Source organism: Hippocampus bargibanti, linkage group LG03 (genome assembly GCF_051943395.1).
Source record: "Hippocampus bargibanti isolate YZ-2025 linkage group LG03, ASM5194339v1, whole genome shotgun sequence".
Lineage (NCBI taxonomy): Eukaryota > Metazoa > Chordata > Actinopteri > Syngnathiformes > Syngnathidae > Hippocampus > Hippocampus bargibanti.
In genome coordinates, this window is record NC_142736.1 from 533,153 (window position 1) to 655,048 (window position 121,896).

Here is a 121,896-nt window from a genome sequence, read left to right on the forward strand (position 1 = left end):
TCTAATGTTATGATTGATATTTTTTGTAGAATTCTAATCATCAAAAGCACTCCCGTGATATACAGGTGACGTCCGACTTAACACCGACTTCCGTTGCGACCAAACGGTCGTAAGTCGAAATCCATTGAAGAATGGATAGAAGAATAAAGGATACTAGTTGGCCCATGTCAAAAGTATTTTTTGGTGATTAGTAATTTAATTTAATTTTTTTAATAGATGTACTACTAGTTTAAAAGTCAAGTATCAACCATCTCAGTAGGCCCGTTTCAAATGCAATTTTTATTTTTATTTTTTTTATTATTATTATTATTTTTTTTTTGGGAGGGGGGGGGGTCGCAAATGCCCCCCAACGGCAACAAATCAGTCACGTCTGATCGGCTTTATTTTTTTATGGTCTTGCATTTTTTTACTCTTTCATTTGTGACTTAATACTCGTTTTTCTCACAGATGTACTCCGAACTCCTCATCCTAACTGGATCCAGGCCAGATTCACTGGCTGCCTTTCGCACCAAATGAAATTCCAACGTCGGTGACGTTGCGAGAACAGACCTCCTTCGGTGTATTCCGGATGTGCACGGAAGGCATCACCTTTGACCCGAGATGAATCCATTCCCACTGAGCAGACGACAAAAGGCGCTGTTGTCAGGCAAAGAGTTCACAATATTTACAAGCGGCGAGTCAATGATCCACTGGCGCAGTGGACGCTCTAAAGTCTCTCAGAGGAGGACGCGCTGTGAATAATTGCCTTGTTTGTGTCTCGCTGGCGCACACGCAAATCAATCGCCGAGCACCCGATTGACTCTGTGGCTCGCCTCTCGGGAAGCCACGACAAGGTTCGCAGCTTCACCATTAACCGCAGGTACTCCGTCCAGGACTTCTGATTGGAGGACATCATCGGTCGGCGAGGTCATTTCAAGTCAGGGTAGGAAATGGTGCTCATCGTCAACTTGTGAAATCTTAGCTTAGCATATATATATATATATATATATTTTGCTGCATAGGCCGATTGGAATGATTCTTTCCGAAACGTTGCGAGTATGCGTCAAGGCAGCTAAAGTACGTCCATGAGGTTGACGCTGGCCCCGCGTTGGACAAAGGAAGCGGAGTTGCGGTAATTGCTGAGCGATGTCAGCCGTTGCTGTGAAAGGCGGCCATAATGACCAGTAAGGAGAACCTTAAGCGCCTCCAAGCTGGCAGCTTGAAGCTTTGACGCAAAGCAAAAGGTCATTGATTTCCTTCCTTCCTTCCTTCTTTCTTTCCCTTAACGCTCGCACCACTACACGCTACGATTTTGGCATTTTGCGAACAAGCGTTGGACAGCCGCCCGACGAGCCGACCTTGACAAGCAATTGGACAAATAAACCTTCAATTTAGCCGCTCGCCTCGCCGACGGTCCCAGCGGGGAGCCTTCACCTATCGCGCCTCCTCGCCGTGACAAACGCCGCCTTCAAGAGAAGCAAACAGCCCCCAGTCAAAGTCAACAAGCCCCGCCCGCAACTCGCCATCGCACCGGCATATGTAATGTGGGTTCCATCTCTACACCGAGCGCTCGTCGTCTCCTTTCCCGTCTTCCTCGTTTGCGTCTCGTTTCATGGCCGGCCGGCCGTCGTCGCCACGGTTCCTCGTGTCTACCGATCGGCAACGTCAAGCCACGAACCGCCTGGGCGCTTTCTTTGCGTTTCCAGTCAAGACATTCTTTCCCGTCCTGACTCAGTCCGTCCACTTGGGTCCTCCTCCAAGTTTTCCGGGCAACACAACAAAGTTGACACCAATCAGCAAGCAGCTTTGGCAGATCGCAAACAAACCTTCAAAGAGGAGTCAAGCTAGTTATTGACTAGCTTCAAATTCAACATGAAAGTCAACGTACAGCTAAACTAAAGAACTTGTTTATTTTATAAACAACACAAATCTACTAGCTTAATGCTAACACTTAGGATGAAAGAAAAGCTTTCTTCAGCCGTCACCTTTTCATCGATGGACCACTCCTGTACGACTGAGAGCTTACACAGAAATACCATCTACAGAAAGACAGCAAAACAATTTTTGAATCAAAATGAGCACATTGGTTAATTGGTTCCCAGAAAATGTGTGTAAGGTGAAAAATGTGTCTTCCAAACATGTATATCCCATAATAAACCATTAAAATGAGAATAATCCGTTCCCAGGTCACTGGACTTCTACTTTTACCAGAGTATTTTTTTGGAGGGGGCTCTATACATTCAGCAAAGTAAAACACGCGAATGTCTGAGGCACCTCTCTCCATAGCTACGAAATGAGGCGGGGGAAGTGAGCGCGGCGCGGCGTAACAGGTAATGTCATGCTATTTAACGTTGCTGTCCACAATGATCCGGCCCGCCGTCAGATTGGGACAAGGCCGAGTGGTTACGACGCCATTTTCGCAAACGGGCGATACCGTAGCGTTCAACAGGCTGATTGGACGTGACACGCGCCGCATTCGTTTGCTTCCTTTGTCTGCCTTTCTTTTCTGTCTTTTCTATTTTGTATCTTTTCTTTTGGAGACTGAATTCACCACGATCGGAAGATTTTGCACTTTTTTTAATGTCCTGCCAAGAAGCGCACAAGTGATTGGTTCAAAGAAGCTGTATGCACCTCAACACACCCACACACGTATAGCTAGCTAGATAGATAGCAAGATAGCTAGAGAGAGATAGAGAGAGAGCGACAGACAGACAGACCTATCTCTATCAGATAGATAGATAGATAGATAGATAGATAGATAGATAGATAGATAGATAGATAGATAGATAGATAGATAGATAGATAGATAGATAGATAGATAGATAGATAGATAGATAGATAGATAGATGTGTTAAGTACATCCTGTCTACTTGATATCTAATTTACAACCTATTCTTTTCTTAGCGTTTTTAGGTGTTCAATTAGCTGACATGTTTGGGCGTCTACTTCCGCCTTCGTCAGAGTGTCAACAACATCCGTGACACTATGACGAAGGCCCAAACATGTCAGCTAATTGAACACCTAAAAAATACTATCTGTAAAAAAAGAATCTGTAGTAAATGAGATAGCTGGCTAATCGCCAGAAGCCATAAATATGCAGAATGAGTGGACTTTGCATATGTGCATCCATAAGAAGTGAGCGCGCGTGGCCCACTTGACAGGCATAATGACACCTCGGGGCGAGAGATTAAAAGAGGACCTGCAGCGAGAGCGTCAGTCTGGCGGCGATAATGAGCAAGGGGGGGCTTCTCGTTAAGCTCGCTGACACTCCACAACATGAAAAAATAATCACTCATCATCAGAATGATGTGAGGGAGGGAGCCCGGTAATGAGTGTTTAGCTTCAGCTAACAGCTATTCTTCTACGTACTTGGACGCACGTTCGCTCGCTCGCTCGCTCTGGCTGTTACGAATGGCCGACGACTGGAAAGGCATGAACAAGACTCCATCCATCCATTTTCCGTAGCGCTTCATCCTCATTAGGGTCGCGGGGGTTGCTGGAGCCAATCCCAGCTGTCTTCGGGCACGAGGCGGGGGACACCCTGAATTGGTTGCCAGCCAATCGCAGGGCACACAAAGACGTACAACAGTCACTCTCACACCGAGGGACAATTTGGAGTGGTCAATCTGCCTGCCATGGATGTTTTTGAATGTGGGAGGAAACCGGAGGACCCGGAGAGAACCCACGCGGGCCCGGGAAGAACATGCAAACGCCACACAGGGAGGGACGCGAAAGTTTTTCATTCTAAAGGCTTCCAGAGGGTCTGTACATGCATCTGTTAAAGATTCGGAGGTCCTCACAAATTCACCCAAAATGATTTTTTGGTGTGTATTTTCATTTCACTTGGATACACACACTTTTTACTCACGGTGTGTGTTTATGTGTGTGTGTGATCGTGTTTAATGAGAGGAAAAAGTTCATAACACAAAAAGTAAAACGATATTTTAACCAAATTCACCACAGGGGTGAGGACTTTGAATGTACCCATTCAGTATCCTCACTCCTGCTGTTATTCCAGTTTCAAGTACACTTTATATTTCTTTGTTTTTAAAGAAGTTGAAGTGGGAAATAAGGTCACATTTAGTGTTCAAATGTAACACGAGTTCTTCTCGAAACTTATCAGCAACGGTGGTCCTCACTCCTTATCTGGGGTTGAGAGTTTTGAAAGGCGCTTATAAATGAAATTTATTATTATTATTATCCAGACACCTCACAAAAACATTGAAACAGGAATATGTGTGTGTGTGTGGGCACAATAGATAAGCGAGTGTGCGTCAAAGAGCTGCCATAAGTCCACATGACATTGATGAGAAGGTGGCATGTCTAAACAGGCATTAACAAGCGTGGTGAGTGTGCGTTTACTTGTCAGGTACGCGGCCGCGTGATTGCGCGCCGCCCCGAGGGCAGCCCAAGGCTTTCGCCTCCAGCGTGTGTTCTTACACCGACAAGAGCGCGAGGAGGCCCAACTGGCAGCACGCTAACCTTTTCAAAAATCCGCCGTGACGTTCGTCGACACTTACATGGAGATGTGGCGTGGCGCCGAATGTCGAGAGGACGCGCCGCGCAAGGCCGACGTGTGGCGGTAAAGAACGGCTTGGTGATGATGTTCACTGGAGGCGGCGGGGGGGGGGGAGATTTTTTTTTTATGCTCTCAGCACACGGTGGGCTAATTTCACTCAGACTATATGGACCAACTAACACACAAAATGGCGGATTCAAGCATCAACGAGACTTTTGGGGTGAGTCTGTCGAGGAAAAGCGCAACGACAAGCAAAACTAATTGGAATGAGACGTTTGTGTAAGCTCTCAGTGGTACAGGAGTGGTCCATCGATGAAAAGGTTTCTTCAGTCGTCATCTGGACTTCTTTCAAGGTGTCGGACGTTTCGCTTCTTATCCAAGAAACTTTGTCAGCAAACTAAAGTCTTACTGGTAGTTTCGGCCCGATATATATCCCGACTGTCCAGACGTGGCGGTGCCGGACTCTGCTATGATTGGTCCCTGCTCTCAGGTTGGGGCGAGCAGAGGACTACTCCCTGCGGCTCCTATTGTCCTGACTCACGACTGGCCTGATTGCCCTCCTTGCTCTGGTATCACCTCATCAGCATTACTAATCCTATGTTGCCTAAGCAGCAAAAAACTACCAGTAAGACTTGAGTTCGCTGAAGAAACATCTTGGATACGAAGCGAAACGTCCGACACCTTGAAAGAAGTACAGATGACGGCTGAAGAAACCATTTTTGTTAATTTCAAAGAGACTTTTTGGGGGTGGGCGGAGTCTATAAGGAAAAGACAAGCCGGAGAAATTATTTATGTCGGGAAATTTAAACTGGATGCTAGATTTTTGTTCCCAAAATGAGAATGGCACTTTATGTTGCCGCGACAAGACAACGCGCCATTTTGCGTCTGTCAATGTTTATTTGTCCACAAGCTGCCACTTGTTGCAAGTTCAACAGGCGTGACATCAAAAGAAAAAAAACGTTTGTAGCGTACAAATGTCATTCCTCCTGCGCGCGGCATGAAAGTTCAACGCGGCCTGTGAGTGAATTACACTTTGGATTCTTGACTTCTTGTTGTTTTTTTTTTTTTTTTGTTCCTGACGGCCCACTGAACCTTCTCGTCGCCAGACGGCGAGCGTATGCACCAGCAAACATGCTGATTTCAACTTAAAGGTCATGTTCTTTTCACGCTGACGAGCGGCTTCCTTCAAGGAGTTAGGCGACGCTGACGCCGACGCACTCTGGCGGCGGCTATCCCAAAATAAATGATCTTCGCCCCAAAGTCAATCTGCACATTTTTTTTTTGGGGGGGGGGGCAGCGTCATCTTTCTTTCATTCTTGAACTTTAATTTCAAAAACCGAATTCGGGTGACGAAACAGCGATACCTCAGCTCACAAACGCTTTGGCTTACAAACTTGTCGCCTTACGAACATTACATTTGAGAGTATATACACGTAGTCATGGCTGACGAACTAGTTTTCGGCGGACAAAGCAAACCACACAGCGCCACCTTGGCAAACATGGTTTGTTATCGAGTGGAGTAAATTCGCTTTTTTGGGACGGAAAAGACCCCACCACAGGCTAGTGTTAAGCCAAAGAGGACACAAAACAAAATGATGGTCGAGCAGAAGAAGGAGATCGTCGAAAAACACCAACAAAGTGTGCGTTTGTGTGACTCAGCGTCCCAGTACCGGTATGCTAAGTCGACCATTGCTACGTGTGGCTAAGGGTGTTTCCGTGTTGTCTAAGCAACGGTGTCAGACAACAGAAGAGGTTGAAAAACCTCTGTTGATTTGGATGAACGAAAAGCAGCTAGCAGGGGACAGTGTGAATGAGGGTATCATCGCCGAGAAAGCACGGCAATTTCACTCGGATATCATCAAGAGACAACTACATCAAAGGACCACCACAAAGGTCAATACAACGACTTTACTATAGTACAGTTTATTTTTTTCATTACAATCCGATTGCACATTTATTATACATAAAATACGGTATATTTTGTGTAGTTTTAAGACGGATTTTGTCGAAAATGACGTTTTATGGGGATCTGGGAACGGATTATTCTCATTTTTAATGGTTTCTTATGGGACATAAATGTTTGGCAGACTAATTTTTTGCCCTACACACACTTTCTGGGAACCAATTAAGTTTGTAAGCGGAGGTATCACTGAACATTGTCAGAATCATCAAATCTTGCAACACCCGCGTACGCCTAATGACAATGCGGGCGCTTAAAATTTGTCAGCAGGCCAATCAAACTTCATTTAAAGGATCACTCAGTATGAACGCTAAGATTTCCTTCACGTTTTACTTTGTGAGGTGCACATAAATGTCAATTTAAAAACTAATCCAATGAAAAATGGAAGGAGCGGTGAAAAAAGCTAGTTAGGGAGAATCATGCTTGTTTGTTTTGCTGCTGAAAAATTCCTGGTTTGGTGTACCGCGTGTGAGTGTTTGTATTTGCGCCAGTGTGTGTGTGTGTTTGTGTTGCGCAGAATGAATGGTTATGGTGGTGCGGCGCGACAGTAAAATCAATGGTTCATATGAGGCAGCTGGAGGCTCGGGCCCGAGCGTCCGTGTCAAGCGGCTTATTGCTTTTCTTAATAGTCCAAACTTGGCGTTTGGAGACTTTTTTGGGGGGGGACGATCCCGCTTGTGCGGTCGCGCAGCCCGACAGCGCCTTCCCGCCTCCCGCGGCGGGGATTCATTACCAAGCGGAGCGGTTGGATATTTGTTGTTTTTGGTCACGTGGTGCCGGCGGGCGTCCGTCATTGGCCGGAGCGGTGTCCTAATGGCGTTAGATGCGCTAACGAGGTTACGGCGGCGGTCATCGGGCTGCCCTCGGCTTCACGCCGTAATCAATAACAACACCAGCACTTAAGCGGCCGCCTCATCAATCATCCCGCCGAAGGTGCGGCGTGAACGCCTACGCTCAGCGACGAGCATGATTTGACCATCACGCACAATGGTTGGCGCGATCATGCTCGGCTTTGACTGACACGGGTCAAGATGCCTTCATGACGCTGCTTTTGCGGCGGAGTCCGACTGCGTGACTCGCTATCTATTTATCTACATTGCGAGCTACCCACATAGCCGCTAGCTATGTAGAGCCAGGTGCCCGCATGCTGGAGAGCAAGCCACAATATTCCAATCTATCTGTCTGTCTGTCCATCTGTCTCTCTCTCTCTCTCGATACATCTAGCTATCTATGTATCCAGCTAGCTAGTTTTCTAACTCGCTAGTTATCTAGCTATCTAGGTATCTGTAGCTAGGTATCTAGCTATCTAGTTAAGAAAAGGAAAAGGAGTCAAAACATCAGGAGAGCACTCACAAACTGCGGTTACCCTCAGTGGTCATTGAACAAATGTCAAAAGAAAGAATAGGGAATGAAACCAAACATTCTAAAGATACAAAAAGGAGGCGTAGCAGTACCTTACATTGCAGGAGTTTCTGAAAAACTAAAGAGTCCTTTGGCAACACAACATTCCTACTTATTTCAGAGTATGGCACCGCCATATCTGGACAGTAGGGATATATATATATAAGAAGCGAAACGTCCGACAACTTGAAAAACCTCCTGCAGCTAAGACTAGCGATTCTTATGTTGTTGTACGTTTTGATATATCTATTTTTTTGTTGTGCTTTGAAAGAAATGTTGACGGTCCGCCTCGGGCAATATCTGGTGTGACGTGCAGGCTTCATACATATTTTCTCAAATACACTATAAATATTGGTTATAAAATATTTATTTCTGATATTTCACATCTGCAAAGAGGGCAATTGTTTGATATTGAACAAGTTAAATTCCAGAATAGAAAAAGCGACATTTTCATCTCAGACCTTTTAGTTGATTCCTCCAGAACCGCACAAGGTGCAACACAAGCGGACCGAGGGGTCGTTTGCGTCCGGTCGCTAATACAACAAAAGGAGCGGCTAGCTGAGCCATGTGCTCACCCGGCAGAACGGCAGCCCCCCCCCAAAAAAAAAACTGTTGCAGATGTAATTTGTTTTCAATGGCTGTTTCAAAAGAGTAATTGTGGTGACACCGGCCGCTCGATAATATGGATTCTGGTTTTCGAGTCCGCGTGTGTGCGTGTGTTTGCGCGTATGTGTGTATGTGTTTGAGGCCCAAATACAATAAAAATGGATTTTGTGTGCATGTGCGCATGGGTCTGGTAAGCGTCAGCGATGGCAGACATCATTGGAAGGATTACTGAAGGCATCCTGTGGGCCAGCTGTACCTTTCATGTCTCTTTCGGGAACAAGTCACTCAATGGCTCCAATCAAGTCCAGCAAGCCAGCGAAGACTGCAAAAAACGCCAAGCACACAAATGGCACCTCGAGACCACAAAAAAAAAAAAAAAAAAAAAAAAAAAAAAAAAACACAACTCAAGAGTGATGTTTCCCTTTTTCTACAGTGCGGCAACAAGCTGCCAAGTCGGCGCGCCTGGTGACTGCGGAAAACGTTGACAAAAAATAAATAAATAAATAATAATAATCACGGGAGAGCCAAAGTTGTGCGTGACTTGATACAATCAGAATCAGAAAACCTTTATTCGTCCCACAATGCGGAAATTTACAATACAAGACATTGATACCTCGGCTTACGAACGCTTTAGCTCACAAACTTTTCACCTTACGAACATTAAATTTGCAAGAATATAATCTTGGAATACAAACTAGTTTTCAGGAAACAAACCAAACAACACAGCGCGCCACAGTGGCTGGCAAACTGGTTTTCGGCAGATGAACACCAAACCATGCGGTCGAACAGCGCCACAGTGGCTGGCGGACAAGTTTTCCACACCCACTTTCTTTGAGTGTAGACGCGGTTTGTTATCGAGTGGAGTACTTTTCGTCTTATGGGACCAAAAAATACCCCACCACAGGCTAGCGTTAAGCCAAGGAGGACACAAAGGAAAATGACGGCCGAGCAGAAGAAGGAGATCGCCGAAAAGCACCAACGAGGTGTGCATTTGTATGACTTAGCATCCTAGTACTTAGAACAAGTTAAATTCCAGAATAGAAAAATACAGGTACTAAGTACCAGTATGCTAAATCGACCATTGCTACGTGTGGCTGTTTCTGTGTTGTATAAGCAACAGTCTTTGGCAATAGAAGAGGTTGAAAAACCTCTGTTGGTTTGGACAACACAGAAACACCCTTAGCCACATGTAGCAATGGTCAACTTAGCATACAGGTACTGGGACGGTAAATCATGCAAACGCACACCTTGTTCATGTTTTCTGATGATCTCCTTCTTCTTCTCGACTGTCATTTTCTTTTGTGTCCTCTTTGGCTGAACACTAGCCTGTGGTGGGGTCTTTTTTGCTCCTAAAATAAATAGCACCCGTACTCGACTCGACAACAAACCACGTCTGCACTCAAAGGAAGGGGGTAAAGAAAACTAGTCAGCCAGCCACCGTGACGGTGTGGTTTGGTTCGTACGCCAAAAACTAGTTTGTATGTCAAGATTATATTCTCGTGAATTTAACATTTGTGAGGTGAACAGTTGGTGAGTTAAAGCAGTGGTCCCCAACCTTTTTTACGCCACGGACCGGTTTCGTGTCAGACAATATTTTCACAGACCGGCGGACAAAGAAACTTTCCAAAGACGTTTGTTTTTTACTCATTTTGCTATCTTACGGTGGGCTAATTTTAGCGGTATGTATCACGTGACCTAGACAAGTGTTTTGACATGCGTCAAGAGTAAGTCATAGACGGATGTTATCTGGTAATTTTTCATTCTCTGTAAATTATTTAATGTTTCTGCGCGGCCCGGTACCATATGACCCACGGACCGGTACCGGTCCGCGGCCCGGGGGTTGGGTACCACCGAGTTCAAGCATTGGTAAACTGAGGTATCGCTGTATTTCTATGGCAACTACATTTGTGGAATGAGCAGCAGAGGTTGCACCCACTGGACATTTCATTAGGGACACAATCGCATCAGATAAAAAAAATAATAATAATATTTCTGTTTTGTCCGTTATTGATGACGCGTGCAGAGCAAAGCCGATGATTGTTCTTATCACAGAAGCGGCTCTTCCTCGGGGGTCGTGAAATGAAGGAATGCGGGTGTTTGTCCCGCCCCCGCCCTTAACCCGCCCTTGTCGTCCCTCAGCTTCATTGCATGATGACCGCTTTGACCGCAATCTGGTCACCGGCGGGGAAGGGGTGAGGGGGGGGGGGGGGTTGCGCGGCATGAAAGAATAACATGTGCAGGTAGGCAGATCCTCAGCTGATCTGGACGGGTTATTCCCAAGATGCGGGCGAGGGGGCTGATTTATTCTCCCGCTCCGCCTGACCGCCTCAGCAATGGAGAAATTCCCGTCGTTCCCTCTTTCGCCATCCAACGGGAGAACATTAGTGGGCGCAACCGGCGAGTGCAATCGTCGCTATGTCTTGTTGAAAGGAGGCGAGTGGCGGGACATTTGGATCCGACCTGAAACACATGCTTCACCTTCATGTATAGCAGAGGGGGGCGATGGGGGCGATGGGGGCGATGGGGGCGATGGGCCACCACGGAATCCACACGGGGAAGGCCAGAGCTAAGAAACTTTGGACTGTGAGGCAGACTGACTCATTGCAATTTCTTGACTTGAGACTTTTTAGGTAAGTGGACCCCCGATCGACATGCGTCCCAAATGTCAAAACACCATCTGGAGTTTACCAAAGAAAAAGTCAGTCATGTGTTCTGTAAATTCAGGCAAGTCATCAAATTTCAGAATTCTCACAAGTTACATTCTCATTCTCCTGAAGAGGTGGGATGTGATCGGAACAGGACCCAAAATACTCTATGAAGACCCTAACAAATGGTCAACAAACAAACGCGACATGTGATCAAAATGGCGGACACGCTGTCTTTTTGGATGTGACTTCTTGAGACTTTTTGAGCATCTAAATAAATTAAAAAATAACACAGCACATATTTATTTAGAGTGATACCTCAGCTTACAAATTTAATTGGTTCCCAGAAAGTGTGTGTAAGGAGGAGGGTTTGTCTGTCAAACATTTGTTTCCCAGAAGACACAAATTTTCTACTAAATAAGCCTTAAAACGACACAAAATCGACCGTATTTTATGTGTAATAAATGAGCGATTGTCATTAAAGAAATAAACTGTATAATAAAGTCATTTTATTGACCTTTGTGATGGTCATTGCTGTAGTTGCCTCTTGTTGATATCCGAGTAAAGTTGCCGTGCATTCTCAGCGATAATACCCTAACTCACACTGTCCCCTGCTAGCAGCTTTTCGTTCATCCAAATCAACAAAAGTTTTTCAACACAGAAACACCCTTAACCACATGTAGCAACTTAGCATACTGGTACTGGGAGAGCTAAGTCACACAAACGCACACCTCATTGGTGTTTTTCGGTGATCTCCTTCTTCTGCTCGCCCGTAATTTTCCTTTGTGTCCTCTTTGGTTTAACACTAGCCTGTGGTGGGGTCTTTTTCCGTCCCATAATAGCAAATGTATTCCATTCGATAGCAAACCACGTCTGCACTGAAGGGGTGTGTGGAAAACTCGTCCGCCAGCCACCGTGGTGCTGTTTGACCGTGTGGTTTGGTGTTCATCCACCGAAAAGTAGTCTGCCAGCCACCATGGCGCTGTGTGGTTTGGTTGGTCCGCCGAAAAGTAGTTTGGATGCCAAGATTATATTCTCGCAAATGTAATGTTTGTAAGGCAAAAAGTTGGCGAGCTCGAGCGTTCGTAAGCCGAGGTATCACTGTATATGCTTTTAGTCTTCCACTCTCTCCCTTTGATCCTTTTGCTGCTGTAAAATGGGAATGTCTCCATTTTCTTTTCTGTTCTTGTCTTATTTCGAGCTCAAATACCAAAGACAAACATTTTGGGGGTGGGACGGCATTTGAAAACAACATCAAGTGTCAATGTGTTAAATGTCATGAAAATATCCATTTAGTCATTCCAACAAGTTGGATTGACATGGCAGCTCTCAACGGAGACAAGGACGTTTGACATCAGCGCCGTCTCGACCCGACGGGAGCGGCCCGTTGCGGCGGTTGCTGTAGGTTGCCGGAGGGTGGGGATAATTGCCGGCATGATGGGATGATCCGACCAGCGCTGACAAGTGAGGGGCTGCCCGAGCGTAAACCTTGAAAAGATTTCTCCAGTGGCCTCCGAGCTGCGCTGGGATTTGCGTGCATATGATGGGATGCAAATGAGTCGGGATCGTTTTCAGTGTCGGGATGGAAAACGGCATGGCTTCCTTCCGTGGATTGCAACTCCTTCATGAAGGCGGAGGGAAAAAAAGCCTGAGATGATGACGAGAAATACCTTCAAATCATACAAATCCTAACGTGGACATTTTACAACCCTAACGTGATTGTAAAAAGTCCCACAAAAAAAGTTTGAAGCGCATCCACGAATGACATGACGTGATCCTTAGCCTTTGCCATACATGCTTGGCTTTGAATCGGCTTGGAATTGAAGCGGATTCACCAGATAAGATCTGAGTTACGACCACCCGTACTTACGACCGCGGCCACCAGACCCTTTTTTTTAGTTTAATTCTGCGCCTGGTACGGCAACGCACGAGCGGCCGGCAACGTGTATTACAATTTTGGCCAGCCAGCACGTCACACACATGCACAGCAATCTACTGCGTGGCTACACTCAATACAGTAGTTATACAGTGCAGATACCGTCTCATGTAGTACTGTACACTGCGTTTTTTTCCTTCGGTGTCCGCCTAAGTCTGAGCCTGTGTGTCGGGCGACTTCTTCTGGCCGTGAGCAGGGGAGAGCAGGGAAGGTTTAAGATTTATAAATGAACTGTACAGTAAATGGTTTTGCATGCATTACAGGTACAGTTATACAGTCATAAAAATGGATAATATGAAATATAAAATGATAAAAATGGCACTAAACGTTATGAAATGTATAAATAAACTCTGAACAGTTTGGTATATAATAGCATTCTATAGAAAATGTTGCTTAAAAACAACATCTTGACACCGTATACTATCCTGTCGTGTAAACGTCACATCGGCCATTTTGAATGGATTTCAACTTACGACCGTTTGACTTACGACCGTTTTGTCGGAACGGAACCCGGTCGGAACTCGGATGTGACCTGTATATATATCGCGATGAGAAGAAAGGAATGTCAGCACAGAGAGAATTGAAACTTAACTAAATGATGTCCGTTTCATTAGTTTAAAAAATACCCAAAGCACTTCCACGTCAAGGCAGTCGGAAGCATAAAAACAGTCATTTTGAACACCAAGTCTCATCATGAGTCAGAAAACAAAGTATCCAAAAGATTTTGCAAGATGGGCAGCGAGGGGCTTGCCTCGCGTTCAATGTTCAAGATGATTATTATTTGATTTCAATACATTTCCCAATCAGCGACTGGAATGAGTTTGTCCTTCTGTACTAGCTACTGTCCTTGTGCACTGACCCCGCGCACACGCACACACACACACACACACACACACACACACACACACACACACACACACACACACACACACACACACACACACACAGGCAAGCACACGTACGCGGCTATTGATTTTCATTTAGATAACTTAATGTTCACAGACAATCCACAGCGACGTGGCCATTTGAAGATGTACGAGCTCACCTCGGTGTAATCTGCCGCCATCTTTCTGTCTCTCTCTCTCGCTTTTTTTTTTATACCTTCGCATGCTCTCATTTTTTTCCCAAATTTAACCAGCTCCAAATACACAGAGACCTTGGCTTACGAACTTAATTGGTTCTCAGTGTGAGGTGAAAAGTGTGTAGGACAAAAATTAATTTTCCATAGGAAACCATTAAAATGAGAATAATCCGTTCCCAGGTCCCCATAAAACATCATTTTCTAATTTTCTAAGCCTTAAAACTACACAAAATATACCTTATTTTATGTATAATAAATGTGCTATAGTATTATGATTAAAGAAATAAACAGTACAGTACAATAAAGTCATTTTATTTACCTTTGTGATGGTGGTTAATGGCTTGATGGAATGGAGTGTCCCTTTCGTGTGTGTGTTTTCTCACTGTCTCTCTGTCTGCCTGACTCTTTAATGTTTAACACCCCCCCCCCCCCACTGCTGGGTTCTTGACCAAATACGTGGCATTAAGCGAAGACGCCATTTTGTTTTTGGGAGAACAGCCTCACTCTCTCTCTGTCTGTAACCCCATCCCCACTGCTGCGTTCCTGACCAATCACGTGGCTTTAACCGAAGACTGGGGGTGGAGAATAGAGGACAAAAACAGCGGGCACCATTTTCTTGTTAGGAGAACGGGCTCGTTCGCGATAAAAAAAGCAAAAACATCCAACGACCAGCAGGTATGGTGTGAGAGTCCATGAGGAATACGACTTCCAGGGCAAACATGAGACGTACGGTAGCATGAGGACAATTGGCAGACGCGTCCACGAAGCAACGCCGAGGCAGGAAATCAAAAGTCGGGCTTGTTTTCAGGGCGCCAGCTGTGAATACAGGCGGCCACGCATGGAGCCAGCTCCAAAAATGTCTGTTTTACCCACTGCGGGATTGTGTGACATTCGTGTTTGTTGCTACCAAATTAAGAGCATTGAAAACATGACAGTCTGGATTTTATCATGCAAACCAAAACATTGAAAAAAAAAACTCAAGTGAACGGCAAAAGGACAGACATTCAACGTCACGGAGACCCTCTGCCAAGGCCTTCAAAAAAATTACTTGTTTTTCTTTCTAAATGGTGATGTTGTTCCACCCCAGTACTGTGGGTGGCAGTAGGGCACTCAGTAACACGAACATATAAACAGTTTTCTATTTGTTATTTTATTTATTATCCATCTAACCTGGTTTTGAGGATGCACAAAAGCGGGATAGATGGAGGACATTGATTCGCCGTGGCGACCCCTGAAGGGAAAAGCCCAAAGGAAAAGAGGATTTCATTGATTATCTATCTTTTGTTTTTGTAGTTTTGACTTCAAGATGGCACAGAGAGAGGGACTGCCTTTATAATAGCTCCTGTATTTTGTTTTTCTACTTTTTCTTTTCCTTTCCACTTCCTTCCATCACTTTGCTGCTGTAAATGTCAATTTCTCCACCGTGAGACTAAAAAAGGCTAATCTAATCGAATCTAATATAAACCTTGTTACACATTCTGCTGTGTGCTTAAGTAAAAAAACGGCGAATATCCTTTGTGTGACTTACTCAGTGCCGTCGTGCGGTCGACGCGACCTTCCAATGGCGTTCGGCGTCACATCCGGTAGCTGTAGTAAGTCTAGCGCCTCTTGCGGGTGAAACGTCACATTGCAGATTTCGATTAACTTCGCTGCCTTGCCTCCAACGTGATTTTTTTACCATTCCCGAAGTCCCGAACCGACTTGCTCAGTCCGAGTGGACGAGGAGGCACAGTGGACCCAAAAAAATCTCGTGTAGTCAAAATGGATATTCGGAGAGGGGAAAAAACTATCCACGAAGCCTCGTACGTCGCCGCATCGGCGACGAGTCAAGTTGTGCTTCTTCCTGGTTCCTTCGTCTATGACGTCTTTGCGTAGGTGCTGATTGGTTGAAACCAAAAGAACTCCGGAAGTATGTGCGTGTTCAAGCGTTTGGCGCGTTCAGGAGAAAGCAGCCGAATATCGATTGCCTCGATACTCTGACGTGCTTGCCGTCGCCAAAACAACCGTTGACGTCCGTGAGCTGCGATCCCGGAGTGGCAAGTTGCAAAACTTTTTTGCCACCAGTCGGTGTCGGTTCAGTGCCGACGCCCACTCGTGCTGTCGGCTTGGACTTCTTCAAAACCACCTCAGTCACCATCCTGACTTCCATTCGCAATCATCATCTATTTGGATTGTGAAATGCATAAACTAGGAATGTGACAGCATTTGTCAATCATAATTCATCACACATTTTCTAATACAGTATTAAAGTGCATCTAAATACCTTGATGATGTATAGATTGTATAGATCTATGATAAATAATGAGAAAAAAATGGAATTTTTAATTTTGGAAATAAGAGGGCATTTTCTGCCTGTAATGACACCGTTTAAAACAATGAAAATCTGTGAGCCAGTTCTTTCTTACAGTTTAAACGATCATCACTTTCTTAATTTTTGGGCAGATCTTAACGAGCAAAGTACCATTGGATAGCTTTTGAAATCCGAAACAAGAAGAGAAAACATTCAAAATATAAATGAGCGAATATCAACGATCGAATGCAGGCAGATTTGCAGATTTGCAGGCAGAAATCAAAAAAAGCTGTCACTGAATACTAGGAAAGAAAATTGCCAGCTGTAGAAATATATATGCTAATGCTTCTTTTTGCTTGACACTTGGCAGTTATAGAGACAAATATATATTCTACCACTTCTATGAGTTATAAAAATACAACTTAGTCACCTTCATAAACTGTAGTGTTAGCAAAAAGAGGGCTTTTTTTCCCCAGTTTCTCGTGCTCGTATTGGGAAATTTCAAGAAGCAGCATGGAAGCAAACGTGTCATACATCATCATATAGCTTGGAAAGTCCCACCCAAAACCATCACGTACTTCACAAAAATGCAATGAGATACCACTGCGAGTACAGAGTGCGCTCGCTTACCTGGACAGAAACAATGGCGGTGGAATATAGCCAACTGTACGTACGTGCGTACCTACATAAACACTGACAATAAATGATCAATTTTAAAGGTCCAGTAACACACACATTGGCACAAGGCATGCTGTCACCTTACGTCACATCAGCCGCCGTCGCCAGGGGACGCGGAGGGAGCGTCCAAGTGACAAGAGACGGCCCGCCAGACGCCAGACGGCAGATGTCACTTTGACGTGACGGGCGGCGGCGACACGTTGACGCTCTCCTAAAAGCCGCCGAGTGGACTCGTCACAACTGCGAAAAAGCGAGAAGACGACGACGACACGTGACAAGGATGCTCTTGACTCTCCGCCGAGTGCCGATCCCCGATCCCCGACCTGCGATTGGCCGCCAAGTGATTGACATGTCGGTGGACTAAATCGCAGCTACCTTCCGAGACCAAAAGGTCTTCTGAGACCTGTTGGGGCCTTTTCAGTCATGACCTTCCAAACAAGGAACATGACACAAATAAGAAACTGACTTCAACAAGGTTTCCTCTGATCAAACTCGTACGAGATGATAGCAAAATGTTGTGTTTGTGTGTGTGTGTGTGTGTGTGCGTGTGTGTGTGTGTCAAAAAATTCAACTTTAAAATTCTTCTTTCTCCATTTTGCGCTATCCATAACCTCGTTCCCTATATCTGACCATCTTCAAATTTCTATTCCCTCTCGTTCCCTCAGATCCTCTCCCTCCCTCCACCTGTGTTCCCCCCTGCCCGTTTCAGCACGATGGGGGACAGAGCTTTCAGCCGCTCTGCCCCCAAACTCCGGAACTCACTTCCTCCCAACATTGCTAACATGGATTCTCTTCCCGCCGTCTCAAAAGCCGTAGTAGTAGTAGATAGTATCTACATTTGTCTGTGACTGTAAAGTGTCCTTGAGGGCTTTGAAAAGCGCTTAAAATAAAATGTATTATTATTGTATTATTATTAAAAGAAAACGGTGTGTTTGTACTGATCACAATTGTCCATGTTGCAACAGCTCATTAGGTCGTTCAAAGTTTTCACGGCAAAAAAAAAAAAAAAAGCAATTTAAAGAAGCGCTTATTGTTAATAGTGAACAAAAGTTAGTTATTGATGTCTAATGGCCGCGCTCATGCGCTAATTTGGGGGCAAACTGGTGTGAAGCATTCAGGGATGAAGGAAGGTTACACCCCGGGGCGTTAACACTAATTACCTCTGCCGACAAGCTAATGGTCGCGCTTGTGTGTGTATTCGTGTGTGTGTGTGTGTGTGTGTGTGTGTCTTTTGAACAGTGCGTCGTTGCACAAAACTTTATGGCTGTTACATGAATCTATCACAATGACACAACTCCAAAAAATATAGTTTTGTAGTCATTATTCACACGGTTTATTTATGTATTTATTTGTTTATTTATTTATTTTTTGCATTCCCGCCACCAACTGATATAAAATGTGAAATGTGATGTCATCAATTAGTTCAAAGGCGAGAAGCAAATAAAAAAAAAGGTTGAATGGAGTTTATATCAACATATTATTTGTTTTTTAAAGATGACTTACCCATGGATTTCTGATGTATCAGTGACACCTCATCTTACGAACGCATTCGTTTACGAATTTACAAAATTCCGAATTTACAAACATTAAATTTGCGAGAATATAATCTTAGCATACAAAGTAGTTTTTGGCAAACGAACCATCCAAATGGATTGGATTAGCCTTTATTAGTCTCGCAGTGGAGAAATTTACATTTTACAGCAGCAAAGTGATGAAAGGAAGAGGAAAGGGAGTGATGATGTAGAAAAACAAAATACAGGAGCTGTCGTAAAGGCAGCCCCTCTCGCAGCGCCATTTTGAAGTCAAAACAACAACACAATGACAAAATAATATGACGACACAAAGCCACAGTCATTCATTCTGCAGCACTTTCCGCACCCTTTTTGTTGTATGAAGCAGTTTTAGGCGAAAGAGGAGAGGATCAAAGTGTCCTTTTCACCAGTGGATCAGGGACGCCATTCTAAAAAACATGCCCACGTCTGCTATGAGCTAAGTTTGGAAAGCAAACTCTACGAGAAGAGATCGTTTCACATCTCCTATCCCACGTCAATCCGCTTCAATTCCAAGCGGCGGCAGTTCAAAATTCGCATCAGCGTGCGCCGAGAATCCCTTCCTTGATGAATGCGGTGGCCAATAATACTGAAAAACAATCCGTATTTGTTACACATGACGCGCAACAACTCAAAGCGACAAAAGAAAACTCGTAAACAACCAAAAAAAAGCAAGATGGCTGCCTACTCCGGCACCATCTTAGACTTCCTTTCCGCAACAAAGAAATAATCGCCCTCGTTGTCAATGTCCCTACTTTTCGGGCATGGCCTAAACGCAACGCGTGTCCAAACAGGAGGGCCGTGGAATGATTAGCGATCGGCTAGCTTGGCCTGGCATCCATTTGCTGAGTGACTGGCCGCTCTCATTAACGTCGCTAATGCACTTGTAAAGCAGTCGGCGCTGGCTATAGATCACCGCTGGGTGAGTGGAAGTGGGAAGGGGGGTGAGGAAGGGGGAGGATGACGGAGGGGGAGGTGGCGCCGGTCAGTGGAGATGTCGCCGGCCCATTCATCTTGGCCTCTTCCTGCCTAGTTATTGTGTATTTCTTTTGGCCAGAGATTGATTGTAGCAGCACAAGATGAATTTGCCTGCTGGACCTTCTTCGTTCCTCTTCTTCTTTCTTTCTTGTTGTTTTCAGACTCCTCCCGCTCAGCCAAGGTGATAATGCGCCACGCGACCCCCCCCCCCCCACCACCACCACCATCTTCGTTTATTTCAGATTACAATCGCAGTCCGTTGCAGGAAAGACTGTTTTGTACTGAAAAAAAGAAAGGGGGAGAAAAGAAAAGCAAGAGACAAAAGAAAAAGCCTTCGTGGAGGTTGGAGGACATCTGACCCGCCGGACCGCAAGTGAGCCCACTCGCCTTCTTTCTTTCACCATTCGGGATATTTGCCTTCAACTTGGGTCAACACCAATTTCGCTACGCGGGCTTATTCGCACCAGGTAAACAAACAGCTATCTGGCTAGCTATTAGCTATATAGCTATCTAGCTAGCTAGCTGTGTCGATTGCTATCTACTAACTATCTATTAGCTAGCTAGCTTTATATCTATTTGAGTTACTTCCGGGTGGAGTGAACGCTGGCGCGTGTGCCTGCCGCTGCTCACCCGCGGAAAAACTTATCCTGTGACTGTAAAGTGACCTTGAGAGTTTTGAAAGGTGCTTATAAATGAAATTTATTATTATTATTATTATTATTATTATTATTATTATTATTATAAATGGTTGGAGGTGTTGGACAGTCTGCGGCTGAATGGATGCATGGCTTGAGGAGCCCGACATGAGAAGAAAGCCGATGCGGATGTGAAACGGTCTTGGCTTCGAATTGAAGCGGATTGACGAGGGACAGGAGATGTGAGACAATCTCTTTTTGTCAATGGATGCTACAGCGCCGTGTTTGCTTTTTTTTAATTTAGTTCGTAGCAGATGTGTGCACGTTTTTTTTAGCATGACATCCCTGCTCCACTGGTGAAAAGGATGCTTTGATCCTCTCCTCTTTTATCTCGAACTGCTTCGTGTCACAAAGAAAGTGCAGAAAGTGCTGAAGATTGAATGACTGTGGCTTTGTGTCGTCATATTATTTTGTCATTGTGTTGTTTTTTTGACTTCAAGATGGCGCTGCGGGAGGGGCTGCCTTTACAACAGCTCCTGTATTTTGTTTTTCTACATCATCACTCCCTTTCCTCTTCCTTTCATCACTTTGCTGCTGTAAAATGTAAATTTCTCCACTGCGAGACTAATAAAGGCTAATCCAATCCATTTGGATGGTCCGTTTGCCGAAAACTAGTTTGTATGCTAAGATTATATTCTCGCGAATTTAATGTTCGTAAATTCGTAGTTTTGTAAATTCGTGAAATGATGCGTTCATAAGATGAGGTATCACTGATACATCAGAAATCCATGGGTAAGTCATGAGTATGTATTGATGTAACTATCTAACTGGCTAGCTATCTATTAGCTAGCTAGTTCACTTTCTATCTATTTGAGTTACTTCCGGGTAGAGTGAACGTTGCCTGCTCACCTGCACAAACAAATACCATGACTGTAAAGTGTCCTTGAGAGTTTTGAAAAGCTCTAAGAAATTGAATGTATTATGATGATGATGATGATTATTATAATAAATCTCTCCAATTCTGAAGTAGCTCATTTTCTTCAATAAACAGATAGCCGTTAGCCATCGTTTTCCAGGTGCTATCAAAAGTTTCAAAGTCACATAAATGAGGAGACACACATTTCTCACCTCCTTTTTTTGCTCCTTTCTATCCCCCCTGACATTAGTGTGTGTGTGTGTGTGTGTGTGTATGTTGACCTTTCTGCAAGGATGGCCTGTATTCACTGGTTGTCAGCACACTCCCTGTCCTGCACCATCCATCTATGCCAGCGTCAGTCCTCCATGCAATCCTCCACCGACCCATTAACACACAAGCACACGCACACACACACACACACACACACACACACACACACACACACACACACACACACACACACACACGGCGGTCATGGGCAGGCAACACACGTCTCCACATAAAAACCCCTTCTTTCCTTCCTTCCTTCCTTGTTTTCTTGCTTTTTTTTTCCTGGCTCGCATCTATTCACGGAAACCTTGAAATGTGAGTCGAAGAAGCAGGCCCTCTCGCATAAATCCGGAATCCTCCGTTGTGCCATTCGTGATCTGCTTTGAGCTTTAGCTCACTCCGACGAGCCTGAGGGATCATTAGGGCCTCTACACACCCACATGTACACACATACCCGCACACTTAACCACACACAAGTGGTCCAGGTGTCCTGCGGTTATTTATAACAAAGGAAAAAACAGGCACGGCTGAACCGGATGACATCATCAGGCCCGTGTTGATAACCGAAAGTGTGTGTGCCTGCGTATCTCTAACTCATTTGCTGCCATAAATAAAGAAAGAAATAAATAAATAAATAAATACATACAAATAAGTTACATAAATACATCAATAATCATAAGACATTTCATTTGGGAGTGCCTTTCAAAACTCTCAAGGTCACTTTACAGTCACAGGATCAGTTTTTCTGTGGGGGAGCAGCGGTAACCGCATGCGCCAGCGTTCACTCACCCTGGAAGTTACTCAAATAGATAGAAAGCTAGCTAGGTAGTTAGCTAATAGATAGCTAATAGCTAGCTAGAAAGCTAGCTAGCTAACAGATACACAGTTAAGTGTCCTTGAGAGCTTTGAAAGGCGCTTCAAATGTAATGTATTATTATTATTATATTATATAGCCAGCTAGCCTGCTAATAAATAGCAAATAGCTTGCTAGCTTTTAGTACTTTTCACCCGAACGTCAAGTAGACTCAGTGACCTAGCTAGCTAGAAAGCTAGTCAGCTACATACATAGCTACAAAATATACAGATAGATAGCTTGCCAGCCAGCTAGAAAGCTAGCTAGCTAGCTTTTAGTCCTTTTCATCCAAACGTCATTTGGTGAAATACACAAATAAACAAATAAATAAACATGTACACACGAATAACTAACTAAATAAATAGACAAATAAAGAAATAAATACATACATAAATACATACATATAAACAAACAAACACATCAATAAACACAAACACAATAAACAAACACATCAATAAATAACTAAATAAATACATAACTAGATACAAGTAAAAACAAAGAACGAAATAAATAAATCAATGAATGAATAGATAAACGCAAAATACATATAAATAACTAAATAAGTAAATAACTGAATAAAAATAAAAACATAAATACATAAATACATAACTAAATAAATAAATATCTGAATAAATAAATAGGCAAACAATAAATCAACCACTTCAATAAAGAAAAAACATAAAAAATACATAGCTCGATACAAGTAAGAACATAAATACGTATAAATAACTAGATAAATTAATAAATAAACAAATATACAAAATACATATAAATAACTAAATAAGTAAATAACGAAATAAAAATACAAAACAAAATAAATCACTAACTATATAAATACATATATGAATAAATAAATAAATAAATAAATAAATAAATAAATAAATACACAAAATAAATATAAATAAGTAATTAACTAAATAAAAACAACCAACTACCTAAATAAATAGATATATGAATAAATAAACAAATGAAGAAATTAAGAATGAAGACATGAACAAATGAACAAATGAACTAACAAACAAATAAACAAACAAAACAAACAAATAAATAAATGAATACAAAAACAAATGAGCGTGCGGTCATGCAAAAGGTGACCCAAAAAAAGGCCGACGGGAAAATGTCCAGGGGTTTTTCAGTGCAACCTCACTATATATAATAACATGTCACAACGGCAAAAACTTTATTTCAAAAGTTGAGAAGAACATCAAGTGGAATTTCAAAGCTCCTCGTGGATTTAGGAGCTTATAGTGGTGACATGTTGCCGCCACACATGCACGCGCTTCATCCGTGACCTGAAGGAGAACATTGCCATTCTTCAGCCCCTGGTGGATTATTGATCGATTTCAAAAGAGGAATTTGGAAATGACAACATTGGACGGCCTCAAATGATGAATAAAAAGAAAGGTTTATCTGAGGGGGTTGGCGTCGACAGTTCTGAGCTCGCCGACATGCAAACGAGGCGACTGATCGATTGATACATAAATGCATGAATAATGCCAGCCAGGCGGCGGGGGTTCCGCTGCCTCAGGCCAACGAACGGCTGGCAGGAATGAGAGTTTCACGCTGCGTGCGCAGCGGGACACCCAAAAGCACCTTTGCTTGGGGTTGTCGTGGCAACATGAACAAAATAAAGGACTTTGGGGAGAATTTTAGACGGAAACGGCTAAATGAGGCATCCAGAAAATGCAGATGGCTGAAAAGAATTCAGGTTGTCGCTCGCTATCTCCGTGCAAACTTTGGATTTCCATCAGCCAATCAGCGACAAAGTTGCATTCAAAGGTGACATCCCAAAATAATAGGCTGACATTTGTTCAGGCAATCACCCGCAACTCCAGAAACAATAAGCACTATCAAGAAATCATGAAAGAAATAAATCAAGAAATCAATCAATCAAGTACATCAATAGATAAATGAATGAAAAAATAAATAGAAAAAAAAATCAAATGTAAATAATTAAATAAATAAATAGATAAATCAAAATAAGAAAGCAAATAAATGAATAAATACACAAATAAAACATTAATAACCAAATAAATAAAAAAAAAAATAATACACAACAAAAAAATAAACAAACAAACATATATATGATTAACTAAATACAAATAAAAACATAAACATAAATAACAAACCTAATAGATACATTAATAAATACACAAATAAATAACTAAATAGACAAAAATCCATAAATAACATAAACAAATAAATAACTAAATAGATATGTTAAAAAAACAAATAACATGCAAATGGTGCAAAAGCGTGTCGCTTTGCTTTCCACGTGACGTGACGTGACGTGACGTGACGTGATACGATACCTCCCTTTTCTTAATGTTTGTGGATGCAGATGATGATCTCGCGTGCGCCCTGTCGAGGTCAACAGGGGTCACGGCGTACGTCAACGGGGGTCGCCGTCACCAGGCTCGCCGCCCGGGCCTCATCGAGTTTTTGCGCTTTTGGCGGCGAGAAAGCAATATCCCCCCCGGGGCCTTTTCATCACGCCCGGACGGCGTCTGAACCGCGGCGGCCCCCCATTGATCAACGCCACGGCGGCGGGACGGAGGCCGGGCCCGGCCTGCCCCGGCGCCGACCCATTTGTCAAAGTTTTATCTGATTGCGCAGGTATTGGATCTATCAGTCACGGCGCCTGGCCAGGAGATTGACCCCCTCTTTGGGCATTCTTCTAAATTACAGGCGGCTGAGATGGGAGTGACAGCGGCTGCCGTTGGCCGTGATCAAAGCGCGCTCACGCCGGCTTGGTTGATTCGATTGCCCCCCCCCCCCCCTCCCTTCCCGCCGGCGGGAGATTGCCCGGCGCGCTGACAAAGCACCTGCCAGACGCCCATCAGGCATCCCATCCATCTGTCCATCAGCCGAGCGGCCCGCTCGGGCATCAACAGGTAATGTCTGGCGGCCGCCCCCCTCCCCCACACACACAGTCTGATAATGAAAGATAGGAAAACATGACGCGGGCTGTCGGCCGGCGTTAAGGCTAGCATGTATCCCGCTTTGGAGGCGGCGTGCCGCGTTCCTTCCTGCAATCGGCGTCCTGGTTTGACCCTGCGGGACGACCATCCGTCATCCGCTTGACGATCAATGTCCCGCCTCAAAAGAAAGAATACAAATACAAATGCTCGCGTGGCACGTGAGGCGCTGCTAAAAGTCCAAGCACCGACTTGACTTTTCCAAATCAAAGTCAAAAATCGAACTCATTCACTGCTCTTCATCTTTTTTTCAGGAATTGAAAATGTCACGTCCAGCGCCATTCCCGAATTTGTTCGGGTTTTGTTTTTCCATGTTTGGGTGCCGATGAAGTGCTGGCCAGACGTCTGGCAATGTTTTTCCCTTCCCCAAGGGGGCGTCATTTCCTTATAGCCATGTTAGCACTTTATTCCAGCTTCAGCTGTTGTTAAAGCGCGATACATGTTTATTGTATTGTATTGTATTGTATTTTAAACAGCTGCCCCATTTCAAGTTCAGATAACTTCAGACCCATAGAACTTAAGAATGAACTAAGTCTAAGGTAAAGTCTTAGTAAAGACATTTTTGCACAAGTCTGGCAGCGAATGAGTTAAACGTAAAAAAATATGACACGCAACCGACTATAAGCCGCGATTTTAATAACATTCAAGCATGATTGCCATTTTTTTCTCAGTGTTACACAATGAAATAAACAAAACAAAAAAGGCCAACGTGTTTTAGGACAGTCCAATGACTATTGTTGCTATTTTTATTGTTCTAAGCATTCAGGGAGCCAACAACTACGTCATAAAAATAATTACATCGTGATAGACAAGTTTAACCAGTGGCGAATCATGCATTTGACACTTAGGCCTTCAGTAGTGCTATGTCGGAATCAATCCAAGCCTTAATAACTAATTTGCCATGAACCAACCTTGACCACAGCTACAGCTGCGACTGCCACTCATCTAAAAAGGCTGTCTGATTGACTCCACTAGAGGGTAGCGTGAGCCAGAAAATAACTTTTCCGCGCCTGCGAGAAGGCCTTAGTGTCACAAACTCAAAATCAGATTGGTTAAAGAAAGAAACAGTTTGACTGGCACGCCTGCAGAACTGATGGTGAAGGCGTCCAGGTCCATTTCTGTCCCGGTAACAAATCATGGCTGAAATGTGATTGGTTCAATGCTAAAATACAAAAATATAGAAGCAGCACAACAATGAAAAGAAGGAAGCTGAAAGACAATTTAGAGTCATACCAAAGCTCACAATCTTAATTGGTTCCCAAAAGTGTGTGTAAGGCGAAAAGTTCATCTGCCAAACATGTATTTCCCATAAGAAACCATAAAAATGAGAATAATCCCTTCCCAGGTCCGCATAAAACCTCATTTTCTCCGAAATAAGCCTTAAAACTACACAAAATAAACCTGATTTTATGTATAATAAATGTGCTATTGGATTGTAATGAAAGAAATAAACTGTACTGTATAATAAAGTCGTATAATAAAGAGTGCAAACAAACCATGTCTGCACTCAAAGGAAGGAGGCGACGAAAACTAGTCCGCCAGCCACCCTGGCGCTGTTCGACCGTGTGGTTTGGTGTTCATCCGCCGAAAACTAGTTTGTCAGCCAAGAATTTAATGTTCGTGAGGCGAAAAGTTGGTGAGCTAAAGCGTTCGTAAGCTGAGGTACGGCTGTATTTCATTAGAATTCATGGTCAAAATATCATTCACACCAGTCTGCGGTTCAGATCTTTTTAGGCCAGCAGAGAAGGCATTTGCAGGCCCTGACGCTCCACCACTGCGTTGAACGAATGGTCCGATTCATCTTTGTCTTTCCTCGTTCGAGCGTATTTTCCTCAGAAAGATGGTTTTGTTGTTGGAAAGAAATCCCTGGAGTGGTGTCGGTGCGTGCGATTATTGAACGTGTCCGGAGGGCCTCGAGATCCTCGATTCCACCAACAGTAAGCGGCCGCCTCACACCCTCGAGCTACGTCGATACGCCGCGCGGCTCATCCACATTTAACGCTCTCGCGTATGCCGCATTCCTTCCCGCCTTTCTCAATCGCACTACACTTGGACCTGGCGGACTTTGCCGCCATTTTGGGGCATATTGCTGGCAATTCATCACATTGGGGTGAGATGAGGAGTTTCATTTGACCCCCATCCGGTGCTTTTTACCTTCATTAACTCATTGACTGGCAGACAATGTGCAAAAATGTGTCCACTCCAATGCCAGGGTTTTTGTCATTGTCCCTCAAATTGCATGACTCACAGAATATTGACTTTTGCAAATACAGTGACACCTGGGCTTATGAACGCTTTAGCACAACAACTTTTACAACAACAAAATGCTAAGTCGACCATTGCTACGTGTGGCTAAGGGTGTTTCTGTGTTGTCTAAGCAACGATCTCAGGCAATAGAAGAGGTTGAAAAACTTCTGTTGATTAGGATGAACGAAAAGCAGCTAGCAGGGGACAGTGTGAGTGAGGGTATTCTCGGCGAGAAAGCACGGCAACTTCACTCGGATATCATCAAGAGGCAACGACATCAACGACCATCACAAAGGTCAATAAAACGACAGTAGTTTATTTCTTTAATTACAATACAATAGCACATTTATTATACCTAAAATAGGTATGTTTTGTGTAGTTTTAAGGCTTATTTAGGAGAAAATTTTGTTTTATGGGCACCTGAGAATGGATTATTCACATTTTAATGGTTTCTTATGGGAAATAAATGTTTGGCAGACCAACTTTTCGACTTACACACACTTCCTGGGAACCAATTGAGTTTGTAAACTGAGGTACAGTTGAGGTACTGCCCCCTCGTGGAAGGGAAAAAAAACATTGCCAGAGGCCAAGGCCAATGCTTTATCGTCACCCCCTCGCAAGAAAAACCAGAACCCAAACACATTTGGGAATGGCGCTCCACGTCACAAATAGAAAAAAAAATGAGATTTTGTTGTTTGTGTGCGTGTTTTATTTTCCAGGGGGCTAGCGCAACGAGCACCTGGACAAGAAAAGTTTGGGCTAAGCTTTTAATTTTTTTCCTGCTTGGCTGCGCCGCTCACCGCTTGCTGTCGGCCGGCACGTTTTCCCCGGCGCAGATATCGGCAGCGCGTCATGGCGGCCAATGCATGAAGGAAGTGCTTTCCGCGTCTCGCCTGCCAAGCTGTCGGCCGCCAAGCCAGACGCGTGACTGACAGCGCCTGATTGGTGCGTTTCAAAGCCGAGAGCCACGCAAGCGCCGCCGCGGGAGAGCTGTGGAGTCCATTTGTCCAGGACGTGAAGCGCTAACTCTGGGAGTTGTGCGCCTTGTTAGCGAGATGTACTTAGCGTGAGCTTTGTTAGCGGCCCCGACAAATGGACTCGGGCGGCCGTTGGACGCCTTCTGGCCCAGGAGACGTTTCAGGCCCAGTGCGCCGACGGCTTCGCTTCCCAAAATGTCAACGGACGGAAAAAATGTGAAGAGCGACTTTTCAAATCTGAAGTCAAGAATAGTGACTGTCGTTGTGGTTTACATGCGACAATTAGACATTTTGCTTCGGCCTTTAGCAAGCGTCATAGAAATTGATTTGCTTTTGCGGACCGAATAAAATGATGTGATGGGCCGGGTTTGGCCCCCGGGCCTTCACTTTGACACCCATGATATACGCAGCGTGTTTCGTAATAATGGAATCTTTTTTTCGTGCCGCCTTTGCCCTCATAAACGGCTGCCCGTCGACAGGCTGCGGAAGTAACTCAAATAACTAGAAAGTGAGCTAGCTAGCTAATAGAGAGTCAGTTAAATAGCTTGCCAGTTAGATACCTCAATAGCTTATAGATACCCAGCTATATAGCTAGCTATCTAGCTAGCTATATAGCTAATAGATAGCTTGCTAGATAGCTAGCCACTTATATAGCTATATAGCTAATAGATAGCTAATAGAGCCAGCTATATAGCTTGGCAGTTAGATAGCAAAATAGCTCATAGATACCCAGCTAATAGCTCACCAGCTAGCTAGCTATATAGCTAATAGCTAGCTAGCTACTAGCTAGCTAGCTAGCCAGCCAGTTAGGAAGCTGTATAGCTAATACATGCCCAGCTACATAGTTAGCCAGATAGATAGATAGATAGATAGATAGATAGATAGATAGATAGATAGATAGATAGATAGATAGATAGATAGATAGATAGATAGATAGATAGATAGATAGATAGATGGGTAGGTGGGTAGATGGATGGATAGATGGGTAGATGCGACAAGTGCAAAGATGGCCTTCACGCGGAGCAAACGAATCTCCATTGAAAGACAACAACGGGAAGCTATGTAGCCATTTTTTTTTTGTCCCATCCCTTTGGGGCGTTTCCGCCGCCATCCAACTCGCCCGTCGCCTTCCTTTGATGTCTAATTAAGATGAAGACATGAATTTTGAATGAGCCTGGAAGCGTACACACTTGAAGTACACTTGAAGTAGACGTGAAGTACACGTGTCAGTATTTGGCAGGAAGAAAGCCGAGCAGTTGAATAAGCCGTGTACATGATCAGCTATTTACTCGCCTTGGCTGACTTGATTGACACATCAAGACGTCCGGGCTAAAGTGATGATTGCTATTCCCTTTTACTTGGATTCATTTGATTTTTTTTTAGGGGAGATTGAGACGCCGCGTCAAAAGACGAGTTCACATTTCAAACTGTTCAAAGTGAATTTGGGATGAAACGGTAGTTAAAAAAAAAAACAAGACGACACTGCGGCCTCGCTGGCGGAAACTCGTATCAAGCGAAGCCGCCGTTGCTTCTGCCGTTAAGACGCGTTTTCCTTTTGGGAGGCTGAATAGCGCAGTGACCCGCCACATCGCACATTGAAAGGACAACCGACATCACTTTTTTGTTTCCTAACTGATATCAGAAAAACATTTTTTAGCATCGAAAGTAGCCAAAGCACGCAGGCTGATATTTTTAGTCAAATGCAAAACACCAAGAAAAATGACCAAAAGTGTCCAAAATCTGCAAAATCTTCTTCTTCAGAACTATTTGAATCATATTCATAACTGGATGTGTAACAAGAAAGCATCTTCTTCCAATCTGAAGCCATTGTTTTGATTCTCCAGCAATGCAAGACGACTTGGCGTGACGTCACAAACTGGGGGCGGGACTTTCTGAAAATGCCCAATTCGCAGCTCCTTTTTTTTTTTGCAGATTTTGAACACTTGAAGTCATTTTTATTGCTGTTTTACATTTGACTAAAAATATCATACTGCGTGTTTTGGCTACTTTCGATGCTATCAAATGTTTTTCTGACGTCGGTTGTCCTTTAAGTCTGTCGGAATCAGAATGAGAATCAGAAAGCCTTGAATGGTCCCGCAATGAGGAAATTTGCAAAGCAGTTCTGTCCAAATCATTTGCTCGCAGATTGAAGAAGACCAACGGTAGGATGGAGCGTTACTTTTGCGCTTAGCCTCGGGATCAGGATCATAATTTGGATGGACCCCAAAAAGTACACAACACCCCGTGTTCACTGCAATTTCAACTGCAACTTCATGGCTTTCCTGTAATTCGATTTGTGCATTTTGGAGCCATTTCACCATATGTGTGTGTGTGTGTGGTGTAGGGACATTTTACCGCATGTACGCGTGCGTGTTTTGTGCACTTGTATGTGTGTGTGCGCCTGTGAACGAGTGAGCGCGGCGTGGCTGCGAGGTGGCAGCCGGCTAGGCTAATCCCCCGCACGTGAGGGACGCGGCCCAGCCCCCGGTGTCACCGGGACCTGCCAGGTCCTGACGGAGGCGCATTGAGGCGCCCGCTTAGTGTCAGTCGTCGGCTGCCACTCAGCGCCGTAATCGCCGGCGTGAGTGACGCCCCGGCCCTCGCCTTTGATGGCGGCAGCCGTGGGGGGGGTTTAACCGGTGGATCATCGTTCATGAGCCGGCCGAGTGCGACGGCGGTGAAGATGAGGCTTCTGATCCAGCTTAGTGTGAAGATCAGGCTGATGATTACCTTCAAACGTGTCATGTAAATACGTCAGTCAGGCCACGCCTTTAGGGACAGCGACCGGCTTTCAGTCAGGCCACGCCTTTGGGGACAGCGACGGGCTTTCTGTTCAAGGTGCCAAGGGCAACGCTTGAGGACCTTTCAGGATTTCAGGGTGGGCAGCGAGCGAATGGACTCCATCCTCTGCTGCACGGAACAGGATCCCAATCCACACCGGTACCAAAACAAGAACAAACTCTGACGCCACACCAAATGGAAGTACAGACGCTCCCCTACTTACGAACATTCGCGTTACAAACAACAGTACATAGCAAATTTAAAGCAGATTCTTGACTTACAGACAGTGTATTGTAGGTGTTCAAATACCTGACATGTTTCGGCGTATACTTCCGCCATGACAATGTCAGGTATTTGAACACCTATAATACACTAAATAAATTAGATATCAAGTAGACAGGATGAACTTAGTACAACGAACAGTACATACCAATATTTTCATAGGAACATATGTAGTATTCTCTCCAGTTGTATATGTACTTATCTTTATAGAGCGTATATTTGAGGAAATTTTTATTTTCTTCGGTACAAACCAATACAGGTAACTTATACAATTCTTAATCATTTTATATTAACCTTAAACAGACTTATATAACCCTTCAACACACAAAATATAGCACTGAAGCACCTTCCGAACGAATTCACCTGACAAACGACCGTTCGGAATGTATCTCGTTCGTAAATTGGGGAGCATCTCTACAGGTTATTTATACAAGCCTTCAGTGTACTTATATAAAACTTAAACAGCCTTATGCAAGCCTTCAACATACAATTTGTACAAAATATAGCACTGAAACAAATTACGAACAAATTCACCTTACGAACAACCGTTCGCAAGGTATTTGGTTCGTAAGTTGGAGAGCATCTCTACAGTTGATTTATACGAACGAGCCTTAAACATACTTATATAAACCATAAACATACTTACATATCAGCCTTCAACATACATTCCATACGAAATATAGCAACTTACTGAAGCAACTTACGAACAAATTCACCTTACGCACGACCGTTCAAAACGTATGTCGTTTGCAAGTTGAGGAGCGTCTGTACCTTTCTGTGAAACTCGTTCACAGCCCGCTTATATTGTTAGCGGTCAGGTACTCTGTCCGAGTACGCGTGATTGGCCTTCAAGATGCTACGTACTTCCAACTCCCGCCAGGGGCAAATAGAAATGACAAAGCCACTTTGCGCGCGAGTGTGTGCGTGCACTCGACTTACCAAGTGTCACAAGCAGGCGAATGTGAAGAACACATGTAATCGTGCGATTATGATAATTCGCGTCAAGTGTCATCTTAGGTGATCTCCTTTCCGGCGTCGCGTTTGAGTCCGTCAGCCGCGAGGTCGTTGGCGGGAAATCACGACAGTCACGCTCGCATGTAGGAGGAAGTCTTTCCTTTTTTTTCCTCAAAAGCGATTCATGCAATGTTAGCATCAAATGCCTGACGGAATTTCATCGCTCAACCGTCAAAGGTTCAAAGTTCGCAATCACCCAATCGAGCAGTACTTAGTAGTCGTGTCGTTATACGTAAATAGACGAATGAATACCGTCTTGACTTTGTCCACATTTGACGGATAGTTCTCACTTTTCTTTCAAAAGCAGTCATTCGACCATAATCTGTTCCAGAAACCTGTTTGAAAGCCGATTTGGTCGAAAACCGAAACATTTCCCATTATAATCAATGTCATCAATATCTCCTTTTTTAATTGAAATTGAACAATACAAACATGTCGACTCACAATGGAACGTGAGACGAGGATAATTGCGTCGGTCACAATGACAATCAACTGAAATTTTTGTTTGATCGAGAATCCATGTTCAGTTGTAAGCCCAGGCATAAAAAAAATCAGACATTTTTGGTCGATAATCGAATTGATCGATAACTCGTTTTCGCTTGAAAACCATGGGGGGAAAAAAATGACATTTTTGGTCAAAAATCGAATTCACGGAGAGCCCATTTTCAGTTGTAAAACCGAGGCATAAAAAAAAACCGAAATTTTGGGTTGAAAATCAAATGGATCCAGAACCCATTTTCGGTTGTCAAAAATCGAATTGATGAAGAACGTTCGAAACGTTCGAAAAGCAACGTTTGATTATCTTGGAAAAAATCCGTGAAAAAATGTTGCTGTAAAAGCGAACGTTGGAGAATTGAGACGTTGGAAAAGCGCCGTTTGACTGGAACTGTCGGTGAGCGGCAACTGCGTCAAACGGCCATTGCGGCCATTGCGGCCAAGGTGGCTTGCATGTCCTTCTTTTTAATGCTCTTCTTGTAATGAAGCATTAACCGGCGTCACTTTGTCGGCCACGAACGGGCGCGCTCAGTTCTGCTTGTCTGCATGATCGCAGTTTGAAGCAGGAAGTCAATTAGAATGAAGGGCGAGATGGGCCAATTAGCGTTCAAAGCAGCCCGGCGCGCTGCCGGCTAATTAGCTGTCGGCGTCCGACTCCGCCTTTTCCGTCAGCCTGACACGGACCACGGGAATATTAGCCTGCTGATGGCTTCTTCTGGATTTTTTTTTTTTTTTATCCTCCCCCAACCACCTCTTTGTCTGCTTGGCAACCCGATGATCTTCAATCGTTTCGAGACCCCAAACAACACCCGAGTACGCTTTTACCATGTCGTCAGGGGCAGGAAATGGAGAAAAGGGTGTTCATGGGTGGAGCCATGAAAAAGTGGGAGGAATGAATGAAAAAAAAACACCTTACAGCAAGCCTCAACTAGATTATGAAGACACAAGGAGAAAAGCCAATGAAAACAGACACTTTGGTTGGGAGTCAACCACTCCCACAACGGCGCAGCCCGCCCTCTCGCCGACCCGTTGGACGGGAATATTAGCCTGCTGATGGCACTTTCTGGATTGTTTTTTTTTAATTGTCCTCCAACCACGCTTGAACCTCTTTGTCCGCTTCCCCACCTGACGATCCTCAATCGTTTTGAGGCCTCAAGACCAAAAGGTCCCGCCCCCTTGTTCGTGGCGTCACCCCAAGACGTCTTGTCTTGCTGGAGAATCAAAACAATGGCTTCACATTGGGAGAAGATGCTTTCTTGTTACTCATCCAGTTATGAATATGATTCAAGTAGTTCTGAAGAGGAAAGCATAAATGTTTGCAATCAATTAAATAAGTCATTCCGTGTCATTTTGAGGCAACATTGGGGGGAAATGTATCACCCAAAAAGAGGCAGAAAATGGCGTCCAAGCTCCTGTGAGGACTTAATCAGCCCATTTCCACAGGCTGATAAATTCCTTCCATGGAGCTTGGTCGCCCTCTTCTGCCTCTTTTTGGTGCAAGACGAAGTTTTCAGACAAAACAAGTACAGGAAAATGCATTGACGTGATGGAAGGACAGCTACAATGCTGCCCTTCTGCTACCCTTTTTCGGTCAGGGGCGTTCCTTCAGTGACGTAACGTGAGGACTCGTCACCAATTCAAAAACAAGACTTGCGGAATATTCAGCGCGAGTCTTAAAACGTAAAATCTAGCTTTAATATGCGGTGGAATCTTTGTCAAATACGCTCAGTAGAAGTCATTTCAAGTGATTTTACAAATTATGGACACAACTTGTCCGGAGACGGCGGTTGTCCTTTAAGCTTTATATAAATATGTTTAAGTAATCTGTATAGATTTGTACTGAAAAATAAACCTTGAATAAAATATATAAAGACACGACCACGGCAACCACCGTCTCACCTTGCATGCAGACTCATTCCCGAAGTTTGACGAACCTCTTTGGTGCCCCCCCCCACCCCACCCCACCTCCAATCAAGTCCCCCCACCCCAATCTTTCTTTCCGTCTGATCTTGGTCCTCTCCTCACAATTCTTCCCATTTGCAAGCCTTCCTTCTCAATTCCGTCGTGCCGTTTTCCTCCCACAAGACATCAGACTTGGGAAAGTGGACAATTAAACGAAGCAATGAGGAGAAACCGATAAAAAAAGTTAAATGTAAAAAAAAAAAGCTTGAAGGGTTTTTGATGGCGGCTTTAATTTAAAAGAGTGGACATGAAGCTTCTTTCTTGTTCTTTTTTCTTACATAAAAGAAACGGGTGAGCAAAGTGAGTTTGATCTTGATGAGCTTTCACACGCTCATAAATTATTAAAATCCCCTCACACGTAAAAAAAATATGTATATACAGTGAAACCTTGGTTTACGAACCCCTCGGCTTACGAACGTTACATTTATGAAAATGTTACCTTGGCAGACAAACTATTTTTCGGGATACACACGGAGCTGCCACAATGAGTGATGTGTCATTCGCGAACGAGCCCGTTCTCCTAACAAGAAAATGGTGGCCACTGTTTATGTCCTCTATTCCCTGCTCCAGTCTTCGGTTAAAGCTACGTGATTGGTCAAGAACGCAGCAGTGGGGGATGGGGTTAGAGATAGAGAGAGAGTGATTGGTCAAGAACCCAGCAGTGGGTGGGGGTTAAATATTAAAGAGACAGGCAGACAGAGAGTGAGAAAACACACACAAACAAAAGGGAGATGACAGAGCTTGAAACAAAAAAAAAAAACAAAAGAGAGTGTGAGAATAGTGAGAAAATGGATAGAAAACAGTTAAAATATCCCATCAATCAGGCTCTACAAATGATCCGCATATATATATATATATATATATATATATATATATATATATATATATATATATATATATATATGTTGCTATTCGACTGTTTCATCGATGGGATTGTTTCATTGCAAATTAGAAGCTGTTCTCTCCACAAAGGCGAATTTTGTCCTATTCAAATTGATTTTTATTTACTTGTCCGCTTATTCAAAGGGGGCGTTTACCCGTTTCGACACCTAAATAGAGATCATCCAATCAAAACGGCGCTTTCCACCAATACAAGCAGAAACAGGAAATGAACAGCGAAAAAAAGAGAATACATATTTCGTTTGATCTGCTCATTTTGGTCTGAAAAAGTCGGAAAATTCTCATCATTTTCTGCACTGAATTCCATACACATAACATGACAAACCAATGTTATTATTTTCAATACATTTCCATTTTTAGATAGATGACTTTGAATGAGCACTTAGCGTCACATTTGTCATTTGCCAACAGTGAGTCCCGACCTTGCCTTGATCTCATCGGAACGAGAAACTAAAGGATTTCCCAGCGTGCCGCGCCGACGGCAAGGGACAGTCGTAGCCACGTCGTCCGGCTCTCCAGTGGATAATTTGGGTGACGCGACGGTGAGACGGGTCGGCCGCTTTTTATGTTTTGATTTATGTCCTTGGAAAGCTAAAATCAAAAAAAATCTATCTTGTGCCGCTTTATGGCAGCGCACCATGATGGATGCGCTCGTCCCAAGCCAGCTGCTGCCTCTTTTAATTGCTAACGTAGCCGCTCGCCGTTCAGAGTTTGGACGCGGTCTGTACACCCCCCCAAAAAAAATCTTTGCTTGGATTTACAGTGTTTGTCTGAAAACTCAGACACGGAATGGAGAAAAAATGAATACAAATTGTGGCCACTTTGGAGATTACGTGCGCACAAAATGCTAACTGGTGGCCACGCCCTCATTTTTATATCAATTTAAAGGACAACCGACGTCTCTGGACAAGTTGTGTCCATACTTTGATTCCACCGCATATAGCTATATTTTACCTTTTAAGACTCGCATTGAATATTCCGGAAGTCTTGTTTTTGAGTTGGTGACGAGTCCGAACGTGACGTCACTGAAGGAACGCCCCTGACCGAAAAAAGGACACATTGAAGAAGTCCTTCCATCACGTCAATGCATTTTGCTGTACTTTGGTCTGAAAACGTCGTGTAGGACCAAAAAGAGGCAGAAAAGGGTGACAAAGCTCCATGGAAGGAATTTATCAGCCTGTGGAAAGGGGCTGATTAATTCCTCACACGGCTTTGTCGACATTTTCTGCCTCTTTTTGGGTGAGACATTTCTGCCTTAAAATGACACGGAATACATTCATTAATCGATTGCAAACACGCATGCTTTCTTCTTCAGAACTATTTGAATCCTATTCATAACTGGATGAGTAACAAGAAAGCATCTTCTCCCAATCTGAAGCCATTGTTTGGATTCTCGAGCAAGGCAAGACGTCTTGGCGTGACATCACGAACTGGGGGCGGGACTTTCTGAAAAAGCCCAATTCGCAGCTCAAATTTTTAGAAGATTTTGGACACGTTTCGTCGTTTTTATTGGTGTTGTGCATTTGACTAAAAATATCAGCCTGCGTGTTTTGGCTACTTTAGATGCTATAAAACGTTTTTCAGATGTCAGTTAGGAAACAAAAAAGTGACGTCGGTTGTCTTTTAAAGAAAGATTTGGGGAAAAAAATCCTCGCATTAGTCCTGAAAAGTATGATTATTATATCTAAATAAATACATAAATAAATATATACATTCATAAAAACACAAATAAATGGATAAAAAAAAACTGTACACTTGTAAATATGGGTTGATGCAATATATCAATATGCCTTTCTTGATACTTGCACTATGTACAGTCTTTATGAAACGGTTTTGCACATTTCCAGTAAACTGTTGACATTTTTTATTTTGCTATGCTTCCAATATCTTGTTTTCTATCCTTTCACCCCCCCCCCCCCCGCCTTCCCTTTCAAATTGCTGCTGCGGACTGCAAATTTCCCCTCTGTGGGACGAATAAAGGTTTTCTGATTCTGATAAACATTTAAATAAAGCTGAAATACACTTGAGAAAAAAAAATGTTCACCAGCGCAATACCTAGCGTATGTGCAAATGAAGCTTGCGGACGGACTTCTGGGAACTAGTTGAAAGTCAAATAAATCGTGGAGCGCAGTTCAAGGAGGCTCAGGTTTTTTTTTTTTGGTTGGAAAAAAACATTTGTTGACGAGTAAAGAAGAGCAGCGTTGACGTGGTTAAGTAGGTTAATGGCCGCCCTGCGCCACCATCCATCACCCACCAATTTAGCCACCGCCGCGAGGCGAGACGAGGCGAAACGAGGAGAGCTAAAAGTTCTTTTCTGTTTCTTGGCCGTGGCCGCGATGACATTTAATTTTTCATATCTCCTGCGCGGATTTTTTTGGCAGCACTGATGCAATTGAACAGCGCAGAGGCATCAAATTGGGCAATGAATCACCGCCGGGCAGCGTGTCAAGGGCGTGGCTTCCTTCAACATCGCCCCAACAATACGTGCCTCCCTTTAAAGGACAACCGACGTCTCCGGACAAGTTGTGTCCATCATTTGTAAAATCTGTAAGGGTTAGAAATGAGAGATTGTCTTGCTAACAATGGCATCCACACATGCATGCACAGCAACGGAAGCTCCAGACATCCATTTTGTGAACTAAGTGCTCTAGCGTAGCTTGACTTTGTTAATCATCAGGTGACAGCTTAACAGCGCACAAGCGTCATTAACGCCACTCCAAATCAGCGTTCGCAGTATGCACGCTTGTGTGTGAAGAAACACGATGGCAGTGGTTGAAAAGTTGAATAGAATCCAATCAATAATTCATGGGCATCTTCTGGGCCTTACCTGGCTCTCCGTTGCGACTTGCACCCCCGGACTAGCTCAGGTTGAATAATTCACAGGTGGCAAAGCGGCAGCTCCTAAAAGCCATGATGATGTTCAATAATGACTAATACATGGCCAAGAAGGCCACGAGAAGGCCACGAGAAGGCCACGAGAAGGCCAAGAGAAGGCCACTCCATGCCAGGTGACTCTCATTGATATATTTATTAGCTGACACAAGACGAGCGAGATGAAGCCAACGTCTTGTTTTGGAGCTTCAACGCAAAACGGCGTCCGCGAACACCACACGGCCAACATGTATTTCATTAAATATATACATCGATAAATAATTAAATGGACAAATGAATAAATAAATAAATAAATAAATAAATAAAAGGCTAACTAAATATATAAATAAATACATACATACATGGCTAATGAAAGGCTAAATAAATGGCTACATAAATTGATTAATAAAGTGATGAATACATTTCTAAATAAATGTATTAAATATATAAATAAAAAATAAATAAATGGAAAAATAAATAAATACATAATTACATCAACAAATGGATGAAGGAATAAATGGATAAATTGATAAATAAATTAACCCATAAATATGAATGAATAAATGGATAAATGAATGAATAGATAAATTAATGGATGAATAAATAAATGTGTACCTAAATATGTAAATAAATAATTAATGACTAAATGCAGAATTAAATAAATGAAGAAATGAAAGGAAAAATTAATGCATAAATAAATTGGTAAATACATTGCTAAATAATTTGATACATTAACGAATAAATAAATAAATAAATAAATAAATAAATACAAATGTAAAGAAAAAAAGTGTATTGAATAGACTCCATGTTATTTTTTCAAGTGACTGCACAAAATCAAACAATCCACATCGATTGTTAAAAGATGCCCACAAAAACACATTCAGGAAAGCAAACCATTTTGAGGGAATTTACGAGGCAAGAAGCCAAATGTATATTTACGAGCATTGTCTTGATATCAAAAAGTGCCACTTTTTGGCGGGTCCGTTAATGACAACCGCAAACACCAAATGTCCCTGGAGAAAGTCAAAAGCGCTTTGTGGCGCTGCGACAGAGACATTTTGGGGCGGGGTTGCTTCCCGCGTTGCACTTTGGGAATCATTTTGCAGCAAGATGAACTCAAATGGAAAAAGCGCTGATGGTTTGAGTGTATGGAAGCCTGAACGCAGCCATTGTTAGCATACAAATGACACAATTCATCATGGCCTCTTGTTTTTTTTTCCTACAAGAATAAACACTCATTTCCACTCACGCTGGCCTTGACCAATGGCTGCCTGCCTGCCTGCCCGCGCATAAAAGTTAGTCGCCCTACCTCTCCCTCGCCGCCACCCAAAATAGAAGATTTCCTCATTAACTCATCCACAGCCAGACGATGTGCAAATAGGTGTCCACTCCAATGCCAGGGTTTTTGTCATTCTCACTCAAATTGCAGGACCCACAGAATATTGACTTTTAGGACTACATCAACATTCAATACAGCGGAAGAAACCTTCGACTCTCTTCTTTCATTCAGAAAAAAAGGGGTTAATTCCTAAGTTATATAGATCTGGAGTTATCTGAGCTTGAAATGGGGGCAGGTGTACAAAATACAATGCAATACATACATATTGCTTTAGATAGCACTTTCACAACAGCTGAAGCTGAATGCTGCCCCCTCGTGGAATGGAAAAAAAAACATTGCCAGAGGTCTGACCAGTGCTCTATCAGCCAAGAAAAACCAAAACCTGAACAAATTCGGGAATGACGCTCTCTTCTGCCTCTTTTTGGTGCAACACAAAGTTGTCAGACCAAACAAGTACAGCAAAATGCATTGACGTGATGGAAGGACTGCTACAATGTGTTTTTTTTTTTTTCGGTCAGGGGCGTTCCTTCAGTGACGTCACGTACGGACTGGTCACCAACTCAAAAACAAGACTTCCTGAATATTCAGAGTGAGTCTTAAAACGTAAAATCTAGCTATATGCGGTGGAATATTATTAAAATATGCTCAGCAGAAGTCATTTGAAGCCATTTGACAAATTATGGACACAACTTGTCGGGAGACGTCGGTTGTCCTTTAAAATAGAATAATAATAATGAAACTAATGAAACCCTAATACAAAATAGTTGGTTAAAATAAAATTGAATAAAACCCCAAACATACAAAACAAATAATTTGCGCAGACCTCAGATCCCCCCCAAAAAACGTTTTGGTGCGTCCATCGCTAGCTGGCTCGCTAGCTAGCTGGCTCGCTAGCTGGCTCAATCGATGAGCATAGAATTTCCTGTTTGCTCGTAGTATTTAGTTTTTTTGACTTCAAGATGGCGCCGCAAGAGTGGCTGCCGAAAACATCCTAGGCATGTTTTAGGATTTATCATTATTATTATAATGATAATTTTTAGTTACGATTGTGAAACTATCGTTGTGCCAGGTGAAAATTGAACATAATATGTGTGTATAGAGAATAATGCTCAGGACGTCAGCGAGCACTTGAGACAATATGAATTCTCTTCATTTCTGAGCCGTCACCTCGAATTAACGCGAAGGTGGCGGTGAGGAGGCGGGGGAGGGGCATCTGAGGGGGAGGGGCCTCTGAGGACGCTCTGTCGACAGGCGTTGCAAAGTTAAATCAACAAGGCGCTCGTCTTTGAGGCGCGCTCGGCGATGTCGCCCGGCGCCGACGGCCATTTTGAACATCAAGCTGTCAGCACGCGGCACAGTTTGAAGTCGACGCACGTGCGCCGCAGCCGCCACGGGACGAAACATGAACGTTTTTACATTACAACACGTCTGTTGTCATTACAACCACTTTTTGACTTAACGACTGGAGAGGAAGTTGGGTTTTTTTCCCACGCTTTTTGTGACTCTGCCTAAATTCATAAACGTTCCCAAGAAAAAACTAAACCCAAACACATTCGGGAATGGCGCTGCACGTCATATTTTTCATTCCCGAAATTCGGGAAGGGCAGTGAATGAGTTAAAATTCCACATTATACAAGCCAAGGAAATATTTTAAAAAGCCATTATTTTGAAGGGCTGCGACAAGTACAGTAATACCTCAGATCACAAACTTATTGGTTCACAGAAAGTGTGTGTTTAAGGCGAAAAGTTTGTCTTCCAAACATTTTTCCCACAAGAAACAATTAAAATGTGAATAATCCGTCCCCAGGTCCCTATGAAATATCATTTTCTCATTAATAAGCTGTAAAACTACATAAAATATACCTTATTTTATGTATAATAAAGGTGCTATTGGATTGTAATTAAAGAAGTAAACTGTACTGTCAAAATAATAATAATAATAATACATTTAATTTTTAAGCGCCTTTCAAAACTCTCAAGGTCACTTTCCAGTCAACGTTTTTCTGTGGGTGAACAGCGGCAGCCACATGCGCCAGCGTTCACTCAACCCGGAATTAACTCAAAAAGATAGAACGCCAGTTAGCTAGCTAATGGATAGCTAGATAGCTATCTAGCTAATACTTTACTTCATAATATCACCACTATTCTTTCTTGTGTCACGGTCCTTTTTTAAAGATGAAAAAAAATAGCAAAAATTCCGTTAAAAATAAATGATAAAACCTTCAAAAATGAGAAAATTGTCCGCAAGGGTTGGGCTTTAAAACAAATATTTCTCAAGGACGTTAAAATGATTATTTGGCAACATCAACTCCCAACTGATGGTGTCTGGACATCAGCTTTAAAGAGCCTTGCCGGTTTCCGCACAGAGGTCACAGGTTCAACCTTAGGCACCTGAATTTTGGAGAACGACAAACGTCTGAAAGGACGTGTGGAACGTATGTCGCGGCTTGGAATTGAAGCGGATTTACATGGGACAGGAAATATAAGACAATTTCTTTTCGTCAATGGATGCTACAATGCCGTGTTGGCTTTCAACATTTAGCTTGTAGCAGACGTGCACATTGTGCCATGACATCCCTGATTCACTGGTGAAAAGGACGCTTGAACTCCTCTTTTATCTAGAACTGCTTCAGACAACAAAGAAAAAGTGCTTGAGAATGAATGACTGTGTCTAGGGTTGTCATATGATTTTGTTATTTACTTTTTCTTGTTGTTTTGACTTGAAAATGGCGCCACGAGAGTGGCTGCCTTTACAGCAGCTCCTGTATTTAGTTTTTTCTACTTCTTCCTTTCATCACTTTGCTGCGGTGAAATGTCAATTTCTCCACTGCGAGACGAATAAAGGTTGATCCAATTCCAATCCAAAATATTCAATTACAGTGATACCTCAGCTTACGAACGCTTTAACTCACGAACTTTTCACCTTACGAACATTAAATTTGTGAAAATATAATCTTGGCATACGACCCCTTGAAGGGAAAAGCCGAAAGGAAAAGAAGAAGAAGATCATCTTGGCATACGAACTAGTTTTCGGCAGCTGAACACCAAACCACACGTCGAACAGCGCCGCAGATGTGATTTGTTATCGAGCGGTGGCTGAGTGTAGTGTCGGATTTTGTGTAGTTTAAAGGCTTATTTAGTAGAAAATGATGTTTTATGGGGACTTGGGAACGGATTATTCTCAGTTTTAATGGTTTCTCATGGGAAATAAATGTTTGGCAGGGGAACTTTTAGCTTCACACACACTTTCTGGAAAGCAATTAAGTTTGTAAGCTGAGGTATCAGCGTAATGACAAACGTACTGTCAAGCGAAAACCTTTCTGACCATCAATCACGCCGCGGGATACGACGCACGGCCACGACACGTTTCCTCACGACTCAGCGACCAATCAGGCGTCGGCCCGAGACGCGCTCGGCGCTTCCATCGCTCGCCACTTTGTAGCATCGCATTAGCGTAATGAGGGCGGGAGTGGCGACCTGTCCACATGGCTCGCGCGCCATCCCGTCTTGATGCCCGGCGAGCGCGCACGTGCGTGCGTGCACGTGTGTTTGTCCACTTGACTGTCAAGGTTGTTGTTTTGGGACTTGATGAGATTTAAATCAGAAAAGGGGGAAGAACAAATAAATCACGCACAAGTTTGTCGCCGAGCTGTCGTTTTGCTGTGATGTGAATGTTCTTCACAGTGGACGTACTATTTTTTTTTTTTTTTTTCGTGGACGAGAACATTCGATCCAAAATCCCGCGGAATTAACTCATTCACTGCCATTCACAAATGTATTCGGGAATTCTGGAAGTTGTTTTTTTTTTTTCATGCTTGGGTGCTGATAAAGCGCTGTCCAAACCACTGCTAATGTCTTTTTCTTTACCACAAAGCGGCAGCATTTCCCTTTTGTCCATGTTAGCGCTTTGTTCCAGCTTCAGCTCTTGTTAAAGCACTATATCAACTAATATGTATGCATTGCATTCTATTTTGGACATCTGCCCTCATTTCAAGCTCATATAACTTCAGACCTAAAGGTATCTATATATATCATTTTGGAATTAACTGATTCTTTCTGATTTTCCGTAATAAAAACATTGACAGAAACTAGCAGCTGGCTAGCGATAGCAAGATGAGCAACACGCTTCGTCTACTTCCCGTTCAGCGTGCCTGCATTTTTGGCAGCTTACCAACAACTACTAAGAGACACACATTGATTAATTGCTAATTACATTAGCGTTAGCCAAAACTGCACCAAAAAATAAAGCGTTCACTCAACCCGGAAGTAACAGCCATGTAGACAGATAGCTAGCTAGCTCAAAAGATAGCTATATAGGTAGCTAGAATGATAGCTAGAATGATAGCTAGCTAGATGGAGAAATGTCCATGAACGAGCTGAATGAGGGACGAAAATTAATTGGCAATCTGTTTCATTCATTTTAAAATGCTACAACAAATAATCATCAGAGAAAAATCCACGGGCAAAGCGATCAAGCGGCACATCCTGTCCGCTTGGCAAATTATTGATCTCACGAACACGAGCGAGAGGGTCCCGGTTGGGAATGAAACAAAAATAGGCCGAGGTCCCGGAAGGTGAAAGTTGATGCATGCGACACGTGGGTCGGCCGGCAGGGGATGAAAAAGTAATTGGGCCTTTTGCTTCTTTTCTGCCCTCGTGAGGATTTACAAGCTTCCCCCGCAAATAACTGTCAGCCTATTTACTCCGCTCAAACGTTGAAGGATAAGCTTGCGCGGCGCGGCAGCGAGTGTGTGTCTCTGCGTGCGTGTTTACGTGCGGAGAGATGCATCCGAAGTCACCGTGACTCATTGAGGCCCAAATCAACCTTCCAAATGTGACGTGAAGCTTAAGTGCGCTTGAGGCTGATGCGACGTGCCAACGCGCTAGCTAGCGCATGCGCGCGCGTGTGCGGCGCATATGTGCGGGCCTCTTGCTTTCACTTCCCGCTTTGCATCAAAGCGACGGGGCGGGAGACAAAGTGAGACATCCAAGCGGACGCTGGCCCAATCAATTATTATTAGTCGTCGTATCAATTATTCAAGGTTGAGCTATTTAGTTTTTCGCCGGTTAGCATCGCTCAGAGAGGGCCGCCGACCAGGACGTTCCTCATGTTTCATTCACGTTCTCGCGCCAAGGGGCTCACAACACCATTTACGCTTGCTCAATTTTTTATTATCTATACATCTATCTATCTATACAGATCTAGCTCTATCGATTGGATACAGATCCATCTATCTCTAGATCTATACATCTCTATCTATACGCATCTCTCTCTCGTGAGAAAGCAACATAGCTAGCTATATCATAGCTAGCTCTATAGATAGCTAGCTATAGATAGGTAGCTCGCTATAGATTGCTGTAGATAGCTAGATAAAATCTAGGTGGGCTGAAGTCATTTTGTTGTGGTTGAAAGTGCCTGGTCAATTTGGTAATTTGACTATATAGATTTATCTCTATTTCTATACGGATCTATCTATCGCTATCCATATAGACCTCTGTATCTATATCCATACAGATCTATCTCTCTATTTATACAGATCTACCTATACAGATCTTGCTTGATAGATAGCTCAAAGGATAGATATATAGCAAGCTATGGATGGATGGATGAAATCAAGTCAACTTGTGTGGTGGACTGAAGCCAGTTTGCTTGTTATTGATATTTGCAAGGTGAAAAGCTCTAGTTTGAAGAGCCTGCTCAATTTGGGAATTTGACTTTTTTTTTTTTTTGGGGACGGGGGGGGGATGGCAAGAGACGAGTGCAGGGCGTCTTCATGTTTCATTCATGTTCCCACACTAAGATGTCGCATAAACACTCCCACAACTAATGTATTATGTTTAGAGATGGAAAGATGTTTGGGGCTTGCCATGGTTTATTCATGCCAGGGTTGGACGGAGGGGCGGCCGTCATTGGATATTACCACACTGTCACATTAGTCCACTTAAAGGGGCCAGCGCGCTTCATTAAAGGTGGCGCAGAAAAGAAGACAAAAAAATACAAAAAACAAGACGGAGGAGAAGAACGCCATCTCCGGGGGCGACGGGTAAACGCTTTTGATTTGACGCGACGTTTGAAGATGTGACCTTTGAACTCTTGTTCCAGTCACGGTACTCGCGTCAGACAGTCAGCGTTTGTGCAAATCGACGTCGAGGCCATAAGGTCAAGTATGGATGAAATGCTAACACATTAGCTGAATAGGCCATTTTGAAGTCTTTTATTGTCATTTTGGAAACGGATTCAGTTTTATTTGTCATGAAATTGTGCTCTGAAAAGTCATCCAATGTATTTTTTATTATTTTCTGTCAAAGATAATTTTTTTCACCTTTATTTTTTTAAGGTACAGTTTAACCAATAATGCCGTTTTTATTTATGTTGAAAAATTTATATACGGGTTGATTTTTCTTATAAAATGATTTTTTTCCGCTCATTTTCCATTTTATTCAGTTAAATTATATTTAGGATTTTTATTGCCATCTACAATTTTTCTTTGAAAGATAAATCTTATGCGAATCAATAATGCCCTTTCTTCATTTTGAAAAATGTATTTTTTTCTGATAAAGGGATTCTTTCGCTCATTTTCCATTTTTCAGTGACATTATATTTGGCATATTTTCTTGTCTACAATTGTGCAGATTTTGAAAGAGTCGTCAAAGAATTCTTTTATCAATTATAAATAAAAACAAAACGGTAAAAAACACATATTTCACACATCTTTTTTCTTATTAAGGCACATTTTAAGTAAATCAATACTGCAGGTTTTATTTATGTTGACAAATTGAAATAAGTGTTTTTTCTTATAAAATGATTCTTTCACTCATTTTCCATTTTTTTCAGTTATATCATTCTATTATATTAATATTTTGGATATTTTTTTCTCATCTACAATTGTTCTGACATTGAAAGAATTGTAAAATAATATTTTACAAATTATAAATACAAATATAAAATGTTAAAAAAAACATTAACATATTTCAACAAGCATGAACATCTTTTTCTTTTCAAGGTACATTTTATGAAAATCAATAATGCCCTTTCTTTATGATGAAAAATGTGTTTTATTTCTCTTATAAAATGATTATTTTGCTTATTTTCCATTTTCTTCCAGTTAAAATATATTTTGGATGTTTCTTCTCATATACATTAGTTCTGATTTTGAAAGCGTTGTAAAATAATTATTTCATAAATTATAGAAATATAAAATGGCAAAAAAAAACAACAACAGTAACTTTTCACTATTTTATAATATTACACTATATTTCATTATTATTTGAAAAAAATGGTCATGTGAGTCAATTTATTTGTAAAACGTTAAAATGATAGATTTCAATTTAAAAAGAATCTAGTCATCATTTTTGCCATTTTTTTCCCAAAATGAATATGGATTATGTTTATGAGCGTTGATTTATTGCTATCTTTTTTGTTTGTTCTGCAATTTTTCATTCCGTTAATGACATGGTCATTCCCATGACTTTTAACCGCTTGGTGGTGTGAAAGGGCCCGGCTCGTCCGTACGCATGCTCACTTTTCCATTGAAACTAAAAAGAAAGATACCAGAAAAAAAAAAAAAACCGGTGATATACTGAAATTGGCTTTTTTTTGTGCAAAAGGCCACCAAAATGTGAACGTATCGCCAAGCTTAAAAAAAAATCGTCAGTCGTTCCGGTTGGGTACAAGGCGGCAAATGTTACATTTGCATGAGCAGACAAATGCTAGCTTGAATGCGTTGGCAGTTTTGCGCTTCTCAACCAATCCGGGGACGGTTCCAGAAAGCGTCCCGCTGCAAAAAGAATCCAAGGTAGGAATGTTGAAATGCTATTAGCATTGGACTGCATACCCGAGAACCGCAACTAGTTTACCTTATGAAAGTCTAGCTAGCTACCTAGCTAGTTACCTAGCTATCTATTTGTTATCTATTAGCTGTATAGCTGGCTGGCTAGCTATCTAGCTAGCTATCGTTTAACTAGCTCGATAGCTGGCTGGCTAGCTATCTTTTAGCTCGCTATCTTTCTATCTATTTCAGTAACTTCCGGGTTGAGTGAACACTGGTGCGTGTGGCTGCCGCTGCACCCACAGAAAAACTGATCCCGTGACTGTAAAATGACCTTGAGACTTGTGAAAGGAGCTGAGAAATGAAATTATTATTATTATTATTATTATTATTATTATTATTATGACCACAGTGTTAAGACTCGCAACACACCGATGCAGAAATTTGATTGGAGTGAAACAAACCAAGCGAGCACACCGAGCGACCAGACTGGACGCAGCCCAGACAAACTTTCTGTTTTTGTTTCTATCGTCGTATTCCGAAAGCCGCAAAAACCTTGAGATGCTCGGCGCACCCGCACGGGAACAACCAAGTGCCTCAGGCTGTTGTCATACACGCACACAAAGACGTGATGGGGGATGCATACAAACGCATCTTTGTCTTTGTCGGAATAACAAACACGACCAGAGACATTCAAAACACAGTCTGTGCGCGGCCATTCCTCGGTTTTCGCGTCAATCATTAACTCATTCACTGCCAGACGTGCAAAAATGTGTACACTGCAGTGCCAGGGTTTTTGTCATTGTCACTTGAATTCCAGGACCTACAGAATATTGAGTTTTAAGACAGCCTAAACATTCAATACAGCGTTAGAAACCTTAGAATCTCACTTTTATCAAAAGTAAATAGCTATTTCCTAAATTATATGGGTTTGGAGTTATATGAGCCTGAAATGAGGGTGGCTGCCCAAACAAGAAAAGACAAAACCCGAATAAATTTGTGAATGGCGCTCTACGTCATATTTTCAATTCCTGAATAAATTTGGGAACGGGAGTGACGGAGTTAATTGGTTGGTCTTGTTAATTATTTTTCGGGGGGGGGGGGATTCATTGCTGTTTAGTTGAGTGTTGAGTGACAAAACGCCCTCCCAGTGTCAGCCTGTGGTCCGGGAGTGGCGAAGCGACTTCTCTGTTAGCATGTGTCAGCCGTTTGGCTGGAGTGGCGACGATTTTAGCTGCGAGTGCCGAGCGGCGTCACTCGTCTTGGCAGTGCCGCTTAGCCTTTTTGCCCCCCCCCCCCTCCCTGTCCCTGACACGGTCACTTTATCTGCAGAGTATCAGCGGCAGCCCTTCATTCCGGGCCGAGCGGGAGCCGTCACTCTCGGGCAGTCAGCATGTCAGCATGTCAGCGCCACTTCCAGACGGACACCTTATCAGATGGGCTAGCCGCTGGGGGGGGGGGGGGGGGGGGGGGGGGGGGGGGGGGTCGCGATAAGCGACGTCGCGCAGGAAGACAGTGAGCTGGAGTTGCTTGACTTGAGCTAGGATTAGGTCACCCGTTTTTTGGACTTAAAACTCTCTACGCTTGGTATTCCGGAAATTAAACTTAGCTAGCTGAAAATTTGCCATAGTGAGCAGAGTCCAGGATGATAGCGGTCTTCAGGGTGACACCAGTCTTCAGACGTTAAAAACTGCCCCATGAATCCACTTAACTTGGTCTGCGATTCACAAGACTCCACTTGATTTCAACTCCAATGACCTCAATTAACTGGTCTTGGATTTTTAGGATCTTCTGGTTTTTGGTTTTGGCAGACATTCTTTGTAGGTGGAGTGGAGATGATATTTGCCAGACCAGATTCCAGGGCGACCAGTTTTCAGACTTCAAAAACTGCCCCCTAAATCCATTTGACTTGGACTAGGATTCACAAGACTTCACTTGACTTTGACTCCAATGACCTCAATTAACCAGTCTTGGATTTTCCGGATCGTCCGGCTTTTGGCAGACATATTTTTTTGGTGGAGTGGGCGTGAGAGGATCCATCTTTGAGAGGATCCATCTTTCATACGGAGACTTTGGTCAGTCATATTCGCGGTCGGCAGTCAGCGAACAGAAGTCAACTTCATTTCCTTGGAGAGACACAAAGAATCTTTGACTTCGAAGTGGTTTTCCACGTAAGGTGACCGCAAGGCAGTAAAAAGGAGTCTAGGGGCTTATAATTGAAATCGTCAATCGTCATCCGTGAGGAGCCAGATGAGGTGGCTTGGGCATCTGATTGGGATGCCTCCTGGACACTCCTTGGTGAGGTGTTCTGGGCACTGGCAGAAGACTCCGGGGACGACCCAGGACAGACTGGAGGGACTATGTCACCCCGCTCGCCTGAGAACGCCTGATGATCTGCCAGAAAGAGCTGGAAGAAGTGGCTGGGGAGAGGGAAGTCTCGGCTTTCCTACTGAAGCTACTACACCCGCGACCAGACCTTGGACAAGCGTCACAAAATGGATGGATGGATCGTGAATCGTCACAGGTACCACCACTAAGTGCTCCGTGACGTCAATCGCAGATGTGTCAATCGCTGCACAAGCTAGCTAGCTAGATCCCTTTTACCCGTGGCTCATTTGCGCCCGAAAAGTCTTCTACCGCATACCAACGAGTGATGCGATAAATCAACCCTAACGCTTTTTCTTCCTTTTCATCTCATCACCTCGCCGTCCATCCGGCACTTTCTGTGGGCGATCTGTCAACTCAAATGGGCGCCAGCGGCGGGCGACGGGCTCCCGACGCCGTCGGGAACTGTCGGCTCGGGTGACGGCCGCCCATCTCACCGGGCCTCCCGTCTGGTCGGCCCCGCCTCGTCGGCGTGACGCGATGCGAGACGATGGGCGACGACGGCACGTTAGCGGGAGGCCCCGGGGCGTCCATGAGCCTGACAGACGCCACTTGAACGCCTTTAACGGCGTCTTCAAAGATTGAGCTTGACTTGCACTGTCGGCAAGGAGGGAAAATGAAGGCATTACAATCGCGCTTTGCTGACAGCTCAGCTCGGCGGCGCTCATCAACGGAAAAACTAATCTATCACCGCTTGACTTGGATGTACAGTCAAACCTTGTTTTGCCAACGTCTTGGTTCTGGACCAATTCGGCTTTTTGACCCAATATTTCGAGTTTTTGATGTCTCGGTTTACAACTGAAAAGGATTCTCGATCAGTTCGATTTTCGACCAAAAAGTTGGTTTTTTTATGTCTCGGTTTAAAACCGAAAATGGCCTCACATTGTATCTCTGAGTGCCCTGCGATTGGCGTGCAAGCGGTTCAGGGTGTCCCCGCCCACTGGCAGAAGATGGCTGGGATAGGCTCTAGCACCACGCGACCCTCCGCAGCATGAAGCGGTTGGAAAAATGCACGGATGAATGTGTACAAGTGCCATGGAGTCATTTTACTGTATTAGCTATAAAAACGTGCAAATGAAAATGCTAATGTGCCTTCTTTGTAACACGCAAACGGCTTCTGTTTTCTGGCCATTATTCTTGTGTGTGTGCGCACACGTGCGTGCAGGGTGTGCTTATTAAGCGGCTATCGATTGTGATTTGATTAAACACCCGCTAATTTGCCACAAAGCAGCAGGACGTTTAATCAAATAAAAAAAAAAAATCAATAGCGTCTTGAAAAGGCAGCGCTGGCTCGCTACACGGCGGCGGCAGTGAGGAACGACGCCGGGCCAACGGGCCCGCTAATAAATGACATAAGGGCGGGATACACAAAAATGTCTGGTTAATCTACAACTGGAGAGAAGACGACATATTTTACGACCAAAATGTTCGTATGTACCATTGTTTGTAACTCGAACGTTCCTAAGTAGTGGAACGTCTGTAACTGCTTCAAAAATGGAACTGGATTACAGTCATTTGTGTGTGCACAATCACACCACAAAATAAAATGGAGTCAATCGTGGCAGACTTTTAGAAACAACCTAAGATGGCTTCTCCTGAAACGATTTCCACAACCCGCCCAAGGCGCCAGAACTGCATCAAAGGTGTTAAGTCAATTCATTTAGTGTTCCTCGGAGGAGTTTGGACACCCCCTCACGTGTGTTACCCCCCACACGTGCACCCCCACCATTGGCTGACGCGTCGACAAATAATTTGCCGCGTTGGAGAAGTCGCCAGCAGCTGCCCGCCGGTCACCAGGTCACCGTTTGCGTGAGACGTCAATTACAACTTGGCCGCGTATCCTGCTACGCGCCTATTTATCTTCATCATGCCATGACCTACACACACACACACACACACACACACATACACACACGCTTACACACACATGGTCGGTAGTAATAGCACCTCCTTGTCCCCCGTCAACATTTGGTTGCCGTCGTTCAAAGTTGTTTGTTTATGGCCATCCTTCATGCTTGTGGCAAAGCTCCGCCCACCCCCTCGCCCCAGAGACTCAATTATCCGAACGCTTATGCTTTTTTGTGTAGCGCTGATTGTTGACTTTCATCATCCCTTCTTTGACTCACTCATGCATCTTCGTTTGGTGACATAAAAGTCGGGCGCAGCGCTTCCTATTTAGGGACTGAGCACAGCTGCTGGAAATGGCTCCTCCCCCTTTTTTAGGGGGTGGATAGTAGTAGTATTTGAAATAACGTCTGCCCGGAGGCCCGTTGGCGTACAACTTTTACGTCGGACGTACAACTTACAAAATTTCTTCTTCAACAAAGCGATTTTTTTCAAATCAGACGTTTGTTTGGCAATTTGCATACTCTGCACGGCAGCCAATCAGAAGCCTGTTTCGTGTTTGGGACTTTACCAAGCGTAAAGTTATACCGTAAAGTGTGACTGTAAAGTGTACTTGAGAGTTTTGAAAGGTGTTTAGAAAAAGCAGTCCACGTGGCTTTTAGCAGACAACGCAACGCAAACATTGCATTGTGCACCATGGCAACAAACGACAACTAGAGCAAAATCTTCAGCATATTGACCATAAATTCAGCAAGGGATAATTTGTGCTAGGTATGCCTTAATTAAAAAAAAAATCCTTTATACTTCGCAACAATGTTTTTTTTTTTTTTTTTTTTGCGATTAATCGTCTGATTGTGTTTCAAGTTGTAAAAAATGGGGCAGGCCACTTTATGGCCGGACAGGCAACTTTTCAGCGTTGTCTGCCCTGGTGTCCGCTAACCTTTTGTCATGAGTTTCAGACACTGATAGTAGTTATAGTAACGTGTACAAAAGAGGCCAGATTTGGTGTGTTCAAATTGTAGGGAGGCTGACCTTGGCGGACCGTCTTGACATCTCATAATACATTTAATTTCGAAGCCCCATTCGAGCCGTGACGCGAGAGCGGCTTCAAGGCGCCAATGAACGCTACGATAGATTTGTGTTTCACGTCTTTTCGACACCTCCTTCCTCAACGCTAATATCGAGATGGCGATTCTGACCCGGTTCCACCTTGACAAACGATTTGACCAATTGCCGCATTCACTCTCACTTCTATTGGAATCCGTCAAGAGTTGGCGCCAGGTCTTCGCCGGCCGGGTCTTGGCCGCGCAGCCCCGCCCCCCTCGGCTCCTCAACCTCCCTTTCGTCAGTCAGCAGGCCCCATCGTGATGGATTGAGCCTAATGCAAATTTACAACCATTTTATAGGTCCGTGTGCACCCCCGCCCCCCTTTCTAGTCCCTCGGAGGGGGGGTGAGCGCAGCGGGAACATAGCTCAACATCACGCTTACAAGATGTCTGTTGAAACAGCCGCCGTCATCGGACTTCTCCGTTGGTGCTTGAGCGTGTCAAACACAAGTAACCTCCCCACCGCCCGCCATTCCCCCCGCCGGCGCTCCTGTAGATCATCCGCCGCCCGGACAGAAAAATGAGCGGCGTCACTTTTTCAGGCTATCAGCTTGGAAAGGCAATGTTGTGCCCTTGTAATTGAGCAGCCGGCCCATCTATCAACTGTGCCACCCCGGATAATAAATATAGAGTACACACACCGGGCGTGTGTGCGCACAGTGGGGGGGGGGGGCTGGCAACCAGAACAGGTGCGCTTGCGCTACACGCAGAGGTCGAAACGACTCACAAGTCTCCGAATTAACCCAGATAAGCGCCAGCTCTGGGTATGTGCTATGTGATTACGCTGCATTAGCATTACGCTAAAGACAACCATCGCCGCCGATAATGACCCCCCCCCCCCCCACACTTGGAGCAAGCGTCATCATTATCACGGACAGCGAACCAATGACGTGTTGTAGCTGACTGCGTATTCATTTCGAAAAAATATACAGGTAACATCCGTCTTACGACCAAGTTCCGGTCCGAACAAACGGTCCGAAGTAAAAACGGTCCTAAGTCAAAATCCATTCAAAATGTCGAATAGAGACTCGGAGGCTAAATGGCAGGCAAACTCCCCCCCTCTGGTGCCATCACACGGTCGATTGCTGTGCGAGTGTGAGATGCTGGCTGGCTGTCTGGCCAAAATTGGCGTACGCGTTGCCGGCCTGCTAGCGCTTTGCGATGCCAGGCGTAGGATTAAAATTTGAAATATAGGGTCTAGAGGTCATTGTCATGAGTATGGGTGGTCGTAAGTCGAGCTGGTCATAAGTCGGATGTTAACGGTATATATATTCATGCATATTAAAATGGATTCTGGTAAAAGGAATGTGGTCTGGAATGAAGCTATCCAGATATCCTGGATAACGTACCTTGAAATGAAAGCAATGTTGAGATCAGGAGTGGGGAATCTCTGGCTCGAGCGTAATAAATAGCAAATAGATAACAAATAAAGTGCAAGCTAGGTAGCCAGCGATATAGCTCGATAGACAGCTAGATATCTAAGAGATATCTTGCGAGCCATGCTAGATAGCTAATATATAGCAAATAAAGTGCTTGCTCGGTAGCAAGCTAGATAGCTAGCTAGATGAAACGATACCATGAATGAATGAAAGTTGAATGTGAGTGGCCCTTTGACAAGCCCCATGCTAACTTTAGCATCATACTTCAGCGAGAGACAGCAGAAAGCAAGCTAATGAACCGTGTGCAGGCTAGCTAGCAGTAACTTCGCGTAACTTCTGTATTTGTTTTATTAATCATAAGGAAGGGAAAATATTCATGGTGAGTATGATGACAAAGTTATTTGAAATAACAACATCTGACATTTTGTTGAAATCACGTTTGTGCGTGTTTGCGTCTATCACTGAAAAACATTTCTAAATATTTGACTTTTATGGCTCTCTAAGTCAAAAAGCTTCCCGACCCTTGGTCGAGATGGTCAATTGAATAGCTCCAAAATGCTCTGGAAATCTGGATCAAAACTAAAAATAGCAGAAATAAAATGAATGGGATCAATATTTTATCACATGTCCAATTTGTCAATCCGAAGAATGTCTCTGCTTTCGTCCGCGTCCATCTTGATAGATTTTTCTCCAATCTGACCAGTGGCGTCAGTGGAAGGATCTCATTTAGAGGATTTTCCTTGAGGCGTCAACGGCTTGGTCAGGCGTGAAACGAACGGTCGTCTGCGTGAAGCCAAGTGAACGGTCGTCGTCTCAGTCGCCGTGTCACATCAATATCTTGTTAGGCCGTCATCGCGTCATCGTCACGCCGCCCGTTTGGGGCCTTAGCCGTAGCGTTAGCTGCGTCGCACGGGTCAATAGCGCTCGTGGAGGAGACGAAAATGACAGGCGGCGCGTGAAAGATTACGAGCGACGTTGACTTCGTTACAATGACTTGCCATCACTTTTTGGATCCGTTAAAAACCTTAAACACAACATAAGCTTTTATATACGTCGTACAGTGATACCTCAGCTTACAAACTTCATTGGTTCCCAGAAAATAGAAGGCGAAAAGTTCGTCTACCGAACATTTATTTTCCATAAGAAACCATTAAAATAAGAATAATCCGTTCCTAGGTCCCCATAAAACATAATTTTCTACTAAATAAGCCTTAAAACTATACAAACTATACCTTATTTTATGTATATTGAATGTGATGTTGTATTATAATTAAAGAAATAAACTTTACTGTATAATAAATTCATTTTATTGACATTTATGATGGTCGTTGATGGAGTTGCTTCTTGATGGTATCCAAGTGAAGTTGCCGTGCTTTCTCCTCGTTGATACCCTCACTCACACTGTCCCCTGCTAGCTGCTTTTCGTTCATCCAAATTAACAGTTTTTCAAGCTCTTCTATTGCTTGAGTCTGTTGCTTAGACAACACAGAAACACTCTTAGCCACACGCAGCAATGGTCGACTTAGCGTCACGGTACTGGGACGCTAAGTCACACAAACCCACACCTCGTTGGTGTTTTTCGACGATCTCCTTCTTCTGCTTGAGCGTCATTTTCTTTTGTTTCCTCTTTGGCGAAGCACTAGCCTGTGGTGGGGTCTTTTTCTGTCCCATAATAGCAATAGTACTCCACATCGGCACTCGAAGGGAGTGTGGAAAACTAGTCCGCCAGCCACGGTGGTGCTGTTCGACCGTGTTGTTTGGTGTTCATCCGCCGAAAAATAGTCCACCGGCCACCATGGCGGTGTGTGGTTTGCTTTGTCTGCCAAAAACTAATTTGTCAGCCTAGACTATATGCTGGCGAATTTCATGTTCGTGAGGCGAAAAGTTCGTGAGCTAAAGCGTTCGTAAACTGAGGTATCACTGAATTTGCCAATGTTAATTGAAGACAATAGCGTGTGGCTAAATATTTGTAATATTTCAGTCATTATTCATATATTATTTCAGCCATAAAGCCAGCCCAAATTCTTTTCTCTGATCAATAGCTAAGCTAGATTCAACACCCACCAGGCATCATAAACTGTTGACAAACACGTGTCAGCGTTGCGCATGTTGAACAGCCACGAGCTAGCTCATCTAAATATCATCATTACGGGCAAAAAAAGGCCTCAATCTGTCTCGTTATTGTCATGACGATGAATCGGAAGAAAAGACGTAAGCGCAATAGGAAGCGCTTGTTGACAACAAGAAAGTCCATGTGACCAAATGGCCATCAATGCTCAGTGCGTAATTGTGCGCGAGTTACGCTACACTAATTAAAACTCGTAGCTCTGCCACGCCAAAGGCAACATTAATAATTGAGCTTTTATTAATATTCAAAAGTAGCCCTGGGAATATATTAGATATTTTTATGCTTGCAGATATTGTCAACTAGTGTGTGTGTGGATGTGTGTGTGTATACACACTTGTAAGTGGGTGACCTGGTGGTGATAATTTTAACGACTAAACCCCCTTTTCTCCAAATCGACTCTTTTTTTTGACCTGTTGGTCTTATTCGGCAGTTGCGTCCACAAAACGACATTTATACAACGTTCCCGGCGGGAATTTTCAGTCATTTTTCAGCCGTGCATTTGACACCAAGGCCTTCAGTAGTACTACCTCTGAATCAATCCCACCCTTGACAACTATTTGACGATCCAAACTTGACTGCAGCTACAACTGCAAATGCAACTCATGCAAAAAGTGTGCTGTCATTGACTACAAGTCCACTAGAGGGTAGCGTTAGCCAAGAAATAAGGTCTGTGAGAAGGCCTTGATCACGCCAACTCCAAATCGGATTGGTTAAGGAAAGCCATAGTTTGACTGACGTTTATTTTATACAACAGGGCCCGCAGAACTGATGGTGAAGGTGACCGGGTAGATTTCTAACCCTGGTAACCAATAACGGCTGAAAGGTGATTTTTCAATGCTAAAATACAAAAACACATCTGGAATCAGCACAATGAAAGAAAGCTGAAAGACAATTTGGATTGTCCAGAACAATTCATGGACAAAACATCATTAACGTCAGTCTGTGATTCCGATATTTTTAGGCCAGCAGAGAAGGCCTTGCACGCCTTCATGCTCCAGCATTGGTTCGTTTGGTCCGTTAAGAGTCACTTGGCGGGTGGTGTCGAGATTGCAGATAGCATAAGTACGATCATTGACATCTGAACTCGGCATGGATTGTTTTCCATTCCTGGAGGCTCGAGACTATTCCACTCGGTTCTTGTCTAGTCTGTAAAACTCTTGCAAATTTCAGTGATGACTTTGTCTGGACCATTTAAAAGAGTGGTTTGAGGGGCCTCATGGGAAGTGGAAAAAAACAAAAGCCGCCCCTTGACATCACTTTTTCTAATGGACAAGAAATTGGTTGGAAATGGATTTCAAGTCAGGGGGCCCATGTCTAAACCTGAACAGGAAGTAGGGTCGAATCAGCCAGTTGATCTGAACGTTGGCCTGATTCCAAGGTTCTTGTACTTTGATGACCTCCTATTTTGGGAATTGCTCCAAATGAGCCCCAATTGGAAGCAGGCGTCCTGGAGATTTGGGTGATGCTATTTACTCCAGTTTCCATTGAATGTAGGCGGAGCGCGAGGATGACGATCATTTCACAGGGTTCGCCACGAAAGAGGAGGTACAAGGGCTCATTTGTGGCTGGATTCTTATTCTTCTCATTATGATGGTGATGACACACTTTAATCTTATTGATTAGATCTTTTGTGCGAGTGCATTGCGTGCGTTTTCATTCTCCGAGCTGTTGAATATTCACATCGGGGGGGAGCGACTGCGCTAATCTGGAATTTCTAATTAAAAAAATGCTTGCTTGGCGGCGGCGGCGGCACACAAACGCTGTTATTGTTTAATATCGCTCACTGTCCTAGCACACCATCCATCATTCTGCCACCAAAGCCCCCCCAATAAGACCCTCGCAAGACCCCCCCCCACACCCCCATCATACCAGCCACCCAGTGTGCAGGCATTACAATCAACCGCATGGCGATCGTTCCGTTCCTCTGAGTGACGTCTTCAGTCTTTTTAAAATAAGAAGACCAAGAGACTTCTTTGTTTAGATGAGCCGATGAGTCACCACAAAGTACGCTTTGGTTTCAAGTAGACATCAATTGACAAAAACCTCCTGGACACTTGACCCGCAACAACAATATGATAACCTGCAGACTGACTTAAGTGGAGTAAGTTGGACTTGTTAAGGTTGACTGGAAGTTACGAGAACCCTGCGATCGACTGGCAAGGCTGACAGCTGCCCAAAGACGGTCGGCATAGTCCAGAAGCGATCGTAATGGACTCCAACAACAAGGGAATACGCCTTTGAATCGATGAGACAGCAGCTTGATGTGCAGACTTGAGCGCTCATTTGAATTTTCTAGGCTAGAGGACAACAAACACAGATGCTCTTAAATTTACTGCAATCAAGCAAAAATATTGACCTTTGATTGGATTAAAACCTGATATCTGCACTTGCCCCTGATTGGGATTGCTCGAGAAGACATCAGGGTGACATTAAGGTGAGAAGCTCGGTCAGGGGCTCAGAGCCGAGCCACTTCTCCTCCACATGGAGAAGGTGGCTACGGCATCTGATTAGGATACCCCCTTGGACGCCTCGCTGGTAGGGTTTTCCCACTGACAGAAGACCCCGGGGAAGACCCAGGACATGCTGGAGAGACTATGTCACTCAGCTGGCCTGGGAATGCCTCTGGATCCGCCAGCAAGAGCTGGAAGAAGTGGCTCGGGAGCGGGAATTCTGGGTTTCCCTACTGAAGCTGCAGCCCACGCGATCTGACCTCGGATAAGTGCTCGACAATGGATGGAGTAGACATCAAACTATTTGAACAGAAGTTAAAAAGGTAGGACGACTTGAGACTAAAATTCAAGTAACCGCTTGTGGAATCGAGTGTATTGGGGCATTTGCCAATCAAGGTATAACCGTTCTTTGTTTTGGTGTATTTTTCAATGTATTTATGAATTTGCCGTAATCACGTCATCCTATGCAAATGATTTCCCCGTTTGTGTCGTGGACGCGGACGCGGTCCGGAGCGCGAGGACACCGCCATCGTCACGACACTAACTATCGACTGGTCGCCTTCTTTGGTTCCGGTTGGGCGAGTCTCTGAGGGCGCTATCGACACCTGGACGGCGCTTTGGATGGTGAGGTCGTGGGCTGGGGACGAGGGATGCTCCGCTTTTGATTAATTGAGGTCCCCCGCTTGATTAATGTCTCGCCTCGCCTTGCCGCAGCGCCACTCCGATAGCGACTTGGACACTTTGTTGTTTTTTACTTTTTGACTGACATTTATGTGCTGAGGTCGGGGTTACGGAATGGGTAGTTTAATCTCGTACACCTTTTCTCAGACTAACATTGGTCGGAACTCCAGAATGTTCGAGTGGAAGTTTGAGTCCATGATGGGTCCGAGACTTTAGATTAGCTTCATCTTTAGCATCTTACGGGAAAAAGTAAAAAAAAATGGTTGGCAACTCCAACCGACTTTGGCGTTTTCAGGTTTCACGAACCACCGCTTGTCGTCGTCCTCTTCTGCATTTGACACGCTGAGTGAACACCCACCGGTAGATACCTCGTCCCATCACCCCTCCCCCTTCCCGGGGGGGTCGGCCCCGGCGCGACAGCCTATCACGGCGTGATTTATGGAGGCTAGCGGCGGCGGCTAATGACACCAACGCTACACTCATTGATTTGTATGAATGCCCTCCGCTCTTCATCTATCACACTTTAATGCGGGACTTTGCAACGCATCATCATCGACTGGCTGCATCGGAACAAGAGAGGCCGGTGGAGGCGTAGGAGGTGAAAAAAGGGGTGTTCTCCAATTGCATGTTACCCCCAAGGACCAACAACATAGTGCCCCTCCCCCGCTTACTCCCAAAACTACAAGCCTCTCTGCTTCATAAAAATGCCACTTTGCTCAACAAAGCAGATAATAGCCTCACTCAGCAGTACTTGTCTATGTGAACTCTAAATGGCGCGCGCACACACACACACACACACACACACACACACACACACACACTCACACACACACACACACACACACTCACACACACACACTGACAAACACAGACACACAAACACACGGTCACACACACAGACACGTACACGTACACACACACACACACACACACACACAAAGACACACACTGACACACACAAACACACCTGCACACAGCTGAAGCTAGAAAAAAGCACTAACATTGAAAAAATGCTGCCCCCTCGTGGAAGAGAAAAAACACAGCCAGAGGTCTGACCAGCCTTTTATCAGCACTCCAGCAAGAAAAACCAAAACCCGAACAAATTTGGGAGTGGCGTTCCGCATCATATTTTCAATTCCCGACTAAATTGAACTTTGCCAGACTTTGTTTTGTGAATAAAAGTCAAGTGTGAGAGCGCGCCGACGACGCTAGCCTCTCATGACGAGAGCGCTGCTTGTCCAGGCCGCCTCCCCCTCCCCCAGCTCCGCCCCCACCAGCCACCTTGTTAGCGATGTTCGCCGGCGCTAATTGGCGGCATCTCGCCGCTCTCACGCTGGCAGACGCTTAAATGACAAACGTTGCCTTCCACAACCCGAGAGAGAAAAAAAGCGGTGACGTCTCGTTATCGGGACGGTCCGCGTTGGGCGCCATCAACAAGATGGCGCTGAACGCGGCTGCCAAGCTCAAGGCCAATTTGTCCCTTTAATCACGAGCATATTTGGGGAAATTCACTTCCCTTCCAAGCCACTTTCATTCAGCAACGGCAAATTTGCTTGAAAAAGTCTCAAGAAGCCATGACCCAAAACACACAGCTAGCAACTTTGTTTCTTTTTTATAGGACAACCCACGTCACTTTTTTGTTTCCTAACTGACATCAGAAAAACGTTTGATAGCATCTAAAATAGCCAAAACACGCAGGATGATATTTTGAGTCAAATGCAAAACACAGATAAAAATGACTAAGTGTCCAAAATCTGCAAAAAAATTGACGTCACGCAAAGACGTATTGCCTTGCTGGAGAATCAAAACAATGGCTTCAGATTCGGAGAAGATGCTTTCTTGTTACTCATCCAGTTATGAATATGATTCAAATAGTTCTGAAGAGGAAAGCATATATGTTTTCAATCGATTAAAGAATTTATTCTGTGTCATTTTGAAGCATCTGGACTGCAATGTAGCGTCACAGAAAAGAGGCAGAAAATGGCGACCAAGTTCCCTGTGAGGTATTAATCAGCCCGTTTCCACAGGCTGAAAAATTCCTTACATGGAGCTTGGATACCCTCTTCTGGCTCTTTTTGGTGCAACATGACGTTTTCAGACCAAACAAGTACAGCAAAATGCATTGACGTGATGGAAGGACTGCTACAATGTGTCCTTTTTTCAGTCAGGGGCGTTGCTTCAGTGACGTCACGTACGGACTCGTCACCAACTTAAAAACGAGACTTCCGGAATATTCAGCACGAGTCTTAAAAGGTAAAATATAGCTTTAATATGCGGTGGAATCTTTGTCAAATACGCTCAGTAGAAGTCATTTGAAGCCATTTTACAAATTATGGACACAACTTGTCCGGAGATGTCGGTTGTCCTTGAAGGTAGCCATTTCTGTTAAAGTTACACACGAGTCGCAACTTATAATAATAATAATAATGATAATAATACATTTCATTTCTAAGTGCCTTTCAAAACTCTCAAGGTCACTTTAAAGTCTTCCGTCAATGTGTTGGTTGAGCGCCACACGGCTAAACCGAGACGAGACACCTTGCGCGCCAGTTTGGTTCAAAGCGGCCATTTCCGGTGGATCTTACAAAAGCTAACGTGTCGAAATAATCGCTGAGAGTGTTTTTTTTTTTGCAAATTCAAGTTATCCTCAGTATTCAACATCCTATCGAGCTATCTACCTATTAGCTATCTATTAGCAAGTTAGTTACCTTTGTATCTTTTGAAGTTACTTCGGGGTTGAGTGAACGCTGGCCCCTGTGGCTGCCACTGCTCACCCACAGAAAAACATTATCCTGTCACTGTAAAGTGACCTTGAGAGTTTTGAAAGGTGCTTATAAATGAAATTTATTATTATTATTATTATTATCATCTAAAGTGTGGTGCAATTGAAGACAAGTCCACTAGAGGGTAGTGATAGGCAGGAAATAAGGCCAGCGAGAAGGCCTTAGTGTGGCCAACTCGAAATCTGGTTCAAGTAACACTTTGATCGACACTTATTCAATGTGGAAAAGGCCCGCAGAACGGATTGTGAAGGCGTCCGGGTCGATTTCTGACCCCGGTAAAAAAAAATAAAAAAATAATTGATTGGTTTAATGCTAAAATATGAAAACATATCTGGAAAGTAGTAGTACAACAGGGGAAAGAAAAGAATTGAACGGTAGCTGAAAGACAATTCAGGAGTTAGTTCTTAAGAATTCACGGACAAAGTTTCATTCACGTCATTTTAGACCAGCAGAGAAGGCCTCGCAGGCCCTGATGCTCCGCCACTGTTTGGAGGTGACGCCGTGCAACTTCAATGAAAGTACGGGAGGCGTCGGAACAATTTCAGTCTTCTGGAAGCGAAGGGAACAAAGGTCAGGAGTCTCTTCACCCTCATGGTCAAATTGTCCCGCAGTGGACGTTGTCCCCTCCCGGAAAATTTGACTTGTAGATGCGTGAAGGTGGGGTGGGGGGGGGGGGCAGCCTGAGGACGTATCGCGGCCCTCTGATTGGGGCAATTAGCAAGCGACTGGAGACAGCGGCTGACGTTTGGCCGTCACTGTGGACGCTGCCGACGCCGGTTGCGCTAATTAGCCGAGATGGAGTGAGACGCTTCTGCCGGAAGTTGATCAAATCCTTTGAGGGGATCGGCGTCACCATTAGCAAGATGGAGGGGGGGGGGCTGTGGTTTTGGGCATTTTGGGTGACCGAGAATGTTTGTTTTTAGCGCCAAGATGGCTTTGCTTTTGTGTTCTCCAGCTGATTTTTGTCCTCCGAGCACCATCTGCACCCGGGAGATAGCCCGGGATAAATAAAATATGGATTACTTCCCTCAAACTTTCACCCTCAGTTTGGATGACAAAGCACGGCCGATGGCGATTGGAGATTTGGACAGACTGAGCGTAAACTAAACGTAGCATTCCCGGGGCAATCGGCCCCCCGCCACCGCCCGTTTAGTCGACTCAGTCGTCCCCGTGATTCTTCAGTGCCGCCGATTTCTTCTTCTTCTTCTTCTTCTCCATTTCACATGCTGTTGTACTGGGCCCGCTGACAGGCTGCCGGCGTCGGCGGGAGGCGAGCCGCATTAATTAAGACGGTGCCAGCTGTAATTTTCTGGGGAAGTAAATTTGCGCACAACTAAAGGTTACGGGAACCTTTTCACTGTCAGAATTTACTACAGCCTGTGAATGTTAATGCAGCTAATGAAGACATGCTCTCGCTGGATGAACTTAAAAAACTCGCCCTGCCACTGCCAGGAGGAGGTTGGGGGGGCAAAGAAGACCGACCAGGCAGGAAACGGACCCAAACGGAAGCGTCACAATTATACTTTGAGTGCACGAACGGATGGAACGTTGTGGGGTTGCTTGGGGGGATGGGGGGGGGGGGGTATTTTTTGTTTTTTTTTAATCAGGCAAACGGCATGATTTATTTGCACATTGGACTGCATGCGATTTTATTACATGAGGGGGGCAAAGAGAGATGAAAACGGCAAGAACACCAACCGGTATGAACATTGGGATAAAAACAAGGACGGAAACAAAATAAATAGCATCAAAGGTCAACAACAAAATGGAGATCACACAAAAAAAAACAAGACGAGTTCAAACAAACAAGGGCGCGGAAAACTTGATTCATGGATTTATTTTTTGTAGTTTTGTTGACCCTAAACCTCCTCCGAACATTTTGACCCCGTCCAATCCACTGTAAGAACCAATACAAGGGCGTGCAAATCCCTACTGGACCCTCTGCACCCTGCCCACCACCTTTTCCAGCAACTCCCCGCTACGGATCCATGAGCACCAAATTCAGCAGACACTTCAACAGCTTCTTTCCCCGTCGGTCGGGAAAAGATGCTGATGTCGTCCGTGTGTGTTTGTCTGTTGGCTAACGGAGATGCGCAGGGATGCGGGATGAAACGCTAGCTGCTTGCTATTCAGCTATTCTGACTGCCAGCGGCCATTCAACACATTGTCAGCCATTGTGTTGTTGTGCCTTGCATGCTGTGTCCGAGAGGACAGTCATTTCATCTGTGCCGTATGTCATGCATATTAGCATAGTTGACAATAATACATTTTCTGAATGTTTTGCCTGTCGGTGGTCGTGCCGTCCCACTAAAGTCACCACCAATCATCTTACAAAGCCAACTACGCTCTGGAAAAGCAACTTCCAGTAAAACACGAACGTGTTCAATCACAAAAAATGTGACAAATAGCAGTCAAAGGTAACAGTCGATATCTCAGAAAGAAACAAACAATCAATTCATCAAATTGATTAACTGCTTCACTGCCAGACGTGCAAAAATGTTTTTGTCATTGTCCTCAATTGGAGGACCTACACAACTTTGAGTTATAGGACGAGATCAACATTTAATTCAGCGCAAGAAAGCTTGGACTCTCTTCTTGCATTAGAAAAACAAAGTTAATTCCTAACTGATATGGATCTGTAGTTATCTGAGCTTGAAATGAGGGCGGCTGTCCAAAATCCAATGCAATGCATCCATATTGGTTGATTAACAACAGCTGAAGGTGCAACAAAGCGCTAGCAAAGTGAAATGCTGCCCCTAATGGAACAAAAAACATTGCCAGAGGTTTGGCCGGCGCTTTATCACCCCCGCAAGCAAAACCAAAATCTGAACAAATTCAGGACGTCATATTTCCAATTCCCAAATAAATCTGGGAATGGCAGTGAATGAGTTCAATCTTATTGATCCCAATTCATTTCTTGCGTGGATCGAAATTTAACATCAAACTATTGCGACGGCCACGATGACAAAAATAAAGTCTTGATCAATAAACTCACCAACAGCATGCGGCTTCTTGTTATGTGCAGCTGAGGTCATCCAAAATTGAAGGAGAAGAGGAGGGGGCAGTTGCAGGCTCAAGTGGTCCTCGGATCAAAACGTGGAGCCAAGCAACATGACAGGAAGTGAGTATGCGCGGGCACGAGTAACGGCCTCAACGTGAATCACGTGGACCCCCGCTTGCAGATCAGCAGAGTTTCCAAAGGCAGGAGGCGATTGCTCATCGGCTGCAGGTGTTGAAGCGGCCGCTGGCACAGCCCACTCAGGAAAAAGGAAAACAAGGTCCACCCAAGTCGACTTGCCAAAATAAAAGCGTGCAAGGAAGTGGACCGATGATGACACCTCATGCGTACACATGGATGTACGCAGACCGGGTCAAGTTATTCATATGGGAGTGGAAAGATAGTGTGCTGTCAAGAATGACACCTAGGCTTTTTGGAAAATTGACCAGGGGCCGCATTTGGCCCCCGGGCTGGACTTTGGTCATGTCTGGTCTACGCCCCCCCCCAAAAAAAAATAAGTAGATGTATCCAAATGCTTAAATGGATTAAAATGGAGTACAGATAACGTCGGACTTACAACCTTTGCGACCAAACTGTCGTAAGTCAAAATGGTCGTGAGTCGAAATCCATTCAAAATGTTGAATCGAGACTCGGAGGCTAAATGACTCGTAAACTCTGGTGCCATCACACCATCCATTGCTGCGCGAGAGTGACATGCCGGCCGGCTGTTTGGCCAAAATTGGCGGACGCCTTGCGGCGCCGGGCGTAGAATTCACATTTTAAAATGCAGGGTCTGGAGGTCATGGTCGTAAGTACGGGTGGTCGTAAGTCGAGCCGGTCGTAAGTCGAACGTGACCTGTTTACTTTTTGATTTCACAAACAAAGAAACAAGCATTAAAGAGTAAACACGTGCAAAGGATGGAGCCAAGTGGGGGTGGGCCAGCTGCCTCGGAGAAATTGGCGGTCGCCAGGGATGTTGTTAGCGTTGACCGAAGCTTCGCTAACCGATTCATCAGCACCGCATTGATGAAGAATACAGTCTCGGCGCGCGCGTTTATCGTGCGCGCGCATCATTTCATTCATTATTTTTGATGAATGCGCCTTGGAAGTCTTCCATGCAAAATCACAACTAGCTTGCGCGCGTTTGCGGGCGCTAACCTGGCTTCGCCAATGTGCACGCTCAGCAAGAGGGAGGGAAGGAGCAGGTGTCGGCGGGGGTGCGCCAGCCAGGAGCTAATTTGACGAGCATCAGCTCGATGGACGCGTCCGTCTTCATCCGAGTGATCAATGACTTTATTTAGATGCGTAATTAGCTCAGCCGTGCGTGGAGCCTGTGTGAGTATCCAAATGTGATAAAAGGTCGCGGGTGAAGGTGGGGGGGAACAGAGGGGGCAATTATGAAAAAAAAACAAGGTTTAAAAGAAAAGGGGCATTAATTAAAAAAAGGTTAAAAAATACAGAAGCGAAAGACAAAAGCCAACAAATGGCAAAATGTTTACCATCAACCCCTACCAACCCAAGTAACTACCATCATCTACTACTACCATAATTACATTTCATAATCAACCAACCAAACGTCAAAGCAACCCAATTAAAAATCTTTTTTTTTGCAGATTTTGGACACTTGAAGTCATTTTTCTTGGCGTTTTGCATTTGACTAAAAATATCATCCTGCGTGATTTGGCTATTTTAGATGCTATAAAACGTTTTTCTGATGTCAGTTAGGAAACAAAAAAGGGATGTCGGTTGTCCTTTAAGGGACTTTTTTTTTCACTTGACTCGGCTTGTCAGCTTATCACACAAACACTGACATTCCACTATCACATCCCTGATCCACTGCTGAACAGGACGCTTTGATCCTCTCCTCTTTCATCTACAACTGCTTCATGTCACAAAGAGGGTACAGCAACTGCTGAAGAATGAACGACTCTCTTTGTCTTTGTGTCGTCGTGTTATTTGTTATTTTTTGTTCTTGTGACTTCAAGATGGCGCCGCGAGAGTGGCTGCCATTCCGGAAGCTCCCGTATGTTGTTTTTTTCTACTTCTTTCTTTCCTTTCATCACTTTGTTGCTGTGAAATATCAATGTCTCCACTGCGTGACGAATGAAGGTACATCCAATCCAATCCAAACACACCAATGCGCATTATAGCCCCTCCCCTTGCCACCCCTCTTGTGCCAGTCGCTTGCCGCCTCTTTTTACGTGTAAAAGGTCAAAAGGTCAGGACGAGCGGTGCTGAGATTCAAATGCAAGTTAGGTTTGAACAAATCGGAAGTCAAGTGATTTCAATTGGGTTGTGGTTTTTGGTCCGTTGACGAGCGTCCGTCCACAATTGGACAAAAGGTGCCAATCGATTTGCAACTTTTTGTAAACATTGACAAACATTCAAAAAAAGCATTTTTTGCACAATCTTACCGTTTTTCTCAGAACATTGAAGTCATCTTTTTCCCCCCTATCTGAAAAGTGAACTTGAAAGACAACTTTTTGTCTGGCTAAACATCAATGGCCATTTTGTCTCCAGCCTAACTTGTCAACAACAACAAAAATGGAGGCCACGCTACGTGCTTTTGCAATCAAACACATGCACTTTTTGAACTTTATTTTGTCATCTATTTTGCAAACCTTTTTAGACAAATGCAGCTTAGCTGATATCACATTTCAGGAAGTCATTGATGAAATGAGTGGTCCGGGCAGACGTTATTTCAGCCACATTGTAAGGCGCTACAGTGGAGGCTACGCACTACTTCTTCTTCTTTCGACGCTGGCTTGGAAATAGAGTGTCGCTGGCCCATGGTGACGTTTAGCCCCATTTCGCTTGGCAAATGGGGCTAACCTTGAGGGACTTGTTTGACCCTCACTCACCTTCCTACATGCACCCCCTCCCCCAATTCCCTCCCCTCCACAAACACACACACACACACACACACACACACAATACGGTGCAGACAATCTTTTGAATAATTGATGTCGATCTTTCTGATGCGTTTGTTTCGCTGCGTGAGGCAGACCAAAACTGTCAGTGTGCGTGTGTGTGTGTGTGTGTGTGTCTACGTGTGTCATAATCAGGGTGTTCCCCCAACGCCGCCCCCCGACAGCCATCAGATAAAACATGTCCTGTCCTCTCCCGCATTCATCGCAAGTTGTTTGGTGGTCTGCAGGAGAGCGCCGACTGACAAACGCACAAAGCTGATGCGACCGCCTTGGCTTTTAGACACTTGAAAGGGGGGGTCGATCGGCGATGGCGGAGGTGGGGGGGGGCGTCGGGTGGGGGTTGTGTATGCAAGTTTAAAGAGACAATGAAAAGGAGGATAATAATTTGTTTTTCACAAAGGCCGAGAGATGTTGACACATTATATAGTCACTTTGGGATTTGACACGCAAACAAGTTCCCGTCTCTGTCATCCGCTTGCTTTCTGTGTGTGCGTGCGTGTGCGCGTGTGAGGGTGTGTGCGTACATGAATATAAATATGAGGCCATTTAACGGACAACCAACGTCACTTTTTTTGTTTCTTAACTGATATCAGAAAAACGTTTTATAGCATCTAAAATAGCCAAAATGATATTTTTATTCAAATTCAAAACGCCAATAAAAATGACTTCAAGTGTCCAAAATGGAGCTGCGAATTGGGCATTTTCAGAAAGTCCCGCCCCCAGTTCGTGACATCACGCCAAGATGTCTTGCAGTGCTGGAGAATCAAAACAATGGCTTCAGATTGGGAGAATATGCTTTCTTGTGACACATCCTGTTACGAATATGATTCAAAAAGTTCTGAAGAGGAAAGCGTACATGCTTGCAATCGATTTCAATAATTTATTCCGTGCCATTTTGAGGCAACATTGGGGGGACATGTATCACCCAAAAAGAGCTAGAAAATGGCGTCTAAGCTCCTGTGAGGAATTAATCAGCCCGTTTCCACTGGCTAATAAGTTCCTTCCATGGAGCTTGGTCGCCCACTTCTGGCTCTTTTTGGTGCAACACGAGGTTTTCAGACCAAACAAGTACAGCAAAATACATTGATGTGATGGAAGGACTGCTACAATGTGTCTTTTTTTCAGTCAGGGGCGTTCCTTTAGTGACATCACGTGAGGACTCGTCACCAAGTCAAAAACAAGACTTCTGGAATATTCAGCGCGAGTCTTAAAAGGTAAAATCTAGCTTTAATATGCGGTGGAATCTTTGTCAAATACGCTCAGTAGAAGTCATTTGAAGCCATTTTACAAATTATGGATACAACTTGTCCGGAGACGTCGGTTGTTGTTTAAGGCTTATTTTGGTGAAAATGATGTTTTATGGGGACCTGGGAACGGATTAGTCTCATTTTAATGGTTTCTTATGGGAAATTAATGTTTGGAAGACACACTTGTCGCCTTACACACACTTTCTGGGAAGCAATAAAGTTGGTAAGCCAAGGTATCACTGTACAGGTATGATATATATTTTCATTTTGAAGAAATGCAGAGAAGTGTCGCCGCAGCGCAGGCGCGAGCGACGTGTCAAGCCGAGAGGACGGCGACAGTGGCGCGGCGTTAACAAACATTCATCAAAAGTCCGACGCGACGCCATCAATATTGGACGCTGTTTTATGGAGAAACCACTTGATTTTGTCGCAGGTCCTGCGCGGCTGACCGGCGACCATCAATTACCATTGACAAGATTTGTGCACGCCGTCCAGGCCGGGCACTTTGTTTCTCTCGGGCCGAGTCGCCCGCCGGCAAAGTGCTCCATCTTCCTCCCGACCGGTCGCCGCGACAATAGGCGGCCATATTGGGCTCGTTATGCCGCGCGGGAGGCTGATTGCTAACAGCCGCGCTGTTGCCAGGCCTGGCGCTCAAAGTCCAACGCCGCCGCTTGGAGGCCCGAACCCGATTCGGTTGACATAATAATAATAATAATAATAATAATAATAATACATTTGATTTCTAAGCGCCTTTCAAAACTCTCTAGGTCACTTTACAGTCACAGGTTACGTTTTTCGGTGGGTGAAAACCTGAAAGTAACTCAATAGAAAGGAAGCTAGCTCGCTAGCTAATAGATAGCTAGCGAGCTAGCTAACTATCCAGCTAGATAGCAAATAGAGAGTTTATGTTCGTGTAAAGATATTATTGTTAATTATATGATGGATTTGAACCTATTTGGTTCTTTATTGCCAAGTATGTAGAACACACATGGAATCTGATGACCAATTCACTTCTGCGGAACTCATTCATTGCCATTCGCAACTTGATTCGGGTTTTGTTTCTTCAAGCCTGGGTGTTGATAAAGCGCTGGTCAGATCTCTGGCAATGTCTTTTGTTTTCCACAAGGGGGCATCATTTCCCCTTTTTCCATGTTAGCGCTTTGTTCCAGTTTCAGCTGTTTTTCAAGCGCTACATAAACCAATATGGATGTATTGCATTGTATTTTGGACAGTCACCCTCATATCAAGCTCGGATAACTCCAGATGCATATAATTTAGGAATTAAGGCTTTTTTGTCCCATGAAAGAAGATTGTTTATGTAGATCTAACACTCAATATTCTGAGGCTCCTGGAATTCTAGTGGCAATGACAAAAGTGGTGGGCAGGGTGCGGAGGGTTCAGTAGGATTTTCCGCGCTCTTGTCTTGGTTCATGCGGTGGATTTGATGGGCTCAGAATGTTCGGAAGAGGCTTCGGGTCAACAAAAAAATGAATGAAGTTGGCATGATTCTCACTTTTATCTCAGAATTTAGTCTTTCAAGTGAGAATCCTCGAAATTTTGATGGTCAAGCTTTTCGCCCCGCACTTGTGAGGCTGACATGCCAACCAGTCCACCAATGAGCCACCCCGACCGGCTTTTATGTGGATGTTAATCCAGGTACTCTATTTTGGCGGCCAATCAGATTTCGGCTTGGATGTGTTGCCATGTGAAATGTAAATCAGTCCAGCCGGCCTCTTCAACGTGAGCTTCGATGGGACGATTGCTGTGGAGTATCGGGGTCTGACGAGACCCCACCGAAGGCCTTCGGTGGGGAATGCGGAGCCCCCAGCGGAGCCGAAGCATCCACGCAACGGGAGCCGTTTAAAGGCGAGCGCAAGTACGCGGGCGGCGCTTCTGGAAGGGTTATTAATCCAAGGCCAGGTTGCTTGCGTTGTGCTAAAGTGAGTCGTGAGTCATAATGTGCATTTGTCTGCGCTGAAGCAGACAGATGGCACTGGGATAACCAAAGCCACCGTAAAAAGCAGCTTTAACTCACTTTTATGGCCGAGGTGCGCCGCAAAAAAATGCCATCGAACACAATAAAAATCAAAGGTTAGCCTGACGCCACGCCGTAAATATGTCACTTCCTGTTTGTCATGCCGGCTTTTTAGCACTTCCGTCGTGGCGGGCGACGGTGCTCGTCGGCGAAAGGGAGCAGCGCGACGAGCGCTGCGCGATCGAGCCATTTAGACTCCAGAGTCCCACGAACTGGGGGCGGGACCTTCTCAAACTGGCCACTTCCGGTTTCAAATTGAAGTACTTTGTACACACTTTTCGGCATTTTGATTGGTGTTTTGCATTTGAATAAAAATATCATGCTGCGTATTTGAGATGCTCTCAAACGTTTTTCTGATGTCAGTTAGGAAACAAAAAAGTGACGGCGGTTGTCCTTTCAAGCGCTATATACATTTCCTTGAAAAAATCCTTGACGTTCTCAAGTATTTGATCCTGTTTTTGTGTGTGTGTGTGTGTGTGTGTGTGCTTAGCTGGCAACGACTCTGTTTTTTTCCGTAATGAGTACGCTTTTCATGATCCCATTCCGGCTCACGGTTTTTTCATGAAAATGATGGTTTCCAAGAAAAAAACAATCCGTCAAAAATCATCCATTTTCAGTCCTATGGGCGACTGAAAACGGTCTTTGGCCTTGCGCGGTCAGTATATGTCGAGGTAGCAATGCAGCGCACGTATAGGCGCCACTAGCGGGTGATTTGTTGCCGCGGCGACAAATGAAGTGGTGGCAGCGCCACCCGCTTTGTTTTGCAAGATCAATTCGGCAGTGGCCAGGCGCTGCCGTTAGGAATGATGAAAACCTACGCAGGACATTTATACCGCCATGCGGCCGGGCGCCGCCCAGCCCCTTCGCCGTGGCGACCGCCAGCCGCTGCACTGCGCTAACCTGAGACCCCCCCCCCCACCAATCGGCCAGGACGGGATTCGCCCATCCTTCCTGTTTGCAGAAAAAATGCATTTAGGCTAAATGCTCTGGAATTGATTGATTGATTGATTGATTGATTGATTGATTGATTGATTGATTGATTGATTGATTGGTTGATTGATTGATTGATTGATTGATCAGCATCATCTTAGTATGTAGAACACACAAGGAATTTGTCTCCGGTAGAACGCGCTGCACTAGTATCATCAGAAGAAAAATGGAGGCACTATCCAGTTCTATTTGGGTTCCCGTTGAAAGAGTTCATGGCTCGGTGGAAGAAGCTGTTGAAATGTCTGCTGGATTTGGTGGATCGGTAGCGCCCGACTGAGGGAAGTAGCTGGAAAAGGTGGTGAGCAGGGTGTGCAGGGTCCAGTAGGATTTTCCGCGCCCTTGTTTGGATTCTTGCAGTGTGCAAGTCCTCGAAAGTGGCTGAGGGGCTGCCAATGATTTATTTTCCGCCGTCCTAACTGTCTGTTGAACTCGGATTTTGTCCATTTTATTGATTTATTGATTTATTAACTTTACCAAAACATGTGGATGCTCACAAAATGGATTGTTGGGGTTCAACATGGTTAACTTGGTTCCTGTCTCGACACCAGGGGTGACCAAGTTGTTTTTTGCTGTGGGTCACATTGTGGTTATGGTTATCTCTCGGGGCCGTTATGAATTTGCGGAAGCCATTAGAAGGTTTCATCCCCTCCACATAAGACCTACAAAGCGCACACAAAATGGCTATTGGCGCTCTACGTCATATTTTCAATTCCCAAAGAAAGTCGGGAATGGCAGTAAAGGAGTTAAGACAGAGGTGTACAAACTTTTTGCAAAGGGGCCCAGATTTGCTGCGTCAACCTAGGCGGACGTTCTTTACATACAACACTAATTAATTTAATAATCATAAAAAATGTCATTTTTAAGCGCCTTTCAAAACTCTCAAGGTAAATACAGTGATACCTTGGCTTACGAACACTTTAGCTAACCAACTTTTTGCCTGACGAACATTAAATTCATGAGCATATAGTCTTGGCATACAAACTACTTTTCGGCGGACGAACCAAACCACACAGCGCCACGGTGGCTGGGGGACTCCTTTTCATCCCCCCCTTTCTTTCAGTGCAGACGTGGTTTGTTATTGAGTGGAGTACTTTTTCTATTATGAGACCAAAAAAGACCCCACCACAGGCTAGCGTTAAGCCCAAGAGGACACAAAATAAAATGACGGTCGAGAAGAAGAAGGAGATCATTGAAAAACACCAATGAGGTGTGAGTTTGTGTGACTTAGCGTGCCAGTGCCAGTATGCTAAGTCGACCATTGCTTCGTGTGGCTAAGAAGCAACGACATCAACGGCCATCACAAAGGTCAATAAAACGATAGTACAGTTTATTTCTTTAATTACAATACAATAGCGCATTCATTATACAGAAAATAATGTATATTTTGTGTAGATTTAAGGCTTATTTAGTAGAAATGTATGTTTTATGGGGACCTGGGAACAGATTATTCACATATTTAATGGTTTCTTATGGGAAATAAATGTTTGGCAGACAAACGTTTGGCCTTACACACACTTTCTGGTCACCAATTAGGTTCGTGAGGTGAGGTATGACTGTATTCTTATTTCCAGGGAAATCCCAGCAAGGCCGGTCATTTTCAAAAGCCTCGTATGCTACACATCGAAGACCCCCCACCACCACCACCTCACTAAACTGTCAGCGTTAGCACTTTCACTTTGATGGACTTGACGCGACTAAAACGGAGGCTCAAGAGGCTGACGCTCAAGAGGAGCTTTTAAAAGTGTTAATGCATAATGCGCGAGATGTTTTAGTCGTTGGCGGGCGGGCGGGATAATGAAAATGAGCTAAAGTGGCACGTCACTCAGCCCACAACTACCACTACTGCCCCCCCCCCCCCCCCGAGTGAACTTTAGCCCCATCCAGTGCGGCTTTAAGAGCATCTGCGTGAGTAATGAGGCGCATGCAGATTTCAAAAGGTAATGGCGTGTTTGTCTGCCTGATTAACAACCGCGGCCATGACTTTCTTTTTTACGACGACGACGCCGAGCCTCCCCCGCGTTAAAAGCGGACAAAAATATTGTTCGGCCGTACTTTTGATTTACCAGCGTCTTAACGCGGGACTTTTTTTTGCCAAGTTGAGGACCGTCACGTGTGACAAAAGTAACGACGGTGTCGGAACAAACATTTCCATCGGGGGAAATTTGACATGTCAATATTTCATCGGGCAAATGGACTTCCGGCTTTGGTCACGGTTCAGTCAAAGTCATTGAAAAGACAACGAAAAGTCGTGGAAATTTGTCCAAGGGAGCCCTCTCGCCCGATATTGAAGAGTTCGCTACTCAATATGCGGCAGTTAAAACTCGTTTTTCCACCATAATCTGTTCCAGAAACCTGTTTGAAAACCAAAACGTTTTCCATTATAATCAAGGTAATCAATGTCTGCTTGTTTTTTAATCGTATACGTTTGCATAGGTTCCTATTAGCTAAGCACAAAGATTACCGTATTTTCTGCACTATAAGGCGCACCTAAAAGAAAATATTTTTTCAAAAGCTGACCATGCGCCTCATAATGCGGTGCGCCTTATGTATGGAAAATGTTTTCATCGAAAGTGCCCCTTTATAATGCGGTGCACCTGATGTAGGGAAAATGTTTTTAAATGTCATTTGTTGAAAATGTGTCTTAAATTCCAGAAAATACGGTAAATAAAAAATGGAAGTCTCCGAGCGTTTACTGCATTGAAAACATGTTTGCTTGCTTTGTTGAAATCGACATGATCGTTGAAATATACAAAAACACATTTTTCTTACGGATCATATACAGTGATACATTGGCTTACGAACTTAATTGGTTCCCAGAAGGTGTGTGTAAGGCGAAAAGTGTGTATTCCAAACATTAATTCTCCATAAGAAACCATTAAAAATGAGAATAATCTGTTCCCAGGATCCCATAGAACACAATTTCCTACTAAATAAGCCTTAAAACTACATAAAATATACCTTATTTTATGTATAATAAATGTGTGCTTGGATTGTCATTAAAGAAATAAACTGTACAGTATAATAAAGTGGTTTCATTGACCTTTGTGATGTAGTTGCCTCTTGATGATATCCGAGTGGAGTTGCCGTGCTTTCTCTGCAATAATACCCTCACTCACACTGTCCCCTGCTAGCTGCTTTTCGTGAATCCAAATGAACAGAAGTTTTTCAACCTCTTCTATTGCCTGAGACCGTTGCTTAGACAACACAGAAACAGCCTTAGCCGCACGTAGCAATGGTCAACTTAGCGTACCGGTACAGGGACGCTAAGTCACACAAACGCACACCTTGTTGGTGTTTTTCGATGATCTCCTTCTTCTGCTCGACCGTCATTTTCTTTTGTGTCCTCTTCGGCCTAACACGAGCCTGTGGTGGGGTCTTTTTCGGTCCCATCATAGCAATAGTACGACACTTGATAACAAACAACGTCTGCACTCAAAGAAAAGGGGTGGAAAACTAGTCCGCCAGCCACCGTGGCGCTGTTCGACCGTGTGCTTTGGTTCGTCCGCCCAAAACTAGTTTGTTAACCAAGACTATATGCTAGCGAATTTAATGTTCGTGAGGCGAAAAGTTGGTGAGCTAAAGCGTTCGTAAGCCGAGGTATCACTGTACAAGAAAGCTAATTGTTGTGGCTCATCGGAATTCTGCAATGGGAAGCCGTCCGTCATCTGTACGATTGCCATCGTCGCAGGTGTCGAAAAGGAAAAGTGGGCCGTGGTGAATACTTTTCCGACTTTGTACTCCGATTGAAATCCAAAACTAGTCAAATGGAGCCGAGGCGTAGGTGCGAAAAGGGGGCGTAAAAAGGAGTAATGTCAACTTTTCAGATTGATGGCTTCAAGATGGCGCCAAGGCGTCTTCTTCGCCCAATTGAAGGAGGAGGAAGGAAGACCCTGGCCCGCTTCATCCTTCTTCTGCCGATGAGCAGGAAGGCGCTTCCATATTTTCTCTGATGCGGCGAGCGCGATTGCGCCGGCTAACAAATGAGCTTCATGCAGATGGCGCCGTTGTTGACGGCATTCGCCTGCCGCCAAGGTACACCCGCCCTACATAGAAATGGACGCATTTACATTTAGTCGGCGGCCCGAGTGAGCGATGCAACAAAAGGGAAATTGCTTTGCTTCCCAGCAAGTGACTTTGTTCTTTGCTTCAAGCACCAAAGCCCAAGATGACTTTGCTCATTTGCAACCTCCACTTCCCAGGATAACTTTTGCTTTCAACCCTCACCGCATTTTTAGCTTTTTTTTTTCAAAATTCCATGCTCATCTATTGAGCTAGCTAGCGGGCCTTCACTTTGACATCACAAAGTGAAGGCCCGCAGGACAAATCTGGCCCGCCACATCATTTTATTCGGCCAGTAAAAGCAAAACAAACTTGTGAAATTCCATGCTCATCTATCGAGCTAGCTAGTGACCGAGATAGCTAGCAACCAAGCTAGCTAATAACTGAGCTAGCTCTCTTTCCGTTCAGATAAATGGATAATTCCTGACATCGCAGGTGTCAAACTCCAGGCCGAGGGGCCAAATCTGGCCCTCCACATGAGTTTATTCGGGCCACGAATGCAAATCAAACTCATAAAATTCCATGATGCTCGCCAAAAATTCCAAATTGTCGTATGTCAAACACAATAACAGTTATTTGAAAACTACTTGATCATTAATTTGTTGTGTGCGCTGTATATGTAATATGTGGACTGGATGAAACATTGTAACGGCTTCCCCAAATTCAAAATGGCCCCCGAGAGGAAACCGTAACTACAATATGGCCGCCGCAAAAAAAGTGACTTTAACACCCGTGCCGTAACGTGTCGCCGATGACAACGAGCCAAAGCCCGCCCACACCCACCGGCTCTTGAACGCGTACGACTACATTTTTCATCATTTTAGAAGCCTTATTTTAGAAAGTTGTCCATGTTTTTTCAGCACTCAAATGTGGCGCAGGCGTTAGCAAAACATGTTTTTCTTTGGTGTGTCACTTGAGGAAGACGCAGATTTTCACTTAACGCTGAATTGAAGGGTATGCGGGTGGGCGACCACGAACACTGTCGCGACACGCGAGATCACGCGGGCTCAATGTTCAAGACTTTCACTCTCACACATACACTAACACACGCATAGTCACACACATAGGCGTGCATCCGCACACAAAAAAAAAAAAACAACGCTACTGGCTACATTCCACAAGGCGCTTTTTCCTCAGTGACGTTAAGTAAGACAAAGCGGGAGATACGGCAGTCAGGCAGCGAGTCCCGCGTCTTTTCTTTTGCCTTTATGTCTGATTCCAGTTCCCGTCATTAATTCAGGATATCGAATCAAGATGCGGAAAATCAATCACGGCCGCCTTTCAATCTGCGTCTCATTAGACGAAGCTCCGGTCCGGGTCCCGGCCGGGACTGAGCCGGTGGCGGCGCTGGCGTCCACTTCTGTCGGGACACGCTGAAACACTTAGCGGGCGAGCGGGGCCATGCGGAACTACTTAGGGCCGCATCCGATTGAGCGGTCGCCTTGGTTTTGGTGGGTCGCGCCGAACGCTTGCTGACGCGTTCGGGCTCCGCTTGAACCGTTCGAGCATTTGGGAAGCCAGCGGACATGCTTGGGATCACTCCAGCCGGGTTAATTTTCATATAATCTCATACTTACTTTTAAAAAAAAACTTTTGGGGTTGTAATAAATCCGATTTAAAAAACATATTCAGATTTATTTAAAGACAAAGGGTTCAGTAATTATTTCATTTACTTTTTGAGCTTGTTCTTCACTCTTGTGACTTGGTGAAAATATAAACGTACAGGCGCCTAGGTGACATAGGTTGAGAATTACTATTGTCACTGTTTCCATTGAAAAACGGTTCAACCAATTTTTATTGACGTTTTAAAGGAAGGCAGGAACGGATTAGTGGCATGTGTATTCATTTCAATGGAGAAAGAGGATTTGAGTCATGAACATTTGTTGTGAGGAGTTGGTCAAGGAAGGAACACATTGGCGCTGGTGTAAAATGTTGCAGAACTCTTTGGGAAATACGTGGAATGTAAAAAACATGTTCCTTTCGGGATCCAGAAGCAGAAGACCAAGCCTCTCGTAGCCTGCGGAGCAGATGTGATGAGCTCACATCATCCACAGCCGTAGTCGCCCTCTCCTTTTCTACTGCCACCTTTTCTCTGTCTATGAGCTCTGATAGGGGAGAAAACCCGTCGGATTGATAACGGCGGTCGAGTGACAGCGACGGAGGCTCACAGAATCGTCTTACGCGTCCGACTCGAAAGCAGACGCGGTAATGTTGCGGTAAAAACGTCAGTCAGAGCTGGCGGAGCCCATGATTGACGAGAGGAAACGCGGATCCGTCGTCTGTGAGCCGCCGCCAAGCCTTCTCGCTCCGTGCCGGCGATCATTTGCAGTTGCTAAAGTGCGGCGGTATTAGGGGGGCCCTTTGCGGCTTGGGATGCGGGGTTGACCAGACCCGACCGTTCCAGATAAGGACATTACGCTGATAGGACAGGGCCACGCAATCGTGGACAAACCCGGCCTAAACTTGACAGACAACATGCGGGTGCTCAACAGATTTCATCTACGTTTGGAGGCCCGATTGGATGCTCGGTGATCTCACTCCACATCTTTGTTTTCATGTTTGCCGCCGTGACGCACTTCACAATTTGGATACGGAAAACAATCATGAATACGCATGCACGTATTGGCTTGTAATCGTATTGCAAACAATAAAAATGTCATTGGAAAGACATCCCATAACCACGCCTGCACACACACTGAAATTCTTGTGTGTGTGTGATGCCATCTTCATCATAGTGTCTCCCTCTTTATTGCCTTTAATGATGGCGCCTTCTCCTTTCATTAATTCTTTATTGATTCCTCCCGACGCCGCCTGAATTATTTTTCAATTACAGTGGCTAAAACAAAAGAAGAAGAAGAAACTATCTTCCGCACACACAGACACACATTCACACGCACACAGAGACACACACAGTATATCCACAAACAGATGTTTTTGCAAAAGTTGCCCCTCCCCCTCATTCTTTGTTGCCGTTGTCCGACATGGCAACATGACGGCACAAAGAGGCGAGGTAAAGGTCACTTAAGACACTTTGGACAGGTATGCGTGTGTGTGTGTGTGTGTGTGTGTGTGTGTGTGTGTGTGTGTGTGTGTGTGTGTGTGTGTGTGTGTGTGTGTGTGTGTGTGTGTGTGTGTGTGTTCTCGTTTAAGAATTGAAGCGGGTCAGCAGGTAGCTTTGGAATGTGGAAGGCGAGCGGGTGGACGCTGAATGATGCGGCGGCGGCGGCGAAGCCCCTCTGAGGGCGGCCCAATGACGCTGGTGGTTGGTCATTAATTACGCCAATTATTCAGCCTCATATTGCAGACGCCCATCGACTGGCGGCTTTGTGTGATGAGAGGCACCAGCGGGGGGAACGTCAACTTGGGCGAATTAAGCCTGATTTGCATGGCCGGGCCAGGACGGAGATGGATTTTCACATCCAATCTCTTTCTTTTTGCTCTCCTCCCCCAATGGTAATCGTCCGCGAGGCCTTTGTTGGCCAATTGCGTCTGATTATCTCAAAGGGTGAAGGCGACACAAACCTACATTTGTCGACACATCGCAAAACAAATGAATGCAGGAGACAAAAACATCAATTGGGGTCTGGAAAAAGCCCTTAGTGGCAAAGTAAGTAGCATCTAGCGATCTTCAAGTGTCACCAGGCCACCCAACCGTCCATCTTCTGCCACTTATCCAGGGTTGGATTGCGGGAACAACAGATTCAGTAGGGAAGCCCAGACTTCCCTCTCCTCAGCCACTTCTTCCAGCTTGTCCTGGCAGATCCCGAGGTGTTTCCAGGCCACCTGTGATCCATAGTCTCTCCAGCGTATCCTTGGTCGTACCCGGGGTCTTCTGCCAATGGGGCATGCCCGGAAAACCTCCACAGAAAGGCGTCCAGGAGGCCTCCTAATCAGATGCCCAAACCACCTCATCTCATCAGGAGATCCGGATGACCGAGCTTCTCGTCTTTTCAGTATCTCTAAGGGAGAGTCCGGATACCCTCCGGCGAAAGCTCATTTCGGCCGCTTGTATCCGGGATCTCGTTCTTTTGGTCTCCTGACAATAGATGAGGGTTGGGATGTAGATCCACCGGTAAATTGAGAGCTTCATCTTTTGGATCCTCGACTCAAAAACTACCTTGCGGGAAACGTTTGAATCCAGAATTTCTCATCTTAAATTCTTTTGGGTTCTACAGGGATTTGTGCAAAATGATCGCTCGGTCGTCGTCTTTGTCTTGTAGTCATTTTTCGCTAGCCTTTTTTATATGGACTGTGACCGTCGTACGATGGCTAAACGGAGAGGACTTCATCACCAGGGCATCTATCGGAGCTCATATTCACTCCGCCATAAAGCTGCCAGAGGAGACAATAGCGGCCGAGGTTAATGGCCAACCAAGCCGGCGAGATGATTATTGATTAGCTAAAGGTTGAGCTAATCATTAGGCTTCATCCATTTTTACGCACTTCTCGCCGTGACCTTTACCGCTCGGCCCGGATTTCTCCATACGATGATTTGATCACCTTCTTCGCCGAGTCGGGGTGGAAGATCGGAGACGCTGGGGGGAGGTGGGGTTAGGGGGCCATGACGTCAAAGGCGATGGGGAATACCGCTCAAGCAGACATGTAATATCGGAATGAGCTAGTCATAATCAAAACAAAAGGACAATGAAAATTGCTGTATGGTGAATAACAGCCATCGGCTCAACCCGAACATCCAGACAACGAAAGGTTTCTGAAGAACGTGAGAGTCCCGCGTTCGACGTTCTCACGCGTCGCCGCTCTGTGTGCAGTGAGAGCAAAGCAAAATGCAAAACATCCGCTCTGAGGAAAACCTTGACACGGTGACAAGGAAATGGCTCGCGTCGAACAACTGTATTTATTGAATGTTCCTGGCAGCGACGAAGCTTTAAGCAAACCCAGACGGGGAGCACATCTGCGCCCAATCACACGCCTCTGATCCCCTTGGCCGTTTCCATTTCGGTCGCCGGGGGCCCGGCGCTGGGAAACGGGCGCCATGTTTATTTGAAGTAACGCTCAACTACTGAATCGCCGTATGTTGCGCCCAGGGGACCGACTCCCCGGGGAGAGCGACAGCTCTTCTCATAAAACGCCGCATCCAACAAAGTCAGACATCAATGGCTGCATGGTGTCGGTTGACATCCAAGTCGCAAACGTTCCCGGAGAAAATAAGCTAAGTCGAAATAAATAAGAACACGGTGATCCGAAATAATGCCTTGGCTGACTATTTCGAGTCACATTTTGAGCCCGACAATTATGGCGTAATGCGTCCAGGTGCTAAAGTCACAAGAAATTGCGGTGACATCATGCTAACAAGTGGTGTGCTATCATACAGCGAGCTAACTTTGGCGTGAAAACCTCTCAAGGGATTCAGATCATTCTCGACAGACTATTCAAATGAAAACAGATCAAATGCTAACATGCTAACAACCAGGATGCTAACATACAGCAGGTCAGCAACCTAGTTTTAGCAAGGAAATGTAATTTCCTTGGTCACAGATGTGGGTCTTGATATGAGAAGGAGAAGTTGATTCGGTTCAGTTCGATGCGATCTCATCATGCCAATCAAAATCAATTTTCCTCATTGGAATCGTACACGCCGCATTAGGAATCTGCGTGATTCGATTCGATCCATTTTAACACGTCATACCCAGTTGTCGGCGGGAATGGCCACAATGCTAACATACTAAGTTTTGATGCTAACATATTCCAGCAGAAATTTACCGTATTTTCCGGTGTATTAGGCGCACTGGACTTAGCATTAGAGCTAGAGATTTTTTTTAAACAAAGAATGACTTGGATTCAAATATATAACGTGTGTACCGTATTTTCCGGTGTATAAGGCATACTGGAATATAAGGCGGACCCCCAACAAATAGTGTATTTTCAATCTTTTTCCGAATATAAGGCGCACCGGTCTATAAGGCACACCTTCAATGAATGACAAGTTTTCCAACTATAATATCTAAATATATCATACTTTTCCAAAATATTCCATATAATTATAAATAGATCAAAGTTTTCCAAATATTATATGGAATATTTTGCACATTATATAGCACACCACATTATAAGGCGCTACAGTCGATGCTGAGATGGTTTGGACATGGAGAAAGAGTGACTATATCGGCAGAAGGACGCCGAGCCTTGAACTTCCAGGCAGGAGACCGAGAAGAAGACCGAAGAGGAGCTTTATGGATGTTGTCATGAGGAGGACATGACGGCAGCTGACGCGAGAGAAGAGGATGCACAAAACAGGCTTAGATGGAGGACATTGATTCGCCGTGGCGACCCCTGAAGAGAAAAGCCGAAAGGAAAAGAAGAAGACAGTCGAGGCTGGGGTTACGCACTACTTCTTCTACGGAGTCGTGGCTACTGACTGTCATTGCCAGACCGCTCGCGGTTCAATAATTTCACATATAAGGCGCACCAATCGGCGTATAAGGCGCAGGGTCATCTTTTCAAGACAATCACGGCTATTGGCTGCACCTTATACACCGCAAAATACGCTCATCAAAAAGGTATTGTCAGTGTACGACTTCGGCAGGGAAAGGGACAAATGTCTTTGTAGTCGAGAAGACAAACGTCAAGCGACATGATTGGCGCCTTGCGTGCACGACGACGTCACGCCAAAGACGTCGCTTCCTCTTCCAAAACGACGACTTTGAAGTCTTTTGAATGCAACGCGGACATTTGAAGGCGTCCGCCGTCACTTCTGGCCGGACCAAAGTCATTCGGGCGAGCGGTCGCCGCAAATAGCCTCTTCCCGCCTGTCTTTTGTCTCCGCCGCCTTTCATTTGAATATTTCATCGGCTTTTTCTTGAGGCTTGAGCGGCTTTTGCCAAAGTGGAGCACGGAAGACATGACGGCCGCCGTCTGAGGTGGCGATGATGGCAAGCGAAAAGGTGGACAAGACACATCACTGATAACTAATGTACTTCCTGTGTACTTCCTCCTTGCCACACACGCTCTGTGTCAACCCAACTCAAACCCCCACCCGAGCCGTCACCCAAACACACACACACACACACACACACACACACACAACCCCCACCTCTTCTGCTTAACCATCAACCCCCCCCCCCACCTCTCGATGCGCGTGTGCGTGACTCTTAACAAGTGTGTGAATGTCAACATGTACATCAAGGAGACAAACTGATGGTTGACGTGTGTGTGTGTGTGTGTGTGTGTGTGTGTGTGTGTGTGTGTGTGTGTGTGTGTGTGTGTGTGTGTGTGTGTGTGTGTGTGAGCCCGTGAATGTCCCCGTTAGTGTGTGAGATGAAAGGGCATCAAACTTAAAGGACAACCGACGTCACTTTTTTCTTAACTGACATCAGAAAAACGTTTTATAGCATCTGAAATACCCAAAACATGCAGTATGATATTTTATTCAAATGCAAAACACCAATAAAAATGACTTAAAGTGTCCAAAATCTGCAAAAAAATGAACCCGGAAGTGGCCAGTTTCAGAAGTTCCCGCCCCCTTGTTCGTGATGTCACGCCAAGACGTCTTGCCTTGCTCGAGAATCAAAACAATGGCTTCAGATTTGGAGAATATGCTTTCGTTTTACACATCCAGTTATGAATATGATTCAAATCGTTCTGAAGAGGAAAGCGTACATGTTTGCAATACATTAAAGAATTTATTTGTGCCATTTTGAGGCAACATTGGGGGAAAATCTCTCACCCAAAATAAGAGGCAGAAAATGGCGTCCAAGCTCCTGTGAGGAATTAATCAGCCCGTTTCCACAGGCTGATAAATTCCTTCCATGGAGCTTGGCCGCCTTCTTCTGGCGGCTTTTTGGTGCAACACGATGTTTTCAGACCAAACAAGTACAGCAAAATACATTGACGTGATGGAAGGACTGCTACAATGTGTCTTTTTTTTGGTCAGGGGGCGGTCCTTTCGTGACGTCACGTACAGACTCGTCACCAACTCAAAAACAAGACTTCCGGAATATTCGGCGCGAGTCTTAAAACGTAAAACGTGGAATATTATTAAAATACGCTCAGTGGAAGTCATTTGAAGCCATTTTGCAAATTATGGACACAACTTGTCCGGCCGGAGACGTCGGTTGTCCTTTAAGTATCATTTTCCGTTCATTTTTCCGGCTGTGATTTTTGGACTGTGGACTTTAATGAAGGACATTTAGTTTCATTCGCGGGACTTGAAGTCAGGTTTGGGTTAATTTTGTGTTACATGTTTTAATGTGGGCACATGCGGCTTATATACAGGTGCGGCTTGTGTATGTACAAAATCGGTTTTCCCCTTAAAATGTGGCGGGTGCGGCTTATAATCAGGTGCGCTCTATAGTCCGGAAATTACGGTATGTGTGTGAACATGTATATGAATGAATTTGTATCTGCAAAAGAAAGTGTGTGTGTGTGTGTGTGTGTGTATATAAAAAGAGAGCGATAGACAGAGAGAGAGAGAGAAAGACTGTAAGGACGAGTGTTGCTGCATGTTTGAGAGTGTGTGTGTGTGTGTGTGTGTGTGTGTGATGAGGTGTCTTATGTGTGCGACGCAAGAGTGAAAGAAGCACTTAGGCGAGTGACGTGAGCGCCCTTGAAGTGTCACGCGTGGCGTTTGACGGCAGGTAGAGACCAAAACACAATTGCAGAAATCGGAGCGGAAACGAGAACAAGCGAGACGGACGCCGACGTCCTGTTGTGATTTCCAACACGCCGTAAAAGTCGCCAGAAAGAGAAAGACACGCTTTGGCTTTTAACACGTCGCCGCGTCAGGTGGCTTTTGGCCCGCGGCCGACGCCGATTGTGGCGGGAGGCCGATAACAGATTGTCTCCGTCGCCTTCCCAGGCGGCGGAGACGCTCCTTGACGCCACGCGTGAAGCGCTTGTCGTGTTTTGGAGAACCTTTTCGCCACTTGATCGCATCTAAGGTGACCGCGGCGCAACCGCAACATTGAAAATGGCCGTACTCTTCGTCGACGCGCCGAAAAGTTAGTCACACCAAATAAAATCATTGCCATGCAGATGCAGAAACCTCAGCTGACCAATGCTTTAGCTTACCAACTTTTCGCCGTACCAACATTAAATTAGCTAGCATACAGTCTCAACTGACAAACTCTTTTTTAGCGGACAAACTACACAGCACCACGGTAGCTGGTGAACTAGTTTTCTTTGAGTGCAGATGTGGTTTGTTATCAAGTGGAGTACCTTTGCTATTATGGGACAGAAAAAGACCCCAGCACAGGCTAGTGTCAAGCCGGAGTGGACACAAAAGAAAATGACGGTCGAGCAGAAGGAAGGAGATCAGCGAAAAACACCAACGAGGTGTGCGTTTGTGTGACTTAGCGTCATCGTACCAGTACGCTAAATTGACCGTTGCTACGTGTGGCTAAGGGTGTTTATGTGTTGTCTAAGCAACGGTCAAGCAATAGAGGAGTTTGAAAGACTTCTGTTGATTTGGATTCACAAAAAGCAGCTAGCAAGGGACAGTGTTAGTGAAGGTATTATCGCCGAGAAAGCACGGCAACTTCACTCAGATATCATCAAGAGGCAACCTGGAAGTTCGTCATCCATTGACAACCACCGTCACAAAGGTCAATAAAACAATAGTCATCCTGTCTACTTGATATGTAATTTACAACAGATTCTTTTCTTACAGACTGTGTTTCTTAGGTGTTCAATTACCTGACATGTTTCTGCGTATACTTCCACCTTCGTCACAGTGGCTGGACAATAAAAATGTCAATGCAACAACTTTATTATCCAGTACAGTTAAGTTTTTTTTTAATTACAATCCAATAGCACATTAATTATACATAAAAGAAGGTATATTTTGTATTGTTTTAAGACTTATTTAGTAGAAAATTATGTTTTTATGTTGACCTGGGAACGGATTATTCACATTTTAATGGTGTCCTATGAGAAATAAATGTTCAGAAGATGAACATGGACTGGACGAAAATTGACCAGGGGCCACATTTGGGCCCCCGCACCGCACTTTGGAAATAGCTGCACTTTACCTAAAAGTGTCAACGTCTATGCTCGGATAGTCAATCTGTCAACCCCAAAGAGTCTGTTGACAATCGGATGCCATTTTTTTTTTTTCATCGTAGGAAATGTACTCAAAGTTCTAAAAGTTACTCTTTACTCAACGAGTTGGTGTTGAGACGACGTGACGCATAGTTTGCATTTCGGGAGGAAAGAAATCACTGGCGCTGATCGAAGGAAGGGGGGAGGGGCTGGAAATATTGATTTCTTGTTTGGCCTCGTTTAACGTGAAATTGCATCATTCGTCACTTTCACAAAAGCAATTGGAGAAGGAGAAAAAAAAGACAAAAGACGCATTTTGTCGCGTACTTTCCGGCGTATAAGGCGCACCCCAACGCTTTTCAAAGACTTACCGTTTGGTGCAAAGTCATATTGAGCCACGACAGGTCTCGCAACCACGTTCAGCAGCCGCGGACTCCAATCCAGACCCCAACAACGCCCCCTGTAGAAGAAATATGTAGTGCATGACGGGATTTCACAAATTATGGACACAACTTGTCCGGAGACGTCGGTTGTCCTTTAACTCAAATACATATACACACACTAATGCACGCATACCCACACACACACACACACTTTTTGTTCTACTTGCCAGCCTGCTTACTGAACCTCTCTACGTTTGTTTGACCTCTGAACTCTGAGCTTACCCCTCAGGGGAAAAACACAATGACGCACACACACACACACACACACACACACACACACACTTCTCTGTGCTTGCAGTGAGTGGATTTTGCCTCTCGGCTGCCTCGTGGTCATCCTTACAAACAGATAAAAGGATGTATGCTTTCCTCAATCCCGACACACGCAAACACACACACACACACACACACACACACACACACACACACACACACACACACACACACACACACACACGGCTGAACCCATCCTGATCGTCTCTAGGGAAAAGTGACACTGAAGAGGGGAAAGCCATCCTTCCTCTAAACCTGTGCCGCATCATCCCAGCGAGGCGCCGGTCGGCGAACGTCCGCCCGCCGTCCGTCCGGCACGCCGCTTTGTGTTTTCACGGCCGTCACTCGGCGGCCTCGTAATGGCGGGCGTCCGCAGGCCGGCGGTCCTGAGTCGTCATTTGCGACGGCGAGTGCCATCTGTGCGCTTTGACGCCCGCTGTCAGCTCAGCTGGTGTCTTGATGTGGACTCGTCACTGACTCATCCTCCATTTTGTGACAGTCCCTCTGATATGGTGTCCCTTTATTAGAGGACAAATGACTTCACATTTTTTAAAATATGTACATCTATGCTAAAGTGAAGTAGTCAGTCTTCAATGTATGTATGTATTTTCTTCTAACTATTATTTTTTAATTAGCAAGCTAGAATTAAAAATAATTGTGTTTGAATTTCACCCATTTTATGACCTCAAGTAGTTGCATGAAAAAAAAATCAGATTTTTTTTCTTTATTTATGTATTTATGAATGATTTTATTGACTATTTGTTTGTTTATTTATTTATTTACTCTAAGTTATTGATGAATTTATTTATTTCTTTAATTTTACTTCTTCAATTTTATTTTTCTGTGTATTTATTTACATCTTTGTGTTTTTTTCTTTCGGGTGTTTATTCATTTATTTTTATTTATATGTGTATTTATTTTGTTTCTTTGTTTATTTATTTACTTTGATTTATTTTCAAATGTATTTATTTTATTTATTTTATTTATTTACTTGATTTATGAATGTATTTGTTTATGTTGTATATTTTATTCATTAATTTTCTTTATTGATTGTATTTATTTATTTGTTTGTTTGTTTACTTTTATGTATTTGTCAATGTATTTATTTACATATTATTTATTGATGCATTTCGCTGTTTTTGATGTATGTATTGATTTTATTTTGGGGTCATCGTCTTCCATCAAGGAATCAAATGTGGGCGTGGCTCTCCGAGTTGAATGAATATAACATGAATTTTGTGACAGCCAGCGAGCGCTTCGGACATGCACATTGTTTCATTTTAACAAGACATAAGCGTGAAATAAATTGATCATATCCTCACCTTTTAACATCTTTTTAACGAGCCACCGAACCACCTTGAGCGTCTGCCGTGTTTTGTAGGCGGGGCCTCACTTCCGGGTCAGCACATCACGTGACTCGTGGAAAATACGTCATTTCCAGCGGCGTCCGTGTCACCATATTTGAAAGGAGTCTTGGAGTCAATACAGTTTTTTTTGTTTCCCTTCCCGTGTGGACTTTCCCCGAAGGGGGGTTTCATCGGCTCCAGGTGGTCTCCGTTCCTGACTGCCGAGCCCGATGGCGGACCCCCATCGGCCCGCAGTGCGGCTCTGAGGTCTTCCTTCGTGGCTCCACAACACCACCACACCACACGTGAGTCTGGAGCTCAGCTGTCTCATGAACGTCACCGGAAACGCTGCGCCGGCTGTGCGCGTGCACGAGAGAGAAAGACTCACCAAAACAGAGCACGCTTGCTTCTTTTCTCTTTCGCTCTCTTTAATCTTTTGTTTTGAGGGGCGGGAAGGTTCCATGTGTTCGCGATGAGGATGCGTGCAGGAATGTGCGTGACCGAGAGAGAGAGTGTGTGCGCGCGCGCGCGCCTGTGCATATTTGAACACAATCGGAAAAAAAGTTTCAATGTGGCTACTTTAACAATTGACCAATCACAATTCAACTTTGTATTTGTTTGGAAGTAACAAGTATCGTGACGACTTTCCACCGGTTCAAAGGACGTCTAATTCACAATCAATAAAATTCAGCTGTTCTATTCGTTTGTTGCATAAGTGTGCACCCCCACCAGGACTGGTAAATATCCCGTGACTGTAAAGTGTCCTTGAGAGTTTAGAAAGGCACTTATAAATTACATTTATTATCATTATCATTATCATTACCATTATTATTATTATTATTATTATTATTATTATTATTATTATTGTTATTAGTCAGTATGGCTGCTTTCAGAATTGACCAATCACCATCCAACTTTGTTGAACAAGTTGGACGATTTTCGCCATTCAAAGGACCTCTAATTGACCATGAATCAATTTGAGGTGTTCTATCAGTTTGTTGCATAAGTGTGCACACCCCCTAGAACTGGCAATATGGTTGCTTTCAAGAATTGACCAATCACCACCCAATTTTGTTGATCAAATATCATAACAATTTGCCACCATTGAAAGGACCTCTAAGTCACCTTAACCCTTTAGGGACGATTGTACCAAATTAGGCACATGATCAAATTTTCTATATTATTGGAAAATAATCGAGAATGAAGCTACTAGTATATTATCGTATCCACCAGTGACCATAAAAACTGAACAGAACATTTTTTTTTTCAAAGTAGAAAATAATTCAGGCAGTAAAGGGTGAACTAAATTTCAGATGTTTTATTCAGGCTTTCTTTTTGTTATGTATTTGTGTCACCTCACCTTTGAAAAAAAGGATGACTTGACTGCGGCCATCTTGTCTAGTGCAAACAAGAGGTTTGTGTGTGTTTGTGTGTGTGTGTGTGTGTGTGTGTGTGTGTGTGTGTGTGTGTGTGTGTGTGTGTGTGTGTGTGTGTGTGTGTGTGTGTGTGTTTTACTTTGTCTGTTTGTGCCAGGGAGTCAGTATATCCCAGTGTAACCAATCTGTGAGTTTTTCAGTGATCTCATCTCTTCTCTTTTGTATGTGTGTGTGTGTGTGTGTGTGTTCTTACATGCATGCCACGTGAACACGCGTCTGCATGGCTGAGTGATGTTTCCTTTTTGATTCACTTTTTTCCCCCCCTCATGCTGTAAATGTTTCATTTCTTCCTTGTTTGCGTTACAGATGTTGCATCTCTGTCCGGTGTGTGTGTGTGTGTGTGTGTGTGTGTGTCGATTAACAGGGCACTTTGCTGTATGCAAGGAGGAATTTCCCCCAGCAGTCGCCATCAGTAATAGTTGCTGTAATGAGCTGCAGCTGTCAGCATGTTTCCGCACAAACACAAACACACACACACACACACACACACACACACACACACACACACACACTGGCGCAAGTACTCAGGCAAAGGAGGAAGTAGTGAGTCACTCATCAGCGGGCCGCCGTCGCATTTGGCGCTGTGAAAACAGCATCGGGAGCCTCACCGTGGCGTCGCTACAACAAGCTTTGTTGTAAGTCATAATGACAGCTGGTTATTTTTGATTATTTTTTTAACTTGCTTGGATATTGATTGCTATTCGGAATGATGGCAATGCCACTTAAAGGACAACCGACACCATTTTTTTGTTTCTTGACACATCAGAAAAACGTTTGGTAGCATCTAAAATAGCCAAAATACGCAGGCTGATATTTTGAGTCAAATGCAAAACAGCAATCAAAATGACTTCAAGTGTCCCAAAACGACTTCAAAATGAAACCGGAAATGGGCAGTTTCGGAAGGTACCGTTCCCTTGTTCGTGGTGTCAGCCCAAGACGTCTTGCCTTGCTCTAGAATCAAAACAATGGCTTCAGATTGGGAGAAGTTGCTTTCTTGTTACTCATCCAGTTATGAATCGGATTCAAATAGTTGTGAAGAGGAAAGCATACATGTTTGCAATTGATTCAAGAAGTCCTTCCGTTTCAAGTCGAGCCGTCAATGACAGCTATGTAGCGTCCCAAAAAATGCACAAGATGGCGCCCAAGATCTGTTGGAAATGGGCTGATTTGTCTGCTGGGAATTTGTGTCAATAAATAAACAAACAGATGAGCCATAAATAAATACATAAAAATAAAAAAGAGCTCAATAAAATACGTAAAAAAAAAAGCTAAAAATAAAGCAAAAAACTCAAATGGATTGTACAGTACAGTTTATTTCTTTAATCGTAATACTCCAGCACATTTATTATACATAAAATAAGGTATATTTTTGTGTAGTTTTAAGGCTTAGAAAAGTAGAACGTAGAAAATGATGTTTTACAGGGACCTGGGAACGGATTATTCTCATCGTAATGTTCTCTATGGGAAATTACATTTTGGGATACACACTTTTGGCCTTACGCACTCTGTGTGGGAACCAATTTAGTTCGTAAGCCAAGGTATGACTGTATTTGACATATCTTGTGGGAGGGACCACCTCCTACTCTGTAAATGGCCATGAAGAAAAGATTGTAAACAAAGACCATTTCAAGGGACTGAAAAGAGCTTTTTGAACACGTCCCCACAACGCAGGTTTATCATTCATGTTTGTGAAACGACTGCACATTTCTGATCCCAAACCAGTGCGAGTTCCTTCCTCAAAGCGAGTCCCGGCGACGGCCCGGCCGAGGCGCCGCTTTGGGGTCAAGAGCGCCGCTGACCTCTGCCGATTGTTATCTGCTTTCACTCCAACTTTGTAGATGCTGCTTTCATTTTGAGGTGCTGTGATGAATAGGCTGCAGCAGGGAGGCCTTCAATTACACACACTCCCTGGTGGCCGCGCTGACCGCAACCCAACTACTCGGACTGTGTGTGTGTGTGTGTGTGTGTGTGTGTGTGTGTGTGTGTGTGTGTGTGTGTGTGTGTGTGTGTGTGTGTGTGTGTGTGTGTGTGTGTGTGTGCGCGCGCGTGACCTCGTAGTAGCAGACAGAGAAAGAAACGGAGCTGGTCAGCACTTGGCCTGCCTCGTGGACAGCAGTTTCCATTTTTTTTTTTCTTGTTTACCGCCTCCTCTTTTTCCCCTTTTTCCCTTCTTCCAATCTAATTCTTCCGACTACTTTACTTTTAGCGTAAGACAATTCAATATTTAGCGTCTCCAGACCGTGCCAAGTAGAAATTGACCACACAGCAACATGTGAAAGACCCTCCCCAATAATATGACAATAAAAAGCACCAAAGCTAGAAAACATACATCCAAAAATAGAAAAAAAAAATATATATATATATATATATATATATATATATATATATATATATATATATATATATATATATATATATACATATATATACATATATATATATATATACGCACGTACACATACATATACACAGTACAGATACATATACACACATGCACATATACACATATATGTATGTGTATGTATGTACAAGTACGTGTATATATATATATATATATATATATATATATATATATATATATATATATATGCGTACACATACATAATCACACGTACACATATACACACATGCACATATACATATATATGTATGTGTATGTATGTATATGTATGTACAAGTATGTTTGTATATATAGATATGTATGTATATGTGTGTATATATATGTATACATATACGCTACGCACAACTTCACCATGTGCAAGAGCAAAAGTCAGCTCGAAAAAAAACTTACAAAAGTCAGACCAAAGTGGACACACACATACACACACACACGCGCGCACACACACAAACACGGGCACACACGCACACGCGCACACACGCAATGCCATTCAAACGTGTAGATCTTTGTCGCCCATGAAAAATAGTTACTCCATATATATATATATATATAGAGAAAAACAACAACAACAACAACAACTAATTGTCAATAAGTTTAAAACGAGGAACCCATGGCGGTTTTTGTTCCATTTTGTCTCTTGTGACTTTTCGAAGGAAATGGGATGGACTTTCATTTCCAAAACAAAACTTTGGCGGCACAAAAAAAAAAACGTGAACGTTTTCATTCTTATTTTTTTGCTCATCGGAAAGCCAAATGGGATTTTTTTATTTTTTGGTTGACTTTTTTGGCAGAATTTGTGACAAAATGAGAAAAAACAACGCCTGTTGCTGTTTTTTTAACGATAGATGAACTGAATCGGGCTTTTCTGGCGCATTCAAATGCAAAAAGAAAGTCCACGTTGCTTTGAAAAAAAAAAACTAAATAAAAGCAACCATTTAGTCATTTTTGTTCCTTGAAATCCATTTTTTCAGAACTACTTTGGGCGGATTAACGTTCATTTTGAAGCCGAACCAATTTGTTTTGTTGTTGTTTTTTTGAAGTCACATCTCGTCTTTTTTTCCAGTGAGCGACGCTCATTCTGCTCTTTTTTTGTCGCACGCACGAAATTCAGTCGCCGACATTATTTGGCAACTTGCGTCAACGCGCCCGGCAAATTATAAATAAAAATACCCCAAAAAAATCTGGCAAAATGAACTCTCAATTTCACTTTTTAACTCGCTTAAACTCCGCATTAACTCGAAATATGAAGAAGAAGACATTTTTAGTTTACCTGCAAAGTGGCCAAAGCGGCTGCTAAGCCCCCCCCCCCCCCCCACACACACACACACACACACACACACACACACACACACAACACACACACGCAAATGACAGAAAAACACAAATACGAACATTTTGGATGGATTCCCGAGTCATTTTTTTCCCACTGCGCGCGCTCGCTCCTTCTCTCTCTGTCTCGCTCTTGCCGACGTGCACGCGCACGTGTCACTCACACTGCAGCAAAGCGAAAGCGTTTGTGCACGAGCCGTGACGTGACATGCCGCGAGGAGGTGGAAGGGGGCGTGGTCGCATCCTCTTCTCCCGCGTGCGCGTGGGTTTCCTGTGTGAGTGCGTGCGTGCGCGTGAGAAGAGAGAGAGAGAGAGAGAGAGAGAGAGAGAGAGACGGGGATGATGGATGCGCCAGCGGCGAGACGGACAGATGCTGGTGAGGATCTAACGGCGCGCACTGCCGCAGACGCGCCCGCGCCCGCCCGGCGACATCTGCTGGGAAAACATCGTCCGAGGGCGAGACACGCGCGGCTTCCGGTGCCCGCCGGTGCCCGAGACGCCTCCGCCTCGACTGCCCGCTTCGATTCCCGCCGAGCGCGCGTCTGCAAAGAAGGACTCACCTTGACCCCTTGACGGGATTTAGCCGGGCCGCTTGCATCTTCAACTTTTTCTCAAGTGGGAATACTGTCGTCCTCCCCATCAGCGCCCCCCCACCCCACACACCCGGACAACTTTTTTAAGCGCCCTCCCGCCCAGAAAAAAGAAGAGTTGCCATTTAAAAAAGTGCCGCCTCCTCTTTCGAGCGGCGGGAAGACCCAATAAAGCGCCCCATTGACAAGAACTAAAAAGAGAGAGGGAGAGGCGCGTGCACGACCCCCCTGTTTCTCCCTGATCATCATTGGATTTTTCTGGGTGGGGGGTGGGGGGGGGGGGTGTGCATTTGGTGTCTGCCAACACCCGGAGGGGCGCGCGAGCCTTCCTCGTGAAGGAGGCTCCGTTCCAGTTCAAGTGAGTGCGCGTGCGCGTGGGATTTGTTGTGATAAACGTTGGGGGCGGCCGAGGGGGGTGGGGGTGAGTGACATGGAGGGAGGGAGGGAGGGAGGGGGGAGACACAGAACCGCGTTACGTGCCTCGTCGAGGTTCAAGTGTCGAGGAGGCTCCGCGCGCCCCCCAACCTCTTCTTTTTGCGCACTTTTGACTGACTGACGCCCGTCCTTTGATTGTGTCTCCTCAAGCGCGCCTTTTGCAGCCGCGGACGGAAGGACGGACGGACGGACGGACGGAAGGACCACGCGGCGTGAAAGCCACCGAGGGGCAGCGTTTAACCTCCACGTCCCGCGCCCACGGCACCGAGGCAGCGGTGACGCCGAGCCGAGCCGAGCGAGCGGGCGCCGGGGAAGGAAGGAAGGAAGGAGGAGAGGAGGGGACGCCGCGTCAATCCCCGGTCCCCCAGCCACCTCTTTTTTGTCATCATTCGGCGAGCCTCGAGCCCCCCTCGACCCCCCGCGCGATGCGGGCGCCCTGAGCCAGCGAGCGCCGAGCGACGGTGGAAAGTGTATCCGGCGGGAAGCCTCGCTTGAGCGGGGCCGCCGAGGAAGCGCCTTCGCCGGGGCAAAGACTCGCCGACATGCCGCGGAGGAAGCAGCAAGCGCCGCGCCGCGCCGCAGGTACGCACGCGCCCCATTTTTTTGGGCTTCTCTTTCGCCAACGCGCGCGTGCGTGTGCGTGTGCGTGTGGAGCGTCACCTCCGCTTATTTACTTACTTTTCAGGGTCATAGTATCGCTTACAAAAAAGCTTACTTCCATTGAATCTATTCACAGCTCATTTTTTGGACCGCCACGCAGAACGACTTCTTATATTTTTATTTTGTTTCTCCAAAAGATGGAAAAAATCGTTTTTTCCCTCTTTCTTGTAGTATTGGTCACTTCAAAATATGAATAGCACTAAATTTTGCCGGCATTTCTCCCCATAGTATGCCTTTTTGGGCAAGTGTCTGTAAGTGATTATGAAAGAAAAAAATGGATCAAGATCAATCCATCGCTGATATGGTGGTGAAAATTAAATGCTCCAAAAATGACTTGAATAGAGCGAATCGACGTTTGACGCGTCAACTTTGGACGACGCGTCACTTTCTCCGCTTGACCGCGTCTTTGACAACGTTGCACTCTGTTGGTCGTATGAGACTTCTCCACAAATTCCAGATTTGCGTCGTCGTAAGCCCAAATGGGAACCTCAAAATGTGTTTTTGGCTCCATTATTGTCTGGCAACCTGGGATGAAATGCAAAGCAGTCGTTTGTCGATGTCAACGCATCCCACGGACACTCGATGCCGTCGTATCGGCGGAACGTTTTGGTTGATGCTTTGTGTTGTTTGGCTCAACTTTGCCAAGAAATCTCCTGCTCCAAATGTTCCTTTTAGCCGCCGTGGTTGCCGAGGATTCCAAGCGGAGCGACGGGGCTGCCTTGCCACGTAACACCGTCAAGTCATAAAGTCCATTTGACAACCGTTTCTTGTCCGCGGGCGTAAAAACGGCCCAAAGTGATCAACGAACTTAATGGTTGTCTTTCTTTTTTGCTGTTGTTTGTTGGTGCTTTTCCTGCTTTGGCCTTTTGACGGTCAGCATGACTTCAGTTCCCTCTCGTCGTGAGTGTAAACGGTCCGTCTCTGTCGCTGAACGGCGACCGGTCCGAGTCAGACGATATAGTCCGTCTCTCCGCTTCAGCTTGACGCCGTACTCAGAACCAGATCGGCCCGATTGGGAAATGAACGCTGTCCCGGTCGCACTCTCGGTATACTTTGACCACTAAGAAGCCGCGTATGACCTTTGCCATCTGTTGTTATCCACGTTGTCGTCCGCGGATACGTATAGAACTCCGGCCAACCGCCTCCCAATCCCAAAAAGATGCAAATCAATTCATTTGTGCCAAAAGCGGCGGAATTTTGGCTGTCGTTTTGGTGTCTTTGGTCCATCTGTGAACTCCGTTCAAAACAGTCAAGGGCTTTTCAGTTTGTAGCTGTTCTTATCAGCAATTTTGTGCGAAAGAAACCACGCTTGTCGTTTGGTGACTTTTTGCCCCTTTACGTTGATCATCAAGTGAAAGAAAGTGAGGCTTCTTTTTCCCCAAAATTCCCACAGAAGTCAACATGTGGTCAAATCGTCTTTTGTTTGTCAATGTTATTGTTTCTTCGGATAAAATACTTGATCCAAATTGATTCGCCGGCGCTAAAGGTGGCTTCCAATTGGTACTTTGAAGCATCTTGACAACTTTAAGGTGAAATTTGAGCCCCGCCAGACTAAATTACTGCTTTCCGCATATCTAAAAGCATAAGATCATCCTGTGTGTGTTTGTGTGTGTGTGTGTGTGTGTGTGTGTGTGTGTGTGTGTGTGCATGTATGTATCCATATAAAAGCGGAGTCATTTCTGCATCATAGGCAGGAAATGCTCGTATTCCAGTCGACAAGCATAAATCTCGTATCAATTTCAAATCTCGTACACTAGCATGTGTTTTTTTAAATCCATTTTTATTTTTTTTACTCGCATTTGTTAGCTTCTGCTTTTTCTGACTGCTACTCTTAACCTCACTTGTTTGCATCTTTTCAGTATTTTTTTTTTTTTACTTGATGTCCTTTTTTTGTTGCATGAGTCTTTTTTGTTGTTGTAAGATCCGGAGCGCTTCACTCGTTTACGCCTTTATTGGAATTGTGTGTGTTTTGCATCAAAGTCGCCATTGTTGATAGTTTTTAGTTTATGTTTACACATTTTTCCCACGCGCTAGTTCAGAATCAGAATCAGAATCATCTTTATTACTTTTGCCCCACTTAGGATTTAACCACATGCGTCAGGGTAACCATCTTGGTTTTGTGCTTTTAGGTCATTTATTATTATTATTATTATCGTTTTCATCACAAGTAGCATTTAGCTTACATTTGCATGTGTGGCAAGCACTTCATTTGTGAGTGTGTGGTAGACGTTAGTACTCGTTTCTAGCATGTATTTTTCACAATGTATTTTATTATCTGTTTTTATCCTCCATGTTGGGCTGCGGATGTTATGTGTTAGCATCTTTTTTTTTTGCCGCTCTGGTCTTCTTAATGAGCTCATTAGCATTCCGAAATGAGATCTGCTCCACTCCGTCTCGATGGCTATCGTCTGTTTTATTCCATGTTTTTTTTCAAAGTGCAAAGTTCCAGGGTGATGACATCATTGTCGTAAACGTCTTTATAGCGTAGCTCACTCATTACCATTATTTTTCAACCCCTCCCTAATTTATTGTTACTTTTTTTACTGTATCTGTTAGTCTCTTTGAAGTTTTGTAATGATAGGCGTCATTTTCCCAAATTTTCCACAACGGTGACATCATTGCTGTCACATAAACACACAAAAGCGCACACACACACACACACACACACACACACACGCCCCTCCTCCGAGCCAAGTAATCACTTTCTATTGTTCAAAGTGTTATTTTTTTTAAACATCGCTACAGTATGCTTCTCGTCTTTTGTCTCCAAAATGTGTATTCTTCAAAATTTAATATCATGTCAATCATTTTTTTTACTGGCTCCCATGAATTCCAGTTAATTAAAAATAATTAATGCATGAATCGCAATATTTCACTGGAGGCCCCCCCCCCCCCATTCCACACCCATTTCCAATCCATCTTGGCACTAATATTTTCTCATATTTTTTTTGTTTGCATTTTAACTGTAGTCTCCCCCCACATACACACACACGCACAAGAACACGCGTAATTACATATGTGCAGTGATGCATGTACACACGGCATGCTGTACTGACTTTACACCGCACATAAACAAGCATGCAACGCATCACGTGAACACACACACACACACACACACACACACACACACACACACACACACACACACACACACACACACACACACATGCAAAATGTGGTATAATATTGAGTATTTGGCTAATCGTGAGGCGGATCACTGACTTGCTCTGTCGGAGAGACTTTGGTTCATATTTGATTTAATTGTCTGCCCTCTGACAGTCACATTCATCAATGGGCCTAATGGTCAACCCTGTGCGCACACACACACACACACACACACACACACACACACACACACGCATTGAGGCCAGGGCCTCTCTTGACGGCAGCGTTTTAGGGCTAATGCACGCGACAGACTGATGGTTGATGATTCTGTGGGCAATGAACATTTGTAGAAGATCATTTGTAGTTCTCAATATGCAAAACATTGTAGATAAAAAACAGAATGAACAACGTCTGATCGTATCGTGGTTATTTACAGAAAAAAGAGAGAATACAACACAAGTTCACTGTTATTTACATGATGTCCCTGAACGCATGAAATACGAGACGTCGGTGCAAACACGCTGGATAATGGCGGCACAGTTCAACACGCCACGAACACTCACGGCCAAATGAAACATGACACAAGAAACGAAATATTGTACAATAAAAACGAAACGAAACAATCGTTACCTGCGACGTATACATGTACATACATGCGGTATATACAGTGTAGGTAGTATATAGTGAGGAAAGATTGATTGCGGCGCACGGGAGTTAGGTCAGGACGGCGAGGTGATTGTCCTTGATTGCAGATTGGAAGGTTCTGGTGTCTGATCAGCGCGGCGGCAGTCAACCATCACGTAGCTTCAACGGAGATGGGCTGGAAAATCAGGTTGAAGGTTGGCGGAAACTCCCCCTCGGGCCTCTTTGTCGCCACGATACGGCACAACAGAGCCCCCCCCTGGATACACATCAATCTAAGCTAATCGTTAGCCAAACCACCTTTGTTTGAGTTGCGGCTATGCACAAGGCTTCGAAAAGTCAATGGCTCATCGCGGTGGGTTGAGTGGTCCTTGCGCATGTAGCGCTTGTGCAAAACGGGTTGGCTAATGATTAGCTTAGATGGATGTGTTCCCAATTTCAAAAGGAGGAGACGCCAAATGCTTTTGCGGTGTTCAACGTATCTGATTCACTTGAAACATTTGGAGCAAGCCATTTGAAACAAATCCCGTTTCCAGGACAGAACAACTCATGAACAACAATTTCTCGCTCGCTAGCTTCGTTAGCGAGCGCGAGTTCCCTTGTCATTGTCGTACGGGGTCTTTTGCACAAACCTTTGCGAGTAGATCAATCACAACGCTGCAATCGCCGAGGCTTTAGTTCGTTAGCATCCAGATGGATCTGGTTCTGTCCTAACGTAGAAAATGCTGGTGTAGTAGCAGCTGATTTCTGTGATGTGTGTATGTCTGTGTGTGTGTGTGTGTGTTTATTTGTGTGCTTGCGCATTTGTGTGCGCACACTTGTGAGCTAAAATGTAACAGCGAGAGATTAATCACGCTGCATGCACGTTAGCATTGCAACTCGTATCAGAGTGGAGATGCAGTGGCCCGTTTAAACACACGCACATGTACACACACGCACACACACGCACACACACACACACACACACACACACACACACACACACACACACACACACACACACTTTACATTTGCACATTGTTTGTCTTTAAATAGCGCCTCGTAGAAGTACATTAAGGGCTCGTCTTTCTCCTGGCCGCCAATGCGCTGTTTAATTTGCACCCCGTGTCCACGTCGACCGCCGCTAATGAAACACGTAAACATAATGAAGCTAATTAACCTTGTTTAAAGCAGCTTGGGATAATTATTGTCATAATTAACAGACTGAAAATGCTTTGAAAATGCTTCTTCTTTGCTTTTTAAACCGGCGCCTGCGCTGCTTCCGCCTGCAATGAGCTGTGATGTCATCGAAAGTCGAACTAGTGTCATTTGCTGACGACGTGGAAACGGATTCTGTCAAGATGGCTGTCTTGCATACTAATAATAATACCTTAGCCTACAAACTTAATTGGTTCCCAGAAAGTGTGTGGAAGGCGAAAAGTATGTCTTCCAAACATTTATTTCCCATAGGAAACCATTGAAAATGATAATAATCCGTTCCCAGGTCCCCATAAAACATACATTTTCTTTTGTGTCCTCTTCGGCTGAACGCTAACCTGTGGTGGGGTCTTTTTCGCTCCCATAATAGCAAAAGTACTCCGCACAATAACAAACCACGCATGACACGTATGCACTCAGAAAAAGGGGGTGTGGAAATGTAGTCCGGCAGCCACGGTTTGGGATTATGGTTGAAAACCGAGGTTTGACTGTACTTTGGAGATCTGAAGGAACAGATGTTTGTGGAGGCGACGTTGACGATTAGATTGGATGGTACCTTCTTTGTTTAGGAGTTCAGTTCTTGGGGAGGTTTTTCTTTCTGGGCCTAAACTGACCTCTCCTAACATACTTTGAAACTAAACCAAATCTGATGGAATGAAAAACCAAATTAGGACCCAGAGACACTTCTCCCACCACTGGGGGCATTTCAGGTCTTTGAGAGCAGGCCTGTAGTTTAGCCACGTGGTCTGTAGGCAGCCCGTTCGGGCCAGCTTTGACCATAAGTCGTCATGTCATGAGATTGGAAGAGGTGTGAAGAGCATTATCAACCGAAACGTCTGTGAAAAGAAACCAAAAAATGGACCAAGTGACGCTTGGTCAGCAGAAAAATTCAAAACGCCAGCGTAGGTGACGAGGTAGGAATGGAGGTTTGTTTTCGAAAGGCATCTGTCTGGTCTACGTCTCGTATCCTCCCCGCCCCCCGCCCCTTCCCGTCTTCCTTCAGGATAAGTGGCTGACGTTTCTAAGCGCGCTCGTGCCCAACCCCCCCCTCCGCGTGGAATCTTCCGCGGCGGCGCCCATTATGTTGACAGCTGTCAATTAGAGGCGCCTCGGTCTGCCTTGGTTCCACGTTATTGCCGGCGCTTGATGCTGTCGTTTGCTCTCCCTTTTGGCCTCGGGCGCCGTCACCATCACCGCCAACAGCCGCCAGTCAATAGCTGACACATCAGCACTTAGTCCTTAAATCGGCTCAGGAGACCGACGGGCCCGCATCTCCAACCCCCACCCCGCCGAGACCATTTTGCGAGAGGATGCCGCACTTCTCACAGGGTGGGATGTTTTATTCCATGCCATTTCCTAAACACTCTTGCATTTGAAGTAAAAATCTGCCAAGATAAAACAAAGCGGAGAGGGTGCAACAAAAACATACAATGGTCGTGCCAGGAGTCCTTTTAACTGCCATTGATTCGGACGACCAACACCTGTGCAGCAGCAGGCGGGGCTGACAGCGCCACCCGTTGGTCGCCAACCAGAACGTGACAAAGGAACGTCCGAACAAGTCTTGAAACGAGACCAAATAGATTCCTTCAAAGTCAACAGTGCTTGAAAAGGACCCGAGATGTCTTGAATTGAATTAGTGGCAAATGATCCCAGCAAAGATTTTGATTTATTTAGATGAATTTATAGTCATCTGCTTTTTTAGTATTTAGATTCTTATCTATGGTGTTATTGTCCCCAAAAGTCCTTCGTATTCTGCAATCTCGTGAACATGTGGACAAAAGCCTGTGATGATATCGCATCTTTGAAAAGGGGCGCATAAACAAAACACACCAGCCATGATTTCTTGTCATGAAAAATGCGCCAAAGCTAAACCTTCATCAAATTTGCCGACTCGACTTTCAACCTTGCCGTTCAACGCTTGGTATTTGTATCCGTCCTGGATGAAATCAAAACCTGGATGGCTCAAAACTTCTTGAACTCCAATGAAAAGAACACAGACGTGATCCTGTTTGTTCCGAGTGGCCTATGTACACCTCATCCTGTAGACTTGGGCCCTCTGGCTCCTTATCTGAAGTCAATAGTCTCAAACTTGGGTCCAAAACTGCACAGTGACTTTAAACTTGACCGACAAATCGGTGCTGTTGTTCAATCCAACTTCATTCATCTTGGGCAGACTGTCTAAAATCAAAGCTCTCCTTTCTCATGAGCACTTTGAAGCAGTCATTCATCCCTTTGTCACGTCTCTGCTCGATGACTTTAATGCGCTTCACTCTGGAGTCAGCCAATCCTCCATGAAGGCTCTCCAGCTAGTCCAGAATGCTGCTGCTCGCCTCTTGACTGGTACTCGTAGTAGGGGGCCTACAAGTCCTACTCTGGCATCCCTTCACTGGCTCCCCAGACATCATCTGGCACCAGCTAGCAAAGCAAAGGTGATTGCTGATCAGCTATGAAGGGAAAAAGACATAGAAGGTTCCTGGAAGTGGACCCTCCGTAATAAAATCACAGGAAGAGGGTGGCTCTCTAGACATTTTAGAGTTCTTTTCAAGATCTTAGTATTTGTCTTCCTATCTTTAAATGGCCTGGCTCCTCCTTACTTCTCCGAGCTCATCCACCCCTACACACCTTCTCGGCACCTCAGGTCTGCTGACCAGACATTATTAGATGTGCCAAACACTAAATGGAGGCTCGGAAGGGTTGGAGCCTGATCTGTTGCTGGTCCTACTCTCTGGAATGACCTGCCACTGACCATTCGGCAAGCCCCATCGGTGCCCATTTGTAAAACCCGCCTCTTTGAAACACACTAGTACTCTTTGGCATTCAACTCCGCACAATTCCGGCTTGATCTTGGTTTTACTCCATGGTGCTTTCGACTATTTTTGTGACTGCTTTATTTCCTGTATATCATAGTTGTCTGTGTTAAACGCTTTGTTACAGCTTCAGCTGTTGTTAAAGCGCTATATAAACCAATACGTATGATATTGTATTGTGTTGTATCGGTACCCGCACAATAAGGCCCTCATTCTGAAGCTAAGCCAGGGAATGCGACAGCGCTTATATTTTATTTATTAATTTTGTTCCATCCTTAATTGTAGCGGCCGTGGAGAGCGAGCGTGTGCGCGCGACCGCGACGAACGGCGCGAAAGCGGGCGTAATCAGAGCGAGCCTGCGCTGACATTCATCTGGCGCTGACAGCGGCTTCCTTTACACGCGCGACAGGGCAGCCCTCCCCCCTTGTTTCATGTCGTGATCACTTTCAGATGCTCGCCCGGTCTGCGTCGTCGTGTGGAAAGCAACCGGGGAGGCGGGCGCTCTGGGAAGGATCCACGTGGCGATTTGTCGGCAGGTGAGGGAAGGGCGTTCTTGGCAAAGGTGGTTCAAAACCGCGGAGCTCCTCGCAATAGGTCCGAGTTTGTTCTGGCTCCAAAGTTTCCTGGAATTTCTGAACATAGATGCTAATCCTTGGAAAGAAGGTCCTAGCGACAAGGGAAGGTTCCCAAGGTCGATATCTCAAAGGCCCGAAAGCACTGGTGTCAAAATCAAGGCTAGCATTTTATTCAGCCCGCGAAAGCAAATCAAACTTGTGAAATTCCATGCTCATCTACCGAGCTAGATAGCTGGCTCTCTTTCTATTCAGTTAGCTGGCTAATCCCTTACATCGCAGGGGTAAAAGTCAAGGCCCGGGGGTCCAATCTGGGCCGCCACCTCATTTTATTCAGCCCGCAAAAGCAAATCAAGCATGTCAACGTCCCTGATGCTTGCTAAAGTTCCAACAAAAGCGTTTGACCCCCTTGCCTTCAAGTCAAGCTCAACCTCCCTGTGAAACTTTAAAGACCTGGGACGTCAACGGTAAAGACCCTCGCGGTACTTGAATCAAGGTTGAAAAAAAGGCTGGCCCAATCTTGCCCTTCAAGCAGCGAATGATCAACGACGTGTACAAAAAAAAGCCGACTGGCGTTCAGCTCCGGTCTCACGGTTGCTAGCGCAGACGTCGCTAACATCTGCAGTGAGTAGTTCAAAAGGGAAAAAAATGGTGTCAGTGGATACTCGCAAACACACCTCTGCCCCCCCCCCCCCCCCCCCCATGCTCAGTTTCATTAGCTGACTGGCAGGGTGGCACTTCTCAAGCTCATTAGCGGGCCAGGATTTATGGCGCGGCGGAGGAAGGAAAACGAGGAAAAGGCATCTGTCAATAATTGCGGCGAGCGAGCGGCCACTCCCGTCTTTGCTGACTTTGAAAGCTCATTAGCTATGCGCTTATCAGCCGCAAAGATCTAAAACGTGACTCAGACACACCGCCCCTCCCCCCACCGCAGATACCTTCATTAGCCGTGGGCACCTTCGGAAATACCCTTCTGACTTTGGGATAGTGCATTGGGGGGGGGGGGGGGGGGGGGTGTAGGTTAATGCTTGGGGCTGTAATGATGGATTTTTTACATTTTATTTCATATTTTTGGCGGGTGTATCGGATTCTTTCAGGGGTGTAAATACAGTACCATTATTTCTTTAACTACAATACAATAGCACATTTATCATACATAAAATAAGGTGTATTCTGTGTAGTTTTAAGGCTTATTTAGTAGAATGGTCGAAATCATCGAAAGTAGAATCGAAAAGTAGGTTTTATGGGACCTTGGAACTGTTTATACTCATTTTAATGGTTTCTTATGGGAAATTTATGTTTGGCAGACAAACTTTTCGCCTTAGACACACTTTCTGGAAACCAATTAAGTTCATAAGCTAGCTGAGGTATCACTGTATGTTGAACACGCTGCACTAGTATCATTGGATTGGATTTGCCTTTATTAGTCTCGCAGTGGAGAAATTTACATTTCACAGCAGCTCAGTTATGAAAGGAATGAAAGTAGAACAACAAAAATACAGGAAATCATTATCAATAAATTGCAACGAGGTTAGATTTGGGTGACTGTTTAGAGCGTTCATGGCGACGGGGGAAGAAGCTGTGTAAACGACTGCTGGATTTGCTGCGCCTGCCTGACGGGAGTCGCTGAACAAGGTGGTGAGCAGGGTGCGGAGGGTCCAGTAGGATTTTGTGCCCACGAGTTGGGACGTTTTTTGGTTGTTTTTTTTTTGCCACATCGACAGATTTTGGTCTTTTGGCACCAAGGAGAGATGGCAACCGATGCCTCGTGGCTCTAAACTCTCCGTTTCCCGCTATCATCCATCACTGACGTGCACTGACAGATGTCATTCATCAAACTGTGTGTGTGTATTCAAGACAGGATTACGACATTGTCAGCGCTTCATTTCCCGACCGTCACCGTGTAAGCGAACGAAGCACTTTGCGCATCGCCGTAAAGTACGACACTCGCTGGACATTTGATTAGGAACGCATGCTAATTGAAACGGCACATGCTAATTTGAGTAAGCGTCGCACCAGTCGGCGTCAACTGCTGCTCACTTTGTTCTTTGAGCTTTGTTCCGGGTTGGTGCTGTTGATTTGGTTAGCAAATGGGCTTCGAGACGCGTTTATTTTTCGGATACAGATGTCGCGTCAAGTGGCGGCGATTTGAGCAAGTCGGCTAATATTTGATCTCTTGAATATTTCACATTTCTGGAGAAAGACGGTTTTACTCTCCACAATGGCATCGATAAACAGTGACTTGGTTTTGTTAGCGGGGGGAAAGTGGCAGGTCTTCATTTTTCTGAAGCGGCTGATGCGATCAATAAGCTAATGGACCATTATTTGAAGACATGTAATACAGTCAAAACTGAGTTTTCCAACGTCTCGGTTGTCAATCAATTCGGTTTTCGACCCAAGATTTCAGGGTGGGGGAGGGGCTTCTATCGGTTTGCAAGCAAAATTGGGTTCTCCACCAAACTGAGTGCACCTGAATGCATCACTCAACTCATCGACGTCACTTCCTCATGTCGCATCTCATTGTCACCGATGCATTATCCTCGTGAAGCGTTCCAATGTGAGCAATCATGATTTTTTTTTCAATCATGTTTTAAAAAAAGGTCGAAAACCCAGTTTGGACTGTCATTAAATTAAAATGCCACACCGCCATTTACACCGAGTGTGTTCATATGAACGCAGATTAATTCGTTTTCAAATGCATTCGTGTTGTTTCTTGCCACATTGATTCTTGTTAATTATTTTATTGTTCATTATCTACTTAGTTTAAACCTACAGTTATTATAGAGTACAGTTTATTTCTTTAATTACAATACGTCTGTGTAAGCTCTCAGTGGTACAGGAGTGGTCCATCGGTGAAAAGGTTTCTTCAGCCGTCATCTGTACACATTTGAGAGTGTCGGACGTTTCGCTTCTTATCCAAGAAGCTTCGTTAGAAAACTAAAGTCTTACTGGTAGTTTCGGCCCTATTTATAGATATATATCCTTATTGTCCAGACGTGGCAGTGCCAGACTCTGCTATGATAGGTCCCTGCTCTCAGGTTGGGGGGAGCAGAGGACTACTCCCCCCAACCTGAGAGCAGAGTCCGACTCGTCACCAACTCAAAAACAAGACTTCCGGAATATTCAGCGCGAACGTAACGTAAAATCTAGCTATATGCGCTGGAATCTTTGTCAAATACGCTCAGTAGAAGTCATTTGAAGCCATTTGACAAATTATAGACACTACTTGTCCAGAGACGTCGCTTGTCCTTTAAAGTTTCAGAGAGGTCCTCACAAATTCCCCCAAAATGTTTTTTTGGTGTGTATTTTCATTTCACTCGGATACACACACTTTTTACTCACCGTGTGTGTTTCAAGTCGACTTTATATTTCTTTGTTTTTAAAGAAGTTGAAGTGGGAAATGGGGTCAGATTTAGTGTTCAAATGTGACACTAGTTCTTCTCGAAACTTAGCAGCAACGGTGGTCCTCACTCCTTATCTGGAGTTATCCGGACCTCACAAAACCATTGAAACACGAATGTGTGTGTGTGTGTGTGTGTGTGTGTGTGTGTGTGTGTGTGTGTGTGTGTGTGTGTGTGTGTGTGTGTGTGTGTGTGTGTGTGTGTGTATTTGCGCACTTTGGTAGCTCGGGTTACAGCTGTGTAGCCGTCCAGTCTAAATAAGAGTGCGGTGATGAATGGCAGCGCGGCATTCATATCCATCAACGGCCTCTTTTCTTTTTTTTTCTTTTTAAGGAGCATCCATCTTGGCTTAGACCTTCTTTTACATCCGGGAAAAATGTGTGTGTGTGTGTGTAGTGTGGTGTGTGTCTACAAAGGCTTTGTGCACCAGTGTTATAGCAGTGGGGGAGGGGGTGGTTTTTATTTCCATTTGACTTTTTTTGCCGTGTATTCGCTTTGAACTTATTGACTAGCAGACGATGTGCAAAAATGTGTCCGCTCCGATGCCAGGGTTTTTGTCATTTTCACTCTAATTCCAGGACCCACAGAATATTGACTATTAGGATGACATCAACATTCAATGCAGCGTATGAAACCTTCGACTTTCTTCTTTAATCAGAAAAGAATAGTTAATTCCTAAGTTATATGGGTCTAAAGCGCCGGTCAGACCTCCGGCAATGTTTTTTTCCCCTTCCACAACGGGCAGCATTTCACTTTTTCCACATTAGCGTTTTGTTCCAGCTTCAGCTGTTATTAAAGCGCTGTACAAACCAATATGTATGTATGGCATTGTATTGTGAACATTTCAAGTTCACATAACTCCAGACCCATGTAATTTAGGAATTAACTATTTTTTGCTGATAAAATAAGGAGTCTAGGATTTCTTACGCTGCATTGAATGTTAATGTCGTCCTAAGACTCAATTCTGTGGAATTCAAGTAACAATGACAAAAACCCTGGCGCTGGAGTGGACACATTTTTGTACATGGCTGGCAGTGAATGAGTTAAGAGATGACAAATGAGCCATCGAAGGCTTTAGCTGAAGTGCTGTCATCTGGAGACATTGACGACTACAATTGGAATTCGTCGGCATTTGACAAAAAGGTAACGCAAGACCAAATAATAGGGTTGCTAGGATTGACCCTTGAGGGATACCACCTCCCATAGCCATTCAACAATGCTAATATTATATAATGTACCGCATTTCACGTGGATGTAAAGCACATTTGTATGCAGAAATGTGAGCCAGGCTACACGTGCCACGTTGCTACAGAACAGCAGGAAATGTTTGGATGTATTATTATTATTTTTTTTTTTTTTTCGAGGGGCGCTTTACCCTCGCAAACCCCGCCCCCACCCGCGTCTTGCAGATGTGCTGATTTACGGCGAGCGGCCCGTCGGCCTGCGCTAATCCATCAGCGACGTGTTGCTAGGCGATCACGGTGGCAGCTGTTTGCTTTTTTTGACGGCGACGGAGGGGCCGTCAGTCAATGCTTGTCACCTGCAAGCCAATAATTAATCAAACGGCGGGAGAAAGATAATTAAAAAGATAGTCGGGTTAAGGCGCCATTGAAAGCGACAGAGAGAGAGAGAGTAAAGGCGAAAGGTGGGCGAGCTAGAAACGGCGTTTGGGTTTGTGACACCTGCGACTGTTGATGACTGCAGACACTAGCGAGGACGCCGCTTGCGCTAGCAGGTGCCTTCATTAGCGCCGCATGGAGAGAGAGAGAGAAAAAGCTTGTACGCTGTTCAACGCCCGCTCCATCAAAGCCGCCACTTGAATGGCATTTTTTTCACCGATGCCGAGGCCCAGTTCGCATTTTTGTCCAATAGCAAATTGGGTTTCGGTCTGGCAAAACGGCTGAACGGAGGCTTGAGTCCACGTGCTTTCAAGGTGGAAGGAGTTTTTGGGGTTTGCGCTTGCTCATCGCTTGGGATTTCTTTTGGCGCGCTCGGTGGAAAGCTTCCTGCCATCTTGACTGGACGCTGATGACATCATCAGACCGCCGTGTTGTTGTTTTTTATTTCGTTTTGAAGCATTTCGAGCTTAATAAATCACCTTGGTTGTCAATCAAGCGGCGGTGAATAATTGCATGCGGCTGCCGCTCGGTGTGATGGATTGTAAATCCTCCCAGATTAAATTAAAAGATAATACGTACATTTAATGCTTTGTGTTTCGCATTCTAAATTGCCTGCGAGCGCCCCGGCCTTTATTGCCCCCCGCCCCCTCCCCATTACACCCCCCTTCACCCCAATTTCCTCCATAATGTTGTGCACCTTTCTTTCAAATATGTATTGGATCCGCCAGCCGTCTCCGTTTGGACATTTGTCTACGTCCCAATGTCGCACGTGCACATACACTGATATCTCAGTTTCCGAACTATTCACTTTACGAACCTTAAATTCGCGAGGCTATAATCGTGGCATACGAACTAGTTTTCCGCTGACGAACCTGACCACACGGCCGAACAGCGCCACGGTGGCTAGTGGAGTCGTTTTCCATGCGCACTTTCTTTGAGTGCAGGCATGGCTTGTTATCGAGTGGAGTACTTTTTCTTTTTTGGGACCGAAAAAGACCCCACCACAGGCTGGTGTTAAGCCGAAGAAGTCATTCAAGAAAATTACGATCGAGCAGAAGAAGGAGATCAACGAAAAACACAAACGAGGTTGTCCCAGTAGCAGTATGCTAAGTCGACCATTGCTACGTGTGGCCGAGGCTGTTTCTGTGTTGTCTAAGCAACGGTCTCAGGCAATAGACGAGGTTGAAAAACTTCTGTTGATTTGGATGAACGAAAAGCAGCTAGCAGGGGACAGTGCGAGTAAGGGTATTACCGCCGCGAAAGCACAGCAACTTCACTTGGATATTATCAAAAGGCAACTACATCAACGAGCATCACAAAGGGAAATACAACGACTATTATACATACACTGTTCAAATGCCAGCTTTAGTTTTTCTTTTTGGCTCGGTTGCCAATAAAGCGCTGGCCAGACCTCTGGCAATGTTTTTTCCCCTTCCACAAGGGGTCAGCATTTTGCTTTTTTTCTCCATGTTAGCGCGATGTTTCAGCTTCAGATGTTGTTAAAGGACAACCGACATCACTTTTTTGTTTCATAACTGACGTCAGAAAAACGTTTTATAGCATCTAAAATTCCCAAAACACGCACTATGATATTTTTAGTCAAATGCAAAACACCAAGAAAAATGACTTAAAGGACAACCGACATCTCCGGACAAGTTGTGTCCATAATTTGTCAAATAGCTTCAAATGACTTCTACTGAGCACATTTGACAAAAATTCCACCGCATATTAAAGCTATATTTTACCTTTTAAGACTCGCGCTGAATATTGCGGAAGTCTTGTTTTTGAGTTGGTGACGAGTCCGTATGTGACGTCACTGAAGGAACGCCCCTGACCGAAAAAAGGACACATTGTAGCAGTCCTTCCATCACGTCAATGCATTTTGCTGTACTTGTTTGGTCTAAAACTTCGTGTTGCACCAAAAAGAGGCAGTAGAGGGCGACAAAGCTCCGTGTAAGGAATTAATCAGCCTGTGGAAACGGCCCCCATTGCCTCAAAATGGCACGGAATAAATTCTTTAATCGATTGCAAACATGTATGCTTTCGTCTTCAGAACTATTTGAATCATATTCATAACTGGATGAGTAACAGAAAGCATTTTCTCCCAATCTGAAGCCATTGTTTTGATTCTCCAGCAAGGCACGACATCTTGGCGTGACGCCACGAACAAGGGGGCGGTACCGTCTGAAACTGGCCACTTCCGGGTTCATTTTTTTTGCCGATTTTGGACACTTGAAGTGATGTTTATTGGTGTTTTGCATTTGACTAAAAATATCATAGTGCGTCTTTTGGGTATTTTCGATGCTATCAAATGTTTTTTCTGATGTCAGTCAGGAAACAAAAAAGTGATGTCGGTTGTCCTTTAAGATAGCACGACTAGAAAAAGTCTGCACACCCCGATTCGGGGGGGCTGGGAGAGAGAAAACAGCGGAAGCAGCTCATGTATTTTGTTTTTCTACTTTCATTCCTTTCATCACTTTGCTGCTGTGAAATGTAAATTTCTCCACTGTGAGACTAATAAAGGCATATCCAATCCAATCCAATCCAATCCAAGTAGAGCTCTGCTTATGTATCAGAATTGACTCACTGCAAGTTGATGAGAACACGCACACCCGCACAAATGCACCCGCACAGCGTTAGCCAACTCATTTGTCAAACGACAACGATTAAGCGTTATCGATTGTCCCGTTCAATAAAGTTCATTAACAAAAACTCAGCGGGGGGCAGGCAAAAAAAAAAGGCATTAAAGGATCTCGTCAAGTGAGGATCTGCCGAGCTTGGCCTCGAAATCATTCTGGAGATGATTTGTCATCCTTAGACTGTCTTGTAGTTTGCTGTCGTGCATCATTGGAAATTAATTGTACAGATTTATCTTTGGCTGTGCTGGATCGTGTCCGGATTAGGAGAGAGATTTTCTCTATTTTGGGATCATTCAGGATCAAATGAGTCATTTTGTGACTGTGACTGGGAAAAGCTTGACAAACAGCCAAATGAAAGCAGCTCACACTCCCCCCCCCCCCCCCATCCTGGACTCACCATGGCCACTTTTGCGTGTGAGTGAATACAGAGCTGGCCCAGATGGCCCTGATTGCCCAGGTGGAAGCGTGTGCGCACGTGTAATCCTGTGTGTTGCTCTGTAATTGCCTGAGCGGCCGAAGTCACGGTGTTTTCGAGCCCAAAGGGCGGCTTGTGTGTGGGTGTGCAACCTGCGACTTGACACTGGTCCAGGGCTCGGCAACCATTTTGACTAAGAGAGCTATAAAAGTCAAATATTTAGAAATGTTTTTTTCAGTGAGAGCCACACACGCGCGAGTGTGTATATGTAGATATAAAGTAACAACTTAGACTACACCAGGCAAATACAAATAAGTAGAAATGAAGTTTTGGATGTTTAAGAATGTGTATATAAAATCGTTCTATCACCACCGTGGCGATTTAGTGAAGGGTTTTGCTGTTTTACAAAAAGACCTGGAATATCCATCCATTCATCCATTATCCATACCGATGAAAATGAATTGAAAAATGGATTGATTCTTGGCCAATCGTCATTGAGGCGTCACGCCAGCAGCGGCTTGTCCGCATATAAACACGTTAAATGACCGACGCCGGTCATTTGGTATCGGCCAGCCGTGCGTTTTGTTTTTGAACACCAGCGATGGCGAGTCGGCGTCCATCTTTCGCCGCCTTTGGCGTCTCGCCGGTAAACATCTGTCGCTCGGTTAGCGCGACAGATGGCGCGTAACGTCCACAAAAAGACGGGAGGCGCTCATCCAGCGACAGTCAAATATTTGCTTCAAATAGTCGGCACGAAGACGCACGCACGTGGTCTCAGGCTAGCTGTCCCGCCGGCTACACTGTAAATAAGTTTTTGTCATGTCTGGTAATTGAAGCAAATGGCTTAGTGAACGGCGGCGGTCTGAAGATTTGTCGCACGTGACATTCATTTTTCTTTCCGAGGCGGGCTGAGCGGCGTAATGAGTGAGGAGGCTGGCTTAATTGAAACGGCGAGGGTGTCTGTTCGGCGCGCTGCCCGCGTATTAATTGACAGACAGGAAGTGGCGTCTCCGAGCTTGATACAAGTCATTTATTACTTCTCAAAGCGCCGCTGCCGCTTGCAACGTGCTTCATTAATTTCACATTTACTTTTAATTTCAAGCTGTTGCCCCTTGAGAGGAAGAAGAAGAAGAAGAAGTGGCGAGCGATGTTTGATCACCCACCCGTTCGTACGTTGGTTCTATCCCGGCTTCTTTAGCCGCTCACGCTCTTCAGTGGAGAAGAAAGACGGCAGAATTCCAACAGAACGAGGAAGTAGCAGAGCGTCTGCAAACCTTGCTGACAGGAAGTCGTTTGCGAGAGGTTGAGCGGCTTGTTGTCTTCGTGGGTTTGAAACATGACAAAAACTCGCCTGCTGTGGTCAAGACATGCTAATCAATGAAACATGAATGGGAGTTGGAAACCGTTTAATAATAATATTAATAACAATAATAATAATAATACATTTCATTTACAAGCGCCTTTCAAAACTCTCAAGGTCACTTTTCACTCGCAGGATAAGTTTGTCTGTGGGTGAGCAGCGGTACCCACACGCGTCAACCCGGAAGTAACTCAAATAGATAGAAAGCTAGCTACCTAATATATAGACAAAGATAGCTAAGAGATAGACAGCTAGCTAGGTAGCCGTATAGCTAATAGATAGCCAGTTAGATACTTAGCACGCGAGCCAAATAGCTAATAGATAGCAAATACATAGCCAGCTAGGTAGCTAGCTCGATATTTTAATCTATAATGGGTGTTGTCAGTGACAAAGATATTATTCGTGCGACAAAGCGTTTTGGGTTCAGTTCTCAGGCGAGTGATTCTGCGCCCTTTCACTGAATACGTTGAAGTCCGAAGTTAATTGAGATCGACCAGAGCTCTCTTGAACACGGATAAGCGGTATTGAAAATGGATCAATACAATTGACGCCATTTATAATAAATGTTGCTCTCTGCTCCCTCGTAGCGTACGTCCCCGAAGATGAGAAGGAAGCGGCGCTGCTGGATGAGAATCTGGACGGAGAAGACTCCACGCCGGAAGCAGAGGAACCGGCTCCAAAGTTCCTGTGCCGGGACGGCAATGACGCGGCGGGTTCTGGACCCGACTCCCGTGACTCGCCCGCGGCCGCCGACTTCTCGGGCCAGGAGATGGACAGCGAGTCTCACCTGAGCGAATCCAGCGACGGGATGTCGGACTTTGAGAGCCCGCCACTGAAAGCAGAGGATGACATTCTCCTTTTTAAAGACCCGGCCAATGTTTTGTCGCTGTCGACTACGGCCATGACGGCGGCGGACAACGCTGCCACGCCGGGGAGCGGCGATGAAGCTGTGCTTTCGGGCTCCGTGCTGTCCGGCTCCGGCTCCGTGGCTGACAGTCTAGAAAAGATGAAGGCCATCTACACCTCTTTCTTGACCAACTCTTACTGGTCCACCCTGAACCTAAACCTGAGCCAGCCACCCAAGGAAAAGCCCGCCCGCAGCCACAGTAGCAGCAGTAGCAGCAGTAGTAGCAGCAGCTGCGGTAGCGCCGGATACGACTGGCACCAGACCGCTATCGCCAAAACCCTCCAGCAGTCCTCGCAAAACCACCAGAACAGAGTGGCCCTGGCCCAGCACCCTGCGGCGATCGTGCCTGCGCCATCCGCCGAGCCGAGCCTCTTCAGCACCGTGCAGCTCTACCGCCAGAGTTCCAAACTCTACGGCTCCATCTTCACCGGTGCGAGCAAATTCCGTTGCAAAGACTGCAGTGCGGCGTACGACACCTTGGTGGAGCTCACGGTACACATGAATGAGACCGGACACTACCGGGACGACAACCACGAGGTGGACAGCGAGGGCGCCAAGCGCTGGTCCAAACCAAGAAAACGCTCCTTGTTGGAAATGGAAGGCAAGGAGGATGCGCAGAAGGTTCTTAAGTGCATGTACTGTGGCCACTCCTTTGAGTCCCTTCAAGATTTAAGCGTCCACATGATTAAGACCAAACACTACCAAAAAGTGCCTCTGAAGGAGCCCGTGACCCCGGTGGCGGCGAAGATCCACTCGGCCCGAAAGCGACCCCCCGTGGAGCTGGACGTCCCAAGCTCGCCGGACTCTCACGGTGGGGCCACGCCAAAACCCGCCTTCCTGTCCGATGCCAACGAGCTTCTCCAGAGGACAGCCCACCCGTACATCACGGCCAACAACCGCTATGGGCACCAGAACGGCGCCAGCTACGCCTGGCAGTTTGAGTCACGGAAGTCACAAATCCTCAAGTGCATGGAGTGCGGCAGCTCGCACGACACCCTGCAGGAGCTCACCGCCCATATGATGGTGACCGGACACTTTATCAAAGTCACCAACTCGGCGATCAAGAGAGGCAAACCCCTTGTAGAGACCCCCAGCCCAGCACCGACGCCGACCGTGGAGGAGAAGGTCCAGTCGGTTCCTCTGGCTGCCACCACCTTCTCCCCACCGCCCGCCCCGGTTCTTCCCCCCAGGGGCATCTCGCCCAACGGCACGGCGGTGGAGATCAAAAAGGAGGAGAAGGAAGAGGAATGCACAAATGAATGCATCGTTAACAATAACTGCACCAAAATGTCAAGAGTTGAAGAGGAAACCGAGGAGAAGTTTGACATCTCGTCAAAGTACACCTATCTGACTGAGGAGGATCTGGACGCTAGTCCCAAAGGAGGTCTGGACATCCTCAAGTCTTTGGAGAACACGGTGACCTCCGCCATCAACAAAGCCCAAAATGGAGCGCCGAGCTGGGGAGGGTACCCCAGCATCCACGCCGCCTACCAGCTCCCCAACATAATGAAGCTCTCGCTCGGGAACTCGGGCAAGAACTCTCCACTCAAATACATGTTCCCCGGGGTGGAGATCTTGTCACCCAGCGGGGGCAAAAACCAGACGCTGACGTCTCCTTCCAGCTGCCAAACATCGCCACTGTCTAAGAATAACTTCCACGCCATGGAAGAACTTGTCATGAAGTTGTCTGAGAAAGTGTCAACAGTAGAGGAGAAGATGAGGGAGCCGGGCGCCGTGACAAGGTCTTCCCCGATGAGGACCACGCCGTCGCCATGCCAAAGCGAGGCAGGCGACTCCCACCCAGGAGATTCCCCAAAGGACGCCAAACCGGGAGGCCGTCGATCTCCCGAGAATGCGACGAGTGAACCGAACCACAAGCAGCAGACAAACGGGGAGAGCGATGTGAAGGAACCCGCAGAGAACGGCTTGCTGTCCGCCGTGGCGTCGCCTCAATCCGGGTCCCTCTGCGGCAGCACGGCCATCATCACCGACCACCCGCCCCCGGAGCAGCCCTTCGTCAACCCGCTGAGCGCCCTGCAGTCGGTCATGAATGCCCACCTGGGCAAGGCCGCCAAACCCGCGCTGCCCTCCATGGACCCCATGAGCATGCTCTTCAAGATGAGCAACAGCCTGGCCGAGAAGGCCGCGGTTGCGGCATCCACGCCGCCCGCCCAGGCAAAGAAGTCCGGCGGCGACCACCTGGACCGCTACTTCTACCAGCCGAACCTCAGCGGCAACGATCAACCGATGGATCTCACGAAAGGCAAGCATGCGAACAAAAGCGCGTCGCCTTCCCCGACGGTGGCCGTGACCAAAGCCTCTGCTGCCGTAGCCTCCTTCATGTCCTCGTCGCCCCTGAAAGAGAACGCCCTGTCTGACATCTCGGACATGCTAAGGAATCTGACCGAGAGCCAGGCCCTCTCGAAGGCCTCCACCCCCGCCGGCTTGTCGGAGCGCTCGGAATTGGAGGGCGCCACTCAGGAGGAAGCGGAGGAGGTGTCGCCCGCCCAGAAGCGCAAAGGCCGCCAGTCCAACTGGAACCCCCAACACCTCCTCATCCTGCAGGCCCAGTTCGCCTCCAGCCTCAAGCAAACCACCGACGGAAAGTACATGATGTCCGACCTTAGTCCGCAGGAGAGGATGCACATCTCGCGCTTCACCGGCCTCTCCATGACCACCATCTCCCACTGGCTGGCCAACGTCAAGTACCAGCTGCGCCGGACCGGCGGCACCAAGTTCCTGAAGAACCTGGACTCGGGCCACCCGGTGTTCTTCTGCAGCGACTGCGCCTCGCAAATCCGCTCCCCGTCAACCTACGTCGGCCACCTGGAGGCTCACCTGGGCTTTCGGCTGCGCGACCTGGCCAAGCTCTCCGGGGAGCAGCTCCTGGGCCAGATCTCCCGGCAGCGCCTCCACCGCCGAGGACTCTCCGACAAGCCGCCGGCCCACTTGCACCCGTCCGGTCGCCCCTTGCCTTCGTCCCTGCCGTCTTTTCCCGTGGCCCCGCCCTCATCCTTGCCCGCCTCTGATTCGCCAGCCGCCTCCCCCGACGACAACGAGGACGAGGCGGCGCACCAGTGCAAACTCTGCAAGCGGACTTTTGCCAGCAAGCACGCCGTCAAACTGCATCTGAGCAAGACGCACGGGAAGTCCCCGGAGGACCACCTCATCTACGTTTGCCAGCTCGACAAGCAGTAGTGCGGATTACGTGACTTAACCCCGCGTGAGCCGTGAAAAGCTGCCTTAAAAAGGACGGCGCAGATTTGCTGCTGTGGTTTTCCTCGCTTGGAACATTTTCAACCTTCAACCAAACTCCAAACGTGAGCCCTGGGATGCAAAATATGAAATTTCAGAGAGAAAAAAAAAAAAAATCCAAAAACGGGGTGCTGTGTATTTTGTGCCAATAAAAATGCTTTATATTTCCACACGTTGAAAAATTGCATGCAACAAAAAGATGTTTTTGTTTTTTTTTGGTTGTTGGTTTTTTTTTTCCGGTCTTCTCTGGTTTAGGCTGCGCATGAGGATTACGGCCACACACAAAGCAACAAAAAAGAAAACAAAAACATGACCACCAGAAAGTGGCAAAATAATCTCGATTGTGTTATTGTCAGGAAAATAATCGTATTTTTTTTCTTCACTTGTAAAATTATGCACATTGTCCGAAATAGTTTAACTTTATTGACATGAATTTATGATTCAAATTTTAAAAATCTAATTCAGACTTTTTTTTAACCTCTTAACTCATTCGCTTCCATTCCCGAATTAATTTGGGAATTGAATAGTCATAATAGCACTAAGCACTAAACCAATATGGATTGTATTGTATTGTATTTTGGACAGCCGCCCCCATTTCAAACTCAGATAACTTCAGACCCATTTAACTTAGGAATTAACTTTTTCTCCATGTGAGCACTTTTGTTCATCTGTTGTTATAAACCAAGATGTATGTAATGTATTTTTTACAACCGCCCCCATTTCAAGCTCAGATAAGAAAATTACAACAAATACAGGTAATATCCTACATACGACCAGCTCGAACGGAACTGGGTCGTAAGTCGGATGTTACCTGTACTCTTCCAAAGCGTGTTTTGACTCAAATTGGTTGAAATTCGGCCCATTTTTTCATCATCTTACTTCTTATAAAAAATATAGCTTCATTCACAATCAATTTCTTTTCCTATTCATAAATATATAAGCATTTCTTGTGAAAGACATACTTTGTTTCTCATCATATATCGAGCAAAGTCAAAGAAAAATAGAAATCTATTCAGGTTGATGGAGCAATTTGGTTTTGTCGCTTAAAAAGCATGATCTTTAACAATAAAAAACAATATACGTTGACACACTGCGACGAACTGGGCAGAGGCAGCCGAATTTGAGGTGGATGCTGGGCGAGGTCTCACGAGGCCTCCCGTCCGTCAGTATTAGCGACACAACACAAAATCTAATTTACAGCATCTCTGTCCGAACATTTTTTTCCCCATCCCCGCAAAAAATGTTCGTATGTACCGCTGTTCGTAACTTGAATGTTCGTAAGTCGGGGAGTGTTTGTATATCTGTGAAGGTGGGACAATGAACAGCTAAATTTGAGTAGAAAGTAGCGCAATGATTCCCAAATACCGTAGCTATCTATTAGCTAGCTTTCTATCTATTTGAGTTACTTGCGGGGTGAGTGAACGCTGGCTCGTGTGGCTGCCGCTGCTCACCCACAGAAAGACGTATCCTGTGACTGTGAAGTGACCTTGAGAGTTTTGAAAGGCGCTTAGAAATGAAATGTATTATTATTATTATTATTCGTATTAGTATTAATATTATTATTATTATTTGGGGAAAAAAACGTTCTCATTAATTTTTTGTCCACGTAAGATACATTTTTTTTTCTTGATAATGTGATCATTTTTGTTGTTTTCAGTGTGGCCCTTTTGCTCTTGCACTCACAAAAGCACTTCAAATGTTAACTTACACTCATTGAATGCAGGAATTTGACTTTTTTTATTGTTGTTTTTTATTTGTCTGTCTTTGTGAATAAAAGATGAGGGGGGAAAAACCCAAAATGTATTTGTTCAGGGACCTCCTTTTCTTCAAGGATGTGTAAAATATGTAGATATATATATAAAAAAAACACGAGCTATTCGTTCCTGTCTAAATTATACATCCTTCCTATATTTTTTAATTTAAAGACAAGAAGAAGAAGAACAACTGCTAGTGCACTGTAAACAAAAAGACATTCATTTGCACAACTTTTTTTCATATCTGTGTGTTATTTAATAAAAAAAAAGTTTTTTTAATGAATATGTATGAAATTAAATGTGCTCAAATGAGTCTTTTTGTCACTATACATGTGGGAAAAAATAAGGGCGAACGTGTAAATGTCATTTTTATTATTTATACGGATTTTCTTTGACATTCACTGAAAAAAAAAAAAACAATGCAGCTTTAAAAGACAACCGACGTCACTTTTTTGTTTCCTAACTCACATCAGAAAAACGTTTTATAGCATCTAAAATATGAAGTATGATATTTTTATTCAAATGCAAAACACCAATCAAAATGACTTCAAGTGTCCAAAATCTGCCACAAAATGAGCTCGGAAACTGGGGCAATTCAAAAAGTCCCGCCCCCAGTTCGTGACGTCACGCCAAGACGTCTTGCATTGCTGGAGAATCCAATCAATGGCTTCAGATTTGGAGAATATGCTTTCTTGTTACACCTCCAGTTATGAATATGATTCAAATAGTTCTGAAGAGGAAAGCATACATGTTTGCAATCGATGAAAGAATTTATTCCGGGCCATTATGAGGCAACATTGAAGGGAAATGTCTCACCAAAAAAGAAGCAGAAAATGGCGACCAAGCTCCATGTGAGGAATTAATCTGCCCGTTTCCACAGGCTGATAAATTCCTTACATGGAGCTTGGTCGCCCTCTTCTGGCTCTTTTTGGTGCAACATGACGTTTTCAGACCAAACACTACAACAAAATATATTGACGTGATGGAAGGACTGCTACAATGTGTCCTTTTTTTCGGTCAGGGGTGTTCCTTTAGTGACGGACTCGTCGCCAACTCAAAAACAAGACTTCCGGAATATTTAGCGCGAGTCTTAAAAGGTAAAATCGAGGTATATGCGATGGAATCTTTGTCAAATACGCTCAGTAGAAGTCATTTGAAGCCATTTTACAAATGATGGACACAACTTGTCCAGAGACGTCGGTTGTCCTTTAAATGTGTGACGGGGAGGGGGGGGGGTGCTGCGTTGACACACCACACAAAAAGACATGTAAATACAAAAGTGTCAACTACAAAGCATCGATGAGAAGGTTTCTTCAGCCGTCATCTGTACTTTTTGAAGGTGTCGGACGTTTCGCTTCTTATCCAAGAAGCTTCGTCAGCAAACTAACGTCTGACTGGTCGTATCGGCCCTATTCATATACTGATTGTTCCTACATTCCTGACTAACGACTGGCCTATCAGTGACCCCTAATCAGACACCTTCAAAAAGTACAGATGAAGGCCAAAGAAACCTTCTCATCGATGGACCACTCCTGTACGACTGAGAGCTTACACAGACGTCTAACTACAAAGCATGTAAAGGGAACGCACACCCACACAAATGCTGTCCTTTGGTTTCTCTTCATGTTGTTGTACAATGAAAACATTCACTTTGTTATTCATGTTATGATGATGACGACCGCGATAATGATGATAAACTTGTTTTTTTTACTGCAGCATTAAAAAACTGAACAGGTTTTTTTTTGCAATCACAGTTTGTGAGTGACGTGTTTTCAACACACACGGTCGCTAGCTAACTCAGTTGCTAGTATGATTTGCTTTCACGGGTTTTAATAAAATGAGGTGGCGTGCCAGATTTTGCCCCCGGGCCTTGACTTTCACACGAGTGATGTAAGGGATTAGCCAACTAGCTGAAGAGAAAGACAGCTAGCATACTCACTAGCTATCTCGTTTGCTAGCTAACAACCGAGCTAGCTCGCATGTCACTAGCTAGCTCATTTCCTAGCCAGCTCGTTCGCTAGCTAGCTCGGTTGCTAACCAGCTCGTTCGCTAGCTAGCTCGGTCGCTAGCCAGCTCGATAGATGAGCATGGAATTTCACAAGTTTCATTTGCTTTCACGGGCCGAATAATAATAATAATCATAATCATAATAATACATTTGATTGATAAGCGCCTTTCAAAACTCTCAAGGTCACTTTAGTCATCGGATAAGTTTTTGTGCGGGTGAGTAGTGGCAGCAAAATGGCCCTTGACTAGGACACTAGTGGTGTATAGAGAGGGGGGAAAAACATGCCCCCTTCGCTTCATTTCAGCCTCACGTTCACCATAAAGTATATAAAAATGAAATCAAATAAATAGGAGGTCACCTTCACGAAATCAAGTTGACAGAAAT

General features: G+C 44.8%; 1 protein-coding gene and 2 long non-coding RNA genes across 5 annotated transcripts; 2 read left to right on the plus strand and 1 right to left on the minus strand.

Moving 5' to 3' along the window:
* Positions 1-8,252: 8,252 nt before the first annotated feature.
* LOC148899906 (uncharacterized) lies at positions 8,253-89,078 on the minus strand. Of its 2 annotated transcripts, none has more exons than XR_016114378.1 (4): positions 88,960-89,078; positions 87,296-87,384; positions 15,656-17,335; positions 8,253-8,787 (listed from the first exon to the last, which is right to left on the minus strand). It is a non-coding gene; the product is annotated as an uncharacterized LOC148899906 (long non-coding RNA). The 2 variants fall into 2 exon arrangements; XR_016114379.1 differs by lacking the exon at positions 8,253-8,787 and adding an exon at positions 12,031-12,731.
* On the plus strand, positions 24,804-28,548 carry LOC148899907 (uncharacterized). The gene is made up of 3 exons (XR_016114376.1): positions 24,804-24,913; positions 24,986-25,191; positions 28,242-28,548. It is a non-coding gene; the product is annotated as an uncharacterized LOC148899907 (long non-coding RNA).
* A 95-nt stretch (positions 89,079-89,173) lies between the features above and the next one.
* On the plus strand, positions 89,174-120,723 carry tshz3b (teashirt zinc finger homeobox 3b). 2 transcript variants are annotated; one of them, XM_088991413.1, is made up of 3 exons: positions 89,174-89,288; positions 95,322-95,753; positions 114,176-120,723. In XM_088991413.1, the coding sequence occupies exons 2-3, from the start codon at positions 95,714-95,716 to the stop codon at positions 117,691-117,693; spliced, it is 3,558 nt and encodes a 1,185-aa protein (XP_088847539.1). In that variant the 5' UTR covers positions 89,174-89,288; positions 95,322-95,713; the 3' UTR covers positions 117,694-120,723. The 2 variants fall into 2 exon arrangements, with proteins under 2 accessions (XP_088847539.1, XP_088847540.1); XM_088991414.1 differs by lacking the exon at positions 89,174-89,288 and adding an exon at positions 94,997-95,094.
* The last annotated feature ends 1,173 nt before the right edge of the window (positions 120,724-121,896 follow it).

Excerpts from the sequence above, each read along its gene's own strand:
- tshz3b (XM_088991413.1), top strand. The coding sequence starts at position 95,714 with ATGCCGCGGAGGAAGCAGCAAGCGCCGCGCCGCGCCGCAG. Across the intron at positions 95,754-114,175 it reads AGCGCCGCGCCGCGCCGCAG|CGTACGTCCCCGAAGATGAG; the intron begins GTACGCACGCGC and ends GCTCCCTCGTAG.